This window comes from Rana temporaria, chromosome 1 (assembly GCF_905171775.1).
Source record: "Rana temporaria chromosome 1, aRanTem1.1, whole genome shotgun sequence".
In the NCBI taxonomy this organism is placed as follows: Eukaryota; Metazoa; Chordata; class Amphibia; order Anura; family Ranidae; genus Rana; species Rana temporaria.
Window position 1 is genome coordinate 431,325,587 of NC_053489.1, and position 131,217 is coordinate 431,456,803.

General features: G+C 44.0%; 4 protein-coding genes across 5 annotated transcripts; 2 read left to right on the plus strand and 2 right to left on the minus strand.

Moving 5' to 3' along the window:
* Positions 1-2,434: 2,434 nt before the first annotated feature.
* Positions 2,435-17,515, minus strand: LSM7 (LSM7 homolog, U6 small nuclear RNA and mRNA degradation associated). The gene is made up of 4 exons (XM_040325619.1): positions 17,316-17,515; positions 11,111-11,201; positions 5,835-5,906; positions 2,435-2,884 (listed from the first exon to the last, which is right to left on the minus strand). Exons 1-4 carry the CDS (start codon positions 17,319-17,321, stop codon positions 2,742-2,744), a joined length of 312 nt encoding a protein of 103 aa, XP_040181553.1. The 5' UTR covers positions 17,322-17,515; the 3' UTR covers positions 2,435-2,741.
* A 492-nt stretch (positions 17,516-18,007) lies between these two features.
* Positions 18,008-98,792, plus strand: SPPL2B (signal peptide peptidase like 2B). 2 transcript variants are annotated; one of them, XM_040325606.1, is made up of 15 exons: positions 18,008-18,159; positions 60,313-60,432; positions 62,680-62,862; positions 67,109-67,198; positions 67,953-68,092; positions 71,223-71,368; positions 73,292-73,388; positions 84,832-84,948; positions 85,033-85,114; positions 85,623-85,697; positions 86,775-86,837; positions 92,448-92,547; positions 93,640-93,717; positions 94,373-94,599; positions 98,392-98,481. In XM_040325606.1, the coding sequence occupies exons 1-14, from the start codon at positions 18,112-18,114 to the stop codon at positions 94,552-94,554; spliced, it is 1,521 nt and encodes a 506-aa protein (XP_040181540.1). In that variant the 5' UTR covers positions 18,008-18,111; the 3' UTR covers positions 94,555-94,599; positions 98,392-98,481. The 2 variants fall into 2 exon arrangements, with proteins under 2 accessions (XP_040181540.1, XP_040181529.1); XM_040325595.1 differs by having other exon boundaries at positions 18,010-18,159; positions 94,373-94,533; positions 98,392-98,792.
* A 4,731-nt stretch (positions 98,793-103,523) lies between these two features.
* On the plus strand, positions 103,524-107,599 carry LOC120915258 (protein ALP1-like). The gene is made up of 3 exons (XM_040325631.1): positions 103,524-103,922; positions 104,007-104,108; positions 106,610-107,599. Exons 1-3 carry the CDS (start codon positions 103,708-103,710, stop codon positions 107,487-107,489), a joined length of 1,197 nt encoding a protein of 398 aa, XP_040181565.1. The 5' UTR covers positions 103,524-103,707; the 3' UTR covers positions 107,490-107,599.
* Positions 105,279-106,618, minus strand: LOC120915265 (pollen-specific leucine-rich repeat extensin-like protein 1). The gene is made up of 2 exons (XM_040325645.1): positions 106,406-106,618; positions 105,279-106,329 (listed from the first exon to the last, which is right to left on the minus strand). The coding sequence occupies exons 1-2, from the start codon at positions 106,510-106,512 to the stop codon at positions 105,339-105,341; spliced, it is 1,098 nt and encodes a 365-aa protein (XP_040181579.1). The 5' UTR covers positions 106,513-106,618; the 3' UTR covers positions 105,279-105,338.
* Positions 107,600-131,217: the final 23,618 nt, after the last annotated feature.

A 131,217-nucleotide genomic window follows, 5' to 3' on the forward strand; every position in this document is an offset into this window, starting at 1 on the left:
GACAGAGGATAGGTGGGCTGACATAGAGGAGGTGGGTTGACAGAGGAGAATGGCTTAAACGGGGGGGGGTAGATGAGACAGAGACCTTAGAAATACAAAGCGCCCTAGGCCGAGAGGCGGGACTCCAGCAAGTGGTCACGACCAGCCGAGCTTGGCCGCATCCACACGTGACCAGCTCCGCCTCCGCCGATGATTTGCAGGGCGCTCGCAACACAAATGCCCTGTGATTGGCCGAACAGGGTCATGTGCGGCCGTACGCTGTGGAATTCTGGGACATGTAGTCATGATGCGAGCCTCACATCATGACTACATGTCCCAGAATTCCACAGCGTGCGGCCGCACATGACCCTATCCGGCCAATCACAGGGCTTTTGTATGGCTGCTGCCTACTGTATTTGTTTAAGTCCCAGCATCTGGCCGACTTCATCAAAAGGAAAAAAATAAATAAAAAATAATCGGCAGCGAGAGCCGCGGCCTTTTTGCATATCAATCGGGACGGCCTGGGGGGGAAATGTCCACTTTGCATCCCGGCCCAGTCCGCCCCTGCATACCTCTGATGACTTGGATCCTGCAAGATTTTTAAGCCTCATACACATGATCGGATTTCCGTTGAACAAATCCGTTGATTTTTGTCCAAAGGGCGTTGACCATGAACTTGCTTGTTCTGCCGTACAGACGGCAGAACTTTTTCAGCCAATATGCACGAAATTACGTGTTTTTTTCTGCTCTTTAGCGCCACCCTTTGGGCAACTTCTGCTAATGTTGTCTTATGGTTAGCATTGGTTCAGAGCATGCGTGATTGTACTTTGGATTTTAGTCTGACGGACTTGTGTAAACACAAATTGGATAATCCGACAGAACACATTTGTTGTCGGACTATATTAGTAGGGCCGAAACAACTAATCGATTAATCGACAACTAATCGATTATGAAATTAATCGATTACAATTTTCATAATCGATTAATCGGCCAGTAACATAATGGGGTTTAAAAAACAAAAATTAGCCCTTTATAGTACAAAAAAGCAAATCGCTACTGTAAATATTACTTTGACTGTCCCACAGTAAAAAAAATGAACCCCTTACAGTAGTGACTATTTGCTCTTTTTGTACTTATTTTTAACCCCATTATGTTACTAAACATCTCAGGCCTGGGTTCACACCTCTGTTTTTTGGTGCTTTTTGCAGAAACACACTACAGTTAATTTACATGTTTTCCTATGGGACACGTTCACATCCATGATTTTTTTTCAGCTGCTGCGTATTTGGAAAGGGCAAGGACTTTTCAATGCAAAACTGTACTCTACTGTTTTTTTTGGTTCAATATACTTCAATGGAGAAGCTGCAGAAAAACATGTAATGTGTTTTTTGCGGCAATTTGTGTTTTGTTATCGCCCCAACAACAAATTATCCCCAAAAAAATAAAAATAATTTTTTTTTTTTTTTTTTAAAGGCTATTATCTGATAAATCGAAATAATAAATCGGCCAACTAATCGATTATGAAAATAATCGTTAGTTGCAGCCCTATATATTAGAGCATGGCCATCCAACATTTGTTGTCGGAAACTACGACAACAATTGTCCGATGGAGTGTACAGACAGTCGGAATAGCCGACAAAACACATCCATCACACAATTGTTGTCGGAATATCCAATCGTCTGTACAGGCCTTTAGACAAAACTATATCTGGCAAGTGTGTCTTTCGGTTATTGGTGGAGGCCCCACTGGGTGACTGAAGCACTGGAGGTGGGAGACCACCTTGAATTTATTACCTTAATTTTTTTGCACAAGGCTCACTTTTGAACTTCATTTTTACGTGTTAAGCGCTGCAATTTTTTATGTTACAAAAAAAAAAAAAATGTCCAGAGCATGGTGGTCTAATCCATCAACAATATCACAGGTCAAAAACAAAAATTGCTTGGTACTCAATAAATTGAATATCTCTCACAGTCAGTCATACTGGGGGGAGTCCTTGAACAGAGTCCAGAAAGACTAGACACCATGGATAACTAATTTTCAAACGTTTTTTTTTTTTTGTCAATTCCTTATATAACTCCCGTTCACTTCCATACACAAAAATGCCGACCTAATGTTTGGAGAGCCGTCCTACTCCAGGGTTCTCTCTACCACTTTATATTTACTGTCCACTTCTTCGTAAAATCTGTTTTTCTTCTACACACCGATAAAGGCTGTGTTTTAGGCGAGCGAGTATCTGGGTATGCAATTATGTACAAAAGTACACCCTACCAACTCATCTATAGGCTTTTTACCATATAGGCCACAGCCTCGAATACTCTCTTGGTCGAATACTCTTGGTCGAATACTCTCTTGGTCGAATACTCTCTTGGTCGAATACTCTCTTGGTCGAATACGCTTTAAAATAGCAAAATCACTGTTCTAGGAATTTAACTCTTATCAGTAATACCATCTTGCTTTGTTTTAATGTGTTTTATTGTAACTTGGAAAATGTTTTAATAAAAATTGATTGAAACAGAACAAAATAAAACACACACAACATGACCACAAGAATTGTGAATCACTATAAAATAAAGCGTGACTAAAACAAAAGTATATTTAACTTACAGAGCAAAGTCCTGACTTGCTGTACATGGCTCATATTTGCCACCACAAAAAAAAAATTTTTTTTTTTTATAATCTTAAAAACAAAACAAAAAAAAGTCTTCAACTTGAAGTATGCTGCATCCCAATAGAATCTGGGTGTGTTTTCTTTGTAGAAACATTAACCGTCTTGCTGTTGAACAAAAGGGTTTGGAATAGCCTCCATGCCATCTTGTGGGCATATAAGAACCACAGATGTCCCTCTGCAAACAACAAGTCCAAGTTGTCGTGTGTCCTCTGTTAGCTTGTACTGATCATCTGGATCTGTAATACATAAAAAGTAAATAATTTTAATGACTTAAAGTAAAATTTTCACATGCTGACAATTTTATTTTATTTTTTTAATTAAAACAAAAGTCTAAATGTTTATCCTCTCACTGTGCTAAACTATAATAAAGCAAATATTATTTCATTTTTTTTTGCCGATTTCATTGAGATGCTTCGTGGACGTCTTGTTTTCCTCTTCCTCCCTGAATATGATGGAGGAGTTGGATTCATCTTGATATATAAACCTACTTGTCTTTAAGAAGAATGCATCTGTTGGAAAGAATATTTTCTTGGGAAGTAAAACTGCGACTCAACTGCAGGGTTTTAAACACCTCTCAACTTTATGTGTGAACAAGCCCTAAGGGTGCCGCTGCCGAATGGAACTAAGGGCTCATTCACTGCTGCTACTCTAAAAAGCAAACAGAGTGTGTTCCACAGGTGGAGAGGAGACATGTTGCCTCCTCACCACCTGATTGCCATGCAATGCACTGGATTGCGACACGATAGTAGGGCAATTGGAGGTTTAAATCAGGTGTGAGGTGCCGACACTGGGCGACACTGTGCCGGTGAGCTTTTGCTTCTCCCATGTTGTTCAGGTAGATCTCCACATCTTTAAGGTTGCCAACCCCTGTTGTATAAAAGGTGGCCATACACTATATACACACACCTAAAACCCCTTTTTAGTGCCATTAATTGTTAACGGCACCCCAAATGCAGAATCAAACACACATTTTTCTGCGTGAAAAAACAAGTGACAAACGCAGCAAAAAGCATGCAACAAAATGTCCCGCGAGTTACATAAAGACGAGCCAAAAAACGCGTGCTTCCACGTGTTGATGTGAATGGGGCCTCAAAAGTAAAATTGGAGTGTTTACACAAGAACAATGAGGCTCCATTCACATCGGTGCATTTCCAAACGCATAGCAAAAAGGCACAGAAAATTTGGATTTTGCCGGACTTTTTCTGAATGCACTGTAAACGTGCATCATGCTTGCGTTGCCATTAAATGGTAGTGGCACCCCAATTGTATGTGGCAGGCACACGTTTGCAATGTGACAAATGTGCTGAAAATTCACCCAAAAAAAAAAAAAGTGTGGTAAAAAACGCGGCACTCTCTCCTTTATAAAAAAAGATTTGGAGATCCTTTGGGGTATATGTCACACATAGGGCAGCACATTCAAGTGAAACACTCCAAGATGAATAATGAAGTGCATGATGGGATATGAAGCTTTCAGAATGGTCACATGATCTAAATCAGTGCCATTAGTACAGTGACAGTGTATAATATTATCACTGATTACTGTATTAGTGTAACTGGTGATGTCAGTGGCAGTTAATCAGTTGCACTATAGCAGTTCCATTATAAGGCGCTTATTACCAGTGTTGGTAGTATAATAAAAAAAAAACATTATGCACACCAATATACACGTATTGGGATATTTTTTTTACCAAAGACATGCAGCAGAATTCATTTTGCCCATTTTTTTTCTGAATGGGTTTTATAATAGAAAGTAAAAAAAAAAATTTAGTGTTTACAAAATTTTCGTTTTTTTGTATTTACATTGCGAAAAATAAAAAACCCAACGGTGATCAAATACCACCAAAAGTAAGCTATATTTGTGTGAAAAATATTTAGATTTAGTTTGAGTCCAGCGTTGTATGACATGCAATTACCAGTTAACGTAGCGCAATGCTAAATGAAAAAAAAAAAAAAAAAGAAGTGGTTAATAAACTGTTGCGCAGTGGAGATGAGCCAAGATAATCACTATCTCAGAGTTTAATAAACACACACTTGTGTTTCCGTTTTGGATTAAGTTGTTAAATCACTTTGTCTCGTTACATTTCTAAGGTACACCATCAGCCACATCTAACAGATTCGAGCTCTGCCCCTTACTATTAGGAAGCCGAACGCTGGCTTTTCATGCCTTCTACTGCATTCTCCATACTGCAAACAAGTGGACGGTCCTGAAAACTCTGAATTGGAGATCCAACTATCAGCCTGGGTTCACACTATAGCGAACAGACATCGCATGTGATTCACACCCGCACTGCGGTGCCGATCGCATGCGATGTCTGTGCAATGCGAGTTCAGCCATACAGATGTAAGGCTGTACTCCCCATTGGATTCGCACAAAAAAGTGCAGAGACTTTTTCCCCCCGCACTGGAAACGGATCGCATGGGTGTTCTCACCCATGCGATCCTATTCCACAGTTCGCACTGTGATCTGTATACCGTACTGGGGGTATCATTAACATTGTATTGACACACGCAGAGGGCAGTGTGAATTGCCTGTGGGAGATATGCGATGCGGGAATTGTGCTGGTTCCCGCATCGCTACAGTGTGAACCTAGACTCAAAGGCCCCAAGAATCCTGTGGAGTGAATTGTCCCATTTTCATTAACCCTAAACAAGTCACTCAACATGTAGCAGTAGGTTCCCCAAATAAATGAATTTAAGCCCTCTACAGTCAGATATAATTGTGTGACAAAGAAGACAAAAGTTAAAGTGGTTGTAAAGGCCCAAGGTAAACGGAAAAAAAAAAAAAAAAAAAAAAAAAAAAAAAAAAAAAACTTGTGTGCAGCAGCCCCCTCTTGATCCAGTGTTGTTCACGAGAGCCTTGCCTCTCGGTGGACACTCACTCCTGATTGGCTTTTGGCAGCAGCGAAAGCCAATCAGGAGACGGAGGAGCCGAACCGAGACTCCGTGTGTGAATGAACACACAGAGCAGTGGGTCGAGAGTGCGCCTGCTTGGGTGTTCCCAGAGCAAGCTGCTTGCTGTGAGGGCAACCGGCAGGAGGGAGTAGCCGGGGGCGCCGGCAGGAGGGACCCCAGAAGAGGATGATCCAAGCTGCTCTGTGCAAAATCACTGCACAGAGCAGGCAAGTATAACATGTTTGTTATTTACAAAAAAAAAAGAAAGGCTTTTAGTATCACTTTAACACTCACCTCTCATATACTCTATGGTCCCATCCAATACAAGGTTCAATAGAGGATCAAATCCTTTGAGAACTCCACTTGCTGGAAAAAGAAAACAAAAGTAAAAATGCTGGCAGCAAACAGGCATTTAGTAGCAACATGCACACAATCATCACAAAGACAACAACTTTAATATGTAACATAATCAATACTACACATAATAATACACACTGAATGCCTACTGAGAATGTCAAAATCTGTAAATTATTCCTAGCGTATCTACTGAACACCTATTAAAATGTCAGAAAGCAATTTATGCAGCCCATATAAAATACTTGTATCGATGTCCGTATTACCAGTGAAAAGATTCTTCTCACTTTCTGTCCCAGTGACACAACAGGAATTAAAGGCACCGATAGAGATATACAGACAACAATATATATTTGACAGAGGGTATATACCCTTACACATTTTACCTGGAACTATCCATTAGTAATACTGGTCAGTACTCTAAAGCAGGGTTTGACAAATTTGCTTGGAATCTAGGAGCCAGCTAAAAAAGTTAGGAGCCAGAAAACGCGCCCGTCCCGCCAAGCTCACGCGCGAACGCATTCATGAGTAGCGCTCGCATATGTAAACGGTATTCAAACCACACGTGAGGCATCGCCGCGATTGGTAGAGTGAGAGCAATAATTCTAGCCCTAGACCTCCTCTAACCATTCCACAAGCGGACCCAATTTTAAAGTGTGACATGTTGGGTATCAATTTACTCGGCGTAAAATTATCTTTTACAATATAAGAAAAAAAAATGGGCTGACTTTACCGTTGTCTTATTTTTTTATCAAAAAAAAGTGTACTTTTCCCCCAAAAAAATGGCGCTTGCAAGACCGCTGCGCAAATACGGTGTGACAGAAAGTATTACAACGACCGCCATTTTATTCTGCCTGTGACTGATGTGGGAAAGGTTGGCTGTGTGCACCCTTAAGGGCCCATTCATGTAATGCTTTTGAGTTATAGCACAGTGATAACGCAATGAATTAACATGTTTTAAGCCATGCACCTAAACATATGGCAAAACCAGACATGTGCGATTTATTTAAAGTGGATGTAAACCCACTCTCATCAATTGTAAACTACTGCCATAGTGCTGATCTATAAGGCTATACATGCCTCCTGCATGTATCCTCACTTGTCAAATGTGTCCCGTTTCGTTTCTTCCCGCAGGTCTCTAACCTGTGCTGGTGCTGCGGAGGGGACAATGCTGCAAGTTTTTTTGGCCTGTCCCAAGCTTTCCCCTTTTTGGCTTGAGGTGGCCCGCACAATCGAACATTTGACTGGTGTATCACTGGAGGGGAACCCGGCGGCCTGTTTGCTCCACCTGTCGAAGCGACCTATCAAGACATACAAGGCCTCTCTTACCATTCAGCTACTGAATGCTGCCAAGGCATGCATTCCCCTCTGTTGGAGATCGGAGAATCCCCCGGCAAGGTCCCTATGGTTCGCAAAAGTTAATGAACTCAGAGACATGGAGGATCTCACTGCTACCCTGCATAACAGGGAGGAGACCTTTCGGGAGACCTGGAGACCTTGGCAGCACTTTATATACACAGACGCCTATCTCCAAGAAATGGCACAGTCCGTCTGAATCCGATGGGCGTATTCCATTTCCCGGTCGGAGTGTACTACCCTACTTTCCACACCTTCCTACTTCTGCACTCTGTTCTTGCTCTCTCTTTATTCCTCCCCTCCCCTTCTCCCGATCCTTACCCCCTGCCACTCTCCTCCCTTCTCTACACCCCTGCCTGAACATGGGCGAATTGGTCAGATGCTGAGAATATCTTGTTGCACATTCCTTTTTCATATGTCCCATGTTTGGGCCTACTTGGCCGCTTTGCTTCCCAATTACCTACAAAACTGTAAAATGTTGTCGTTTGCATGGTTTTCATGCGCTGCAGTTAGCTCTAGGTCTGTTGAATAATGGTCAGGATGCCCCTACGGCTGTGCACATTGTTATTGCCTAGGCATTGAGTCTTTGCTCATTTATCTTCTCGCTGTACAGGGCCGGACTGCTTGCTTTTTCTCTCTCATTTTACTTTATGACCATGTATGTTTATGCTGTCTGATTTTTGACATGTATTACTGCTATTTGTGGTGTTTGTTGACTGTACTTTCTACGATAATAAAATAACTGAATTAAAAAAAAAAAAAAAAAAAAAGTGTCCCGTTTATCAGTTAGAAGCCCCCAAAAACAGCAGATTCAGTGAGTGGGTCTGTTATCGGCGCTTGGTGGGCGGAGTCATGATGTCAGCAGACTCCCTGCCCACCTCTACACTCCCCTTGGCCAGAGCGTACACAGAGAGACAAAGCGCATTCATGGTAAAAACAGAGCGCGCTCACGGCCCCCTGTCATTTCTCTGTACACACATCCATCTCAAGTGACAGTCTGGGATGATCGGTGCGACGGAGGGTAAGCTGTGTGCATCGATCCCCCCTGCATGGCTTTTCATCATCTGCTTCTCTCCCTCCCGCAGCTTTCACCTGAAAAGCCATGCGGGGGGGGGGGGGGGGGTGGAAATCTGTGTTCACAGCTGACCCCCCTCGCACCGATCATCCCCGACTGTCCTCCTTCAGCACCGTGTCCTCCTCCACCCCCCCCTCGTCCCTCTCCGTGTGTGCCCGCTGTGTCTTCTTCCTCCTCTGCCCCCCCCCCCATCCTGATCTGTATGTCCACATCCCCCACCCGTGTCTTTCTCCTCCTCTGCGGTCTTCCATCCCCTCTCTCTCCTCTCCCGAGGGCTGCGAGGGGGGGCAGGGGCGAGCAGGTAGATCTGTGCAGAGTAAGGAGCTGGTATGTCAATTACCAGCTCCTTTTTTTTCTAGACGGGACACAGCGTTCGTTACCGATCGATGTGCGTCCTGGGATAACTGAGCAGAGTAACCTGTGTATTACTCTGCTCAGTTTATGAATGGAGGGGAGACGCTGTCTTCCCTTTATTCATCTTCTGTGCAGAGAAAAGGACTGGGGAATGAATGTCCTCTGTCCCATGCTCTGTCTCAAATGGGAGATGACAGGGGTCTCTGTTTAGACCCCCTGACATGTCACCAACGCCCCCCACAGGACTGATAAAGATAAAAAAATGAAATTGTAAAAAAAAAAAAAAAAAAAAAAAAAAAAAAAAACAACTGGCACAACAACCGTCCCCCCCATACTGACACGGTCCAGAGCCCCAAGACCACTAACACCGACCACTGCCATCATCCACTGACACCGACCACTACCCCACTGACACCAACCACTACCCCACCCCCTTTCCCAAAGCACTGAAAAAATATAAAAAAAAATAAAAATAAAACCCCACCCTCTCATCAATAGTACAATAATTAATTGTAAAAAAAAAAAAGAAAATCCACTGGTCCCAAAAAAAACTTTTGAAAAAAAAAAATTAAATTGTAAAATAAAAAAATTATCTGACACTGTCCACTATCCTGCATGTACTACCCACCACTGTACACTCTGCATTCCTGCGATTCACACCGCATTGCTGTTCAGATCACATGCGATGTCTGTGCGATGCGATTTCAGCCATACAAACTGTATGGCTGAAATCGCATCACATTCGGAACAAACACGCACAGGACCCTTTTTCGGTCCGCACCAGAATCGCATTGGGTGTTCACACATATGCGATCCGATTCTTGTCCAAACTGTTAGTTCGCAGTGCGATATGCGAGATGAAATTGGGGTGACATTACCATTGTATGACATTCCCCAGCAGTTCGCATATTGCAGTGTGAACTGCCGTGCGAGTCGGGTGCGATGTGGGAACCCGCAGTGGATTCGCAGGGTTCCCAAATCGCACCAGTGTGAACCAAGCCTCAAAGCATACAGTCACCTGACTGCTCCCACCAAGGCTTGGTTCACACTGGTGCGATTCGGGAACCCTGCGAATCCACTGCTGGTTCCCACATCGCACCCGACTCGCACGGCAGTTAACACACCGCCATATGCGCACTGCTTGGGAGTGTCATATCGCACTGTGAACTGACAGTTAGGACATGAATTGGATCGCATAGGTGTGAGCACCTATGCGATTATGGTGTGGACCAAAAAAAGGGTCCTGTGCGTGTTTGGTCCAAATGAGATGCGATTTCAGCCATACAGTTTGTATGGCTGAAATCGCATCACACAGACATCGCATGTGATCTTAACAGCAGTGCGGTGCAAATCACTTGCGATCTCGCACAGCATGTGAACCAGCCCCAAGTTCATTCAGCCTTACTGGGTGTAAGTATAAAAAGTGAGAAATCCACCCCTCCCCCACATAACACATCCTGGTAATACAGAAATGTTGCATATGTGATCAGGTGACCTCAGACACACACACTGCAATATAACAATAAGAACATCGCTCAAGCTCGGACTAAATATATATATCCCCTAATAACTTGTCTATGTATATTTTGATGGCTGTTCACTGGAGCATTTCCTCTTGACATTGAACTGTCTCACCTCATGTTTTGAAAACATTCAATCAAAACACAGGACAGACAGCAAATTCTAGGAGAGCTAGAAGGGAGAGGAGAGGGGAGGGTGATGTGAATTGTGCACCGTTTACAGAAACTGTGCATGTCTGCAGGCTAGTGCACGAGATATGTAAATAACCTGTCACTCAAAGCATGGGGGCGGAACGGACTTTGGTTTTTCTCTGGAAGTCCGTTTTATTTCACTGAACAATAAAAACAGGATTGCTCCGCGCTGGATTAACTCTGTCTGGCAAGACTGGGCACAGATGATAGGAAATCTCATTCTCTACATTGTGACATCAAAAAACAAAACAAAAACAAAAAAACATTTTGGGTTTACATCCACTTTAAGCACTTCAATACAGGGCCCTTTCATCCCCTTCCTGTCCAGACCAATTTTCAGTGTGGTCGTATTTTGAATGACAATTGTGCAGTCATGCAACACTGTACCCATATGAAATTTGCATAATTTTTTTTAAGACAGATAAAAGCTTTCTTTTGGTGGTATTTAATTACAACTTTTGCTAGAACGCCCGACACGTGCCTCAGTGTGAAAGGGGTTTTAGAGCACAGGCGATTACAGGTAAACATTGTGATCAGGTTTGCCTAACAAACCAGTCAAGCAGACTGTCAGAAGAAAGCCATCTTCCTAAATTTGATGCATATATAAAAGCCGATAAAAGCAGAGTGCTTTGCCTCATTTCCACTGGTGACAGAGCGAGCCCAACGCCTGAGCTATGTAAATACATGCAACTCTCTCACAGTACACACTTCTTACATACCTTCTCTGCCACCCTGAAATTTCACTCGAATAGTCTTGTCTATGTATTTGGATAGGTCAAGTATGCTTTCCTTTTTCTTCTTTTCCTTGTCCTAGACAGGATAAATCAAAAACATAAATAAAGAAGGCAACTTTGTATTTCAACTTATAAAACATAAGCTTTCTGACGTTCTAGTACAGATATTTCTAAACTACAATATCTTTTCTTAGGCCTACTTTACACCATACGTGCATTAAAACTGCTGGAAAGAAAATGCGTAGGTTTGACTTTCATAGAGTATTTGTGCTTGTTCACAACTTGTACAGAGACGTGCATTTTCCTCCTTCCCACCCCACCTTAAAGTGATTGTAATGGCAGAAGGTTTATTTATCTTAACCAAATGCCGACCAGCTGCCATCGTTATACGCAGATCGCCGCCATTACTAGCAAAAAAAAAAATTAGAATAAAAATGCTATAAATCTATCCCCTATTTTATAGACGCTATAACTTTTCCGCAAACCAATCAATATACACTTATTGTGATTTTTATTACCAAAAATATGTAGAAGAATACACTGCCTAAACTGAGAATTTTTTGTTTTTTTAAATGGAGTTATTTATTATAGCAAAAAGTGTTAACCCCTTCCCTGCCAGTGACATTTATACAGTAATCAATGCATATTTATTGCACCGATTTCTGTATAAATGTCAATGGTCCCAAAAATGTGTCAAAAGTGTCCGATCTGTCCATCGTAACGTTGCAGTACGGCTAAAAATTGCATAAATCTTTCCCATAGTTTGTAGACGCTATAACTTTTGCGCAAACCAATAAATATACCCTTATTGCAAAAAAAAATAAAAAATTACAAACATATGTAGAAGAATACATATCGGCCTAAATTAAATGAAGAAATTTTTATTTATTTTTAAAGCGGGGATATTTAATATAGCAAACATTCAAATAATGTTTTTCTAAATTGTCACTTTTTGTTTATAGCACAAAAAAATTAAATCGCAGAGATGATCAAATACACCCAAAAGAAAGCTCTATTTGTGTGAAAAAAGGACGCAAGTTTTGTTTGGGTACAGAGTTGCACGTCCGTGCAATTGTCAGTTAAAGCGACGCAGTGCCAAATTGCAAAAAATGGCCCGGTCATTGGGCAGCCAATTTTTCCAAGGCTGATGTGGTTAAAGTATTTGCACAGCGGTCTTACAAATGCAATTATTTTGGGACAAATCTCCATAGGTGACGTTTTTTTCCTATTTATTTTACTTGCTATATTTTATTTTTACAATGTCCATTTGAAAAAATAAATGTGGGTCACTTTTATTCCTATTACAAGACAACGTTTAATAATAGGGTATAGGTTGTTGAGAATACTTATACATCAGTCCAATTACTTTGAAACACTTCATGGTTAGAGAATACCAAGATATGGTGATAATTTACAATTCTGATTAAAACGCTTGCTGTGATCAGAATCAATGCCAATGCTTTAATACAGCTGTAAAAAGGAAGGAGGAATAATAAAAAAATTAAAATAAAAAATAAAAACACACCTTTTAGTGAAGTGTCCAATTTAGAACACAAGATATGGAATCCAGCTGTCTCTTCATCTATGAGAAATCTTCTCTTTAAAGTGGTTGGAGAGCTTTGTGTTTTTTCACCTTAATGCATCCTATGTATCACTTGGGTCTGAGTGATACACTTGGCAGCTATGGCCGCCACTGTATCACACGGGAGCGCGCCCGCAAAGCTAACCCCCTTGGGAGCACGTTTCCCAGAAGACGAGAATCGGAGCCACTCTGTGCTTTTTGTTTTCCTCCAATTCATCCCCTATACAGACCGCTTTGTACAGGATTTGGTTTCAGACTGTTCCATGGAATAAATTACTTTAGGCCCCTTTCGCAGGCAGTTTTTTAGGCAGACTCGATCTGACCTTCCATTTGCCCTCTATGAAACAGACATATGTCCATTGCCATCCACAAACATCTGATAAAAATATATGGATGGGGAGGGGTGGGACGACTTGAATGTAAATTAATCATCAGAGGTGTCTGCATCAGGGGACGGAGGAACTGAAGCAAATGATGTCTCTAGATATGTTTCTGGAAACTGACTTCAGCAGCAGATCCCCCTGTGCTGAAGGATGACAGCTCTGTGTCAGGAGCGGACATGGCCCATTCTCCTCTATGGGCAATCAGATGTAAACAAACTATCTTTTGTGGGGACTTGAATGTAAATTAACATATAGTTTGTTTACATCTGATTGCCCATAGAGGAGAATGGGCCGTGTCCGCTCCTGACACAGACCTGTCATCCTTCAGCACAGGGGGATCTGCTGCTGAAGTCAGTTTCCAGAAACATATCTAGAGACATCATTTGCTTCAGTTCCCCCGTCCCCTGATGCAGACACCTTTGATGACAGTACCGCCACTTACATTAGATCTAATAGACGGTCCAGGTCCTCTTCTACTTTAGCCTGATGTGCAATCTTTAGGGGTGGAAACTTAGGTGATGTCTGTAGCAGCATAGCAGGCTGTAGAAACCCCTAAGGAGGTTCACAATCTTGTCCAAACAGAAATCCCAAAGATGTTTCTTCTATGAGCTAGAGAGCTTTGTGCTTCAGTTGATTATATATATATATATATATAAATAATGGTCTCCCATCATTGTCTTTCCTAAGTTCTAGCATGGTCAACAGCCCCTATTGGGTGTACTAAAGCCAGGATGAAATGTGAGCAACTTCAACCATGAATAGCCCCCTCCAACACAATACCCTTTTTTGAAGAAAGCTTACTACAGAAGAGCCAGTGCCCTGCTTCAGCTTTGGGGTCCTCTATTATAGAGCTCTTGGTGTAGCAGAGGCAATCTGGACCAAAGACATTGCAAATTTTGCACAGTAATTTAAAGACTGCCATGTCACAGGCTGTAACTGCTGCCAAATGCGCCCACACAAGAGGTATGCTTACCGCCACCTTAAGGCTGGGTTCACACTACTACACTACTTTCATCCTACTTTGCTCTGTGTTCAATGTTTCCCTATGAGAGCGTCTTGTAGCGTCCTACACAAGTCGGTCCGACTTTGAAAATGCTCCCTGTACTACTTTTGGTCCTACATTGATCCTACTTCAGGCCCATTGAATATCATTGAAGTCGGACCAAAGTAGTATCCTGTTCATGAAAGTAGGATGGATGTAGGACCAATGTAGGATACATGTAGGACCAATGTAGCAGAGCAAAGTAGGATGAAAGTAGTGTAGTAGTGTGAACCCAGCCTCAAGCAGAGTTCCACCCATTTAAAAGTCAGCAGCTACAAGAAGTGTAGTTACTGACTTTTAATAAACAGACACTCACCTGTCCCTCAGTCCAGCAATGTGGTCACCCGAAGTATCGCTTCTATCCCCCTCCTCTCTGCGGCACCGGCATTGCAAGTGTGGAAGCCTGACTGTGGCCTTACAGCTGGGGACACACTGCGTGTTATGAATGGCTGGACAATCTTCTGGGACTGGTGACGTGTGCCAGAAGATTGCAGGGAGAAGGAGAGGTGAACTTCCTTCCGGCACCACCCAAAAAAAAAAATGACATGTCAAATGTGGCATGTCAGGGGGTCACAGGTACTTAAAGCGGAAGTTCCGCTGAAATTAAATATGAACAATGCATATCCCTCTATAGTGTGTACTTGTCTCAATCCAGAGAACCAAGTTTAATTTCTCTTTGCTGCCCTGTTTTTCTGTTATCAGCAACTTCTGACAAGTTTTCATGATACCAAGAGGTAAAACAGGGGAGCTTCAGTTCACCACCTGTGAGTGACCGCCTCAGCTCTATTCTTGTGTGGAGGGGGTGTGTCCCTCCCCCCCAATCAACTCTCCTCACAAGTTCTATAGAGTCTCCCTGCCACCTGCTGAAAGCTTATGCAAGCTGTATAAATCCTGCACTTTGAACAGCTGTAGATAAACAGAAACAACTTATGTAGGAGGTTTTGTTCATGCATCACCTGAGGCTAATCAGTTCATTGGGTATATGTAAGGGTTTACAACCACTCTAAATCCAGAAGCACTAGGGAATACTGCCCCATGTCTGAGTGTCCTTCACTTAAACTTCCAGCAGGACTTGCCAGAAGTAAGGGGTTCCCCCCAACATGATTTCATAATTCTGATATCACTTTCAGGACCTTGAGACACAATGGAAAACAAGTAAGCCACTACTACGACGACACCCCTTGGGCAGCGAACCAGGCCCAGCTGTGGGCTGGGTCCTGTGAACTCTATGGTACATATACCACCTGGCCAGAAAGCAGGAAGGTCCTCCAGAACCTGCTGCCCACAAAAGGGAGACCGGACTGCACAGAAGGTCCACCTGGATCCTACCAAGAAAGGTAGGAGTGTCCTGGGCAGTTTTATTTTTTTTGGTAGGGGGGTGGTTGGAGTGTGTGAGTGCAACTTAAAAAAAAAAAAAGTGATACCACTATGTGATAACATATTTATAGGAACAGGTTCTCTTTCATAGGACATAAGGTATCTATTAGACTTCTGATATCTCCCTTGCACTCAACTGAGGCTAGCTGCTGCACTGAAGCTTGGTGGCAGCAAAAGAGGTAAAGAACCCCTCACCTTCTGTTTGATAATGTTAAATGCTGATCTTAAAGAGGAAGTAAACCCTGATGGGTTTTACGTCCTTCATTTCCCTGCAAAGGTAAAGCATAATGGGCTATTATTAGGGGTGCAACGGATCAACGTCCGCGCATTGAGCCCATAGGAAAGGCCGCGGCTTCGGCCTAGCTCCGGAGCTGCTGCCATCTTGGTACACCTGGAGGCAGCCTAGGTGAGCTTCCCAGAGCGGGGCTGACTGGGAAGATGTGGACATTGCAGTGGTGACTATATATGGTGGTGATCCGATCCGTGGCTCTGATCCGAGGAACATCCGAACCGTGAATTTATCTGTTGCACCCCTAGCTATTATGCATCGCATAGTAGCCCATTATGTGTCACTTACCTGAAACCAAAGCCTGCGATATCACCGCTGTCCCCTGTGCAGGAATCATCTATTCTTCTCTTCCTTCCGGGGCCGCAGACTTCAGCTCTGTGACTAGCCGGAGTCGCGTGACGCCACTCCCACGCATGTGCCGCCAGTCACAGCATTCCCCCCCCCTTTAGAAAGGGCACATCGTGGCCGTTCTAAAGTGCGCATGCACCGAAGACATCGGGGTACGGGGACCTTGTAAATATCTCCTAAAGCGTGCAGGTTTAGGAGATATTTCCAGCACCTACAGGTAAGCTTTAATATAGGCTTACCTGTAGGTGAAAGCGGCTGTACCGAGTTTACAACCACTTTAATAGATGTGCCAATTGTCACTTTAAACAAGTTGCTAGCAGGCTTTCAACAACCTTCAGACCGGGTTCACACCTTCGCCACATCCAGCTCACAGCAGGGGTTCGGTGTGTCCTAGTTCACCGTTTTCAGCCCAAATTTCGGGCTGAATTGGGACGTGAAACGGTCTAAAATGACGCACATCGCTTTTGTGCAAAACTCACCGGACCCGCTGTGGAGATATGTGAACCAGGTCTATAGAGAGAAAGTCAAAACCTCCTGCTATTGTGAATTGGATGTGGAGACTCCACATCCAATTCACAATGGTGTGAACACAGCCCCAAGTAGTACTTGTACTTCAGAGGGGGGTGCCTATTTGGAAAATAAAAAACGAACCTTTACAACCCCTTTAACCTCCAAAATCCTGCATTGCACAGGTTTGCAGTGTGGCCCCTATTCAGATGGGCTTTTGTGCCTTGTACGCACTACAATGTTGCAAAAAAAAGTGCGTTGCATTAAAAATCTGCAATTTAACACAAAGCACGTGAGCGTATGTATACAATGGTTTGTCTCATCCCTGTAACATCTGCAGAACAGCTTGTTCGTTTGAAAGACAGACTTACTGGCCAGATCACCAGGTGAAAAGAAAGCCTAAATAAACGAATACAGCCTGAACATCTAAGCATCGATAAGCTGCACATTAGTACATGTTGCTTGTGGATTACTACGGCTCTAATCTCCCCAAACACATGTCACTAGCAGCAGCAAGTTCCACGTGCTCCAAGGGGTACTGTCTGGAAACCACCCCACAGTCTACTGCCATATCCTACAATACAAAACATGCTTCCAGACTAGAATTCCTAGGAATTGTATATAAAATATAAACATGCTATTGCATTCCCAGCAACACCTACCGCCATCTTTCCGCGCCTTTACCTCCTGACCAGGGCTCTGCCACTTTTACCCTTTCATGGGGGGTGACCAAACGATTCCACTTCCCACACAACTGTTATTCCTCACCCCGTCTTCACTCTCTTTCCGCAGGACAAAAATCTAAAAAACGGTTTCTGTAACCCTCCGCAAAACTGGCAACGCGTCTACGTCTGTATAAAACACAAATGCTTATGTATGCCTCCCTATTTTTTGGTAGCGTCCAAAAGCTGGACAATGTTGGCCTACATTTCCGGTTTTTCAGTCTGCGGTACAGGAGCCATTTTTGAGAAGTCCAAAGCCTGATCCTAACGGGTATTGGGCTTCACAAACATGGCGGCCACGTGTTAAAACACTCACTAAACAACGGTGCTCTAGTGCACGTCTGTTCATCCAACTTTATTATACAGAGTATTTGCTTTTATTTTGTATTATTTTATTCGTGCATAAATGAATAATGGTTCCTATCGCTCTCTCGGCGGTTCCCCATGTAAATGAAAAGCATAGCGCGCTGAGCCCAAGGCATCTTGTTGATTCACAAGAGCGCCCTCTGCTGGTATCTCCTCGCGCCTCCTGTAATACTGTATGTATTATTGCAGAAAGCCGTAGATTAGAAGATGGTTGTAATGACGTCATGATCCGCTCTCCACTCCCAGCCAGGGAAAGAACCCGGCGATGCTTCAGTGCGCATGCGCAGAGCATGGCGCTGACCGAGTAACAGCTGACTGGTAGTGTTCTGGATGTGTTCATCCGGTCTGAGGGCACCGACAGTAAGCCAGAATGAAGAGCCCCGTTCTTCTCCTCACCTGGGCGGCCACATTGTCCAAGGTGAGTGCAGAAGGAGGCCGACTTTTCTGAAGGAGGGGAGGGATGCCCTTGTGTCTTCCCTCTGATGGTGATGTGAGCGCCGACATCTCCTATGACCAGGAGATGTCCTTCCTAGGATGGAGGGAGACACCCAGATAATCATGGCTACACAGCACACCCACACTTCATCCCCCACCCTCCATATAGCAAGGCTTTGTTCCTGATGGCTTCCTGGTTAAGGTAACCAGGGAGATCTGAGAGACATGAACCCTGGGCTAAAGGGTGGCATTTAATGCCCATATATCCCGTACGTTTACGTCACCGAGGGGCCAATGTTTCTGTGCTGAGAGCGCAAGACAGCCCTCGCTCCTCATTAACCGCCCAATCACATGACACCCCGTCACATGATGGCCAATCCTTAGTATAATATCCCCAACATGCATGTTCCTGAAACTGGCTGTAGATGGGTGCTGCAGCAGTCACTGGCTGGATCTGAGAACATTCAAAGTGAGAAATATGTCACCAGCATTTCCAAAACGGATCCAAAGCTTTTACCCTACCTAGGGTCCCGTTCTGCCCTAAAGTCTTCCTGCCTACACAGGCATCCCTTTAAACAGGTTCTAAACACCTGAGGTGAGAAGGATCACCAATCATGGCGAGAAGTATGTCACCAGGATCTCCAAAACAGGTCCAAATCTTTTACCCCACCTAGGGTCACATTCTGCCCTAACTACTTCCTGTCTACCCCAGCGTTCCTATAAAAAGGTTCTAAACACCCAGAGTGGGGGGGCAAGAAGTACATCAACGGCACACCAGGATCTTCAAAACCGGTCCAAAGCTTTTACCCCACCTAGGGTCCCGTTCTGCCCCAACGTCTTCCTGCCTACACAGGCATCCCTTTAAAAAGGTTCTCACCTGGGGTGGGAAGGATCACCAATCATAGCGAGAAGTATGTCACCAGGATCACCAAAACAGGTCCAAATCTTTTACCCCACCTAGGGTCACATTCTGCCCTAACTACTTCCTGTCTACCCCAGCGTTCCTATAAAAAGGTTCTGAACACCCAGAGTGGGGGGCAAGAAGTACATCAACGGCACACCAGGATCTTCAAAACCGGTCCAAAGCTTTTACCCCACCTAGGGTCCCGTTCTGCCCCAACGTCTTCCTGCCTACCCTGGTGTCTCTTTAAAAGGTTCCAACCACCCAGGGTGGGGGGGGTGGTAAGGATCACTAATCATAGCGAGAAGTACATCAATGGCACACCAGGATCTCCAAAACAGGTCCAAAGCTTTTACCCCACCTAGGGTCACATTCTGCCCTAACTACTTCCTGTCTACCCCAGCGTTCCTATAAAAAGGTTCTGAACACCCAGAGTGGGGGGCAAGAAGTACATCAATGGCACACCAGGATCTTCAAAACCGGTCCAAAGCTTTTACCCCAACTAGGGTCCCGTTCTGCCCTAAAGTCTTCCTGCCTACACAGGCATCCCTTTAAAAAGGTTCTAAACACCTGGGGTGGGAAGGATCACCAATCATAGCGAGAAGTATGTCACCAGGATCTCCAAAACAGGTCCAAATCTTTTACCCCACCTAGGGTCACATTCTGCCTCAACGTCTTCCTGCCTACCCTGGTGTCTCTTTAAAAGGTTCCAACCACCCAGGGTGGGAAGGATCACTAATCATAGCGAGAAGTACATCAATGGCACACCAGGATCTCCAAAACAGGTCCAAAGCTTTTACCCCACCTAGGGTCCCATTCTGCCCTACCGTCTTCCTGCCTTCCCTGGCGTCCCTTAAAAAGGTTCTAAACACCCAGAGGGGGGTGGCAGGAAGGATCACCATTAATGGCGAAAAGTATGTCACCAGGATCTCCAAAACAGGTCCAAATCCTTTACCCCACCTAGGGTCACATTCTGCCCTAAAATCTTCCTGCCTACCCCAGTGTCCAACCCAGGGTGGGAAGGATCGCCTATCATAGTGAGAAGTATGTCACCAGGATCTTCAAAACAGGTCCAAAGAGCTTTTACCCCACCTAGGGTCCCATTCTGCCCTAACGTCTTCCTGCCTACCCTGGTGTCCCTTTAAAAAGGTTCCAACCACTCGGGGTGGGAAGGATCACCAATAATGGCGAGAAGTACATAAACAGAACACCAGGATCTCCAAAACAGGTCCAAAGCTTTTACCCCCACCTAGGGTCCCATTCTGCCCTAACGTCTTCCTGCCTTCCCTGGCGTCCCTTAAAAGGTTCTAAACACCCTGGGGGACCTCCAAAACAGGTCCAAAGCTATATTTAGCGATCACATCATGGTTATAATGGCAACGTTTTGGAGCCACGCAGGACTTCTTCATCAGGCAAGTCTTGCTTGGCCCTGAAATGCCATGTGATTTGGAAAGGAATGCAGTGCGATTCTAATCCGAATCACATGCGGTGGCCTACACTGCATAAATGTGAACCTAGCCTAAAGCAGAACTAAACCCATCAATTTAGCGGTTTCAAAAAACAGTTACATTAACTGTCACATTTGCTTGTGCTTTCAACATAACTGTCAAACCATCAAATGTCTGGTGTCATAACTGATCACATGTGCAGCACCATGACAGTTGCAAATCAAACAGAGGCCAAGATGGCAGCTTCCTTGGCTGAAAAGGATAGGAGGGTTTAGCTCCGGTTTAACCCCTTTACAACCACCCAACACATATGTGCAGCAGCAAAAGTATGTGTGTTCGCATATGTGTCACAGGTGGATAATGTTTATATTCCAAGTGCATGCTCTCAGCACAAAGGCATGTCTGGGTTTAAGATTGGTAGCCGTTGGGACTGTGAGGGTGGTCACAATTGAAGGACATGTCCCCCCAGGCATTACCAAGCATTTAAAGGAATGCTGAGGTAGGTGGGAAGGGGTTAATCTGCTGTGCTAGCCCCTTAATTTCTAACAGAAATCACAAGGTTGGGCCCTTAGACATCCACCGGGCCATAGGCTGCTGCCTAGGTTGGCTTTCGAATGATGGGGCTCTGCCTCTGAAGTTTCATTAGGAACTCCCTTCTTCCAAAATAGTCCAACTAGGGCAGGGGTGTCAAACTCAATTTCATCAAAGGGCTGCATCAGCGTTCTGGTTGCCCTCAAAGAGCTGGTTATATCTGTTATACTCTATAACATGCAAGGGCCTTGTGTTTGATGCATACTGACATCATACACTGCCCATAGACTAGGGGTTGTTTCTCAGTCTAACATAACCAACCCGTTCCAGTGGTTGTCATTCTGATTTATCTCCCGTATGTTTCCTTCACTTACCTCATCCTTCCATTTTGCTTTTAAATGTCCTTATTTCTTCTGAGAAATCCTCACTTCCTGTTCTTCTGTCTGTAACTCCACACAGTAATGCAAGGCTTTTTCCCTGGTGTGGAGAGTCGTGCTCGCCCCCTCCCTTGGACCACAGGAGAGTCAGGATGCCCACTAACACACAGCTCCTTTCTCTATCTGCAACGTAGTGTGTCCTGACTCTCCTGTAGTCCAAGGGAGGGGGCAAGGTAAGTAATTAGGGGGTGCTGAGGAGGCTGCTACACACAGAAGGTTTTTTTATCTTAAAGGGACACTATTTTTTTTTAAATAACAAACATGTTATACTTACCTCCACTGTGCAGCTCTTTTTGAGACCTGAGAAGATGAGGAAACAGGCTGCTCTGTGCAAAACCAACTGTACAGAGCAGGGGAGTATAACATGAGATATATATCTATATATGCATTTATTTTATGACTACCAGAGAACTACCGTAGTCAGAATAAGCGCATTCATGGCAGCATAGAGGTGGATTTGCACCTTCATTTTAGATATTTTTATACCATCCGTGTCCCATTAGGGAGATTTCTCCTCATTCCCAGTCCATTGGCCATAACGGGAAGTGAGAGCAAATCCCTTTGTCATCAGCATCATTTTCCAGTGATAATCCAAAATGTGGGATTTTCTTTGACTTTTGGACAGCAATAACAACCTGACTGGTGTTCTAAAGCTTTTTCACTTTATCTTTTCTTTTCTTTTAGTTATACCTCAAGAAATGTATATTGTATTTCAGGGCTCGACAAATCCCGGGCGCCAGGTCGCCATGGTGACTAGAAATAGGGTCCTGGCGACTTGGCTTGGAAGGGGGGCAAAAAATTGTTTTTTGTTTTTGTGAGCTGGCGCCATCTGGTGGTGGCCGTTGGTATTACAAGTTAAGCATTACAAGTTAAACAGCAATTCTAATGTAATTTTTCACTATTTTCACTGCCATCTTCTTCCCTCTAATTAGAACCCCCAAACATTATATATATATATATTTTATCCTAACACCCTAGAGAATAAAATGGCGATCGTTGCAATACTTTCTGTCACGCCGTATTTGCGCAGCGGTCTTACAAGCGCACTTTTTTGGGAAAAAAAATTACACTTTTTTTTAATTAAAAAATAAGACAACAGTAAAGTTATCCCCATTTTTTTTTTAATACTATGAAAGATAATGTTACGCTGAGTAAATTGATACCCAACATGTCACGCTTCAAAATTACGTCCGCTCGTGGAATGGCGACAAACTTTTACCCTTTAAAATCTCCATAGGCGACGTTTAATTTTTTTTACAGGTTGCATGTTTTGAGTTACAGAGGAAGTCTAGGGCTAGAATTATTGCTCTCGCTCTACCAATCGCGGCGATACCTCACATGTGTGGTTTGAACACCGTTTACATATGCGGGCGCTGCTCACGTATGTGTTCGCTTCTGCGCGCAAGCTCGTCGGGACGGGCGCGTTTTCTGGCTCCTAACTTTTTTAGCTGGCTCCTAGATTCCAAGCAAATTTGTCAACCCCTGTTGTATTTCCATTGATGTGTTTGTTTGCTGCCTCATATTTGCACTTCTTGTATATCTCATAGTGATGGCTGTGCACCACTCTGTTTTGAAGTTACTCTTTTCTTCTTATTATATTATAACTTAGAAGCCAACATGGCAAACTGGCCCTACACCCGCAGATTTCTGCACAAACATTCATATGAACAATATTTCAAAATTTCTCTGTACATTTGATGACTTGAGGATTGTTGTTTGAAAGTGCAGGATCGCAACTTAGTAACATCTATTTTGTTTTGCACAGAATAGACTTTGCTAAATGAAAACCATTGTTGGACATTTTTTCTTTCAAGAGAAATTTTCCATCCTGCTCCTTCGAGTTTACTTGTCACTGCAGTTGAAAATGAATTGCGGTTTAAACCCCCAATGATGTTAGAAAATTGAACGAATATTCTTAAAACAACATTTTTCAAATGATGTTCTGCTAGTGTATGGCCATCTTTTTACTTGCTGTCTTCCAACTATTTCTTTGCTTTGGCATACAACTTCATGTCACAACTTGTTTGACTTTAATTATCTTATTTACTTTTGATCTTACATGTTCGTTTACTTCCTGCTGTTAATGTTGGCCAAATATGTAATGCAGCAGCACGAATATGCATTCTCTTCGAGTCCATTCACACTTGTGCGATTTCCATTGCAACTTTTCATTGAGACTTTGATGTGATTTTAGAGGAGTGCGGCTTTGATGCTGCTCCGGGTTTGAACAATGTGATTTGTTTTTGCTCTACAAAGTCGCATTTATATCAGCAGGTGAGACGTTAATGAAAGTTTTGAGGGTTTACATTAAAGTCTATTGGCCTCAAGTCGCATCAAAGTCAGACCAAAGTAATGCAGGAACGACTTTAAATTCGCTCAAATATAAACAATGGGCCATATTCTCATAGAAGTTACGATGGAGTATCTCAGGATACTCCATGGTATCTCCCTTTTTTGGCCCGTGTATCTATGCGACTGATTCTTAGAATCATTTTCGCATAGATACACTTAAGATCCGCCATCTGTAAGTCACTTACACTGGCGGATCTTAAATGTAATGACGCCGGCCGCCGCTAGATGGCATTTACGTGAAGGACTCATTTGCGTATGCAAATGATCCTTCTACGCCGATTCCCGAACGAGTTCGCGTCGCGTAACCGTCGCTAACGTCGTTTGCGTAAGCGGAAATTTAGTCCTGCTATATGAGGATTAAATTTCCGCAAGTCCCACGTAGGCCATGTTACGGATGGCGTCGGGTCCGCGTCGTGTTTTTTCGTCGGGTACGTCGTTTCCGTAAGTCGTTCTTGAATACGACTTTACGTCAATGACGCACACGTCGGCGTCATTGACATTTTCCGCCGAGAACTGGAGCATGCGCACTGGGCTTTTTGAAGCCCGGCGCATGCGCAGTTCATTAGAATCGGGGGCGCGCTTAATTTGAATACAAGCCGCCCCCTTTTGAGATCCGCCAGGCTACGCCGGGGCATTTACACTCCGCCATCCCAACTTACGGAGCAAGTGTTTGGGGAATACAACACTTGCTCCTGTAAGTTGGGACAGCGGAGTGTAAGTGCCTTAAGCGCAGCCCACGGATTTTTACAGAGAATATGGGCCAATGCTCATTGAATGCAACTTGTCATGTGACTTTGGGGTCCAAAGTCACATGACAAGTCGCACAAGTGTGAATGGGGCCTTGGTGCACTACGATGTCACTGAAAATGAATGGCATTGTAACCCACAAACGCGTGTATGCGTTAACTTACATTACTGACACACATAGGTGTAAATTCAGCCTGAGATTGGGTTACACAGAAGCCAGTCTCGTGACCGGCTCCTGTTAAATGAGCATGTCGGAAAACCAGCATTCGGTCAGCACACGCAGCCAATGGCTGTGCGCACTGATCGGTGTGTTCTGGTGGAGGCAATCCCCCTGTCAGAACACAATAGCTTATCGAGGGAGATCACCGCAAATACATTGCTTGTATTGGTACGTTTTTTTTTTTGTAAATACAGTTTTTTTTCATTCAGCCCGCTGGGTTCAAAAAAAACGTATAGTCTATACCCAGCTTCAGACCCCTTTCGCACTGGAATGGAAAAGAGTACCGCTCCAAGCCCTGCAACCTATACTGTGCTCCCGCCCTGTAGTACTGAGAGGTGCAGACTCTGCGCTGATCCGTGGAAAAAAGAAATGTTCCTGGACTGCCGCACTCTGATAGGCGATTTATTGAAACAAAAATGAACAAAGGATAAAATCCAAAGCTGTATAACATCCAAGAATTCATGCAACACTGCAATCAATGGTAGAAAGTGGACATAGGGGACAAAAAAGCTAACATGTTTCACATCATGGATAGATGCTTAGTCATAGCTGGGTTGTGTGAGGATCTAAAAGGATTTAAATTGAAAACTTTGAATGCATCCAAACCAATTAGAGCTGGTCTGCACAGCATTAGAAAATTAGATACCTCATGGAGGCCGGCGGGGACGTGATGAGGACGTGACGCCGGTGAGGGTGGGAGGAGCCGACTGCTCCATGGCTGCTAGCGGCGTCTGCCGCACCGAGTCTCCATCGAGTACATCGGCGGACCGACGGACACCAGCGTGAGAGGCTGAGTGACCAAAGGACCGAGCGGGAGACTCATCCCCTCCCAAAGACCCGACGAGTGCGGAGAGTGACCGTACCGCCCCACGATCCCCAACAGCCTGTATCACAACGGATGGCCGAGCGGAGCACAGTGGAACCGATAGCAGGGGTTACATCAAGGTCCCCCCCACGGAACAGCACAGCCCAGCGGCGGTCGGCGAGATGAACTGGGGGATTGGTGAGGCGCTCAGTTGAGCCGAGTCGGGTCGGGCTCCCTGCCCCCCCCCGGACCCCCCCCTCCCTATTCTCAATATTCCCTTGTGAATGACTTTTTGCTACTTGCTGTGTCTGTTCAATCTTGGGAGGATTTCAGGTGCAGTGCACCCTGGGGACTAGCTGCCGCGGATTAGATTCGGGCATGATAGGTTAAAGGAGTGATAAGGCTGCATCCTCTTTTGCTTCGGTGGTTTCATCGTTGTAAGCATTGTTTAGGACTCAGGACATATGAAAAGTTCTATTTTCCTCTTGTGAAAACAATCAGGGGAGGTGTTGCAGGGAACAGTAAAGAGGAGCTCCTGAGGTGTGGTGTGACACCCAGAGTAAATTCGGGCACTGTTTTTTTTTTTTTTTTTTTCTTTTTCTTTCTTTGTTGTTTTTTTCTCTCTCCATGTGTCCTGGCGGTTATATCTCTTAACACTCAGCTCAGTAGCGACATACCTGGTGCAAGAGCAATGAGAGACTGATTAACCTGAGTAAAACCCTGGTGTATTTTCTATAGGAGTATGTAAGGAGGACTATTAAGATAGTCCCCTTTAAAACGTATCTTTTGCCTTATGATCACTAGTGAAGGGGAGATCTCTAATTCAGGAGATTAAAACTAGTCTGAAACCACACAGAAAGGCGCAGGCCTACATCTGGTGAGCAATAAGGCAAAATTGAACATAAGCATTGCTGGCTCTCTCCAGATATCTGAATACCATATACACTCGATCAACCGTGATAAAAACTGTAATCATAGCGGGCATCTCTTACTGTAAAGATAGACCCCGCAGGCTTAATAGACCGGCTTAAAAGTAGTAAATAAACGGCGAAACAGAGGAGAAATTAACAAGACCGCCCAGGGAAACAGGATCAAATAGGTATGAGGTATACCCCCTTTCTCTACACACCTCTCCCCACAAGGGGGTCAATATAGTTGGCGTTTGGTACGCTGAATACCCCCACGGGCATAGAACCCGAGATAGATAATCAAGTTAGATTACAGACTACTGTGAACAGGGGGAAAAGGAAGGAGAGAAGAAGGGAGGAAGAAAAGGAAGAAAAAAGGGAAAAGGGCCCTGAAGCAGGGGTCTGAGAAAGGAGGAGCAAAAGAAACAAATAGCAATTCTTAAACATCTTCAAACTGGGGAAGAGAATCAGACCCAACAATAAAAGCAGGATGAATAGATCAACTAGGGGCGTTACTTCAAAAACACCTAAAAATAATCCTGGAAACGGTTCAATACAGCAATATATGACTCAAGAAGGGAGTCTCAAAAGCCCAGGGATCACAAAGAGAAATGAAAAAAAGAAGAGTGAGACAAAAAAGGGGGGGGGCAGTGCTGAGAGCTCTAGAGGAGAAACGACAATAGAGAGCGAACAAGAACACAGTAAACTAGTAGAACAAGCCCAAGACACACAACCCCCCACGAAGGCTGAGATGAACACTATGCTACTGAGGATGGAAAACATCATAAAAACAGAAATCAACAGAATAAGATTAGACCTAGGAGGGCTTCTTGAAAGAGTAGAAGGGACAGAAAGGAGAATAGAAGAACAGGACCAGGAACTAAACATACTGAAAAAGCAAGTGAAGGCAATGAGTGACAATCAAAGATTGATGGCATATCGGATAGAGGACCAGGAGAATCGCAACAGGAGGCAGAACCTCAGAATCCGTGCGATTGTGGAAGAAAAGGATGAAGATCTCAGAGCAATTATGAATACAATATTTAACCCCCTGCTAGATAAAACAGCAGAAGCGAAGCCCCTCAAGATTGAAAGAGTACACCGTATAGGTAACCCCCAACAGACAGAAAGATACGGACCAAGAGATGTCATTGTGCGATTCAGGAACTATGTGGACAAAGCGGAAATCTGGGGAAGGCTTAGGGGGAAACCCCCCCTAAGATATAGAGAGACTGAGCTCCAAATATTTCCTGACCTGTCGAGAGAAACGTTGGCAAGGAGAAGGCATTTGAAACCCTTACTAGAGTCGATGCGGGCACAAAATATTAAGTATCAATGGGGTTTTCCTGCATGCCTTATTGGAATAAAGGGGGGTAAAACTGCTCGACTAAGACACCCGGAAGAATTGACGGAATTTTGCTATAAAATGGACTTAACAGTACCTGAGCTACCGGACTGGGTGGATTAGCTTGGTGTTGGTTTCAGCCACATTTGATTGGAGGGGGGGACAACCGGGGGGTGGGAGGGAGGGGGGAGGGGGAGCAGCTAGAGGAGCACTTAGGTACACCACCACTAGGGAGGAGCCGATGGAGAAGACGAGGAGGCAACCAATAGCGGCTCCCAGGCCAGGATTGGGCCAGGGGAGGGGGGGAGGATTGGGGGGGGGGCGGACGGGAGGGGGGGGAACATCGGGGGGGGGGGAATAGGCCAGGGGGGAGGAGGGAGGGATGGGAGATGGGATGGAGGAGGGAGTGGGAAGAGTGGGGGGGTGGGGGGAGGCAGGGAGACCATCTGACCGACATCACAAGAAATTATTTCAAACACTTTAAAAAAAAAGAAGAAAAACTTATATGACAGATGTCAAGTTTCTCTCATATAATGTAAAAGGGCTAAATTCCCATATTAAAAGACACAAAATTCTCTGTGAATTAACACAGTATAAAACAGATATTGCCTATCTTCAAGAGACCCATATTACCTGGGAGTCCAATATAAAGCTTTACTCATCAGAATACCCGATATGGTATTACGGGGATACAATCTCATCGCGATCCCGGGGGGTTGCTATTGGATTCGCTCGTAGAATCCGATTCACATTGGTGGATAGACAAACAGACCCGGAGGGGAGATTCCTGTTCCTGAAAATAAAACTTGGAGGAGAGATTTATACCCTAGCTAATGTGTACGCCCCCAATGTAAACTCGGTTAAATATATTAGTAAAATTATGAGAAAACTAAAAGAATTTGAAGAGGGCCACGTGGTTTTGATGGGAGATTTTAATTTCTGCATGAGTCCAAGCCTCGATAGTACGTCCTGTGCACAGGGGACAAATCGTGAGCAACTAAAGATACTGATAAAACAAATGACACAAAATCAAATGGTGGATGTATGGCGGATCCTCAATCCGAAGGCCCGCGATTACACGTTTTTCTCACCTGTGCATGGGACGTACTCGAGGATCGACTATGTCCTCGTCGACCACAGACTTCTGGAGAGGGTGATAGAAGCAGGGTGTGAGATCATGACGTTATCAGATCACGCCCCTATAACCTTAAAAATAAAAACTTCTATACAAAAAGACACACCACCAGAATGGAGATTGGATGAGAGTCTGTTGGGGGACGAGGAGGTAGTGGAGAGAATACAGAAAGAGTTGGAATGTTATTTTCAGGAGAACGACAAGGAGGGTATCTCAAGAGCATCCCTTTGGGAGGCCCATAAAGCATATATAAGAGGAATCTTTATAGTAGAAGGGGCAAGGAAAAATAAAATAAGAACGAGTAAATTAAAAACATTAAGGGAGGAGATATATCGGCTAGAACAGGAGCATAAATCACAGGGGCAAAAGAGGGAAATATTTCATAAGTTGAGTATAAGAAGGGATGAATATAGAGCTCTGGCGGAACAAGAAACGAAGAAATATATAGACCGGACAGAGAGAGAAAGATATGTTTGGGGAAACAAACCTAGTAAAAACATGGCCAGAATGGTAAGAAAAAAGAAAACTAGGAATTTTATAGAAAAAATCAGAAACAGGAATGGTGACTTAGTACATGCGACTAATAAAATAGCAGAAGTATTCCGGGGCTACTATGAAGAACTTTACGATATTCAACAAAAGATCAGGTGCCCACGCGAAAAAATGGATAAGATTAGGGAAATATTACAGTTAGCCAATCTCCCAAAATTAGAAGAAGAGGAGGTAGAAGAGATGGAAGGTTCAATAACGGAGCAGGAAATAAGGGAGGCCTTAAAAAATACTCCTAAGGGGAAAAGTCCCGGGCCAGATGGCTTTACATCTGCCTACCTACAAAAGTTCAGCACCATCTTAATCCCCAGACTCTGCCAATACTTTAATGGCCTTGGAACTGACTATGAAATGAGTAGAGAGGCTTTAACAGCAACGATTACAGTGATCAAAAAAGAGGGAAAGGACAATACGATTTGCTCGGGATATCGACCGATCTCACTCCTGAACGCAGATACGAAACTTTATGCAAAAATTTTAGCGGAAAGAATGAAGGGAGCGATGACAGCCATTGTCCACCCAGACCAGGTAGGCTTTATACCTGGGAGGGAGGGAAAAGACAATGGTGTGAGGACGCTCCTTCTCCTTGAGCAGATCAAAGAAAGTGGGACCCCTGGTCTATTCCTGTCGGTTGATGCTGAAAAAGCTTTCGACAGGGTAGACTGGGGATTCCTGATACAAACTCTAGAATTCATAGGAATAGGTCCAGAGATGATAAGGAGGATCAAAACCCTATATTTCCACCCGTGTGCAAGGATCAAAATTAACGGATCCTTATCCGCACCTTTTGAGATGAAAAATGGGACTAGGCAAGGATGCCCCCTATCCCCCCTCCTCTTTGTCCTATCATTGGAACCCCTTCTGGCAATGGTCCGACAAAACCCAGAAATCTATGGGGTAGAAGTAGGTGAAGACGAGCACAAACTGTCAGCCTTCGCAGATGATTTATTATTCTATGTAAGCAGCCCAAGAGTCACTCTCCCAAAGTTAATAGATACCTTAAAACAATATGGTGAGGTCTCAAACTTTAAAATGAATACAACAAAAACTGAGATTTTGAATATTAATATCCATAAAGACGAAGAACTATATTTGCGGAAGAAATACAATTTCTCCTGGCAAAGAGAGATAAAGTATCTGGGTATAAAAATGGCAAATACTTTGAAAAAAATATATAGAATAAACTTTATCCCCCTTCTTGACGAAATTAAAAGAGAAATTAAAACTATATATAATAGACCAATATCGTGGTTTGGGAGGATAAATGTGGTAAAAATGGTACTTATCCCCAAAATTTTGTACAAATTCCAAATGGTCCCAATTTATTTGCCTCCGTCATATATCAAAATAATTAACTCCCTTCTAATGAAATACATATGGAACAATAAAAAACACAGAATCTCTGCACAAACTCTAAAACGAACCAAGAAAAAAGGTGGCCTGGCTGTACCTGACATTAGATTATATTATAACGCTTCGGTCCTCACACGGGTCATAGAATGGGCTAAAGAGTCACAGGATAAAAGGTGGATAAGTATAGAATGCACTTTAGCGAGGACACAATTAGGGAGATTAATCTGGAACCCCCCACATTGTAGAACCCTACACACGTCAACACACGCAATCACACATAATGCTTTAAGGATATGGGATCGATTACACAAACAATTAAAAACTAAATTCAACTCACCCCTTATAGATTTGAAAGAAAACAAATATTTTGCACCCGGGACTAAAGAGGTAGGTGGTAATTGGATTAAAAATAGAACACAGTTAAAAGACATAACATTAAAGGGCAAAATTATGACCCTTCACGAAATCAGGATTGTAATGGAGGCACTCAGCGAGTGGAGGTACCTGCAGTTGGTGTCATTCGTTAAGTGCCTCCCACACCCATTGAGGTCACGAGAGGAGTACACTACACTGGAATATATGTGCAGCACCGAAAGCTCAAAAGGAAATATTTCCAAAGTATATAAATATTTGCAGAAAATAGACGAGTCGGATACGCTAAATTATATACAAAAATGGGAGAGAGACCTAGGAGTTCCCAGGGGGAAGACGACCATAGGGAGAATCCTTAATTTGACTCATACTTCGGCGGTTGATGTAAAAACCGCCGAGATGAACTTCAAGTGTCTGACAGGATGGTACACTACCCCAGATAAAATTGCCAAATTCGGAGTAGGAGAGTCAGAGGAATGTTGGAGAGGATGTGAGGCAAGAGGAACGATGGCCCACCTGTGGTGGGACTGTGTAAAAATCAAAACGTTCTGGGGAAAAGTTTTGGCTTTGATAAAAGAGATAACTAAAAAAGAACTGGAAGACAACCCTTGGGTAGTCCTCTTTCATGGGGGAGATACGCCAGTCAACGAATATAGGGGATCACTAATTCCGCATTTGTTGAACTCTGCGAAACGATTGATACCCCTAAAATGGAGAAACCCGGTAAGCCCGCAAATATGGGAGTGGATCGACTCTGTAGAGGGCACTTATAGGAGGGAGAAAGTAAAATACGGTGTCGAAAAGAACAAGGCAGGAAATAAGGATATCTGGGAAACATGGATTGAATTCAAAAAATCTCGGAAATACGCAGAAAATATGAGAGCGGAATAAGAATGCAGCAGTACAGGAAATAAAAATACTAGGTGGAGTCGGGGGATGGTCCGGGAGGGGTAGGAAGGGTAGTTGGGGGGGGGGGGGGGGGGGGGGAGGGATAAGGATGGGGTGCTGCGCCACGTCAACACGTAATGATAGCATGTTGGACCTTGTTTATATGAGGAACGCTCTAGCCCGTCTAAATTGTTAAAGAGATGAAAGAAGTTATGTCAAAAAAAAAAAAAAAAAAAAAAAAAAAAAAATTTTTTAACTATATGCAAAAGCAGAATAACAAATATAGAATCAAGCAAAAAAAAAAAAAATACCACAAATGATGCTATACCCGAAATAGAGACGGAATTATGAATAAAATCATGAGCAGGTCTCTTGCTGTGGTTATGTCTGACGTGGAAAAAAAAAAAAAAAAAAAAAAAAGAGAAAATTAGATACCTGATTGAAACGGACACAACCCATGGTCAGAACAGCATCTGCACAATCAAAAACAAAAACACACATGTGTATGTGACATTCTAACCCAGGGATCGACAAATCCCGGGCGCCAGGTCGCCATGGCGACTAGAAATAGTGTCCTGGCGACTTGGCTTGGAAGGTGGGCAAAAAAAAAAAAAAGCTGTGAGCTGGTTCCATCTGGTGGTGAGCCATTGGTATTACAAGTTATTACCACCAGATGTGAGCTGGCGCCATCTGGTGGTGGCCGTTGGTATTACAAGTTAAGCATTACAAGTTAAACAGCAATTCTAATGTCATTTTTCACTATTTTCACTTCCATCTTCTTCCCTCTAATTAGAACCCCCAAACATTATATATATTTTTTATCCTAACACCCTAGAGAATAAAATGGCGATCGTAGCAATACTTTCTGTCACGCCGTATTTGTGCAGCGGTCTTACAAGCGCACTTTTTTGGGAAAAAATTACACCTTTTTTATTTAAAAAATAAGACAACAGTAAAGTTATCCCCATTTATTTTTTTATATTATGAAAGATAATGTTACGCCGAGTAAATTCATACCCAACATGTCACGCTTCAAAATTGCGTTTGAACACCGTTTACGTATGTGTTCGCTTCTGCGCGCAAGCTCGTCGGGACGGGGTGCGTTTTCTGGCTCCTAACTTTTTTAGCTGGCTCCTAGATTCCGAACAAATTTGTCAACCCCTGTTCTAACCTAAAACACATTTTATGATATAGACTTTATAAGTGTATGTGAAAACATACAAAGAAATGCAATAAATGAATAAATATATAGAAAAGGTAAAGTGCTATTAAATAAATATAAATGAAAACCGATATGAATGATATCGTGGTAATAAAATGTGGAGACTATGGCCCGGATTCACAAAGCACTTACGCCGACGTATCTCGAGATACGCCGCGTAAGTCTAACTATGTGCCGTCGTATCTGTGCGCCGTGACCACAATCTGAGATACGCCTAAAAATAGGCTTCCAACGACCGACGTAGCTTGCCTACGCCGTCGTATCGTAGGCGCATATTTACGCTGGGCGCATTTTCCGCTCCCATTGATTTTCTATGCAAATGAGAGAAATACGCCGATACACGAACGTAGTTGCGCCCGGTGCATAATATACGCGGTTTGCGTAAGTCGTACGTCCGGCATAAAGTTATTCCCCATATAGGAGGCGCAACTCATGTTTACGTAGTACGTGAATAGGGCTGGACGTAGGTTACGTTCACGTCGTAGGCAGTGATCCGTCGTATCTTAGGGAGTAGTTCCGACGTGATTCTGCGCATGCGCACCTGGATGCGCACTGGGATGCGTCCACGCCGTTCGTTTTAAGTACTTCTATGGCGCTTGGCCCATCATTTGCATGGGGTCACGCCTCATAAGTATGGCTCACGCCCACTTCCACCTACGCTGGCTTGCGCAGAGGAAACCCAGCGTAGATTTGGAAGCACTGGCTTCCTAAATACTGTGCTTGCCTCTCTGCGCTGCGTCGGCATAGCGTATATTAGATACGCTACGCCCACATAAATATGGGCCTATGTGTGTACACAACCCTGGCCTGGTGGGTGTGGGGCGGTGACTTATTGGAATTTGGAAGCCCACGTCTACATGCCGACAGACTGATGTTAACCTCTCCTCATCTGGATTCAGCAGTGGTATCATCGTACACATTTTTATGCCAGTATTATACTTGGCTACATGGTTTTTATGACTGCTTTTGCTACCCTTTGGTATTACTCGCACCATTTTTACAGTTTATGTAGCTACATCGATTTTATCTCCAGTGCAATATTTATTTTGTTACCTACTTTAGTACGTTTTAATGCTATTCCCATCGAGCGCTGCCTTTGTGTTTTTTGTATCCTGCTATCCATTTTTCCAGTGGTTGGTAGCTGCACCGGGAATCAGCCTGCAAGGAGATCAGCTAAAAGTGGTTGGATCTGTATGTGTGTTATAATTAATCGATTAATCCATTTAAAAAAAAAAAAAACGATTAATCGAACACAAAAATTTTAATCAGCAACAGCCCTAAAAAAAAAACATTGTACCCCGGTGTAGATACATTGTCGATCATGACAAATACAATCCTCAATCATGCCCCTGGTCAACGGCATCACAAGGGGACGGGGTCACCTGGTGATGTCATCAGGTGGCCTCGCCCTTTAGTTATTTAAGAACTTTCAGATGGTGGCAGCCTTCATCGGGTGCTGATTCCAAACCCTCCCACCCACCCCCCTTTTTTTACTTTTTTCGGGTCGGTGGCCAGTAGAGTTGTCCCGATACCACTTTTTTGAGACCGAGTACAAGTACCGATACTTTTTTTCAAGTACTCACCGAATACCGATACTTTTTTTTTTTTGGGGGGGGGGGGGGAGTGAATTGTCAGTGTGTTTGGTTTTTTTTGTTTTTTTATTTATTTTTTTAAATATTTATTGCAATTTTTTTTTTATCAGCCCAGTTGGGGGTCTTTGGTGAGATATCAGGGGTCTTAAAAGACCTCTGAAATCTCCCCTTTAAGACAGAGAAAGGGACTAAGGACACAGATTCCCCAGTCCCTTTCTCTGCAGCCTCAGCTGAAATGAATGGAGGGAAGCTCCTCTCCATTCATAAACTGAAGCATCGTAAACACAGGTTACGATGCTCAGTTATGTGAATGGACAGAGTCAGTGATCACTGACTCTGTCCATTTGGAAAAGGTAGGAGCCGGATTTAGCAGCTCCTACCTCCGCTCTCCATCCTCCACAAATTGAGGGGGGAGAGCGGCATGGGGGGGGGGGGGGGAGAGAAGAGCAGCACGGATGGGGGGGGGGGTAGAATAGCGGCACTGACAGGGGGAGAGAAGAGCGGCACGGAGCACGAGAGGGGAGTCAAGACTGCACAGAGCACGGGGGAGAAGACTTGCAACTCCCCTGCCTGCCCAGGTATCGGCTGAGGCATCGGAGCATTTTCCCCGAGTACAAGTACTCGGGAAAATGCTCGTTATCGGTACCGATACTAGTATCGGTATCGGGACATCCCTAGTGGCCAGCGTTTATCGTGTTTGACACTGGTAGACATTGTTTTGCTCATTCACATGGGTGGCTAATCGGAAGAGGCCCTTGTCCCCATCAACATGGTGACAAGGTGCTTTTGGGGGAGGCAGAGCGCCCCCTGCCTCAAAGCATCCCCCCCCATGCGGAGGGCATATGGCCTGGTATGGTTCATAGGAGGGGAGTTGTTTGCACGTCCCCTCCCTTTCCTTGCCTGCCAGGCTGCATGCTCGGATAAGGATCTGGTATGGATTTTGGGGGTGACCCTACGCTGTTTTCTTTTCCCTTTTTTTTTTTTTTTTTTTTTTCTTTTTCTTTCATTTTGGAATGGGTTCTCTTTTAAAATCTATACCAGACCCTCTATGCCCATTTTTTCATCATAGTTTTGTCTTGCCAGCAATTTTTTTTTTTTTTTTACATTCAGCTGTCAGCGAAAAAAACTTTTTTTTCCCCTCAGTTTAGGCCGACACGTATTCGTCTACATTCGTCAAATCTGCAGAGGCGCATTGCCGGCGATATTAACCCTTTTTCGGCCGCAATTCCGACGGTATAGCGCCGCTAATAATAGCGACCCTATACCGCCACCGCACCTCCCGCCCCGGTGTGAAAGGGGCCTTGGGCTCCGTTCTCACTAGTGCGACTTTGGACACACAAAGTCGCATTACAAGTCGTAGCAAATTGATTTCAATGGTAACTGTTCCAATCCATGTGACTTTAACGTTCCATAGACTTGAAAGAGGTTCCAGAGCGTGTAAAGTCGCACTCAAAATCACTCGACTTTGGAGTCGCACTAGTGGGAACTCAGCCCTAGGCATGCAAGAGGTATTTGCCTGATATATATATATATATATATATATATATATACACATATATGTATATATATTTTATGCCTGTTCTTTAGCCCAAATTTTGAATGGGGTGGACTCCAATGGGCGAGTTTGGCAAGCGGTGCTGCCAGTCAAACTGAACAAGTCAAATGAAAGCATTGTGACTTGCAGCATGTGTACAGCCCTCACTGGCAGTATATTATCTTTTAGGTGGGCAGTCGGTGGGCAATACGTTTGTATGCACAGGATACTGAGTTATTTTACAAATTTATGAATAGACATATCTCTGACCTCTTTATCTTCCATTAGTTTTTTTTTGTTGTCAAAAATCCAAGATTTATGCTCCTAAAAATAGCTGAAATTGCTGGTTATAGCTCCGCCATGTTTTGCAGTTCTTTTTACGCGATTGTCCTTTTTTCTCCAAAACTGTACCTGAGATGCCAAAGAGAACGAAGGGCCAAGTACGGTATCTATAAATGGTTTTCTGCAGCTAACAAGCACTTGTCATGGTTCATAGCGCTTGGGAGGAATCTACACTGCAGAGCTGTTTTTTAATGGCTTGTGTCTAGCAGCCTCTGTTCTAGATTTCTTTGCATTGCAGGGAATTGAACAATTTATATGTGACTAATCCAGACTACCAGGCTTGCTTGATAAAGGCTTGGGCACAACAGCCAGTTATATTTTTAGCAAATATAATATAGTTGGGTCAGAGCATAGCAGTTCTCTATAGGGGGTGGACCTACTTTCCCTGCTAAAGTTGGGTTGAGCAGGATATTTTTAGAGATAATCGCATAATAAAGGGCTTTTCTCAATATAGTTTTGTGCCTACATTTTGACTGACGTCAGTGAACTGTTTGTTATTTTTATGCTGTACTACTTGCTGTGCTCAACAATTGACCAATCTCTCTTATGTTTAAAAAAAAAAAAAAAATGATGGCGTGCATTTTGCAAATCACCATAGCTCTGTATGTTGCCTCACTAAAGTGTTCTTGTGGTCTACAAATTAGATTTTTGTTTTTTATATTGCTTATTAAAGTATAACTAAAGGCCTTTTTTGGATAGAGTGGAGAGGGATTAGAACACCTGCCAGTGACCCAAATAGGGAGATTAAGCTTCTTCATTTGTCACATTAAGGCTGCATTTACACCTCGGCGTATATACGCCTGAAGCGCGACGCTCGTGCTGCTGGAGGGGCGAATTTCCATTGATGTCTATGAGATGGTTCACATCTCACGCCGAAACGCCTGCCGCCTGAAAACAAGTCCCGGACCCTTTTTTTCAGGCGGCATTGGCGTTCGGGCATAGACATCAATGGAAATTATTTGTTAAAAAAAAAAGTAAACAAATCGCGGCAAAATACGCGGCGTTACAATGTGAATGCAGCCTAAAGGCCATACACATGATCTGATTTTCAGACAACAATTGTGTGATGGCAGGGTTTTTGTCGGATAATCTGACCATTTCTACGCTCCATCGGACAATTGTTGTTGGATTTTTTTTATTTTTATTTTGACACTTTTAAAAAATAAAAATGTTGATCACTTTTATTGCTATTACAAGGAATGTAAACATCCCTTGTAATAAGAATATGACATGACATGACCTCTTTACAGTGAGATATGGGGTCAATAAGACCCTACATCTCACCTCTAGGCTGGAAAGCCTGAAATAATAATAAAAAAAAAAAAAAAAAAAAGATCACTGCTTCCCAGCCGAGGCGGTGCCGGTTTTTGAATGCAGAGGCCGGGCGTGATGTCATAACATCGCGCTCCGGTGACTATCTGGTCCATCAGAAATCTCTGGTCAACATCCGGGGCCGGTGGATCCGTTCTAAATTTTTTTTTTTTTTTTTCTTTGTCTGAATTTCTCACTTCCTGTTTCTCCTCAGTAAGCTTTCCCCCATCATCTGAGCGGTGGTTAGTCAGCCAGAACAGCTTACTGAGGAGGAACCGGAAGTGAAAAATTCACACAAAGAAGAAAAAAAACATTTAGAAGGGAAATGGAAGGAAAAGGTAAGTGAACCAACAATGCACTGGCTTAAAGAAACCTATTTAGAAAATAAAAAAAACAACCTTTACAACCCCTTTAAGCCCAGTATGCATACTCTAATCGTTTATAAATAGGTTAAAAAGTAACTCAACACTGAACCTTGGAGTACACTGCTAACAACCATTCAGAGTATGAATCATTAATTAAAACTATGACCTTAAAGCCAATGCTTTATACATTTACAGAGTGAAATAATTAAGGCTGGTGTCCTGTCGCGAAATGCCCTCTGTCGAATAATGCCCACCCGGTACTGCGCATGTGCAGTACGGAGCTGCCGAAAAAATCCACCCCATCTTAACAGCACTGCCCATCATTTCAAAATACGCCCCGCCCCTCACATGCGGCTATCATGATGAAATCCGCCCCTTGCAGACTTGCACAAGCTTTAGGAGCGTGTGGCACAATGTTGACTATTGTGCGCAGGCGCTGTCTGCATCTGATCGTAAATTCCGATGTTCGGAGGCTTTCGTCGGCTTCGTACTGTGCAAGCGTTGTGCATGCGCAGTACCGGGCAGGCATTATTCGACAGGGGGCATTGCTCGTCAGAACACGGCCAAATTTCTTTCTTGCAACCACGAGTTGCAGGAAAGAAATTCACACAATTCCCCCATCAACACAGACATTGCTGACAGGAGAATACCTCATGCCGGGCAATTGTCTTTTTCCAGTGGGGTAAGCTGTTCCCGCCAGGAGAAGACGGTGATTATTGCTAGCTGCTGTAGCAGCCGCTATCAACAATCGCAAGAGAATCCGGCCGGCTGGTTGTACCCATGTTAAAGGGTTGGGACATAGAAACAAAAGTATGCTGGAGAGCCGCACTCCAAAAAAATCACCTTTTTATTGCATGAAAAAGACAGTTCCAAAATATCCAAGTGAGCATGTACCAACATGTACAGCCGCAGAGACGCCTGTCTTTACACGCACATGAAATTTAATGGCGTCCCAGACTTAGTCTGTAGGGTTCAATATTAAGTTGGCCCACCCTTTGCAGCTATAACAGCTTCAACTCTTCTGGGAAAGCTTTTTGGAATGTTTTGTCAAACACAAGACCCGCGGGCCGAATCCGGCCCTCCAGGCCATTTTTATGTGGCCCTCACTCCTCTCCGGCAGCTGCAGGAGAGCTCCAGCCCTCCTTTGGTCCTCCTCCAGACCTTTACTTTCTGCTTTCAAGCAATGCATCCAGCTTCTTTCCAGCAGCATAAGGAAAGGGGGATGCACTGTGATGTAAGGGAGAGTGGGGGACTCCACTTCTGATGGTGAGTTTGGCTCTTGACATCTAATGTAAGGGGGAGGGGATGCGCTGGGCATCTAATCTTACAGTTACAACTGGCTCTTTTGAGGGCAATCATAATGCGTTTGGATTAGTTCTAGGTATTGTGACATGTGGCGGGTTTTCCTCAAATTGTAGTGCTTGCCAATAATTTCAGTCCAGCCAGGTACTCCTGTTTTAAGGGTTGTTGGCCCACTTTTATTTGAAAAGAAAGTAAAAGTTCCAGAAAACAGTTGCCCTCGTAGGGGTTTCCACCATCACTTTAAAAGAAAACAGAAAAAAGTTCTTAAATCTCCTGGCCTTCTTTTGCAGCGCCACTTAGGCCTCAAGCTTGGACCTTTGGCTAGTCCCTCTGACCGCTACACAGTGCCTCTGTGCTCCTGTACGCCTCTGTGCTCATGTACGCCTTTTTCCTCTGTACGCCTCTGTGCTCATGTACGCCTTTTTCCTCTGTACGCCTCTGTGCTCATGTACGCCTTTCTCCTCTGTACGCCTCTGTGCTCATGTACGCCTTTCTCCTCTGTACGCCTCTGTGCTCGTGTACGCTTTTCTCCTCTGTACACCTCTGTGCTCATGTACGCCTTTTTCCTCTGTACGCCTCTGTGCTCGTGTACGCCTTTTTCCTCTGTACGCCTCTGTGCTCGTGTACACCTTTTTCCTCTGTACGCCTCTGTGCTCGTGTACGCCTTTTTCCTCTGTACGCCTCTGTGCTCGTGTACGCCTTTTTCCTCTGTACCCCTCTGTGCTCGTGTACGCCTTTTTCCTCTGTACCCCTCTGTGCTCGTGTACGCCTTTTTCCTCTGTACGCCTCTGTGCTCGTGTACGCCTTTTTCCTCTGTACGCCTCTGTGCTCGTGTACGCCTTTTTCCTCTGTACGCCTCTGTGCTCGTGTACGCCTTTTTCCTCTGTACGCCTCTGTGCTCGTGTACGCCTTTTTCCTCTGTACGCCTCTGTGCTCGTGTACGCCTTTTTCCTCTGTACGCCTCTGTGCTCGTGTACGCCTTTTTCCTCTGTACGCCTCTGTGCTCGTGTACGCCTTTTCTTTCTCGTACATCACAGAGCAGCATATTCATTACTATGTGGGTTATATGGAGTACCTTCAGGTGATGGACACTGGCAATCTCAAACAGGAAGTGCCCCTCCCTATATAACCCCCTCCCATAGGAGGAGTACCTCAGTTTTTTACGCCAGTGTCTTAGGTGTTGGTCATGGTTTAGCTTGCCTCCACATCCTTGGGATTAAGGTGGGCTAACCGGTTCTGTCCAAAGGCCTCAGCGCTAAAGTGGTCAGTAACCGGACCCCAAACCAATGGGGTATAGCCCATAATGCTTTCTCTTTAGAGAGCTGGACCCTGGGCCCAGAACTTAGAAACCTTTGGGGGCCTAATGTTTCTGTTGCCAGAGTGCTATATGGGCCCAGGACAGTGGATCCTTCATAGGAACCCAGGGCCTGAAGGTCTAGACGCCACCCACGGAGATGGGGGAAGATTGGACCTCTTGCTGTGCAAAAGTCCTGCGGCATGGAGCAGGTAAGTATTGGGGAGCCTGCGGAACTTGGTTCTTAGCAGATTCCCTGGACGGAGGTGCACAGGGGGTCATGCCTGGGTATGCTCTGCATTGGCAAGGAATCACTATGTCTATGGTCAGAGACAGGATGATTCAAATCCTTTTCCCCCAGTGATAGGTGTCCTCCCTGGTAAGTGTTGTTTAGCTGGGTCTGCTGCGCTAGGTGTGGGATCTCTGTGAAATACAGGAGCCGTGTTTCCCATGCTAAGAGGAGGTCTGTGACCTACCTGAGGGCTTACCTGCCTGGGTGCTGCGCCGCTCCGTCCTCCTCCATGTGCGATGGGCGCGCGTGCCCGAGATATGAACGTTTTTTTTCGCGCCATTGGCTGGGGTGGGGGCGCATCCCTGTGGGCGGCGATTTACATATAGGAAGGGGAGGCCCTTCCAGTAGCTGCCAAAAGGCTCAGTGTCTTCCTGAGTTACAGAGGAGGAGGACGCAGAGCGGAGCTCGCTGAGGACACCCAGTGGCGGAAGGAAAGATTACAGTCGTTTTCTAAAGAATAGACTGTCAAACCTACAGATAGGTTTCCTTTTCCTTTTTTTCAGCAGATGGCTATTGGCAATACTTATTAGGAGACAGAGTATTTTTCTTTTCCTCTTCAAAAAAAAAAAAAAAGATATATTAGAGTCTTTTTACCACCTAAAAAATTCTCTGTTTTATATCCTATGGAGGAGAAATTCTCCAAAAGGTGGGCGCCCCCGGCGGTGGACGCAGCCATCTCCTGTGTGAACAGATCTTTAACTTGCCCTGTAGAAAACTTACAGGTGTTTAAGGATCCGGTTGATAAACGCTTGGAAACATTACTTAAGGCCTCCTTTACTTCAGCAGGGGCGATAGTTCAGCCTGCTGTGGCTGCTATTGGAGTTGCCCAAGCATTATCAGATAAGACTAAGCAAATGCTTAAACTGATCCCTGCCCAACAGGCAGAGGAATTTTCGGATATACCCAGGGCTATACGCTTTACGGTGGATGCTATCAAGGACTCCATCCAGCAGGCGTCACGTTCATCCTTATTTCTAATCCATATGAGAAGGCTCTTATGGTTGAAGAATTGGGTGGCTGAGCCCCCGTGCAAAAAACTCCTAAACGATGGTGGGGGGAAGGCTGCGTCTCTTTGCAGAGGTTAGGGAGGCCAGCATTCCCGACTGCTGGGTACGGTCTTCCGTGACCACCGGCTACAAACTAGAATTTCTAAGATTCCCTCCTCCTCATTACCAGGAGTCAGGAGTACCAGGCGACCCTGTGAAAAGAGCCGCATTGATGGCGGCATTGAATCATCTGCTATGCCAGAAGGTGATAGTAGAAGTACCAGTCCGGGAACAGGGATTGGGGTTCTACTCCAACCTGTTTATCATCCCAAAGCCCAACGGCGATGTCAGGCCAATCTTGGACTTAAAGGGAGTAAATGCGTACCTAAAGGTCCGCTCATTCCGGATGGAAACTATTCGGTCAGCTGTCGCCGTGCTCCAGAAGGACGACTTCATGGCGTCCATAGACATAAAGGATGCTTACCTTCATGTGCCAATTTTTCAGCCACATCAAGTATTTCTACGCTTCGCGGTGGCTCAGCGTCATTTCCAATTTGTGCCGCTCCCCTTCGGGTTGGCTACGGCCCCCCGGGTATTCACGAAGGTCCTAGCCCCAATCCTAGCCAATCTAAGGACCCAAGGGGTCACGGTCCTGGCTTACCTGGACGACCTCTTGGTCATAGACCACTCGTCTCCTGGCCTGGAACGAGCAGTGGCCCTCACGGTTCAGTACCTCGAGAGGTTCGGCTGGGTCCTAAATCGAGACAAGTCAGCATTCCTGCCCACAAGGCAGCTGGAATATCTCGGCATGAGATTGGATACAGAACAACAAAAGGGTGTTCCTACCCCTATTAAAGGTCAAGGCCATCAAGGAGCTAATACAAATAGTTCTAAGAAAGAAAAGGCCAACTGTTCGCCTATGTATGCGACTACTAGGCAAGATGGTGGCCACATTCGAGGCGGTTCCGTACGCTCAGAGCCACACTCGCATCCTGCAGGCAGCCATCCTGTCAGCATGGAGCAAGAGGCCTCAGGCCTTAGAAATTCCTTTGCCACTCTCACCAAGAGTGCGGCAAAGTCTATCTTGGTGGTTAAACCCTCAGAATCTCCTGAAGGGAAAGACTTTCAGTCCTGTGACCTGGAAGATAGTAACCACAGACGCCAGCCTGATGGGCTGGGGAGCAATTTTGGATGGTTGCACTCGCCAGGGCACTTGGGCAGCAGCAGAGAAGCAGTTGCCCATCAATATCTTGGAGCTCAGAGCTGCTCGACTAGCCCTCAGGGCTTGGACGTCCAAACTACAGGGGTTCCCGGTGAGAATACAATCGGACAATGCCACGGCGGTGGCATATATAAATCACCAAGGGGGAACCAAGAGTCAAGCCGCTCAGAAAGAAGTGAGCTTGATTTTCTTGTGGGCAGAAGCCCATGTGCCCTGCATATCGGCTATATTCATTCCCGGAGTGGACAACCTACAGGCGGACTTCTTAAGTCGCCAGACTCTGTTGCCGGGGGAGTGGTCTCTGCATCCACAGGTCTTTCAGACACTCTGCCAGAAATGGGGAGTGCCGGACGTGGATATCATGGCATCGAGACTGAACAAGAAGCTAGACAGGTTCATGTCCCGCACAAGGGATCCCAGGGCCTGCGGAACCGATGCGTTAGTTTGCCCTTGGCATCAGTTCAAACTTCTTTATGCATTTCCCCCGCTCCAGTTACTACCCCGCCTGCTGCGCAGGATCAGGGTGGAGCACATACCAGTTATCCTGGTAGCTCCAGCATGGCCCAGAAGGGCATGGTATTCACTAATCCTGAAGATGGTAGTGGGAGACCCTTGGACTCTTCCTCTACGACCAGACCTGCTATCGCAAGGTCCGATCCTCCACCCTGCCTTACGGCATCTAAATTTGACGGCCTGGAAGCTGAATCCCTGATTCTCAGGGGTAGAGGTCTGTCTCAGAAAGTAATCTCTACCCTAATCAGAGCCAGGAAACCGGTCTCTAGGGTGATTTATTACAGGGTCTGGAAGGCCTATGTAGGCTGGTGTGAGTCCAAGCGATGGCTTTCTCGCAAATTTACCATCGATAGAGTATTAAGTTTTCTCCAGCTAGGAGTGGATAGAGGACTGGCATTAAGCACAATCAAGGGACAGATTTCAGCTTTGTCAGTGTGGTTTCAGCGGCCGCTGGCCACCCACTCACTGGTTAAGACCTTCATTCAAGGGGTCTTGCGTATTAATCCTCCAGTTAAATCCCCGCTTTGCCCGTGGGATTTAAATCTTGTTCTGTCAAGTTTACAGAAACAACCTTTTGAGCCGTTGGCTGAAATTCCTTTGGTTTTACTGACAAGGAAGTTCGTATTTTTGGTCGCCATAGTTTCCGCTAGAGTATCGGAACTGGCAGCCTTATCCTGTAAGGAACCATATCTTATTTTGCATAAGGACAGGGTCGTTCTCCGCCCTCATCCTTCCTTCCTACCAAAGGTTATATCCAGTTTTCATCTAAACCAGGATTTGGTATTACCATCCTTCTTTCCTAAACCTACTTCCAAAAAGGGAAGGGTTGCTGCATACCTTGGATATTGTCAGGGCCATGAAGGCCTATCTTAAAGCTACAGAGAAGATCCGGAAAAAAGACGTGTTGTTCATTTTACCGGATGGGCCCAAAAAGGGGCAGGCAGCTGCAAAATCCACCATCTCGAGGTGGATTAAACAGTTAATCACTCAGGCCTACGGCTTGAAAGGGTTGCCTCCTCCGTTATCATTAAAGGCTCATTCTACTAGGGCCATGGGCGCCTCCTGGGCAGCACACCACCAGATCTCTATGGCTCAAGTCTGCAAGGCGGCAACCTGGTCTTCTGTCCACACGTTTACAAAGTTCTACCAGTTGGACGTAAGAAGGAATACTGATGCAGCCTTTGGGCAGGCAGTGCTGCGGGCTGCAGTTTGAGACCCTCGGATTCCGGGGGCTCCCTTTTGAGTAAAAATTTAAAATTATTTTTTTCTCAACTAAGTTGGATTTATTATGATTTAAGTATATCTCTAAATTAAATCCTTTTGTCTTGGGAAGATGTCTCCCTCCCCTCATTGTAAGCATTGCTTTGGGACATCCCACATAGTAATGAATATGCTGCTCTGTGTCCCGTGATGTACGAGAAAGAAAAAGGGATTTTTAATACAGCTTACCTGTAAAATCCTTTTCTTGGAGTACATCACGGGACACAGAGCTCCCACCCCTCTTATGGGGACCATTTTGGGAGGCATACTGCTTGCTACAAAACTGAGGTACTCCTCCTATGGGAGGGGGTTATATAGGGAGGGGCACTTCCTGTTTGAGATTGCCAGTGTCCATCACCTGAAGGTACTCCATATAACCCACATAGTAATGAATATGCTGCTCTGTGTCCCGTGATGTACTCCAAGAAAAGGATTTTACAGGTAAGCTGTATTAAAAATCCCTTTTTTCCTCTGTACGCCTCTGTGCTCGTGTACGCCTTTTTCCTCTGTACGCCTCTGTGCTCGTGTACCTCTTTTTTACTCTGTACGCCTCTGTGCTCGTGTACCTCTTTTTTACTCTGTACGCCTCTGTGCTCGTGTACGCCTTTTTCCTCTGTACGCCTTTTTCCTCTGTACGCCTCTGTGCTCGTGTACGCCTTTTTCCTCTGTACGCTTCTGTGCTCATGTACGCCTTTTTTTCCTCTGTACGCCTCTGTGCTCATGTACGCCTTTTTCCTCTGTACGCCTCTGTGCTCGTGTACGCCTTTCTCCTCTGTGCTTCTGTGCTCATGTACGCCTTTTTCCTCTGTACGCCCCTGTGCTCGTGTACGCCCCTGTGCTCGTGTAAACACCTCCTGTGTTTGTGTATGCCTTTTTCTTCTGTACGCCACTGTGCTTGTGTGTGCCTTTTTCCTATGTACTCGTGTACGCCTCTGTGCTTGTGTACGCCTTTTTCCTCTGTACGCCTCTGCTTGCTTTTACACCTCTGCTAATTTGAGAATTGGGGGGGGGGGGGGACAGTTTTCTCAACTCCGAACTGATACTCTGGTCTGGAGCCCCTCAATATGCATCCTTGAGAACCCTGCGTACCCTTTACAGTAAAATGGCACGGTCAAACATTTAGTAAATCATTATGTTGTGTCGTTTTTTTTGTGTTGGGGGGGGGGGGGGGGTAATTGGAGTGCTAATGTTCATAGGTGGTATACATGTAAAAATGTTATATATTTATTTCAAGAGTATTAGGATTGTGTATTTTCCATGAGAAAATACATAATTTGCTGCTGCAATTCTATTTAGAATATATATTTTGTAATAACTATAGTAGTTAATTTAGCCTCTTAATGGCGTGCAGGACAATTTTCTTCACTTCTATTTATCATGGAAAGTAACAAAAACATGTTGATTTTAAAAATATCAGCAAAATCTGGGCCAGGAAGGACACCTCATCCACTCATCTTGTAACTGGAAGCAGCATTTAATTAAATCCCAAGAAGCTGCACTCCTCTAATGGATGTGGATTAATGATGTTGCCCCTCCTTCCTATCTGTGATTTAGGGGTTGCTGCTATTCTGTATCTGAAGGGAAGTAATTGGAAATCTGTACCATTGCTGGATGGTAAAATAGGGACACAGTGTTGTTCCAGCGTATATACTGCTGCAAAAACTTTGGAACAGCAAATCTAGAACAGACTTTTTTTTACAGTCAGCAGCTGCAAACACTGTAGCTCAGGGCTCAAAATTTCAAGTCCTGAGCTACTAGCCAGGCCTCAAGAGTTACTCGCCACCAGTTGCCCCACCTAATTCATACACTGCCCTGCGCCTAATTGCACCCGTAAACACGCCCTCGTAGATTATCTCATGGAATGACAATGTTTTATGCAGAATCAAGTTACAAAATTAAATATTACCAACAACAACTTTAACAAAATAAGACAGGGCACTGGGGGCAGACCAGAGGGACAGGGCACTGGGGGCAGACCAGAGGGACAGGGCACTGGGGGCAGACCAGAGGGACAGGGCACTGGGGGCAGACCAGAGGGACAGGGCACTGGGGGCAGACCAGAGGGACAGGGCACTAGAACTGGGTCTCTTCCCTATTCTCTTGCTGTCTCCTCTGCAACTCCCATCCATCCTCTCTCTCTCTCTCTCTCTCTCTCCCATTCATCTCATCATGAGGAGCCTGTGTGTGCGGCTCCGCGCTTGCATGTCCCCACTTCCCCCTTTTATTCAGGCTGGCTGAGGGGAGAGGAGCTGCAGCACAGCAGGAGGGAGTACAATCCAGCGCTGAGATCCACACAACTGCACATCCATTGACACCATAGCACAGCGCACACTGACAGCGCACAGCACACATTGAGACCAGTCTGTTCACAGTGCTCAGGCTGAACTTGCATAGAGCACAAGGAGAAGAAAACTGCACACACTAGAAGGCTACCGCTCTCATGTCAGGGCAACTTTCAGTGAGCGCTGCACCGGAGTGGTAATTTTTGCAATCCTCCACCTCACTCATTACTTTCTGCTCTTCAGCTACATTGGTCGGGGCCCGGGGGAGGGGAAAAGGCTCAGAGAGGTCATACTGTTGGGTCCCATGGCTTAATGAGAATTGTAAGGAGAGCGCCTGTGTACTGCTCTGCCTGTGCGCGGCTCAACAGACTACTTTTCCCGAGCATGCACCTTTCCTCTTCGGCCGCCAATCTCATCGGGACTCTAAGGCCCCATACACACGATAGAATCCATCCGCTGAAAAATCCCAGCGAATGGGTTTCAGCGGATAGATCCTATGGTGTGTACACTCCAGCGGATCTGTTTCTGCGGATATTTCTCCCCTGGGATGGATTCCAGCTAAACAAATCTATCTGCTGGAGTCCATCCCAACGGATGGATCCGCTGGTCTGTATAGACTCACCGGATCCATCCGTCCGAAGGGATCCCCCGCATGCGTCGTAATGATTTGACGCATGCGTGGAATTCCTTATATGACAGCGTCGCGCACGTCGCCGCGTCATAATCGCGGCGACGGCGCGACACGTCATCGCCAGAGGATTTCGGCGCGGATTTCAATGCGATGGTGTGTACACTCCATCGCATAGAAATCCGCTGAAATCCTCGAGAGGATTTATCCGCGGAAACGGTCCGCTGGACTGTATTCGCGGATAAATCCTCTCGTGTGTATGGGGCCTAAGTGTAGGCACAGATTGGAGGGAGATTGGTCATGCAGCCCTGTCATCACTCGCCCCCAGCTTAAATCGACTCGCCAAATGCTAGTAGGCGAGTGGAAATTTTGAGGGCTGCTGTAGCTGCTGACTTTTAATAAGGACACTTACCTGTCCAGGGAGCCCGCGATTTCGGCCCTTCGAGGCCGATCCATCCATCGGATCGGGTGACGGTGCCGCCATTCCAACTAAGGGAAACCAGCAGTGGAGCCTTGCGGCTTCACTGCTGGTTTCTGACTGTGCATGCGAGTCGCGCAGAGCTTTATGAATGGCCAACTTGTCTTCTGGGACACACACTGATCCCAAAAGACAGCGGGGGGGCTCGCCGCAGAAGAGGACATGACGCTGGATCTGAAGTACATGCAGTACTTTCAAAAAAGTACGCCTCTGACACTTGTTGGTTTCAAGTTAAAAATCTGTATTTTTTTTGCAAGAATATTACTTGGAACCTCCAAACAAATGTAATTATTTTTTTATTTTTTTAAGCAGAGACCCTAGAGAATAAAATGGAGGTTGTTGCAATCTTTTATATCACACTGTATTTGGGCAGTGGTCTTCCAAATGCAATTTTTTGGGAAAAAAAATACACTTTAACCACTTCTGTACCGGCCTATAGTCATATGACGTCTACAGAGGGGATCTCCCATCCCGGACAGTTGTCATATGACGTCCTGCGCTTTGTGAGGGGATATCTGAAAGATGCCTGCAGCTAGAGGCATCATTCAGATATCATTATTTGCCAGCGGCGATTCTGCACACCATAAGAACGATCATAGTGGCAGTTCCGCTGCTTGATCTTTCTTATAGGCGGCAACCTCCCGCTGCCATCCGGTGCTTCTCGGGGCTCTCCCGTGCCATCGGGGGCCCGGGGAAAGAATCGTCCAGCGCCGGATGGGAAGCATAGAGATGACTGGTGACCAGATGGTCACCAGTCATCTCTATGACCGTCGGAGGCTCGGGCGCGATGTGATGATGTCACACCCGGTACACGGAAGTAAACAAAGCCGCAATTGCGGCTAGTAAGCATGAGACCGTTGAATTTTTTTTCACGATCTCATGCTTTCCAGCCTGGAGGAGAGATGTCTTATTGACCCCGCATCTCTCCATAAAGAATACCTGTCACACATTATTCCTATTACAAGGGATGTTTACATTCCTTGTAATAGGAATAAAAGTGATCAAAAAAATAAAAATGTAAAATAAAGTGTAAATATATATATATTTTTTTAAAGCGCCCCTGTCCCCGATAGCTCACGCTCAGAAGCGAACGCACACATAAGCCCACATATGTAAACGCCATTCAAACCACATATGTGAGGTATTGCCGCGTGCGTTAGAGTGTGTGCAACAATTCTAGCACTAGATCTCCTCTGTAAGGCTCCATGCACACTGAAGCTAAAAAAAAAGCTATAAAAAAAACGGCAGTAGCTTTGCAGGGAGCCTTTCAACGTTTATTAGCATTTTTGCAATCGCTTTAATCAGCATTTTTCAGTGTAGCTTTTTTTTTTTATGGACAAAAAACGCTGGCATCAGCGTTTTTGAGCGTTTATGGGTGTTTCTCAGTGTTTTTTTCCCGGCAAAAAACGTCACTTTGAACGCAAATTTCGGGCGTTTAGAAAAAAGCCAATAAACTCCAAAGCTCATTAACACTAAAAAACGCCCAGGTGTGCATGGGCACATAGGCTAACATAGAGTTCAGTTTATGGGCTTTAAAAAAAAAAAGCCAATAAACTACAGTTTTTCAGCTTCAGTGTGCATGGAGCCTAAGGCCCCGTACACACGGTCGGACAAAACCGATGAGAATGGTCCGACGGACCGTTTTCATCGGTTCACGGCTGAAGTGGTCTGATGTGTTTACACACCATCAGTTCAAAATCCGAGCGGGTCAGAACGCGGTGACGTCAAACACACGACGTGCTGAAAAAAACGAAGTTCAATGCTTCCAAGCATGCGTCGACTTGATTCTGAGCATGCGCGGGTTTTGAACCGATGCTTTTCTGTACTAACTATCGGTTTGGTCCGATCGGGCAGCGGTCCAACGGTTCGGTTTTGAAGCATGTTTTAAAATTTTGGACCGAAGGAAAACAGACCGATAGCCTATACACACGGTCGGTTTGGTCCGATGAAAATGAACTTCGGTTCATTCTCATCGGACCAAACCGACCGTGTGTACGGGGCCTAACTCTAAACTGGTAACCTGTAAAAAATTTCAAAGTGTCGCCTATGGAGATTTTTAAGTAAAAAAGTTTGGCGCCATTCCATGAGTGTGCGCAATTTTAGAGCGTGACATGTTGGGTATCTATTTACTCGGCATAACATCATCTTTCATATATTACAAAAAAATGGGGCTAACTTTTGCTGTTTTGTTATTTTTTAATTCATGGACCCATTTTTTTCCCCAAAAAAAGCCACAAATACCGCACAAGATAAAAAGTTGCAATGACCGCTATTTTATTCCCTAGGGTGTCTGCTAAAAAAACATTATATATATATATATATATATATATATATATATATATATATATATATATATATATATATATATATATATACATCTCAGGGGTCGACAAATCCCGGGCGCCAGGTCGCCATGGCGACTAGAAATAGGGTCCTGGCGACTTGGCTTGGAAGGGGGGGCAAAAAAAAAAAAAAAATAATAAATTTTTTTTTTTTTTTTTTTTTTTTTTTGTGAGCTGGCACCATCTGGTGGTGAGCCGTTGGTATTACAAGTTATTACCACCAGATGTGTAAGCTGGCGCCATCTGGTGGTGGCCGTTGGTATTACAAGTTAAGCATTACAAGTTAAACAGCAATTCTAATGTAATTTTTCACTGCCATCTTCTTCCCTCTAATTAGAACCCCCAAACATTATATATATTTTTTATCCTAACTAGAGGTCGACTGATATATCGGCCGATATTTGGCGTTTTTTAATTAATCGGCATCGGCCGATTTGTGCTTTAAAAAAGCCGATTTAAACTTCAGCACCGCGACTTGCAAAAAGCTTCTGTAATAGAAGTCAATGCAAGTTGCCTGAAGCTTCCCGTAGAAGACCTTCTCTCTCTCCTGGGCAGCCTGCCAAGTTTTAGAAAAGATATACAATGTTGCTACTTGTCAATTAACTGAACTCCGTGTAGGAGAGTTCTCAGTTTAACCATTTAAAGGCTAAATCTTTTTTGACACTTGTTGCATACAAGTAAAAATCCTGTATTTTCTGCTAGAAAATTACTTGGAACCCCCAAACATTATATATTTTTTTTTAGCAGAGACCCTAGTAAATAAAATGGCGATTGCTGCAATATTTAATGTTACACGGTATTTGCGCAGCGGTCTTTCAAACAATTTTTTTGGGGAAAAAATATACTTTAACAAATAAAATAAAAAATAACTAAACAGTAAAGTTAGCCCATATTTTTTTTTTCGTCCAAAAGTTTTCATTACCTGTTTTTGTGAATATATATATATATATATATATATATATATATATATATATATATATATATATATATATATATATATATATATATATATATATATATATATATATATATATATATATATATATATATATATATATAAAAAATGTAATACACAAAAACGGGTAATGAAAAATTTTGGACGAAAAACAAAATATGGGCTAACTTTACTGTTTAGCCCAAAAGCTCCTGAAAAATCGGCCTAACATATCGGCCCAAAAAAAATCGGCATCATAAATCGGCTATCGGCCGCCGCGATTTCTAAATATCGGCATCGGCCAGAGAAAAACCCATATCGGTCGACCTCTAATCCTAACACCCTAGAAAATAAAATGGCGATCGTTGCAATACTTTCTGTCATGCCGTATTTGCGCAGCGGTCTTGCAAGCGCACTTTTTTGGGGAAAAAATTACACTTTTTTAAATAAAAAAAATAAGACAACAGTAACATTATCCCCATTTTTAATAATAATGTTACGCTGAGTAAATTGATACCCAACATGTCACGCTTCAAAATTACGTCCGCTCGTGGAATGGCGTCAAACTTTTACCCTTTAAAATCTCCATAGGCGACGTTTAAAAAACTCTACAGATTGCATGTTTTGAGTTACAGAGGAGGTCTAGGGCTAGAATTATTGCTCTCGCTCTACCAATCGCGGCAATACCTTACATGTGTGGTTTGAACACCGTTTACATATGCGGTCGCTGCTCACGTATGTGTTTGCTTCTGCGCGCAAGCTCGTCGCGACGGGGCGCGTTTTCTGGCTCCTAACTTTTTTAGCTGGCTCCTAGATTCCAAGCAAATTTGTCAACCCCTGATATATATATATATATATATATATAACGTTTGGGGGTTCTGAGTAATTTTCTAGCAAAAGAATGATGATTTGTACATGTAGGAGAGATATGCCAGAATAGGCCTGGTATTGAGGTGGGTATAAAAAGCCCGGTATTGAAGTGGTTAATGAATAAGGAAGATCTAAACCGTAAAGTTAGCCCAATTATTTTTTTGTATAACATGAAAGATGTTACGCCGTGAGAATCGTGATCTTTATTCTAAGCAAAAAAAATGTTTTTCTCATTTTGGCCAGAACCGTGCAGCTCTAAGTTAGGTAAACTTTATTTAAAGTTTAAAGTCCATTTGCAGAAGTATTCTTTTATTTTTATTTTTTTATTGCATGTGAGCTTTTTATTGCCGTGTGTTTCCCCTTCAATTCTGGTCACAACAGGAAGTGATGAGAAATCTCTCCAAAGGCAAAGGACATTTAGTAGAGTGGAGAGGGGTTAGATCTTCTAATAACATTTTTGTTGCTGTCTGTGCCTTCCTATGGGTCACAGATGGAAATCCACTATATTACCAAAAGTATTGGTACGCCTGCCTTTGCATGAGCTTTAATGGCATCCCAGTCTTAGTCCGTAGGGTTCCATATTGATTTGGCCCACCCTTTGCAGCTATAACAGTGTCTTTGGGAATGTTTGACCATTCTTCCAGAAGCGCATTTGTGAGGTCAGGCACTGATGTTGGACAAGAGTCTGGCTCACAGTATCGGCTCTAATTCATCCCAAAGGTGTTCTATTGGGTTGAGGTCAGGACTCTGTGCAGGCCAGTTAAGTTGCTCCACCCCAAACTCGCTCATCCACACTATGTGGCCAAAAGTATTGAGCCACCCTGCCAAATCATTTGGTGGAGGGGGGGATTATGGTGTGGGGTTGTGTTTCAGGGGTTGGGCTTGGCCCCCTAGTTCCAGTGAAGGAAATTCTTTTTTATATATATATATATATATATATATATATATATATATATATATATATATATATATATATATATATATATATTATATATTTCTTTATCGTACATCACGGGACACAGAGCGGCATTCATTACTATATGGGTTATATGGAGTACCTTCAGGTGTAGACACTGGCAATCTCAAACAGGAAATGCCCCTCCCTATATAACCCCCTCCCATAGGAGGAGTACCTCAGTTTTTCCGCCAGTGTCTTAGGTGTTAGTCATGGTTTAGCTTGCCTCCACATCCTTGGGATTAGGTGAGCTAACCGGTTCTGTCCAAAAAAGCCTCAGCGCTAAAGTGGTCAGTAACCGGACCCCAAACCCTTGGGGTATAGCCCATAATGCTTTTCTTTTTAGAGAGCTGGACCCTGGGCCCAGAACTTAGAAACCTTTGGGTGCCTAATGTTTCTGTTGCCAGAGTGCTATATGGGCCCAGGACAGTGGATCCTTCATAGGAACCCAGGGCCTGAAGGTCTAGACATCCCCACCGAGATGGGGGAAGATTGGGCCTCTTGCTTGGCAAAGTCCTGCGGCATGGAGCAGGTAAGTGAGGGGAAAAACTTGCAGAACTTGGTTCTTAGCAGGTTTTTTCTGGGGGGTCACAGGGGACATGCCTAAAGTTATGCACTGCATCTGGCAAACTAGTCACATATCATAAAGATAGGATGGCTCTATATGTATTATTCCCCATAAGATGTGACCTCCCTTGTAGTGTTGGAAAAGCATTGAGTGGGGCCTGTGATATAAAAGTATATGTGTGTGTCAGAGAGCTGTGCTTACCTGCAAGCCTCCAGGCGATGCTCCATTCAGTCTTCCTCCTCACGGCCTGCAAAGCAGGCAAAACGCCGACCTCCTCATGGTTGCAGGCTGCAGTTTGCTGGAGCAGAGAGGTCCCTTCCTCCCAACCCCACCCCCCCCCTGTCGGGAGGGGCATTTCCTGTTTGAGATTGCTGGGGGGGAAGGGCGGGTCAGTGGCTTAAGGAAGGGGCGGCCCTTCCTTGTTTGTTCCATATAGCTCATTCAATACTTTGGAACTGAGGAGGAAAGACCAGAACGGCAAGCACGGGGCGCCGAGGACACACAGTGGCCAGAAAGAATATTGCAGTCTTCAGAAAGACTGTTTTCAAGCCTAGGAATAGGCTGTTTCTTTTCCATCTCATAGTTTTTCTTGCAATACTACTCAGGGGGACAGAATGTTTTTTCTTTCCTAGATTTGAAAAAAAAAAAAAAAAAAAAAGATTTTTTTTTGAAAAAAAAAAAAAGTGTCATCCTAGGGGAGAGGAAGCATTTTTTATCCCCCAAACAGGTGTTTGGGCATTTAACTATTTATAAGTCCCAGGTACCAATAAGTAGCAGGTGTACCTCGGTATTGTACCATGGCATCAAAAAAACAAGGGTACAAGAGGTGGGGATTCCCCCAGAGAGTCTGAGGTCTCGGACAATGCTATGCCGCTGCTTTCCCCACAGGGAGCCTTGGGGCCATCGGGATCTGGGGCTGGAGCTGACGCGGGTCAGTCCAACCCTAAGATGGTCACGGAGGAGGTATTACTCACCTCTTTAAAAGAGATGCAGAAAAGCATGGGTAAAATGATAGCCGCAGCTATGCGGGGCAGTAAGCGGAATAGATCTCCGTCGCCCGAGCGCGGACCCTCAGAAGAGGAGGTCCTTTCCTCAGGGGAATTGGACGACCTCTTGGACAAGGACCAAGTAGGTTCAGGGATCGAAGATCCGGATACAGAGGAGTCTGGGGCAGTCTCCCTGAGGGAGAGCTGGTGGATTCAAGGATTGTCGGACTTGGTCCATAGGGCATTCAACTTGCCAGTACCAGATCTCCAGGTATCGACGGTTTCAGCTTTGGGCTCACTGAGGGCGCCTCAAAGCAATGCTGTGTTTCCGATCCATCCTCTATTAGAGGGAGTTTTGTTCCAAGATTGGAACAAGCCAGATAAGATCTTCTTACCACCTAAGAAGTTCTCTGTCCTATATCCTATGGAAGAAAAATTTTCCAAAAGATGGGCTACTCCTGCAGTGGACGCAGCCATCTCATGTGTTAACAAATCGTTAACATGCCCTGTAGAAAACATACAGGTGTTCAAGGATCCAGTTGATAAGCGCTTGGAAGCACTACTTAAGAACTCCTTCACTACTGCAGGGGCAGTAGTACAGCCAGCTGTGGCTGCGATTGGGGTCGCTCAAGCATTATCGGATCAATTTAAGCAGATGCTTAAACTTATTCCTGCCCAGCAGGCAGAAGAATTTTCGGATGTCCCTAAGGCCATATGTTTTACGGTAGACGCAATCAAGGATTCTATCCAGCAAGCGTCACGTTTATCGTTATCCCTTATCCATATGAGAAGACTCTTATGGTTAAAAAGCTGGGAGGCTGAGCCCCCATGCAAGAAGCTCCTGGTAGGGTTCCCCTTCCATGGAGGACGACTCTTCGGAGAAGACCTAGATAAATACATTCAGACCATTTCAAACGGCAAGAGTACTCTCTTGCCAACTAAGAAGAAGGTTCAGGGGCCTGCGTTTAAACGACAGTATTCCCCTGGGCAGGGGCCCTCTAATGCCAAGCAGTATCGACGGCCTCCTGCAAAAGCAAACTTCGACTTCAACAGCAAATCACAAGGACAGGCTGTTAGAGGCAAAAGGCAGTGGTTTCGCAAACCAGCAAAACCAGCCCCCAAGCCAACCTTATGAAGGGGCGCCCCCACCCACGAAGGTGGGGGGAAGGCTGCGACTCTTTTCAGAGATTTGGGAAGCCAGCATTCCCGACGAGTGGGTACGGTCTTCCGTGGCCACAGGCTACAAATTAGATTTCCTAAGGTTTCCTCCTCCTCATTTCCAGGAGTCGAGGATTCCAAACGATCCGCCTCGGATTCCGGCCAGTCCTGGAACAGGGGCTGGGTTTCTACTCCAACCTATTCATCATCCCCAATGGAGATGTCAGGCCAATTTTGGACCTAAAGATGGTAAATGCATATCTAAAGATCCGCTCATTTCGGATGGAATCCGTGCGGTCAGCAGCTGCCACACTCCAGAAGGACGACTTCATGGCGTCCATAGACATAAAGGATGCCTACCTTCATGTTCCAATTTATCAGCCACATCAAAGATATCTACGCTTCATGGTGGCTTCGCGTCACTTCCAATTCGTGGCGCTTCCCTTCGGGTTGGCTACGGCCCCCCGGGTGTTCACGAAGGTCCTAGCTCCGATCCTAGCCAAGCTAAGGATCCAAGGGGTCACGATCCTAGCATACCTGGACGACCTCCTAGTCATAGACCACTCGTCTCCCGGCTTGGAGCGAGCAGTGGCCCTCACGGTCCAATACCTCGAGAGGTTCGGCTGGGTCCTAAATCGAGAAAAGTCAGCTTTCCAGCCCACAAGGCAGTTGGAATATCTCGGCATGAGATTAGACACAGAACAACAAGGAGTGTTCCTACCTCTGAGGAAGGTAAAAGCCATCAAGGAATTAATCCTACTGGTTCTAAGCAAGAAAGAACCGACTATTCGCCTATGTATGAGGTTACTAGGCAAGATGGTGGCCACGTTCGAGGCGGTACCATACGCCCAGAGCCACACTCGCATCCTACAGGCAGCCATCCTGTCAGCATGGAGCAGAAGGCCACAGGCCTTGGATATCCCGTTGCCGCTCTTATCAAGAGTCCGACAAAGTCTGTGTTGGTGGTTAGACCCTCAGAATCTACTGAAGGGGAAGTCTTTCAGCCCAGTGGCTTGGAAGATAGTGACCACAGACGCCAGCCTGACGGGCTGGGGAGCAATTTTGGATGGTTGCACTCGCCAAGGTACTTGGGCAAAGCCAGAGAAGCAGTTGCCCATCAACATCTTGGAGCTCAGAGCTGCTCGACTAGCCCTCAGGGCTTGGACGTCAAAATTGCAGGGGTTCCCGGTGAGAATTCAATCAGACAATGCCACGGCCGTGGCATACATAAATCACCAAGGGGGAACCAGGAGTCAAGCCGCTCAAAGAGAGGTGAGCTTGATTCTTCTATGGGCAGAGGCTCATGTGCCCTGCATATCGGCAATATTCATTCCAGGAGTGGACAACTTTCAGGCGGACTTCTTAAGCCGCCAGACTCTATGGCCGGGGGAATGGTCTCTGCATCCACAAGTCTTTCAAGCACTCTGCCAAAGATGGGGAGTGCCGGACGTGGATATCATGGCATCGAGACTCAACAAGAAACTAGACAGGTTCATATCCCGCTCAAGGGATCCGATGGCCTGCGGAACCGATGCGTTGGTTTGCCCTTGGCATCAGTTCAAACTTCTTTATGCGTTTCCCCCGCTCCAGTTACTACCCCGCCTGCTGCGCAGGATCCGGGTGGAACACATACCAGTCATCCTGGTAGCTCCAGCATGGCCCAGAAGGGCATGGTACTCACTCATCCTAAAGATGGTAGTGGGAGACCCTTGGACTCTTCCTCTACGGCCAGACCTGCTATCGCAAGGTCCGATCCTCCACCCTGCCTTACGGCATCTAAATTTGACGGCCTGGAAGCTGAATCCCTGATTCTCAGGGGTAGAGGTCTGTCTCAGAAAGTAGTCTCTACCCTAATCAGAGCCAGGAAACCGGTCTCTAGGGTGATTTATTACAGGGTCTGGAAGGCCTATGTAGGCTGGTGTGAGTCCAAGCGATGGCTTTTCTCGCAAATTTACCATCGATAGAGTATTAAGTTTTCTCCAGCTAGGAGTGGATAAAGGATTGGCATTAAGCACAATCAAAGGACAGATTTCTGCTCTGTCAGTGTGGTTTCAGCGGCCGCTGGCCACCCACTCGCTGGTTAAGACCTTCCTTCAAGGGGTCTTACGTATTAGACCTCCAGTTAAATCCCCGCTTTGTCCGTGGGATTTAAATCTTGTTCTGTCAAGTTTACAGAAACAACCGTTTGAGCCGTTGGCTGAAATTCCTTTGGTTCTACTGACAAGGAAGTTAGTATTTTTGGTTGCCATAGTTTCCGCAAGAAGAGTTTCGGAGCTAGCGGCCTTATCCTGTAAGGAACCATATCTTGTTTTTCATAAGGACAGGGTCGTTCTCCGCCCTCATCCTTCCTTCCTACCGAAGGTCATATCCAGTTTTCATTTGAACCAGGATTTGGTATTACCATCCTTCTTCCCTAAACCTACTTCCAGAAAGGAAGGGTTGCTGCATACCTTGGATATTGTCAGGGCCATGAAGGCCTATCTTAAAGCTACAAAGAAGATCCGGAAAACAGATGTGCTGTTCATTCTACCGGAGGGGCCCAAGAAGGGGCAGGCAGCTGCAAAGTCCACCATTTCTAGGTGGATTAAGCAATTAATCACTCAGGCCTACGGCTTGAAAGGGTTGCCTCCTCCAGTATCATTAAAGGCTCATTCTACTAGAGCCATGGGCGCCTCCTGGGCAGCACACCACCAGATCTCTATGGCTCAAGTTTGCAAGGCGGCAACCCGGTCTTCTGTCCACACGTTTACAAAATTCTACAAGTTGGACGTAAGAAGGAATACTGATACTGCCTTCGGGCAGGCAGTGCTGCAGGCTGCAGTTTGAGACCCTCGGATTCCGGGGGCTCCTCTTTTTTGAGTTAAATTTAAAATTTAAAATTATTTTTCTCAACTAAGTTGGATTTATTATGATTTGAGTATATCTCTAAATTAAATCCTTTTGTCTTGGAGATGTTCTCCCTCCCCTCATTGTAAGCATTGCTTTGGGACATCCCATATAGTAATGAATGCCGCTCTGTGTCCCGTGATGTACGATAAAGAAAAAGAGATTTTTAATACAGCTTACCTGTAAAATCTTTTTCTTGGAGTACATCACGGGACACAGAGCTCCCACCCCTCTTTTTTGAGGACCATTTTGGGAGGCATACTGCTTGCTACAAAACTGAGGTACTCCTCCTATGGGAGGGGGTTATATAGGGAGGGGCATTTCCTGTTTGAGATTGCCAGTGTCTACACCTGAAGGTACTCCATATAACCCATATAGTAATGAATGCCGCTCTGTGTCCCGTGATGTACTCCAAGAAAAAGATTTTACAGGTAAGCTGTATTAAAAATCTCTTTTTTTAACAACCTGGAAAACATGAAAGGTCTATAAGCTTTTGTAAAACTTCAGTTATGCAAAGCCGTTGTGCATGAGGAGTGTGGGAGGATGGATTCTGTACACAACATTATATGACCAACACGCTGGGTCACCGACACAGGAAGGAGGGAAAATCTTTCATGGTTTACAGAGAACAAAAAAGACTGGGCAGAAGTATTTCCTCTTACCCTGTGTATCCAAATCTTTAAAAAATAAATGTTTTTGGTAACATTGGGCTTTAATACTTTTTTTTTATATATAAATAAATGATTAATCAGGATGTTCTTTTAAAATAATTTCCTTTGTAAAGTTGGACAGAATATTCAGCTGTGTCTTTGATCTCTTTCAGGTATTGTGTGAATATGGAATGGTTCATGTGACATCAGAGAAAAGTGGTGGGAGTGCCAAAGATTACTGTATTCTTTTTAATTCACAATGGGCTCATTTGCCTCATGACCTGACCAAAGCTGTAAGTAAGCCTTCCCTCCTTACATTCCATAACTGTATCTGTTTATCTAACTTGATTACATGTCTCTCCATAGAGCTATTGAGGTTAGAGGTCGACCGATATCGGCTGATTATTTGGCAGTTTTTAAGAAATCGGCATCGGCCGATTATTGTGAAAATTAGGCCGATTTTCATCTGCCGCATTAAACCTGCTGACCAGTGCCCCGCTCCACCTACAGCAGCACGTGAAATGAATTTACCCGCGCCGTCGATAGCCTGTGCGTCGGCCCCTATAGAGGAAAAGAGAAAGTTTCACTAGCACCGCCCAGCCCCCCCCCCCCCTACCTCGGCGGGCTGTAGCAGAGGAAGAAAGCATCAGCAAACATGTCACAAGCCAGAGCCGCTGCCGGTTTAGTGTCACATTCGGCTCCCCATCACAGATTGCTCCGGAAGTGACGTTCCGTCGCCGCCATCTTTCTACACCCCACACTCCTGCACAGTAATAGAGTGTGAAGGGGGCAAGCGGACATCTTATTACACCCACCAGAGTTTTAGATTTCACCGTTAATTTCAACACGGAACGGAGCTTATATGCTTAATTACAGTATTTTGGAAATCCGACGCAACGCATCCCCCACCCACCGCCAGCACCATCCATCTATCCTCCTCCACAACGCACCCACCGCCAGCACCATCCATCTATCCCCCTCCACAACGCATCCCCCACCCACCGCCAGCACCATCCATCCATCCCCCTCCACAACGCATCCCACTCCACAACGCACCCCCCACCCACACCCAGAACCATCCATTCATCCCACTCCACAACGCATCTCCCACCCACGTCCAGCACCATCCATCCCCCTCCACAACGCACCCCCCACCCACCACCAGCAACACACATCTAGCCCCCTCCACAACGCATCCCACACCCAGCACCATCCATTCATCCCCCTCCACAACGCATCTCCCACCCACGTCCAGCACCATCCATCCCCCTCCACAACGCACCCCCCACCCACCACCAGCAACACACATCTAGCCCCCTCCACAACGCATCCCACACCCAGCACCAATCCATCCCCCTCCACAACGCATTCCCACACCCAGCACCATCCATCCATCCCCCTCCACAACGCATCCCACACCCAGCACCATCCATCCATCCCCCTCCACAACGCATCCCACACCCAGCACCATCCATCCCCCTCCACAATGCATCCCACACCCAGCACCATCCATCCCCCTCCATAATGCATCCCAATCCAAAAATCGGCCGCCCCGATTTCTAAATATCGGCATCGGCCAGAGAAAAACCCATATCGGTCGACCTCTAATTGAGGTTGATTTACTAAAGGCAATTATACTGTGCACTTCAATTGCAGTTGCTCTAGAACTGAATCCCTGTACACCACTACAAAAAACTGACATCTCAGGTCAGAGGCGATGTACTAACAATCTGATGTTAGTACAGCGATTATTATCTTTTTTCCCTGCTGTTTTTGTTCTGATGTTTGTTCAGAGCACTGGTAGGCAGATTTTTTTTTTTTGGTCTTGGGCCTTCGACAGAGGCCAGCTGAATGTCCGTCATACAAACAGGCCGAATGTCAGACAATTTCTATTGAACCAGCCGATGCCTGCCAACATTCAACCTTTGTGTTCTAGGCTTAAGGGAATGCTCTTAAATGAGGGGAAGCTCTGCATGTGCAAGAAGAAATGCTGTTTCTGATTTTCCTTGCATGTAATTGGGTATTCTTTGCAAAGTAAAACTTTACCTCCTTTACTAAGATTTGGAGCAAGTGCGCTTCCAGTGCACAGTGTATTTGCCTTTAGTAAATCATCCTCATAGTGTATCTCTAGCACTACCAGCTGTTCTGATATTTGGTTTTCACTCACCCTTACCTCTGCTTATTCAATGTTTTCATCATAAACTCACTCAGAATTTTCCACATTTGTGACAGCGTGAGCATCACACTTTTAATCTTCTATCTGCAGTGTAGGCATAAAAAGCCATATCAAGCTCCTAACTCCATATTTAATTTGCCATATAGCTTAAATAGAATTGTTTTTGCAATACAGTTTGTTTTCCATTGCTAATTAATTTGCATTAGAAATATGTGTGGAAAAACCCATGCAATTGCTGTATTGAGTGATTGAGTTGACATTTGACGGTTGTGGGGTAAAGCCCTCGTTCACACAATGCGATTTGTCAGAAATCCGCTGTTTTGATCGTTTGATTAAACACGTTCTTATCTTGTCCTAAACGTAGGCCTCGCTCCATCTTCAAGATCAGACTGCATCTGTTCTTTGTTCCCCCACGGATGTCCCAGATGGTGGCTTCAGTAACCGTATCCCGATGGTAATGAGGGGAAATTGCACTTTTTATGATAAGGTGCGACTGGCGCAAATCAATGGAGCACGTGGGCTACTGATTGTTAGTCGGGAGCGGCTGGTGAGTAGAAGGGTATTATGGATCTTTTGCATGATCAGTTTTCTGATGACATACTTTGCCGTTTTGCAATGCCAATAAACAGCCTAAACTTTTTGCTTATAAAAGGTAGGTATCTCCTCCAACCCAAACACAGGTTGTAAATGAGGGAAAACAAGTGGTCCCCAGTGCTAAAATCTGTTTTCCCAGATACTGGTTACTAGTCAAGCATTTCTTTCTGCATCTTGTCATTATAAAATTCTAGCAATTTAAAGTGGAAGTAAACCCATCGATTTAACAGTTTTAAAAAAACAGTTAGATGCCACGTGCCAGAAATGTAACTGTCACACTGGTTGTGCTCTATGCCAAACTGTCAAACCAACCAATGGCTGGTGTCATAACTGATCACACGTGCTGGATCGTGGCATTTGAAGATTAAACAGAGACCAAGATGGCAGCTTCCTTGGCTGAAAACAATGAGGCTGCATTCACACCTGAGCGTAGCGTTTTGCCGCAATTTTGCGGTGTGTTTTGCCGCAATATTTGCAGCGTTTTTTATCGCTGTGTTTTTTACCGTGATTTTGGACAGGTCTAGGGTCACCAATGTTAAAAACAGAAAAACGCCCAAATACGCTCAATTCGAGCGACAAAAAAGGGTCCAGAACTTGTTTGAGCTTCAGGGGTTCGGCGTCAGCCGTTTTGGAGTGGAGATGTGAACCATCTCCATTGAGAATAATGTATTTTTTGCCCTTTAGCGTTTTGGAGCTTCATGCTTCAGGCGACAAAACGCTCAGGTATGAATGCAGCCTGAGAGGTTTTACTTCCACTTTTAATGATACAGATTTAGGCTCAAGATGCTAAGCTTTACAGAAGCTTCATTTTTTTTTTTCTTGTCCATTGAGGGACACAGAAATTCTTAAGATGTTGGGTTGTACTCCTGCCTACAGGAGAAATGGACACTAGCAACACAAAAGCCTGTACAGGATAATTCCGCCCACAACCTTCATGCCTCGTTTTTTGCCCGTGTCTTCTGGAGAGCGGACATGTTCTCTTCAGCTCTGCTGTTTGTTCATTTGGAAGATTTTCTACTGTCAAATGTCATCTAGTGGATGCTCTGGTGACTCTGTGGAATCTCTTTCCTCCCCCAAAGCTTCTTTCTCATCTGCTTTGAAGGATCAAGTAAAAAGGCATTCCAATGATTCTCATTGTACTGGAATGGTGCAGGCCCGGGTGGTACTTTAATATAGTAAGATTCCTGGAAGTTGTTCATTGAGCTTTCCTAGAATGTTAGGAACTTCTGTTTTAAGGACCGATTTACCATTCTGTTTTGTGGTCACTGGCCTAAAGGGGAGTTCCAGCCTTTTTAGGTTTATTAAAAGTCAGCAGCTACAAAAAGTGTAGCTGCTGACTTTTAATAAACACACTTACCTGCTCCATGGTCCAGCGACGCGGCTGCCCGGAGCTCCGTCCCCCCCGTCCCCCCCGCCTGCGCCTTTGTGGGCACCTGGCCGTGACCGCTTTCGGCTTCATGGCTGGGAACGCACTGCGCATGCGCGAGGCGGCTCTGCGCTCCCTGAGTGGTCAGGCGATCTCCTGGGACCTGTCGGGTGTCTCAGGAGATCGCCTAGAGGGAGGGGCCGCTTAAGGCGAGAGGAGAAGTCACCGAGGCGGTCCCTGGGCGGAAGTAGGAAGTGGGACAGGCAGTCCCACTCTTATCGAAGCCCCCCCCCCCCCAAAAAAAAATTGCATGCTAAATGTGGCATCTAAGGAGGCGAGGAGTGCTTAAAGTGGAAGTTCCACTTTTGGGTGGAGCTCCGCTTTAAGAACCTGGTTATTGCAGCCCCAGGAACGTTTCTTCATCCTTGATTCGTACAATGATAAAAGATAGGAAGGCTGCTTCTGTCAAGATCTGTACATGTGGAAGGCATACTTTGCTTGGTGTGAATCTCAAGGCTTCCACTGTAGGAGTTTCTATGTGGGATGAATCTTCACACCTTCCTGAGCAGCGCACCATCTTGCGCTCAATGCTTTTTAAGAGTCAGGTTTTTTTACTTTTTTCAAAGTACTGTGGGCTTCACTTTCCTTGATTAAGACCTTTGTACATGGAGTCACGTATGTAGTGCCTCCCTTTTAGTTTCCCTGTGACATCTGAATCTGGTTCTGTCTGTGCTTTAGAAACTGCTGTTTGAACCCACTAGAGACTTTCTTTTCATACCCAAAAGGTTGGTATTCCTTGTAGCCATCACCTTTACGAGGTAGGTGTCTGAGCTGGTGGCTTTATCCTAGGGACACAGTAGTATATTCTGCACTTGAATAAAGTAATTGTATAGGAGTGTGGCCATCCAGCTTTCTTTATTCCTGGAGTGTGAGGTCTTTACAAGATTCTCTGGCTGTTTGAATATTATACAGCCGATGCCCCAGTGGCTACTTTTAGGGGATCCAGTGGTCACAGTGAACCAACAAACAGGCAGAATACCAAGTAGAGAAACTTAGGCCGGCCATAGACTGTTTCAATCTCAGCTGGTTTAGCCGGAACCGTGTGTGGGCAGGCTGAATGCACCAAGCTGATCGATTTGATCAACCTGGGTACAACCAGCCTGCCGGATTCACTTGCGATTACTGCTAGCGGCTGCTATAACCACTGGCTTCCCCTGCCAGGAGAAAACAATTGCTTGGCAGGAGAGATTTTCCTGTCAGCACTGTCTGTGTTGATGGAGGAATCGTGCAAAATGTTTTGGTTGCAGGAAGGAAATTTGCACCATCTATGGCCGGCCTTAGTCAGACAGCAGGTGGAAAACGGAAGCATAGTCAAACAGGCAAGGAGTTGAGGGGGGCAGCAGATAGAAGTTAAGTGCAAATGACAGGCAGAGGTTAGATTGCAGATGACAAGTTTAAGGCTCGTTTCACATATATGCGAATTGGATTTTTAAACCACATGCGATTTGTATGACATGTGAACCTATCTGGCTTTCTATGGAGTGAGACTGGTTCAGGTGCGATTGCAAGTAAATAATTTGCACCTGAGCCGGAGAACTAAACCGCAAAATGTTCTTTCTAGTGTATGATTTCTATGTTTGTTGCCACCTTTTTCTGGCTTGTTCTTTTGCTTTTGATCATGCATGTTTTTCTCTATTGGATTATTTCTGTATGATTTCTGTACACATTGAGTGAAAAATCAGACGCTATGTTCACGTACATATGCGGCTGTCGAAAGCACTATACTAACAATCTTTACATTTTCTTAGGCTGGCCATACATTATGCAATTTTCTTATTCAATTTTCTTTATATTTACCTTAAACTATGTAGTATACGTGCCTGCCTCATTGAATACAAACGTTGTGAGGTCAAATCGATTCAGATTTTGACCAAATTGATTTAGTTATTTTTTTTGATAGGACCGGGTCTCCGCGGACTAGGCCAAAGCCACGGCCTCGCCTAAAAAACCCTGCCTGCAGCTTGCAGTGATCCTGGGAAAAGGCCGGATGCCGCGGACTAGGCTGAAGCCTCGGCTATTTCCCAGGATGGCGGCGAGCTGCAGGCAGGCTTTTTTAGGCGAGGCCACGGCTTCGGCCTAGTCCGCGGCCTTTTCCCAGGATCGCGGCGAGCTGAGGGCATGATTTTTTTTTAGCCTAATCCGTGGCCTTTTCCCAGGATTGTGGCGGACTAGGCCGAAGCCGGCGGCCACGCCTAAAAACTCCTGCCCACAGCTTCTTAGGGCCGGCGCGATGTCCATCAGAAAAAAAAAATTGATTTGAATCGTGAATCAAGGTTTTTTTTGTTTTTTTTTAAATTGCATATTCTTTTTGGGGGCCAAAATCGCAGAGCTCTACCTATTATTATATGATTTTGGTAAATCTAAAGGGAAATTGTACCAGAAAATGGTATAATGTATGCCCAGCCTTGGTGTGTACCCAACTTAAGAATCTGTGAATCAGGCCCTGGATGGAGATGCTGCATAGCCTATAATACAGTAGATATTAAGGGTCAGGTGTGCTGTTTACAGTGGCAGAATTGCAGTGCCAGGAATAGTCTAAAGGTGGCAGTGAAGATCAATTAAGGCAGCTCATAGTCTAACCTTTGAGTTCAGTTGCCTTTTTGCCTTTCAATTTCTGATACAAATTATTGTATGCAAGCCCCTAAAAGCCACAAGCATCCAAAGCCACAAATATCATTGATTTTTAATAGTTTCTTTAGCCTGAGAATGTTGATGACAATTGAATTTTAATAATACCTTTGTCTAGTATTGAATGTATTAATACTATTTTCAGGTCCCTCCTGGCGGTAATCGTACTCAGTATGAAGAGATTGATATTCCAGTGGCTCTACTTAGCTACAGCGATATGTTGGATATCAGTAAGGTAAGAAAAAAATGCTGAATACTGTACATGGAAAAGCTGACGTATCTTAAAGCGGTGGTTCACCCTCAGTGACACGATTTTACCATCGAGACAGGCATTGTAGCGCGAGCTACAGTATGCCTGTCCCGATTTTTTTACCCCCGTACTCACTGTGTACTCGTACATTATAGATTTCGGCTCCCGCGGGGAATGGGCGTGCCTATGGAGAGGGAGGATGATTGACGGCCGGCCCTGGCACGTCACTCTCCCCGAAGACAGCCGGAGTAGGTCTCGGCTCTTCACGGCGCCTGCGCACAGGCTATGCGCAGGCGCCGTGAAGAGCCAAGCCTATTTCGGCTATTTCCGGAGAAGCGTGATGCGCCAGAGCCGGCCGTCAATCATCCTCCGTCTCCATAGGCACGCCCATTCCCCGAGGGGAGTCGGTATCTTCGATGTACGAGTACACGGTGAGTACGGGGATAAAAAAATCGGGACAGGCATACTGTAGCTCGCGCTACAATGCCTGATTTTATGGTAGAAGAATTTTTTTTTTTTTTTTTTTGTGGTTTATAGGGTGAACCCCCGCTTTAAGCATCATATTAATAAATAACATCTGACTACCAATTGGGCAGACCACTTAGATTGCCTACTGTGCTTTACTTTCTATTTCCAAGGGTAATAAAGATTGAGTTCAATTCAATCATAGCTTTTCCTAAGAAATGTGCCTTGCTTACTTAATTGTTAGCTAACCACCCTCTCACCCTTTTTTTGGTAGACATTCGGTCCCTCAGTAAAAGTGGCCATGTATGCACCAAATGAGCCTGTTCTGGACTACAACATGGTCATCATTTTCGTGATGGCTGTAGGAACTGTAGCCATTGGTGGCTATTGGGCAGGTAGCAGAGATGTTAAAAAGTAAGTATATTTTAGGTGTTGTGGGAATTTATTTTTAAAAACTAGACACTTGAACTAACATTATGTCTGTCGTATCACTTGTTATTGCACAAAAAATGCAGATACCAGGCTGCCCAACCCCCCCCCCCCCATGTTTTAACCCCACCCACCCATAATTACCCGACTAAGTGCATCCCAATTCTATACCTGTGCTTATATACATCTATATATATCTTTACTTTCAAAAAGGGAGAAGGAAGATCATATCCCTCTATCCCCATTGTACCCCTTCAAATTGTGTGGGGGAAAAAAAGAGGGGGGGGGGGACTTTTACAAGTGAGAGGGGGGAGTAAGAAGAGGGGAGAGCATATCCGGAGGCATATTTTTACGCTCGCCCACACATGGTCACCCCCCTTATATATATCCCCTTTCTATATCTATGTGCACACATGTGTTTATATATCTCTTACTTTCAAAGAGAAAAAGAAGAAAAAAAATATATATATTTATATATAAAAAAAATAATAATAATATATATATATATATATATATATATATATATATCCGATTAGCCATAACACTATGCCTACCCGCCTTAACCTTATGATCACCCAATTATTAATTGCGTAGGTTCCCCCCTTTTCCCCTTCAAAACTGCCCTGACCCATTGAGACATTGGCACTACTAGCCAAAGCATCAAACTGCCTTTGCAAGCTTGCCGTCTTCACATAGTGCAACCCGTTGCCATCCCTTCCCCAGGTACGCACGGTGCACAAGCACCCAGGCATTCAAATGATGTCAAAGAACGCATGTGATTCATCAGATCAGGCCACTTTCTTCCATTGCTCCATGGTTCATCGGGGGCATTTTTGGCTGTGGACGTGGGTCATCATGGGGGGCACCCTGACTAGTCTGTGATTACGCAGCCTCATATGCAGAAAACGGCAATGCATTATGTATTCTGGCACCTTTCTATCAGAAGCAGTATTAACTTTTCTCAGCAATTTGAGCTACAGTAGCTCTTCTGTTAAATCGGACTACACAGGCTGGCCTTCGCTCCCCACATGCATCAGTACGTCTTGGCCACACTAAACCCTGTTAACAGTTTGCTGGTTTTCCTTCCTTGGGACACTTTTGGGGTAGGGTCTGACAACTGCAGACTGGGAACATCTCAAATGGGCTGCAGTTTTGAAGATGCTCTGACCCAGTCATCTAGTAATTACAATTTGGCCCTTGTCAAAATCACTCAAATTCTTACATTTGCCCATTTATCCCCTCTTTCAACACATGAACTTTCGCGACAGCATGTTCCCTTCCTGCCTAATCTATCCCACCAAATTTCAGATGCCTTTTTAAGGTGATAAGCAATGTTATTTATGTAACTTGTCAGTGGTCATAATGGCTGATTGGTGTATGTATATATATTTTTCTAAGAGTAACATGCTCAATTGGTTTTAGCAGTGGTAAACAATGCATTAGACAGGGACACATAGGAACAGTTCAAGCAGGTTTGTCCTGCCCTTTTTTCAGCAAAGCAATAAACAGTTTTTACTCCAGGACTATGCACAGCAATTGCTCATCCAAGCCACTTACTAAACTAGGGTCAGTTCTTGAAGGGTTCTTCCTAATCAGTACCCAAATACAAACTGGCAGCTTTTGTATCCTTGTTTTTATGTTCTGTCAACACTCAGCCTTTTGCCCTGACTGTGGCACTGATGATCAGGAGGAAGGGAGTAGGGGGGATGGGACAGTGATAAAGACCAGTGGCTGAGGCTCTCTCTCATGCTGGTGTTAACTGGCTGCATAAGGGTTTGTGGCATGGTAGTTGTGCCTCTCCCTGCAGCTGGAGTCCCGGATCCCCTGCCTGAAGAGGGGCGGCCCGGACACCTTCTCTCCTACCTCCCCCTTTCCATCAGCTCCATACAGCCCTGGTAAAGGCTTCCCCCCCGGCAGGACCCTCCTCTTCTCCTCTGTTTACCAAACACCAGATGCCTTCTCAGGGTGTGCGGGAATCGATCAGCGCAGAATTCCAGTGGGGGGCGATCTGCGTCTCTGGAGCAGCGGGAATAATTGTATTCTCATTTTGCGCCGACTGCTGGAATATATCTTCTCCACCGGACAACACAGTGCTGGCCCCGCCTCCTCTGCAGGACACAGACATGGCCATGGCACCGTCCTTTCTCCACTGCCTGGCCATGGAGCTCACAGGCAGCTGCAGCATTAACCCTCTGCTCGCCAGAGTGTAGCTCTTCAACTAGGTGGTCACGAGGCCCCTGTGAGTGCAAGGCCTTATGCTACCACCTAGTTAGAGAGCCGCCTCTGCTTTCAGCCATTACAGCTTACCAATAGGATCAGGGGGCTGGGGCTTTAACAGACCGGCAGAGCTCAGAGGGAAGTAGAAGTTCAGGTGGGTATAGGAGATTTTAGTTAACTAAAATAGGACTAAAACTAAAATGATTCAGATGACAAAAATACAAGGACTATGACTGAACCTAAATCGAAAGTTGACGTTAAAAATTAACAGTGGGGTGGTGTTCCCCCATTCTTGCCTGTGATACCACCTAATTTGCAACAGATTGACATCGATATATTGCAAATGAGGTTATTGGCAGCAAGAAGTTAAATCGCTCAGATCAAAGTCACTCATATATAGTTTAGGCCTAATTTTTGATTCTGGAAATCTTAGTGACACTTCATTTTTTTTTTTTTTTTTGCAACCCTTCTCTACATTAAAGTATAACTATGGGCAAAACTTCTTTTATTTTTTTTCCCTTTTTGATAGAATAAGGGCGTGTCATAACCTCTGTCAATTTATTTTTTTGCCATCTGTGTCCCATTGAGGAGATTTCCCTTCACTTCCTGTCCCATAGCCAAAACAGGAAGTGAGAGGAAACCCTTGCAAATTAAGACAATGCATTGGGGACCCCAGGTCACTTAGAACTAGTGTCCCATAGAAAGATTTCCCCTCTTACTTTTCTGGGGACAACTCAAAGTTTGGGGTTTTCTTTTTTTATAATATAAAAATAAATAAATAAATAGAGGGTTCTTATCCCTTGCCACTCTAACCCCAAAAAATACAAAATTTTAGAAAAAAAAAAAATCTGTAAGCAAATATAAGAGTAACATTTGTTTTTCTTTCTCTTACTTGCAGGCGGTACATGAAGCATAAGAGGGATGATGGATCTGATAAGAAACATGATGATGAGACTGTGGATGTTACGCCTGTCATGATCTGTGTGTTTGTGGTCATGTGCTGCTCAATGTTGGTTCTTCTCTACCAATTCTATGATCGCTTAGGTGAAGAAACAGTGGCTGGATATTTATCTTGCTTGTTCTATTCATGCTTGCCAAACTGTACATGCCCTACACAATTCTCACATTAGATGAGGAACTTAGGAAGAACAAGCCCAGTACAAAATGGTGCAACTTGCATTGCTTTATTTTTTAGTGTACATTTTTTTTTAAATGTGCATTAATTTGTGCATAAAAAAAAAAAAGAAACAATTCTACCATCTGTGATGATTTTATTGCAATTTATTAAAGCTGGTCTCAAGCTGGCCATAGGTTCTATAGCATGGTCTGTGCCATGAATCACATGAGTGACCATTTGTAGACTAGGCACAAAGTAGGAGAGACTGGCTGCAGAGTCTTCCTAGCACCAGCTCATCTAAATGGTAGCATTTAAAAAAGTTTTACCTGTCCAATCACCATTATTCCTAATGAGCCCAGCAGTGTCTGTGGGTGTCCCATAAACATTAAAGTATACACTATTGGCCTGATTCTTGTAGACTGCCGTATCTTAGCGGCGGCTTAACGTATCTGATTTACGTTACGCCGCTGCAACTTACACGGGCAAGTGCTGTATTCTCAAAGCACTTGCTCCGTAAGTTGCGGCGGCGTAGCGTAAATCGGCCAGCGTAAGCCCGCCTAATTCAAATGTGGAAGGGGGGGGCATGTTTTATGTTAATCTACTGTGACCCGATGTGATTGACGTTTTTCACGAACGGCACATGCGCCTTCCGTGGAAATCTCCCAGTGTGCATTGCTCCTAATATGCCGCAAGGACTTAGTGGTTTTGACGTGGACCTAAATTACGTCCAGCCCCATTCACGGACGAGTTACGCAAACAACGTAACTTTTTCAAATTTTGACGCGGGAACGACGGCCATACGTAACATTGGCTGCGCCTCATAGCAGGGGCAACTATACGCCGGGAAAAGCCTAACGTAAACGTCGTAACTTTACTGCGTCGGCCGCTCTTGTGCCCAGTGTGGTCAGTTTTTAATAGGAAAGTGGAGGGACTGCCAGGAACACCGGGTATTTCACACAAAGGAGGCAATACAAAAAGAACAGGATACTTTTTCATACACGTACATGGTACAGCAGACACGTATCAGGAATATGAAATGTTGGGATAACCTATTCTTTAAATTGTTCCCTGATCAAACCGGGTACCTGATCCTATGAGAGCCTTCTTACACCAGTGCTTTTACTTTTTTTGTCATCTGCTTAAATATTCATTTTATTAAAGATCTATATATCGTTTGGGGGGGGCTTTAGTCAATTTTCACAGCAATAATGTGCCCTTGTAGCATGTGTGTGAAAAATGGGAGAATTGGTCTGGCAGTGGAAAGATTAATGTTTTTAATGGCATTTTCCCCACTTGCTACATCAAAGGCAGGTTCTCTTTCTGAATTCTTCAAGTGGCACACAGTTTTTGTATCACTGGATTAAATCTGGTGTGGTATTGGCCTATGGCAGGGTGATGTTCCACTGTATATACCAGGCTTCCCTCTGAGAAAGTATCTTGCTGCTTCCTTAAAGCTAGCTCCTAGGAACTGCATTTTATTTTATTGGATGGATGGTTGGTTGGTTGGTAGATTTTTTTTTTTTTACCACTAGCTAGAGCATACATTCAATCCTTTATTCTGGTTATATGCATAACTATAAGATCGTTTTAATGGAAGTGCATACCTTTCAGAAACTGATTGCATTAAAAGGAGAATTCAATGTGATTTAATCAATGACTGATGATATCAATCACTAAGATACAACTGGTCTTCGCAGAAAATCAATACACATTTAGCAAAAATGATATACAGTATAGGCTATCACATGTGGCTTAGCCCCAGAAATATTTTGCTATGATTGTTTTCAACAGTATTTAAAAATGTGTAGTAAAAAGTGCATATGCATCACTTTTGTTTTATTTTTTTGCAGTTTATGTAATCATTGCAATTTTCTGTTTGGCTGCATCCATCGGTCTATACAGTTGTCTCTTCCCATTTGTCCGCAGAATCCCATATGGCAAGTGCAGGTAAGAAACTAGAGCACTGTTGTATTTTATCTGTAATCTACTGTATTGGGATAACACTTACTTTATATTTGTTATGTGTTCCCATTCACACAGCATAATTAAATAAATAAAATGTATAGCTTACTCTTTCATGAAAAAATGCTACATGGCCCTACCTTTCTGTGTAATGTTTCTGGGGCTGGGGAAAAGGGGGGTAAAAGAATGAAGATAAGGGGGCGGGGGATAGTGGTGCTCCTTCTAGGAGCAGAACCAAAATGATAATTCATAGGTTCCAATTACTGAATAATCTGTATTGTATGTCTTGGTGGACTTTTTTTTTATAATTACTCATTTTCTTTATTTTCCAAATTACATCACATACAATAAACAAATAACAATAACAAAACAAAACAAAACAAAACAGAAAAAAAAAAAAAAAAAGGATATCTCCGTACATATTCAAATAAAAATACTTTCCTACATTATCTTATCCCCCCCATGGGCACCATCGGCCTCCCCCTCCCTCTCCTCCAATCCCCCGTCCCACTCCCCACCTACAAGAGGCGGGAGGGACGCCAGGGAGAGAGAGAAAGAGGAGGAGGAGAAAGGAGAGGCGAGACCCCCCCCCCCCCACGTGACCCCCTAAACCCCATCACCTTATGACCTCCCTACGGCACAAAAAGGAGGAGCTCAATACCACCCTAATAATAAAAAAAAAAAAAAGCAAAAGGGATTTTGTGCAGGGCTTAACCACTTGCCGTCGCCGCACCGTCATAATACGTCCACAAGGTGGCTCTCCTAGGCGAGATCACGTATTATGACGTCCTACCTTTTAGCCGCCACTAGGGGCGCACGCGCGCCGCCGGAGGCGCGCGCACGCGCCCCCCGCTCGCCCCCGACTCCCGTGCGTGTGCCCGGCGGGCGCGATCGCCGCCGGGCACACGCGATCGCTCGGTACAGAGCGGGGAACGGGAGCTGTGTGTGTAAACACACAGCTCTCGTTCCTGTCAGCAGGGGAAATGCTTTTCTTCGGTTCATACACTGTATGAACCGAGGATCAGTGTTTCCCCTAGTGAGGCCACTCCCCCCCCCCCCACAGTAAGAACACACCCAGGCATACTTAACCCCTTCCCCGCCCCCTAGTGTTAACCCCTTCACTGCCAGTGGCATTTTTATAGTAATCTAATGCATTTTTATAGCACTGATCGCTATAAAAATGCCAATGGTCCCAAAAATGTGTCAAAAATGTCCGAAGTGTCCGCCATAATGTCGCAATACCAAAAAAAAAATCGCTGATCGCCGCCATTACTAGTAAAAAAAATATTAATAAAAATGCCATAAAAATACCCCCTATTTTGTAAACGCTATAACTTTTGCGCAAACCAATCAATAAACGCTTATTGCGATTTTTTTTTACGAAAAATATGTAGAAGAATACGTATCGGCCTAAACTGAGGAAAAAAAATGTTTTTTTATATATTTTTGGGGGATATTTATTACAGCAAAAAGTAAAAAATATTCATTTTTTTCAAAATTGTCGTTCTATTTTTGTTTATAGCGCAAAAAATAAAAACCGCAGAGGTGATCAAATACCACCAAAAGAAAGCTCTATTTGTGGGAAAAAAAGGACGCCAATTTTGTTTGGGAGCCACGTCGCACGACCGCGCAATTGTCTGTTAAAGCGACGCAGTCCCGAATCGCAAAAAGTACTCTGGTCTTTGGGCAGCAATATGGTCCGGGGGGTAAGTGGTTAATAGTCCTTAATTTCGTGACTTTAGTGAGGAAAAAAAAATAAAAAAAAATAAATAAATTGTTTTCTTTGTTTCGTGCCTCTTTAACTCCCCATCACCTTATCTCCCCCCCCCCTACCATGCGAAGGGGAGAAGTTTCATAACCACCTCAAAAAAAAGGAGTGGAAAAAAAAAAAAAAACCAACAATATTGGATGTGTTCTTCTCCTTTCCCTTATTAGTGATCTCTCTTTTGTGACTATAACCTTCCTTTAAAACCCCCGTTCCCATTCTTATGACTCCCAAATAAAATTCCTTAAGGGGAGCCTCTATACTTATCCTCCTATGTTGACTTAATTGATTAATTATTTCCTCCTCTTTAGTGATCCAAATTAGTGTTGTGAAAAAGAGGAGGGGGGAAAAAAAAAAAAGGTGAGAATTAGGAGGGGGGGGGGGCGCGCCTCCCCCCTCCCACCTCCTCCCCCTCCGGTGCCCGCAGGGTAGGGAGACAACAAAAAAAGAAAAAAAAAAAAGGAAAAAAAAAGGGAAAAAAGATTATTCGCCGTCTCACCGCTCCCCCCCACCCGCCTCCTAGCCTCTCCGCCCCAAGCTAATCCTTCCCTACTTCAGGAGAGTAATATATCCACCCTGCCCATATATCCTTAAATTTGTCCTGTTGGTCCTTGACCATGTATACCCATCTCCCTGCCTCCATTATCCTCTCTACCTCGATTTTCCATTCCACTATATTGGGGACTTTAGGTTGTTTCCAGTATCTAGGTATCAGTGCCTTCGCTGCATTTAATAGGTGTGGTGTAACACTTCTTTTGTAGAACTTCATGGATGCTGGCATTCCATGAAACAGGAAATGCAATGGGGATTGCTCAATAGGTCTTAATGTCAGTTTCTTTATCCACGGGGATATCTCCTCCCAAAATCTCCTGATCCTGGGACACTGCCACCATATATGAAGAAATGACCCTCTTTGATTGCACCCCCTCCAGCAGTTGGCATTCATTAATGGGTAGATCTGAGCCAAACGGGTCGGCGTATGGTACCATCTAGTCAGGAACTTATACGACATCTCCTGTATATATGAACTTATTGAGGACCGGTGTGTTATTTCCATCAACCTATTTGATTGTTCCGCTGTAAATTTAAGGCCCAACTCCCTTTCCCATTCACGCATGTAATATGGGATTGTCTTATCTTGGGCACTCTGGACCATTCTGTGCATCCGAGATAACATATGGCCTGGTTCCAAGCGGTTAACACACCACTCCTCAAAAGTAGTCATGGTATTTACTGATCTAATTTGGTGTTTCCATTTATTAAACAGGTCTGTCAACTGCCGGTATTTCCATTCCCTCATTGATACCTCCCCCTGCTTTTGTACCAACTCCCTTAAGGGAAGCAGTTCCCCAAATGGAGCCACCTCTGAACAATTTCCTCCCCACCCCTCAAAACTACCCTTCTCTTCCCCAGGAGGGAACCATGGAAATCCCTCTAAAGGAGTAATAGGCGATATTGGAGGGGCAAACTTTCCCGACTTATTCATTCTATCCCAGATAGACAGCGTTGTTGTAGTTAGTGGTGACACATATTCCGATAACCCCCTAAATACGGTCGGGATCCAGGGTGCTCCCGCCAGATCCCTTCCTGCCAGTGTTTTCTCCAGGGAAACCCATATTTTACCTTTTGAGTCATGTCTCCAGTTCATAATACGAACCAGGGCCATGGCTCTATAGTAGAGTACCATGTCTGGGAGTCCTACTCCTCCTTCCTTCTTTGATCTTTTCAAAATATCATATGCCAGCCTGGGATGTTTATCCCCCCAGACAAAAGTCCTAAAAGCTTTCTTTATTTGTTTAAAAAATATTTGTGGGAGAGCTATAGGGATGGCATACAGGACATAGATAAGCCTTGGAATTATACTCATTTTAAGGGCGCTTACTCTCCCAAACCAGGTCAGTGTATAACTTCTCCATCTCTGTAAATCTCTTAGTATTGATGAGAGCAGGGGTATATAATTCAACTCATATAAACGTTTAACATCTGGGGCTATATGTGTTCCCAGGTAAAATATAGAGTCTGAACGCCATACAAAGGGGAAGGATCTTTGCAGCTTTTTCTTCATCCCCGCAGGCAGTTGATTCGGCATCAGCATCGATTTCTCTATATTTATTTTAAAGTTGGAAATGCAGCCAAACCTGTCTATCTCTCTCATCAATTCCGTCAGAGACTCTTGAGGTGAGGAAAGATATAGCAACAAGTCATCCGCATATGCGGATATCTTGTGTTCCATCGATCCTATAACTATCCCTTTGATCCCCCTATTCCCTCTAATCATACACAAAAAAGGTTCCAATACCATAGCGAATAGTAATGGGGACAGTGGGCACCCCTGCCTAGTCCCGTTTTTTATTTCAAAGTAATCTGATAGTCTCCCGTTGACTTTAACCCTTGCTCTGGGTTCTGCATACAATGCCATCACCCATCCCATCATTCTTTCCCTCAGGCCCATCTCCCTCAGAACTCCGACCATAAATCCCCACCCCACCCTATCAAAGGCCTTTTCCGCGTCCACTGAGATCACAACTGCCGGAGTTTTATTTGGGCCTTTGTGTATCCAGTGTAACACATGGAGGGCTCTTATTGTATTATCTCTGGCCTCTCGGCCTTTCATAAATCCTGTCTGGTCCGGATGGATCAGCTTAACAATGTGATCCTGTAGCCTCAAAGCTAGAATTTTAGATAGGAACTTAACATCGGAGTTCAGGAGGGAGATGGGCCTGTAACTAGCGCAGCATTGCGGATCCTTCCCCGCTTTCGGGAGGACAGTCACATAAGCAGTTAAAGCATCTGGCGATAATGGACTTAAGATCGACACCGAGTTGAGATACCTACAGAGGGGGGTCAGGATTATAGAGGAGAACTTTTTATAATACATATTAGTAAATCCATCTGGTCCTGGACTTTTGCCCTGCGCTGCCTCCAGTATCACTCTCTCTAGCTCCTCTATGGAGATGGGTTTTTCCATTTCCTCCAGGGCTGCTGTTGGTATTGCTTGTAGTCCCGAGGCCTTTAAATATTCCCGAATCCCTTCCTCCTGCCCCCCCCGTCTGCCTCCCCCACATTTGGATCTAGATTGTATAAAGAAGTATAGAACCGATGGAATTCAGCTGCTATCGCTTGAGAATCTACTATCTGCTTACTCCCTACCTTTATTGTATGTACATGGCGCGCCTCCTGTTGTTTCTTTAGTTGTCTGGCCATTAACCTCCCGCTCTTATTTCCCTGCTCATAAAAGCGATGGGCAAAATATCTATTTTTATTCTGAGTTTTTCGATCCAGAAGCTGTTTGAGATCCGCCCGAAGCTTCTCTAAATTTTGCGCATCTCCTGGCTTTAAATGGGTCTTATGTTTAATTTCCATGTTATGTATCTCCTCTAAAAGAGTTGTCAGTTCCTTCTGTCTATCTCTTTTAATACGTGATCCCATTGAAATTAACTCCCCTCTCATTACCGCCTTATGGGCCTCCCAGACCACCTGGTCCGACACCTCTTCTGACGTATTCATCTCAAAATATGAGGTCAACTTGCCAGTTAAGGATTCTACATTTTGCTTATCGTCCAATATCCCTTCATTCAGTCTCCAAGTTCTTTCCCTACTCCCAACCAAAGCTAGTCTCATCCCTAAACTTATCGGTGCATGATCCGATATGGTGATCGACTCAATAGTCGCAAAGTCCACCAGACTCAAATAATATTGGTCGATCATTAACATATCGATCCTTGAATACATATTATGTGTCTTGGAGAAATAGCTGTAATCTCTATCCCGCTCATGTAATACCCTCCAGCTGTCGACCAAATGTAGGGAACGTAGACGCTTTTTAACACATCTTAGCGCTTTCTGTGACAAAAAAGTTTTCCCAGATGAGGTATCTAAACTCGGGTCCATAGTAATATTAAAGTCTCCCCCCAAGATCAACAGACCTTCTCTGAATTTCTCCAACCTATCTAGGGTTTTAATTAAAAACTTAACCGTTTGACTATTTGGGGCATAAATCGTTGCTATAGTATAACACTGGCCCTGGATTTTTCCTTTCACAAAAAGATATCGCCCTTCCGGGTCCTTTTGTACTTCTGTAGGTACCAAAGGGCATTGTTTATGTATTCCCATTGTAACCCCTCTTGCCCCAGAAATAGGCGAAGGAGCATGAAACCACTGATTGTATACGAAAAGGGGCATATGGGGGATTGACCCTTCCACGAAGTGCGTCTCCTGTAGAAGAACAATTTCCGCCCCAAGGTGGCGCAGTTCATGCCAGAGACGCCCCCTCTTACAACCTGAACAAAGACCCCTTGTATTATATGATATAATTTTCATTTTATCTGACATCTTTTTAGTCCTTACTCCCTAAACTCCCTAAACTCTATTCCCTCCTCCCACCAGCCCCAGCCCCCCGAATAGAGGGAAGGGGACGGTAGGACGAGGGAAATAAGAGCGGACAGGCCCTGAAACAGGGCCGGCGGCGGGCGGGCGAGAGAGACAGCAAAAAAAAAAGAGAGAAAAAAAAAAAAAACCACCACACAAAAAAAGTAAAAAAAACGGAAAAAAAAAAAAAAAAAAAAAAAAAAACAAAAGGACCATACACTTAACCCCACGAATAACATATAAGCCACCATATCTACGTATGGGTAACCCCCTAAGAGGATGTTCTGTCCGTTCGAGACCTTACAACCCCGTCCAGACTCCCCACCCCCTCCACTCCCTAACGGAGAACCAAGTCCCTTACCTCGGGACCTACCTAACGGGGGAAAAATTCTCCCACCGACATATAGTGGGCCCCTCCCACTCCCCAAGCTTCCCCTTCTATTAATCCCATACATTTTGTCTTTTAACTATATTGACCTTCTACATTTTATTTTACCTTTACATTTTACTTAAGTTTTAAATATTTACCTCAGAGATATCCAACCAATTTCCCCGGGAAGGAGGGAAAAAAAAAGAAGGGGGGAAGGTGGGGGGAGGGGAGAGGATAACGGGGGAAACACAGGGGGAAAAAATAAAACGACCCCTTAAAAAAAAAAAAAAACACCACTAGTCCCCCCTCTCCCCCCCTCCCTCTCACCCCCTCTCAGATTGGCACCTATATTAGAACCAAGAAACCAACCCCCCCCCCCCCCCCCCCATCAGAATACATATCCAATATTTCCCTTTGCCTTCCCTATTTGTCCCCACCCGGCACTTGCTGCCACCTTCCTTGTCTTTGCATGGTTGACCCCTGGTTTTTTAATCTCCAGTCTGGAAAGTCCACCTGTGGTAGTTCCAATACATCTAGAAAATGTTGTAGGTCGTCTTTGTTTTGGAGTGATGCCGTCTTCCCATTTCTTGTTGCTGTGACCTTGAAAGGGTACCCCCAACGATATCTCACATCAACCGCTCTTAATGCTTCCAACAAAGGCTTAATAGTTCTTCGCTGCATGAGTGTTCTACGTGATATGTCTGGGTATAGAGCAATTTGGCCTCCCTCAAATTCAATTCCTACTCTTTCTCTTGCTTCTCTCATAATTGCTTCCTTTACCGGGTATCGATGCATTTTGCAAATTACGTCCCTTGGTCTTTCTGTACCTTGAGGAGCTGGGAAGAGCGCCCGATGCACTCTATCTATTTCGATCATTTCGGGTGCAGATGTCCCCAGAACTAACCGAAATAGCCTAGTAACTAGTAAATGAAGTTCGTTCCGTTGCTCTATTTCCGGTAGGCCCCTAATGCGTATATTTTGCCTACGCTCGCGGTTTTCGTAATTGTCCATTTGATCCAGCATTGAGTTCAACACTTCTTCATGTTTTTTTGTTGTTTCTTGAAGATCCGCGACCGCCTGTCTGGTATCTTCCTGGTCCATCTCCCACTCTTCCACTCTGTTCCCCAGTGCTCCCACTTCTTCTCTGATCTCCTCCACCGCCTGTTTACAGGAAGACTCTACAGCGTTTATAAGTTGCATTATGTCATTTTTTGTTGGTAGGGCCTTTATATGTTCTCTTAAGTCCCAATCCAATTTCAGCTCTGTTTGCGCTTTGGTTATTTCTGTGGTGATGTCATTATTACGGCCTTCTTCCTGAAGTTTGGTGGGGCTCGGACTTTCCCCTATCAGTTCTAATTCTGGGATAACTGCCCCCCGGTCACTAAGCCCGGTGACCTCTCCTGCACCCCTAGAGTTCACTCCAGGTGTCCTACTACTTTGCTTAAAGTTGAGCGGGGATTGTCCTCGGCCAGGTGTTGTATTACCTCTCCCTACTCCACCCCCTCCACGTCCCTGGACTAGGGGGTCCTGTCCTGCCATTTTTACTCCCCCTTTTGGATCTGGGAAGCCCTGCTTCAAGCCCTCATGCCCCAATGTCCTCTTTATTGTGCTGCCTTGATCCATCTTTGGTGCCGTTAGATAGGCTCTGAGCCCGTTTACCTGGCTCTTCCCACTACCAGATAGTTGCTTAGCCGCCCGGCGACGTGTGGACATTCCGCTGATATCCCCTATTTCAACCTGCATTCAAATGTGTATACACGTTTCAGTTTATATATTTGTGTGTATTTTAAAGGACCCGACTGTTTCCTTTATAGGTAAGTCAGCCAGTCTCTTCATCCAAGAAGGAGGGGAGGAGGGACCAAAAAAAAAAAATTGACCCAATAATAGTTTATACAAATGTACAGGTGCGCCGACCTGCCAATCTACCAGTACCACCAAAAAAGCAAGGAAGGAAGAAAGGAACGCTTCAGTATATGCCTATATCACCTTCACATGCACATATACTGTCAGTCCATTTAGCAGAATTAATTCTATTGTTTCATTTTTTTGACTTAGGCATTTTACTTGGGGGTCCTATGGTCACAGACCCAATTTCGATCTCTGCACTTGATTATACAAATCCCATGCATCCAAGATTTTTTAAAAAGTTGGTAGGAAAGATATTCAGCCTAGACTAGGCTTGCAGTGTCTATACCTGGAATGCAGGCTAAAGGAGAAACAGGGTTAGAACCGCTGCAGTTCTGTAATTAAACTGGGAGGGAAGCTCTGCCTTTACCTCCCCTCTCCCTCCGGCACAGATTAAGACCCTGGCAAGGCAGGTTTAGATGAGTGCAGATTAAATAGACATATCGCTGTGCTGTGCCTTCAGTTTAACCCTTTACCGAGTCCTGCTTGGATTCCGAACACGGACCATGTCCAGAAAAAAGGGAAACAAACTCTGGGTATAGTCCTTGCAACAATTTTTTCTACAGTGGTGCCTCCCTTCTCTGTTCCTCGTCTGATATCCCTTTCGGTTTGAGACACTCCAGCAAACTCTGTCTGGTCGTATCCCCCGCTCCTCTTTTTCTCTCCTTCCTATGTAGCCATTGGCAAGCACGTTCCACCAAGCAATTTATATATTTTTATGCTATTAAAAGCCAGTCAAAAAAAACAGACACTTCATCTCTTCCTCCCACCGGAGTCATTGATCACTTAACCGCATTTAATTTTTTAACAATCGTCCTTTGTCCCTCTTCTGTACTTCCTCCTGTTCCACACCTACTATGTATTTTCCCCCAGCTCTGGCTCTAGCTTTATAGCCGTCTCCTCAGCTTGCTTACCTCCCACATGCCGTCCGCGTGTGCATCCCCTCTGCTGACAAGCCTGCTTCCCGGGGGGGGGGGGGGAGGGAGCCCGCTGAGGCAACGCTGTGGGGACAGATGGAATGTCTCTATCGTTGCTTCTGCTTTTCCGGTGGGTACTGGATAGAAAAGGGTGCGGTGGGGTGAAAGTGATCACACGATCCTCTCCTGCTTCAACTTAATGGTGCTTCCGCGGGAGGCTTGCTGCGGCGTGTATTGCTCTGGTCCTTCCGCCTTTGGTCATCCGACCGTCCATTCGCACAACACTCTCCTCGTGCAGCTCATTACCCGGGAGAACTCAGAGGGGAGGGGAGGAGCCCTCACACACGTCCTCACACACGTCCGCCCATCAGCGTGGTTACTTCCCTGTTGATAAAAAAATGTGATAATTCATAGGTTAATCAAGAGATGTGTTTCCACTTTTGGATGAGCATATATTATCCAAGTTTGCCATATGCATAAATTGGTGTGCGAGTGTCGCACAGAATGCTAATTTGCTTTTCATTATGCTTTATGGAAAGGTACAGTTGTCTTTTTCCAGGCTTTTGCTTACTTTTGTTTGGTGGGAACAAAGCTGTGAGCTTTTTTTTTTTTTTTATAGATAACATGATTGTTGTCAAATGGTTGATACAGAAGTGCCCTCCATGGGTCTTTTTGTAAAACAACATTGAAGACGAGACTATGGCCCCTTTCACACGGGGCTGAATCCACTCAGCGGGGGATCGCTCTGTTTGTTGATTCCCGTTGAGCCGACGGATGACAGGTCCGTCTCTACTCACTGTGCGGGGATGGACCTTTCAGAGCCCGCTGTTCTCTATGGGAAGATTGGATGAAAAACGGACAGCATGTCCATTTTCATCCGATCCGCTGGATGGATGGCAAACGTATCCCCATTCATCTGTTTTCAGTTGATCTTGTTTGATCGAATGGCAGGCGGGTGTCAGCGGACACATCTACGCTGACATCCGCCTGCCCATGCAAGTCAATGGGTGGCACGCTTATATCCGCCTGAAAAACAGAAAGGCGGATCTTTGCAAGCCGATCGCGTGAAAAGGGGCCTATGGGTTAAGGCCAAAGACCCTGGGCCTGAAATTCATTATTTGTGGGTGCCACCACCAAATGTGTTGTGTGGTGCAAGTTTCGAAGCAGGGGAGTATTGTGTGGGAAATTCTTGTAGGTGCCAATGCATGAGTAATTTATAAGAAGACTTGAGAGCCAAAACTATATTGGTACATTTGGCAACAATTGCCCACATGGATTCTCGCTCCTCCTGCATCTTATGCCCCGTACACACGATCCGAAAATCGTACGAAAAATGCCGCTTTCGAATCGATCGTACGATAATCGGATCGTTAGTACAGAGCTTCCGAGAGCCGATCAGGACAGTTCATCCGATTTTTTTTATCCTATCGGACATGCACGGAATTTTTTTTCGTACGATGCCAGATCGTACGATTTTGGTTTAATCGGTACAGCTGTCGTTCGAAAATGCAATACAAATGCATTACAACATATGACATCACTTGCGATTTTTTATTCTGCCGTACGAGAATTTTCGGGACTTTAGTAAACTCATCAGATTCGACGTGAGATTAGCATACAAAAAAAAAAAAACAATCATTCGTCTGATATTCGGATCGTGTGTACCGGGCATTAGTTGTGGTCAGGTCTGTCCCCCATTTGTGGGTGTTTTTGTTTTGTTTTTTCCCTTGATAGCATATGTTTGGTTTTAGCTAAAAGGATACACAAGTTAATACATTTTGTGCTTACCTGCAAATTTAATTTACCCTGTTCACTGACAACACACTTTTCCTATTCACTTTTTTTGTGTTCTCCTTATAATACATGAGAACTGGATAGGCGTTGTATTATAACTGGGCAGCAGTATACAGGTCATTTATAGAAGATGCCCAGGAAATGCACTCTCATGTATACTGGATAAGATGAAATTGACTTTTCTGTTTAATTTGAATTTTACAATTATTTCTGTATCACTTTTTTATTTGTCATGTTTACCATAAAATGATATTTCCACTTAGAATTTCAGACAAAAACCTGCAAAACATTTATACATTCCTTTTTTAGAATTCCAGACAATAACCTTCCATACTTTCACAATCGACCACCTGTATGGAAACTCGTGTTGGCATCATTCTGTATTGCTGTCAGTGTATTATGGGGAGTATATCGAAATGAAGATCAGTAAGTATTAAAGTGTACCAGCCTAGAAATGTATTTTTAAAAGCCGTTTAAGAATCTGTAATAATAAAGTATTTTATCTTTTAGGTGGGCTTGGATTCTCCAGGATATTCTTGGTATAGCTTTTTGTCTTTACATGTTAAAGACCATCCGCCTACCCACATTTAAGGTAAAAAATGTTACAGCTGAACTCTAGGCAGATATAAAATTATTGATTCATCATAAAATTATGTTTTAATTGCCAGCCGTGTAAGTATCTTGAATTTTTGCTGGTATCAGCCTCCTATAGCCCCTGTAGAGCAAAGCTAGTGTGGAGAGAAAGAAGCAGTATAAGGAACCAGTTGGTTCATATGCTGACATGAGGCATACTCATCACTGTGCTGCTTCCCCATTTTATAACATATGGTATAACTTCACCTGTTTATTATATATTGTAGTGACATCATTTTCCATAATGTTTCATATGTAACAGGTATGTGGGTTTTATATGTCTTGGGCACCAATGGTTTATGCAGAAGTTGCCACTGCTGTACAAAAGTATTGCTAGCTAAGTAGCTGCAGGAGTTGCCTTCATGAACAATTGTCTGAATATAGGAAAACTATCCTATCAAACATGTCATCTTGTTAAATATGTATTTTTTTTTTTAAGTGTTAATTCTCCCTCATTTTCCCTGCAGAGCTGCACTTTACTCCTGTTCGTTCTCTTTATATACGATGTGTTTTTCGTGTTCATCACTCCATTTCTTACAAAGGTATAACTTTTTTTTTTTTTTTAATATAGTGGTTGTCTTATGGGTGGGAAAGGGGGTCTTTCATATTTCCATTCAAAATGCTTGTTTTGATCCCTTGTTGCATGTCAGTGCAGCTTATCTCCTGCAGTCCCTTTGCTGTCTATTCTTCCTGCCTAGTGACGGCTGTACGGAATTTCTCAGCACATGGCCCATGTATCTAGTGGACTCAAACTTTCCCTTCACAAGGGTTAAGTCAACAGTATTGCTCAGTGATTGAGTGCTGTTGTTCAAGGACTGTGCAGGGGTAGCGTCTGAATGCTGGAGACCAGAGCCACTGCTTTTGTGTGCAAGCAGTGGTCTGACTATCCAGTGTGCAGCTAGCACTGTGTCTTTTACTCTTGCTGTGTTACTATGTATTTAACATTACATTTAAATTAAACTGGAGGGAAAGCATATTTATTACTGTATATGCAGCCTGACTGTATTACAGCGATAAACATTGAAGCTTCAACTGGGCTGTATTTCTAGCATCTGCTTAGCCAGTTGTTCCATCTTGATGACCAATAAATGTCTTCGTTGTTTTGTTGACTAGTGTCACTGGAACTCAGAATGTGTATTTTGACATTTGCCCCTCAAACCTTTTTAAAAGTAATAATTGGGATAGGCGTACCTGTGTTTTCTTTTATAGGCCTTCGTGTTCAGGTTTGAACAAGATGATGGGGCTTAGCTCCTGGAGGTTGTGGGGCTTAAAGCTGACCTTTTTCCCCCCTAAACACAAACAATCTCTGACGCATTCAGCTCTTCAAGCTGATTCCTGAACATCTTTTAAGTTTTATATTTATATGTATGTATGTATTCAAGTGAATCCGGCAGGCTGGTTGTACCCAAATTGATAGATCAATCAACTTGGTACATTTAGCCAGCCCACACAGTTCGAATCTCGGCTGGTTCACCACCATCTATGCCCAGCTTAAGGGTCCTAGTGGGGGACTAGCGAGCACATCTAAATGAATATTTGATCAAATATAACTTAATTATCAAATACACCGAATAAGTCTCATCACTTTACCTTCAAAAATATGCATTTTTAAATTGCAGAGTGGGGAGAGCATCATGGTAGAAGTTGCTGCTGGCCCCTCAGATTCAAGCACCCAGGAAAAGGTAAGAACGGTCCATCTTTTCTATAGCATTGTAATCTATTGGCAATCTTAGCTTCTGTTGCATACATGTTTTTGGTTATGGCCGCAGCTCGAGGTAGGCCGAAGTCGCGGCCATAACGTTAGTAAAGGCCGCGGCTTCGACCAAGCTCCGGAACCACGGCCATAACAATAGGAAAGGCCGCAGCTTCGGCCTAGCTCCGGAGCCACAGCAATCCGCGGATCACAGTGTGTGCCGATGCGAAGGGGGTGACCCGTTCGGATCACGGATCAACTGTGATCCGTTGCACCACTAATGGTGAATAATAGAGTGCTCTAATGGACTGTGTGATATTTGGATCTTAATCTAGAAAAGCATCTTTGGGATGCAATGAAATGGGAGGTTTGCAGCGGTAATGTGTGGCAGACAAATCTGCCACGCTTGCATGGGGACATGCAAGCGTGGAGCCGCACACACAGGCTCCTGATGATGAGATGAATGGGAGAGAGAGAGAGGATGGATGGGAGTTGCAGAGGAGACAGCAAGAGAATGGGGAAGAGACCCAGTTCTAGTGCCCTGTCCCTCTGGTGTGCCCCCAGTGCCCTGTCCCATTTTGTTAAATTTGTTGGTAATATTTAATTTTGTAACTTGATTCTGCATAAAACATTGTCATTCCATTAGATAATCTACCAGGGCGTGTTTACGGGTGCAATTAGGCGCAGGGCAGGGTATGAATTAGGTGGGGCAACTGATGGCAAGTAACTCTTGAGGCCTGGCTAGTGGCTCAGGACTTGAAATTTTGAGCCCTGATCTACTGTATTTACATCTGTTTTCCCATAGAGATGCATTGATGTCTGTTTTTTATCCGTCAACGGATGGGATGAAAATTGGACAGATGGTCAGCATGTGTTAAAGGGGCCATACACTTGTATATTTTCAAATAAACTTTTGTACAAACGTTCATAAGAACATTCAAGTGAAAACTCTTTGTACATTTTGTTGACAGGATGAATGCTGTTCCACAATGCTTTAAAATGCCATTTGCTTTTAACATTCCCTTTTGGAATGAATTAATGTCCCAAACAACAACTGCACACACTGTTCCAAATGTATTTGTTCAAGGAAAATGTTTCCATATTCCTTTGAATTTTCTCATCACTGTGGTCAAAAATGAAGGTCAATTTAACCCTCTAATGATTAGAAAGTTAAACAAATGTATTTAAACAACTGTCTAGTGCAGTGATATTCAAACTGTTGCCCAGGGGCTGGATGTGGCTTTTTTTTATCACGTTTTTTTCTTTTATTATAACAAATTTCATCATACAATATACAAGTCCTACTGTACAAAATATCTATACAAATACATTCATCAAAGCGGAGGTCCACCCGAATGTATTATTTTAATTTTTTTTTAAAGCCAGCAGCTACAAATACTGCAGCTGCTGACTTTTAATAAATGAACACTTACCTGTCCAGCGCGCCCGCGATGTCTCTCGGCCGGCCCCGCCGCCATCCTCGGTGAGGGAATCGGGCTTCACTGCCCGGTTCCCTACTGCGCATGCGTGAGCGGCGCGGCCCATCCTGACCATCCTGGTCCCTGCTGTCTCCTGGAACCAGTGGGTTTCCCAGAAGACAGTGGAGGGAGCGTGACTCCCGCGGGAGTCTATTCCTGGAAGTGGGTGCAAATACCTGTATTATACAGGTATCTGCACCCCCCTCCCCCCTGAAAGGTGCCAAATGTGACACCGGAGGGCAGGGCCGCCATCAGGGGGGTACAGGCATTACACCTGTAAGGGGCCCGGCTTCGTCTGACCCCCACCTTTAGAAACTCGCAGCCTGCCTCCCATTTTTCTTTTAATATCATTTTTTTTTTCCGTCTGACTTTAGCAACTCGTGGCAGGAGAGAGAAGAGAAGACTTTACTTTATTTTGTTCGTCAGCACCACCCCCCCCCCCCCCCCCCCCAGGTTCTCTGCTCCAGGGGGGCCCTGCCTAAAGCTGTGTAAGGGGCCCCAAAATTTGTGATGGCTGCCCTGCCGGAGGGTTCCAAAAAGCGGAGGTTCACTTTTTGTGTGGACCTCTGCTTTAACATAAAACACAACCCCCTCCCCAATAACATATTATTCAAAATACATCTAAGAAAGGAACTTGTTAGTGTCTTATGTGTCCCAAAAAAAACCCAAGGAGTTTTTGGGAACCCTCTGATAGGAAAGCGGGGTTACCTTTACCCCTTTATGATATCATATCAGATTTAAATTAATTTTCATATTATGCCTGCTAACTTGAACTCCTTATTAACTTTTGAATTCAATGTTTTAAGTATGACTGAACTGCATGAGAAGACAGGAAACTTAAAAGCTTGTGGCTAAGAGCAAAAGAAACCACAGGCGTTGCAAAGACATGTATTTGCTAATATTTTGCAGAAATGTGTGAAAATATTATGGACATAAGATAGACTTTGGTAATATAATTAAAATATATATTTTTATCTGTCACGTACAATTATCTCTAGGCAAATTTCTGTTTTATATTATATCTGTCTCCAGGCAAACTTTGTACAAAAATATACTGTAAGATACTGTAATATGATTGGTTGATCCACGAAGGGTTGCCTCCCATGCACAGACACTAAAACCAGCCAGTATCTAATAAAAAACTGTAACTTGCTACATGATGCTCGTGTTAGTGTCTTGCTGATTACCCGATCGATCGTAGGACTCCTCGCACCCAGAGCAAAGATAGTAAAACAGAATAGGAACTTACAGGTGATCACAGGTGACCCATCCCCTTACACCTTCCCCACTTACGCACCTTCTTGCAATACATTTCCAAAACATAATTAAGAACGGAGCTTAATAGCGCCTTATAACGTGATTCTTAAAACCCCAAAAAGAAAGAAAGAAAAATAAATAAATAAAAACATTAAATTAATATAATATTCCAGATTACTATTATCGTGCCTACTTTTAATTTGGTGTTGACTTCTATAGAACCCTAACCTATCCCAACCCTTTACACCTCCTCTTCTTCCCCTCCCCCCTTAAAGGGACACTAAAGGTTCCCTTTAAAAAAAAATTACAAACATGTTATGCTTGCCTCCACTGTGCAGCTCGTTTTGCACACAGTGGCTCCGATTCCTGGTCTTCTGGGGTCCCTCAGCCACGGTCTCTGCTCCTCCCTGCAAGAACTAACCCCCTTCATGGGAGCTCTCTCCCATGGGGGTTAGTTCTTGCAGGCGCACTCCTGTGATACAGCCGTGTGTGGGCTCCAGAGCATTTTTCACGATGTAAAAAATGGCCATTAAAAATTTAGAACATGCTCTAATTTTTCACAACGTTTTTAACGTTGTAAAAACTGGTCGTGTGTGGGCTTTAACGATGTGAAAAAAACGCGCATGCTCAGAAGCAAGTTATGAGACGGGAGCGCTCGTTCTTGTAAAACTAGCGTTCGTAATGGAGTAAGCACATTCATCACGCTGTAACAGACTGAAAAGCGCAAATCGTCTTTTACCAACACAAAATCAGCCGAAGCAGCCCCAAGGGTGGCGCCATCCGAATGGAACGTCCCCTTTATAGTGCTGTCGTACGAGTTGTACGTCACCGCGCTATGATAGAGCATTTTTTTTTTCACGATCGTGTGTAGGCAAGGCCGTTTTAACGATCGGGTTGAAAAAAAGTTGTTTTTTCTAGACCATTACAAACATAGGGCCAAATCCTCAAAAGGGATACGCAGGCGGAACTGCTGTTCAGCCTGCGTATCCCTGTGCCTATCTTTGGAACTGATCCTCAGAATCAGTTTTCCAAAGATAGGCAGAAGATCCGACATCTGTAAGAGACTTACACTGTCGGAGCTTAGGATGCAGTACCGCATCCGCCGCTGGGGGCATTTTGAGTCGAAATGCCGCTTTGCGTATGCAAATGAGGACTTAGGCAGATCCACAAAGCTTTTTAGTTTTGTGTTTTCTGCGTAAGTTACGTTTTGCATGAGTAAAATTAGGGATGCTTTTACAAGGTGTAAACTAGTAACACCTTGTAAAAACATACCTTTTTTCCGACCGCCGCTATTTTTTTTAAATTTCAAATTTTATTTTTCGCCGCGTAAATTTTTTTTCCCGTCGCAATCCACAAAGCCCGACGTAACGTAATTTCGCGCGCTGCCCGTCGGGAAAAATGACGTCACACGCATGCGCAGAACGTCCGGCGCGAGAGCACGCCTCATTTAAATTGTCATCGCCCCCTGGATGAGAAGACCGCCTTGCGACGGAGGCACTTAAGTTACACAGCCGAAAATTTCTAGGTAAGTGCTTTGTGGATCGGGCACTTAGGTAGAAATTTTCCACCAGTGTAACTTAACTGCTAAAAGTTAAGTTAGGCAGGTTTTTTGAGGATTTGCCCCATAGTTTTTTACAACCCGAAAAACGGTCGTGTGTACGCGGCATAAGTGTATGTAAAATTAAAATCTTCCCCTTCTTTCAATGACATCAATCTTTTCTCCAATGCACTTCCCCAAAGGGAGGAAGTATTAGAGAAAAAAAAAAAAACCCTGCTCCCTTTAACCTCCCCCTTCCAGGCGCGTCCCCAAGCTATCCAATCTATACTATAGCACGGCACTACCCCCTAGGGGTTTACTTCACCCCTATTTCAGAGGCGTAGTATAGCTATCCTGCCCATGTATCTTTAAATTTATCTTGTTGGTCCTTAACCGTATGTATCCATCTCTCTGCTTCCATTATTTTTTCCACCTCCCTTTTCCATTCCAATATGGTGGGACATCTAGACTTTTTCCACAATCTGGGTATCAATGTCCTCGCTGCATTTAATTAGGTGTGGGGTAACACTTCTCTTATAAAACCTAGTGGATGATGGCATCCCATGAAAAAGTGTAATGGCGAGAATTCTATAGGTCTAAATGTCATTCTCCCAATGCAGGGTGCTATCTCCTCCCAGAATCCTTTAATCTTTGGGCAATACCACCATAAATGGAGAAATTAACCCCTTTGGTTGCACCCCCTCCAACAGTTAGCATCCACCAATGGATATATCTGAGCCAATCGGACTGGTGTTTCGATACCATCTAGTTAAAAACTTATAAGACATCTCTTGTATAAAAGAACCTATTGAGATTGTGTTGCCTCCATCAGCCCTTTAATTTGTTCGGAAGTGAAATTATGGACATGGCCTTTTGCTTGCCTTTATCTGGCCCTTGGTGCACTATTTCACCAACTGACACCAATGATGGGGCACCATCCCCCTACTGATACTTTTAGTGGGGGACTATGCTTCCATTAATACCAACAACGGGGCACTATTTCTTCCATTAAAACCAATGATGTGGCACTGATGTTCGGACATTTTCTAATCCCATTGGCCCTCATAAAGCCTGAATCACAGTAAACTGGACCTTTACTTAGAAACTTTGGAGACCCCTGGTCTAGTGTATACCCAGATTTAGGTTATTTATACAAAATAAAAAAACATTACCTTAGCCTTGCTGCCTTTTGGCACCACTTTGTCTCCCGTTATCTTTTACGTTTGTTTTTATTTTTTCGTTTTTTATATATTCAGTGTTTTGTGCCATACGCATTTGGGCCTTTTATTTCAGTGATTCTTTCATGATTATTTTTGTTCTCATTTAGCTCCCAATGGTCCTTAAAGTGCCAAGATTAAACTCTTCACCCCTGGCTCTGTGTGACAGGCCATTCTCTCTCTTGGGCTTCGGAGACATTTTGGTACCAGGTAAATGATTATTGTTGTTTCATGCCATTTTGAAAATAAAAAGGGACTACAAAATACGGAACTCTATTGAGCAATAAGAACAAATGAAAAATAAATGTTGTATTATGGATTTTTAAATGGCCTCTACAATTGCTATCGCTGCTTTAGTTCCTACAATATATTAGTTCCTATAATATGTTCTAGCCAAAGACTAATTAGGAATATAGCTAAAATATGAGAGCAGACATTTGGGTACAGGATGTTATAAAATTACAAAATTACGTATTTTTTGTATTATTATTTTATAAAATTTGTATTACTGGAAAAGCCTATCTTGAGAGAAGTCTAAAGGCTGTTGATAAGCTCTCCTAATGAAGGTGTTGGCTATCATGCTGACTGGCCTCCTTTTTCCCTACATTGAGTTACTGACCTGGAACAAGAACACATACACTGATCTGCCAGAACATGACCATCCACCTAATATTGATTAGGTTCCCCTTTTGCCACACCAACAGCCTTGACCTATCAAGGCATAGATGCCACTAGACCTTTGAAGGTATGCTGTGGATCCTGGCACCAAGCAGTCAGTAGCAGATCTTTTAAGTCCTGTAAGTTGTGAGGTGAGGCCTCCATGCATCGGATATGTTTTTCCAGCACATGCCACAGATGCTCCATCGATTTGAGATCTGGAGAACTTGGAGGCCAATTCAAGACCTCGAAGACACCTTCTTGCATTGCTTCGTTGTCTAGTTCTGATCCTCAAGTGCGCCTTGTTGGTGCTAATGGGTTAGTCTTCAAATTTAGGCCCCTAGACCCTAGGGCCAAGCTGTGCATACTGAGATGTGACATTTGGTTTATCTAAGACTTATTAAGTGTTCCAATAGTAGAAAATATAAGGAAAAAATTGAATAACTATGATTTAAGGCATTACATTGTTTGAGGCATTGCAGGCTTTCCCTCTTTTTCATGCACAAGTGTGTCCATGTTTGAAGACCAGCAAACAAAGCAAATATTAAATGATTAATAAAATGATTGCCAATTAAAAAAACAAGAGCATATTTGTATCCAGAGCTAAACATTTTAACTGTATGCTGTTCTTTGTACCTTCTGCAGGGCTTCTGGTGGCTTACTGTCACAGATTTGACATTCAGATTCAGTCTTCAAGGATCTACTTTCTAGCTTGCACCATAGGTATGTCTCTCATATGTCTATCTCACTATGCTCTATTCACTGTACTGAGTGAAAATAGAACTTGCTAGAGCTGACAGAAAGCAGACTCTAGACCCCTCCCCCCACCACAATATCTCATGTTTACTTGCAAGTTCACAAAAGATTTTCACCAAGAAATTGTACATGAATGCCAAAGCCTGCAGTCGTGAGGTTCATGTAAGTGTGTTTCTGGGACGAGTGAAGCCTATTAGGCTGGAGGAGGGGAGGAAATGGAGAAAAGTATCAATGTAATTGGTTTGCAAGTGCAAATATTTAAAGGGCTGATTGCAGCTGTTTACTGGCTGCAAACAATCTTTGCACCTATCAACTACCCTTTGTGGGCACTCTGGAGGAAATTTACTAAAACAGGTGCATATAGAATCTGTTGCAGCTGTGCACAGTGACCTATCACCTTCTTACTTCAGCTTGTTCAATTGAGCTTTGTCAATAAATACTAGAAGCTGATTGGTTACTATGCACGACAGCACCACATTCTGTGTGCACCAGTTGTATCTCCTCCTCTTTGTCTCACAACCCCTTAGATGCAATTTCTAAAATATTCCAACATGTTACCTTGTCATGTTATCTTTAAACTTTGTTCTATATATTTACTTGTTCTCTTTTTGCCCCTGTGCAGCCTATGGTATTGGTCTCTTGGTGACGTTTGTGGCTCTTGCCCTGATGCAGAGGGGCCAGCCTGCTCTTCTCTATCTAGTCCCCTGCACACTGCTTACAAGTCTGGCTGTGGCCCTTTGGCGAAAGGAACTCCCTATGTTTTGGACGGGCAGCGGCTTTGTGGTGAATACCTGTTTGATATGACTGTCTTCAAGAATTACTAATGTTTTAAAAACTAAATCAGATAAAGTTGAGTAACCCCTTGCAGAATTAACACAATAGGATCATATTTCTGTTATCAAATGTTAATGCTTGCGTGTGTTTATCTGTGTTAAAGTGAACCTGTCTATGAGCAAAACACCAGTGCATGACGTGTGCAGTAACTGCCAGGAACTCGGGACAAGTCGAGACCTGGCTGTTTCTGAGACTGCTTCATTACATGGATGTTTTGCTGCATGACAGCTTTTCATTAAATGTGTTAGGACTCATGCCATGATTCCAAAATTCTGCTTAATATGTCTGCCTTTTTTAAAAATGTATTTATTTTAGTAAAAAAAGGGGGGGTCTATAAACACATGTGAAAAACTCAATCACATTGCGTTTTTTATTTATTTTTCTGCTTGCCAGATGGCTCTGATCTTGGTGCCCTCCAAATGCAGGGTCTCAAAATGTATAGGGAGCTGAATGGCTCTTTCGGTGTTTGTTGTTAGGTCAATTTTTTCTAACAGGGAATATTGCCAGTATTTTAAAAGTGGAGACTGCCAGGTGACAGAAATTATTTATACAATTCCCCCTGTTCCCTGAACCTAGAATGAGCTGGATATTGAGAGTACTCTGCACCCTTCTACTGAAAAACGCACACATTTATTCAGCTCATTATATAACTAGTATTAGTCAAAAGTGTTACTTAACCCACAACGGTAAAATCAGTCTGTATTTGCAGAATAGCATGCTTGTTATACTCACTGTGGAACTTGAGGGGTTAATCCTCTGCATTGTGTAAACAGGCTTGTTTGACACTATATGGGACAGATCCTTCCCTCCTGCACTGTCTATCTTGGCAAAGCCATATAATACTGTGAGGGTAGCTGTCCTGCACATGCTCAGTTTAGTCTTTATTGCTGGAGAGAACATTTCCTGTTTCAGTTGAACTGTTTAGGTTACATCACATATGTGGGTGCGTATACAGGATATAGTGGAAAACTCGGCACTGGATAAACTGTGCAGTTTATCATGTGACCGTGGTATACAGATCAGCAAAAAAAGGTGTATAGTGGCAGTATTTAATGTAAAAACATAATTTATAAGCTGTGGGGGAGGGCAGAATAACTATTTTCATATTACTGGGTTTAGTAACACTTTAACTGGATTTAAATAATATTGAAGATGTTTCACCACAGAATGGTGACACATGTTCATAATTAATAAAACTTGTGTTAATTGTGATTAATAATACCCTCTCTGCCACTACTATATTTTATAGCATGATTTAGTAAAGTATGAAGTGTACCTTTTTGTTAATTTTCATACATTTATTCATGTCTACAATATGTCCCCGTCCCCCCCTTCAAATTCACCTGCACATGATTGGATGTTCAAAGTTACATAGTAGGTGAGGTTGAAAAAGTCCATCAAGTTCAACCTATGTGTGTGATTATAGGTTGGACTTGTGTCTTTTTTCAAGTTCACCATCCTTTAAGCGTGGATGACTTACTGTAGACTTTTTTTGTATAAAATGAAGATCACGATTGTCTCACGATTCTCAAAAATGTATTTATTTAAAGTTATTTTCAACACAAAACAGCTTATGTGGTTAAATACATTATATGTAAATCTGACAGACTGTTTACATGTTAAATTTTAAAAGCCGCAGCAAACCTGCTGACCTTACATGCTTGCTAATGTGAAAGAACAGCTCTGATTTTCACATTTAACTAAATGTGAAAATCAGAGGTGTTTTGTCACATTAGCAAGCATGTAAGGTCAGCAGGTTTGCTGCGGCTTTTAAAATTTAACATGTAAACAGTCTGTCAGATTTACATATAATGTATTTAACCACATAAGCTCCCTTGGGTGTAACAAGATGTCCGCTTGCCCCCTTCTCACTATCATTACTGTGCAGGAGTGTGGGGTGGAGCAAGATGGCGAGACAGCCGCTGCCGGGTGTACCAAGATGGCCACCGCTTCAGAGCTAGGCAGAAGCCGGGGACTTTCCTATGGCCGCACCCGAAAGTCGCGGGTCATCCAGCCTGGATATCGCGTGGGGGGGGGGGGTGAATCGAGATCGCGATTTTCTTACGATTAATAATGCAGCACACCTAAATGATCATTTGAGTAAATTGTACCAATAAGAAAACTTTGAAAAGGGGAACACCAGCTAAAGAGGGAAGTGCCGCTTTTCCACCTCCAAATGGAGATGTCTAGGGATCTCATTCAGCAAGTCCTCAAACAGCGCAGTTTTAGTATTTTTAGGTATTTTTCGTCCTGTCACTGAATAAACCCGGGTGGATATTCTGATCCAAAAGCTCTGGACCTTTTGGAGTGGACCACCAAAAATGGAACATAGCACCCTCACCCTCTGAAGCAAAGGGGTGAAGTGCCAGGGTACAATTTTGCCAGCCTTGCTGGAACCAGGTACCATCTGGACAGCACCTTGTAATTCATTTCCACCAAGGAAGTATTAAGTATTCCTCTGTGCACCATGGTTGACCACAGCACCCATACCTGCTTCCATAGCCTCGCCCAGATCTGATTTCCATGCCGTTTGGTAGGAGGGCTCAGTTCATTTACTATTGAAGAGTACATAGAGCGCCAAGATCCCTCCCCCCCCGTCCCCACGTGACTCAGGTCCGCATAAGAATTTGTTTTCAAACAAGGGCCTAGTGGTTATGTCTGATCCTATGATTAAGCGCCAACATGCGGCGTGAAACCCGTTGGGTTTTTTTTTCCTGTTCTTTCTACACTTGAAGTGACTGTATTGGATTTTACATTATTAAAAAAAGATGCCTTCAATGGTGTGCAGCCGTCCAGGACTTTTTTCTTCCTTCAAATTTGTGCAGAGCTGGTACCCGTGAGTTCATCATAGGGCGTGCGTTCGTAAAGGTCTGAGGCTTAGTGAGCGGCAATCTTTTCCCTATAATCTGATCCATACTCAGGGATTTTATAAAATTAATAATTTGATAAGCGATTGGATTCTGTCTGGGGCATTTGTAGCGCGTCCATAAAATAAGACCATTGCTTAATTCCTTTGTGATCTATGAAGTGTGCTATCCTGTAAAGACCTTTGTTAACCTACCACATGAATTGATTATGTCCTAAAGGAAAATGCAGGTTATTAATTATAGGGGCCACAGGGGAGTGGGGAGACCTCAACGGGTATAATTTTTACACTGTGTCCCAGAGACTTAGGGAGTGGGATTGGGATAAAGGAGGACTCAGAATAGCCCAACATTCTCATGTTGGGAGCCACATCAGGTGGTCTATAGGTAGTGAGGGACTAGCCTGTGCCTACAATTGTATCCAGTCAGGTTGGTATGTTGTAGAACAAAATTTGATACAGTTGTACCAATTGAGCAGCCCTATAGTATCTCAAAAAATGAGGAACTCCCAGTCCACCCTTCCACTTTAGTGCTATTGTTATATTGCAGTAGTGTAAGTGCATGTCCCACCCACTGGATGTTCGAAATAATCACACAGCCTTTGTTGAACCAGAACAGCTATCCGAGGGAAGTACGGTTTTTTTGATCAGTTTTACCAGAAAGTTTGATGGTTCAGGTGTGTAGGAGCAGCATGATAAATCTTTACATTTCTTTTTTAGTTTTAGTATGATTAACTCCTGTGTGTTTACATTATGCTACTAATCCGCTTCTGCCATTGTGTCAGGATTTTTGTTTTTAGGTTTCATGTTGTATATGTATTTTGCTGTCTTTTTTTTTTTTTTTTAATGGCTCACCTTTTCAGACCTGCATAAAATTCCTGTGAGTGTATCTTGTAGTACTGCCTACATTATATACACAGGCTGACATTTGCTTCCTTTTTCAGCAAAAAGACATTCCAAATCCTCCTCTGGTTCTAGCTCCCAGTGGCTCAGAGCCAGTATTGGAACAGCACAGTGAGAAAGAAGAACCTAACGTAGGTCAAGAATGCCATTCTGCAGAAGAACAGCAGCAAGTGGGCACAGAGAAGGGCACATTAGATACCACAGAGGAACAGACCTGCTCAAATACAGAGAGGACAGTATTAAAGCCAGAAGACCCTCTGAGCTCAGAATCTGCAAATATGGCTGAAAATAAATTTTCCCCAGATTTGGAAAGCCCTGGTGCAGATGACTTGAAAATCTCCAATAACCCAAATGCTTGCTAATTTACTACAAACTCTTCAGAACCACATTTTTATCCAAACGCAAACTGGACCACATGAATACTTGTCAAACTACAGCTCAGTATATACAAGGCCATGTAAGAACCTGAATGACAGCTTTATCTTCCAGCTACCTCCAGAGCACTCAGTGAGGCATCAGACAGCCAGTCACAGGGTGACCAACAGTGAGGACATATGAGCAAAGCTCTGCTATGGCTCTATATAATTGTTTTACGGTACATATCTCCAGTAAGGGTGGTTTGTTTTTATATACTGCAAGTTCAAACGGTTGTTCCCTGGGACCTTGCAGCAGGAAATATAGTTAGAAATCATATTTAGAAAACATGGTACTTTTTGTTAAAAAATATATAAAAATGAAATAAATTATAAAAGTATTTCAATTTTCATTACATATGCAGTATGTGTGTAAATATTTATACACACACGATTGATACTACAGTAACTTTTTCATTTATTTTGTTATGTATCTGCTTATTAGTCATTGTACAGAATATTGTGAATAAAGCTTTTTTTTTTTTTATATTCCATTCCGTCTCCATTTGTATTTGAACACTAGTGATTTGCTGCAGAAAGAAAGACTAGCTTTATAGAATACAAGACAGTACAGCGATATTTCCAGTCCATATATCAAAATATCTAGAAAACCATCCGTGTGTTCTTCAATGGTGATATATAGATGTAACATGCAGGTGATTACGTGAATCGTGAAGGACCTCCACCAGTGATAAGATTATCCGCTCACCTTGCACTATGGACCCTTAGATTATAGAAGGTCCCATACAACTTCCCTTGCGGGTAATGTTAAAGATGATTCAGGCCTTTGACGCAGTCGAAGAGACATACACGATGGAAGAACTAAGGGAAGGGCTAGAGGGGAATAGTATAAGTCAAAGTAAGAAATGGGAAGACTGGAGGGCTTTCAAGAGGTCATGGAGTTATGCTGAAAATCTGAGGGCTGACATAGGAGTTTCTGGAGAAACTTTATAAAGAGGCCATATCTGGTGAGGGGGGGGGAGGCTAGGGGGAATTAAACAGGACAGCACATTTTGTACTCTTTCATACATTTAACCACTTCCATACTGGGCACTTACGCCCCTTCCTGCCCAAGCCAATTTTCAGCTTTCAGCACTGTCGCACTTTGAATGACAATTGCGCGGTCGTGCTACACTGTACCCAAACAATTTTTTTATCATTTTGTTCCCACAAATAGAGCTTTCTTTTGGTGGTATTTGATCACCTCTGCGGTTTTTATTTTTTGCGCTATAAACAAAAGAAGAGTGACAATTTAAAAAAAAAACACTATTTTTTACTTTTTTATTTAATAAATATCACAATTTAAAAAAAAAAAAACGTTTTTTTTCCTCAGTTTAGGCCGATATGTATTCTTCTACATATTTTTGGTAAAAAAAAATCGCAATGATCATATATTGATTGGTTTGCGCAAAAGTTATAGCGTTTACAAAATAGCTGATAGATTTATGGCATTTTTATTTTATTAATTTTTTTACTAGTATTGGCGGCGATTTGCGATTTTTTTACTGTCACCGTGTCATTGCGGCGAACACATCGGACACTTTTGACACGTTTTTGGCGCCATTCACATTTATACAGCGATTAATGCGATAAATATGCACTAATTACTGTATAAATGTGACTGGCATTCAAGGGGTTAACACTAGGGGGTGAGGGAGGGGTTAATATGTATCCCTAAATTGTGTTCTAACTGTGGGGAAAGGGGGGTGACTGGGGGAGGTGACCGATGCTGTGTCCCTATGTACAAGGGACACAGATCGGTCTCCTCTCTCCCCTGACAGGACGTGGAGCTCTGTGTTTACACACAGAGCTCCACGTCTTGTCCCTGTAGCCGCCGATTCCGAGTGCCTGGCGGACATCGCGACCGCCAGGCACGCGCATCGGCATCTCGGGGACGCGCCGGGCGCGCGCGCGCGGCCGCCGGCGCGCTCGCGCGCCCCCCAGTGGCCGCAAGAATACAGGACGCCAAATGACGTCCTGTTGAATTTTCAGAGTAACCGTGGAGCCGTCATTTGACGATGGCCCGGTACTCTAGTGGTTAAATTTGAAAAAAAAAAAAAAAAAACGCAAATAAAATAATGTAAGTGATAAACAAAAGGAAAAAAAAGAAATGAGTATAATATAGTCAAAAGCACACCCTTACTAATGATGTAAAACCAAATAGAGACGCTATGTGGGCTGGGAAAAACAAAAGCTGAGCGCTCTAAAGAAACTCTACGAGGTGGAACCTGAAGTAAGGAAAAAAAAGAAAGAAAAAAAAAAAAAAAAGATGATTCAGGCGTGTAACCAGGAGATCGGAGATCAGAGGATGACAGTGACTTGTGAGCTCTCAATTTACTCCAATGTAGTGTGGTTCATAGAAGTATAAAGAAGATACATAGTGCCCTCCGCCATATAAAATGTTTTACTGTATAAAGATTCACTTACAAACAAGGCACTATGACCAGTGCCAGGTGATATAGCATTTAAATGGTACGATGGCTGCGGGTGACGTCACGAAATTCCCATCCGTACGTTACGTCCCTATGGGCGGGACTTCATCAGTGGATACTCGGAAGCTAAAATTAAAACAGATAAAGGTGCCATCACCTATGGAAAATTATTTACCTAGCTGCTTTATTAAAGAGACAAAAACAAATCCTGCAGAAAGACTCTTTATGTATTATTCTCATCTTTTGTAGCAGCCTGCATCTCATTTTGTGCTGCATCCTCCATAAATGCCTTCTACATTCAACACTTCTGGAAATGTCAGATCACCAGCCCACACCTTGTGGCTTCAGCCTCAACTCCTTTGTCACTGCTAAGTCTCGTAGGGGTTGGAAGGTGGAACCACAGAACTCTGCAGGGGACACTGGCTTCCAACACTCCCGAAAGTACCAAATACCACAGTCTTACATGTATTTGGCCTGTTCAGCAGGGATCAGCTGAATTTTGTTCCATGTATGGGCAGGCTGGTTGTACAAAAGACAGTCTATTGATTGCCTTGTGTACAACCAGCCTGTTGGAAAAATATCAGCGCAGCCGGCTATTGCCTTAAAGCTTCGGCTTAGATGATGACCATAATATTTGGCTTTCTACAGTCTTATCCTATGCTTTTTCATTAGTGTACATAAGGCCTAACTGCCTTGTAATCCTTAGTCCATGTAATCCTTGTAAATCGGATTAAGGAATTTATATTCAGCATTTCACACTAGAGAAGTTTGCAACATCTGTAAATACAAAATAATACTAAAATAATGTAATACTAAATAATACTACTAAATAAAATAATAATGAGAGGACAGGTGCTCTTATGCAGCATCCATACATCTTGAATAACAATTTAATGTAATATTTACATACATTAGGAGTCAATTAATCTATTTTGTCACCCAAGATTCACACATTTCTATTTCAATTCCGGTAAAATTTGTGAATTGTGTGTGAAAATTTTGATAATTAGAGGTGCTACTGTGAAGCAATCATCTCACAATTAAATTAAATATGGAGAAGTACACACCACGTGCAGCAGAAGTCGTATGCTTTGTGCCCAGAAAAAAAAAATAATCAAGATCTGCTCACACTCTCCTGGCTCTACTGATACTCGCAAATTTCTCACTTTATAACTTCCCTACGATGAAAGAATGACAGGTCTAGCATGACTGCATTGGAATCTTTGTGCAGGAATCTTGATAAATGCTCTGGCCATATTTCAGCTTTGTATTCAGAATTCATGTCTCTACAAAACTGTCTTATATGGCAAAATGCAAATAAACTTGAACGTGGAAATGTTTTAGGGCAAATGATACACAATATCGAGCTACACCCCAAATTTTTACATAAACACGTCTATCATTGAAGCTAATTATAAAATACTGCTTCAATGGTACATAGTTCCAACTGAGTTGGCCTCTGCATTGTTTTTGAGGTTGCATCTACGAGGGCACACCCTACCATTTTTGGTGGGCATGTCCGAAAGTAAAGCGTTATTGGATACGTGTCCATAAAAAATAAAAAAAAACGTATTTTGTATTATGAGCTGGATAGACAAAATGCAGGAAAAGGCATTTTTTTTTGTCTATTGAGCTCATAATGCAATAAACTAGTTTTTTTATTTACTCTGTTTTTATATGTACTTTTCTGGAATTACCCATAGAGTGCTGCTTATATATATATATTATATCATTTTTTTATTTTTTTTTATCCATGATAAATAAAAGGGGTCCTCTGGTCTTATCTCACTTTCGTTCCATTCTGTACCACTTTCTAACTTAATTTTCTTCTCCTTTTCTTGGGGGTTCTCTTCTGCTTTAGTGGGGCATCCCATGAAAGACAGTGGGGGTTATTTACTAAAGGCAAATCCACTTTGCACTACAAGTGCAGTCGCTGTAGATATGAGGGGAAGATCTGAAACGAGGGGAAGCTCTGCTGATTTTATCATCCAATCATGTGCAAGCTAAAATGCTGTTTTTTATTTTCCTTGCATGTCCCCCTCAGATCTACAGCAAGTGCACTTGTAGTGCAAAGTGGATTTTCCTTTAGTAAATAACCTCCAGTATCTGATTTTTAAAGCAGGATGTGCCGGTGAAGAGGCGTTGGCCCCACAGGGTATCTTTCCAGTTTGCCCAACACGTGTTGGTTTATTTCAGATAGACACACTGAAAAGGGAATTAACGTTTTAGCATATTGATCTATTAAGGCTGCATTCACACCTAGGCGTAGGCAATAGCGGCGTTTTCAGGCGTTTTTTTCGGCGTTTTGTCGCGCGAATATGCGCGTATGCGCGCGTATGCGCGCGTTTGCATACAGCGTTTACCGACGTTTTTGTTCCTCGTATTTTTTCTTATAATCCAATAGGAAAAATGATAATCCCTGACATCACTTGTTGCTATCCTAGGATTTTTATTTTCCTCTTCCTGTGTGAATATACCTCTTCCGGGTCATCATTGTGCTTCCCATTCCAAAATGAACGACGATGAGATGGCATGTATGATGGCAGCAGTCACTGCCACCTCGTATATGCTATACCAGGGACAGAGGAGAAGGAAGAGGGCACGGAGATATTGGATCCACCCTGTTATTGCCGGTCGGGAAGAAACAGGACAGTTTTGGGTCCTTTATAAAGATCTCCGAGAGCACGAGGAGAAATTCCTGGACTACACCAGAATGTCTATGAAAAGGTTTGTAAAAATTATCTGTATTCATTGTTTTTGACATTGTACCTTTCCATGTCCACTAAAAAACGTTTTTATTTTTATTAACAGTTTTGATGAGTTGCTAGAACTGCTCAGCGGTAGATTACAGAGGATGGACACCTATTTCCGCAATTCCATACCCCCTGTGGAGCGACTTATCATCACACTGAGGTAAAAAGTTCCAAAATGATGCTCTAGTGCCCATAACAAAATTCTATACTCACCGTATAACTACCTACCCCCTTCCTACTATTCATGACTCGCATCACGGTGCCACCATTACATGACAGACTGTGCCCCATTACATGACAGACTGTGCCCCATTACATGACAGAATGTGCCCCATTACATGACAGACTGTGCCCCATTACATAACAGAATGTGCTCCATTACATGACAGACTGTGCCCCATTACATGTCCTGACCTGACCCATTCAGACTGTGCCCCATTACATGACAGAATGTGCCCCATTACATGACAGACTGTGCCCCATTACATGTCCTGACCTGACCCATTCAGACTGTGCCCCATTACATGACAGAATGTGCCCCATTACATGACAGACTGTGCCCCATTACATAACAGAATGTGCTCCATTACATGACAGACTGTGCCCCATTACATGTCCTGACCTGACCCATTCAGACTGTGCCCCATTACATGACAGACTGTGCCCCATTACATGACAGACTGTGCCCCATTACATGTCCTGACCTGACCCATTCAGACTGTGCCCCATTACATGACAGAATGTGCCCCATTACATGACAGACTGTGCCCCATTACATGTCCTGACCTGACCCATTCAGACTGTGCCCCATTACATGACAGACTGTGCCCCATTACATAACAGAATGTGCCCCATTACATGACAGACTGTGCCCCATTACATGTCCTGACCTGACCCATTCAGACTGTGCCCCATTACATGACAGACTGTGCCCCATTACATGTCCTGACCTGACCCATTCAGACCGTGCCCTTACCTTTGCGAATCTTGCCCGTATGTGTCTTCAAAAAGACGTGCCATCTACATCTTCTGTTCCGTGACAGGCGGAACATTCAGCGTCCTATGAGGCACTGTGTTCAGTGTTCGTCCATCACGGGGGCCCTCTCGTCCTCGGACGAGAGGGCCTCCGTGATAGGCAGAAAGCAAACACTACAAACACTATTGCATACATTACCCAATAATATTATATTTGTATATGCATCTAATATTAAAAAACACACGTTTTACAAGGTCCAATTTTTTTTATTTTTTTAGGAAGTATATTATAAACTATATTCATCCTATTTTAAATTTTTTTTATTTTTTGGTCAAAAAACAAACTTTAAGCTAACGTAGCTCATAGAAAACAAATAATTTGACTGCAGTTGAACTAGAGTCTGATAACACAACATTACAGTTTTTGGAAACTTGGGGATTCCCCTGGGTCATCCACCGATATGCCAGCGTCTATGGCTTTGCCAAAACTAGACCAATCAGATCTAGATGTTGTACCATGCGGCCAACGTGATGGTGGTGTTGCTGGTGGTTGTGGTGGTGGTGGTGTTGGTGTAGGTTGAGGATTGTAAGGTGGGAGTGTAGGCAGGTGTGTGTAATCGGAAGGGTATGTCGTGCGAGAAGGGTAAGTAGGAGGTTGTGGAGGTAGATGAAATGTTTGTGAAGTCGTGGGATGGTAGGCAGAAGGTGTCGTCTGTGGGCGTCTGTAAGGTGACATTGTCGAAGTGTGCGTATGCAGGTAAGGCGGATCAGGGAGTGTTGAGGAAGTGTATGCAGAAGGTGGTGTTGGTAGTTGAGGGTGGGTAGAAAGTGTGGGCGTCTGAGTCGGGTAAGGTGGTGCGTGTTGAGGTAGGTGGCTGTGAAAAGGTGGTGCTGTGAAGTGACGAAGTGTTGGTGCTGACAGATGTTGCGGGTGTTGGTTAGCATAGGGGCCATACGGTGGTGGTGGTTCTGGGGATAGGTAGGGTTCTTCAGGTGGAATAAATGTGTTGATGTACCGTATGGTACCTGCCAGCATATCGGCTTGTAGGCTTTTGGGAACCCTGTCCATTAACTCCGCCAAACATTGGGCCGACTTGTTTCCGTATGAAGGGGTATTAGTATTAGTACCCATTCTGTCCTTCATTTCTGACATGATCTGTAGCATCATTGTCACATTGGGGTCTGATTCCGGAGCTTTTCTTTTGGTCCCCCTCGCAGCTACACGCGGCACCGGCCTTGGCGTTGTCTGCAGCTCTCCCAGAGGTGTTGCCGGCGTAGATTGAGATGAACTGGCCAACTGGCTTTCCGGCTCCAGACCCTCCAGTGTCTCATCACACGAATTTCGGCTGCTGTTATCCATCGCGACAGGGGCGGTCGGAGCAGCTTCCTCCCAGCTGTTTTCAGTCCTGAAAATATAAATGAATTATTATAACTTTTGTATACCAATTGCGCTCACTGTCCTTAGTACAGATAATAGTTTACCTCGCCAAACTCAATGAAGGTCTCAAGAATTCCAATTCCTTAGCATGAATGTATTCTTTGATGTGACATGCCGCCGATCCACTCCTGTTACTTGTTACCAGTCTCATGTATCTTGCATAGGCGTCACGAAAGCTCTTCCATTTGTCTTTTATCTGTTTCACTGTCAAAAACAAAATAAAATAATATATATTATTTTCTTTGTAGATATTTATCAACTGGACAGTCTCTTGGAAGTCTACATTATGCCTTCCGTATAGGCAAGTCGACAGCGAGTTATATTATACGTGACACCTGCTCTGCTATATGGGAGGTTCTCCAGGAGGTAGTGTTCAAGAAACCTACTGCACAGGAATGGGCACAGATTGCGGAGGTATTCTGGCAACGCTGCAACTTTCCTAATTGTGTCGGAGCAATAGATGGGAAGCACATTAGGATTGTGAAGCCCATGAGAAGTGGAAGTGAATTCTTCAATTACAAGAAATATTTCTCTTTTGTATTGATGGCTGTAGCAGATGCAAACTACTGTTTTACTTACATAGACATTGGGTCATATGGGAGCAGCGCGGACTCAACCATCTTTGGAAACTCGAACTTTGGTCAAATGCTGCGATCAGATGATCTTGACCTACCACAATGCCGTCCTCTCCCAGGCACAAATGGCCCTCCACTACCAAGTGTTTTTGTGGGTGATGAGGCCTTTTCTTTGGGGACAAACCTCCTGCGGCCTTATTCGGGGCATAGTTTGACAGAGGAGAGAAGGGTATTCAACTACCGCCTAACCCGGGCACGGCGAGTAGTTGAATGCACTTTTGGAATACTTGCCAATAAGTGGCGGCTTCTGCACACTCCCATAGTGTTAAACATGCAGAATGCCGTCACGGCTGTCAAAGCTGCGTGCGCCTTGCACAATTTTGTGAGGCAGCGCGATGGCTTCGATTTCGAAGAACCGGTTACTGAGACTCTGGAAAGAGCTCAGTGGACTGGTGTCCGTGGGAACAGGCAGGGCTCCCATGTACGGGATCAGTATGCCGCATATTTTATGTCTCCTGAAGGACAGGTGCCATGGCAGCTGGATTCCATTTAATTATTAATATTATTCTTTTTTTGTGAGACTGTCAATGCTTGACGTACTTTTTTGAAGAATACATCATATGCTGTTGTAATAAAATAAAATAAAAATATGTTATTAATGTATTAAGAAGTCTCATGTTTGTTTTATTTTGAGGTTTTTTTTAAATCGGTGTCATGGTGTCAGGATGGGAACAATAACTCACAGGTCCTGCCTCAGTGGTAACATAGGGTTGTTGGTTACTAGGAAGGGGAGTATCCCCCCAATGGGGGCACTGTACTGTATACATAACTGATGTACTGATGCACTGATAACAATGATGGTATACTAATCCTCCTAGGTGGAATAGTATACCATCATTGTTATCATTGAATAATACAGTGCAGTGCCCCATTGTTTGTGTCAATGGGGGGCATAGTGCGTCAGGACATTGGAAGGCTAGCAAACGGCCAAATCTGAGGCCCCGTACACACGACCAAACATGTATGCTGAAACTGGTCCGCGGGCCAGTTTCAGCATACATGTTCGGTCGTGTGTGGGCGCGAGCGGGCCGAATTCCAGCAAACATTTGCCCGCCGGGCCTTTTCCCAGCGGGCAAATATTCCTGGACGTGTTTTAAAACCGTCTGCTGGAATCCTGCCCGCTCGCACATGTACGGTCGTCAGTACAGACCTACCGTACATGTCCAGGCGCCCGCTGTCCCTCGCATGCGTCGAATGACTTTGACGCATGCGTGGAAGCCTTTAAATGGCAGGCCCGCCCACGTCTCCGCGTCAACGCCGCGTCATCGTCGCGGCGACGACGCGGACACGCCCCGCGTATTGTTTACGCGCGGACTTCTGTACGATGGTGTGTACAACCATCGTACAGAAGCCCTCTGGCAGACATGTACGGTGAAAACGGTCTGACGGACCGCTTTCACCGTACATGTTTGTTCGTGTGTACCCGGCCTGACACTCGTGCAGCAGCATAGGTTCTTACAAAAGGTGGTGTCACTAGATATTTTATTTAACCACTTCAAGACGGCAGTCAGCACAAATATTATACGGGCACATTTTGTCTCTTGAAGATAGTGACACAGGTCTGTCACCTCCACCAGTCTACCCTCTTCCCACACGGTTAGAACACTATATTGAGGACACATTCCCTTCCTCACCCCCCTAGTATGACTATACAAACATTGAATTTCCAAAAAAAACAAATATAATATCTACTTATGTTCATTTTACTTTTCGCCGGAGTTTACCTTTTTTGTCTTTATTTTCCATTTCGGTCCAGTTAGGATATATCTGAGAGGCAATTTTGTCCCATGCCCTCCTCCGCACTGTTCTCAAACTGTAGGATGGATCCTTGATGTCATACAGGCAGGTGTGCTCCTTCACCATGCTAATAAATTTCTCTGTCTCCAGGACAGAAAGTGTATCACCGAGGTCTGATGCCATGCTTGCTGCTGGGATACTGATAGGCAAAATGGTGATTTTGGGACTTCCTGTTTGAGATTATGTACTTTCTTTTTCATTTTCAGTATTCAAATATGAGCAGCAAAGGCGCAAAAACGCGTGTACATACGCTTGTTGTCGCGCAATACGCGCGTATCCGGCGTTTTACATTGCTTTCAATGGAAAACAAAAAACGCGCTAATACGCGCAAATCGCGCGAATTGCGCGACAAAAAAGGGTCCGGAACTTCTTTTGACTACAGGCGATGCGCGTTAGGCGCATCAGCGTGCAGATGTGAACCGTCCCCATTGACTAACATTGTATTTTGTCCCTCTGGCGTTTGTTCGCGTCGCGCTACATGCGACAAAACACGAAGGTGTGAATGGGGTCTTACAGTTTCTTTGTTTTCATACTAATCTTGATTGCATCTGTTCTAATATTTGATGTTATCTAGGCTAACTTCTATGTTACTGAGCCTAACCTAAGATGGGAAAAGTTATTTACACCTCCTCTAGTACTTTCTTTATATAATGCGTTGTTTTTTCCATGCACAACGGGCAAGATTGTATTGTGCCAAACCCACAATGTTTTGTACACTTTCTCTTTTAAAAAAAATTTTTTTAGAAAAGGAAAAAAAAATGTAAAATAAAGTATTTAGAGCAGCATACTTGTAGCATCCCCATACAACCTAACCTCCTTACTGTTCCTTCCCCAGCCAAATTCCAACCAGGATCAAAGCAGTGTTAAAAGTTCAGTTGAGGTTATTAATCACTTCTTTGCAGTAACCATTCCGTTCACATAGAAGGATGCGGAGACTGCTTCTTACAACATTGCAGCGTTTTTATTTCACCCCCCAAGTCAGTTGAGGTGAGAAGGCTCTTTTTTATTTGTTTACATAGGGGTCTTAAGCTTGCCTTATGTTAACCACTGGACCTCTGTAAGGTTTTATCCCTCCGTGACCATGGTATTTTTTTGCTTTTCAGCACCATGCTACTTTAACTGCCAATTGCTCAGTCATGCAACACCGTACCCAAATTAAATGTATATAATTTTTTTCACACAAGCAGCGTTGGACAACAATTTTCAGAAGGAGCATATTAACGGTCAGATTTTAGGACAACAGTCTGTCAACAGACAATCCCCTGCCAACAATTGGATTGGGTGTATGAGGCTTTACAAGTATATGTGCTGCTTGTACTCGCACAGAATCTGGCTGGCTTCTCTCCCTGAACAAAAAACGCTCAGAGGATGAAACTGTCCAGGTCCTGTGTGTTCTGTTTACAAAAAAACAGAGGTCTGTGCTGAGAATGGTCACAGCCAATCAGCAGGTATACAGCCAAAATAATTGGCTGTAATCTACCGACAGACATGTGCTGTGGCCAATTACAACACACATCAGCAGGGAGGCGTGTGCAGCACGCCCAAGAACTAGGAAGGTAAGCCTCTATGTACCAGTACGTCGCTTATCCTGGAGCTGTCGCCTGCAGTAAATGTACTGTCTGTGGGCAGCAAGTGGCTAAACAATAAAATTGTACAATCTTCTTGCAAGGTACCAAAACTACGTAATTTGAGCTCAAATCTAAACAACTGATTCCATTCGTATCAAATCAAGTAGGCCCTAGCACTACATAGTGGATAGATGGTATGGTAAGCCATTATAACTGAAGACTCTTATTTTTATCGATAGAGTAGAGAGGGATTAAAAAGCCTGTGCGGTTTTTATTACACCTGTCTCCTCGTATTGGCAATTCTCCCTTTGGCTATAGTAAAAGAAGTGAAGGGAAATATCCCCAATGGAACCTAGATGGGCAAAAAAAAAACTGACATATCCATGTCCAGGGTTATAATCCGATAACACTCCGTGGGGCTCCATTCACACCAATGCGTTTTTGAAGAAACACAGAACATTATTTTTTACATTGGTTCCTATGACACACGTTCACATCAATGCATTTTTGTGCCTGTACGTTTTTGGAAAGGGACTTTTTTTTAAACACAAAACACTGCTTTTTTTTTTTTTTGGTACAATAGACTTCAATGGAGAAGCAGCAGAAAAGCATGTAGTGCGTTTGTACCGTGATTCGCGTCACAAAACAAGTCTTGGCTTCAATTCTACTTTAAGGGTACAATATGCTCAGTAGGCGGGGGTCCAGAGTTTGGATTACATGCCCGTGCATACACTGTGCCAGTTTGCCCCCTTCATTCAGTCAGCTAGAAAGGAAAACACGCTCTGGATCTTCTGTCAATCACTTGCCTTGGAGGAGGAGCAGTGCCATGTCATCTGTGTGTTTTATCTCTCAGGTGTGTGTGTCACTGCAGGTGGCATCTTCAGCTAGTCTCTACATAGGACCCTCCTAGAGCAAGGAGACACCTGAACACAGAACAATGGGGACAGGGACAATGGGATGAAACATAAAAAGGCCAGGCGAGGGAAGCAGAATTGTGGGTTTCTGTATAATATAAATTTAGGCTGTTAAATGCAGCATATGGACCTACAGATTACACGACTAAAAAACAGAAAACATTAATGGAAGAGAGAGACCCTCTCTTAATGTTCTCTGTTTTTTATTTGTCTCTATTCATGGGATCGTGAGTCATTGTCAATTGGATCTAGAAACAATCCCACCAATCCTTTCTTTTATAGATTACACAACTGACAGAGGCAATCACTGTTCAGAAGTCAGTGGCCGTAATTAGAGTAGAGGAGTTGCTGTCCCTTTTACAGAGAGAGAATTTTGCTACTAGGCTCCCACATTAGGGTTCTCAGGCTCCCCCTTTACATCAGTGTCCTTGGTCTCCTCCTTTGCATCACATCTTTCCCTTTAAATGAGTGTCCTCAATCTCCCCCTTCACATGACAGCTCTCTTTAAATTGGTGTCCTCAGTCTCCTTCAAATCACAGCTTTCCATTTACATCAGTGTCCTCAGTTTCCGCCTTTACACCAGTGTCCACAGTCTCCCCCTTCACATCACAGCTTTCCATTTACATCAGTGTCCTCAGTCTCCCCCTTCACATCACAGCGTGTCATCAGCCTCCCTTTACATCATAGATTTCCATTTACATCAGTGTCTTCAGTCTCCCCTTTTACATCAATGTCCTCAATCTTCCCCTGTCCTCAGACCCCCCCCTCTCACATTACAGCCCCCCTTTACCTCACAGCAATCTCCTTTCAGCAGTTGGGGACAGTATATATATATTTTTTGATTTTATTTATTTTTTCATTTTAAAATTCAGCAACCTAGGGCAACTGGGGCATCTGCGCAGCCTTGTTTCTCCCAAGCACTACTGCACATGTGTAAGTGTCCCCTAGTAATCGCAGGACGTCATGGCCAGAACACGTATAGAAAGCCTTACACGGGGGAAGGAGCTACCAGTATACATTGCATTTGATTATTCAAAATGGGTTGCTGTGCAGGCATTCGGATCTGCTCATTTGTACATTTCATGAGGGAAAGATTTTAACTCAAATCCTTCTACCAGCTTACTTCATACACACAGGGTCCACGGCACAGCAGAACAGGAGCCACACATCACTTTGAACACTTGTGAGACCCCGCTATATTGTAGTTCTAGGCAGGTCCCTAGGCCAGACCTTGAAACCCGCTGAGGACCAAAGACCGTAGCCCATGAGTGATGTTTCTTGACATCCACCAATCCTGCCTCTAACTTGCTATTTTCCCTCCATCCCACTTCTACATTAATATGTCCTATGGCTTAATCATGGGAGGCACAGAACCAGACAGAAGCTTCAGACTTGACTTGATGACCAAATAATGGACATAACAATCCAATTTTTTTTTTAAAGAAACAATACTAAAACTGAGCACTGATCCTGAAAGTTACAACCTTATTCACACAAGGGGCTGCTGCATTGCAGTTACTATCCTACTCTCTCAGGAGTGAAACACCCCAATTTAAATTAGTAGTCCAGAACATTCCACATATGGAATTTAATATGGAACGTACTGTAATTCTTATTATGGGGGTGTTTGCAGAGGGGAATAACAAAGTCCTCTCCACTTATGGTACGGTCCACTTATGACTCTGCACCACAGGTGGAGAGTACAACAGCCACAAGGAAAAGGTGTTATTCATTTTAATCCTTTCTTCTCTTTAGGGAGGGAGAGGTACGTTTTGCGGACTTTAGTTCCACTTTAATTCAGCATCCTAAACATAAAAACAACAAACCTCTATGTTGAATGAACGACAATAACATATTTATTATACTGTTCCTAACACATCACCTAAAACAACAAAATAACATACTAAATAAGCATATTTTACAAAATATTAGTTATATATTTACATCACGCCGCTGATGACACATGTTAGTGGAGAAACGTCGGGCGAGTGGGGGAAGGCTGATGGATTGCTGTTGAAACGAACGGATGAGCGCCATCTGATGGGTAGGAAGCGCTGGTCGCTTTCTTGATTATATACTTGTTTTACCTTTTAAAATGTGAGTGCATCCATACTCCTCTTAACAATAAATGTTTCTAATTGATGGGATGTTTGTGCAATGAGTTGTTTTTTCTCATCTTTCACACATGGTATCATTGGTAGCAACAGGAGCTCACTACGGCAGCACGTTCTAGGAAGTAGGGTATGTGTTATAGCTCCAGACAGACAGGCACCCAGCTTCCAGCTCAGCATCCAGTAACCAGCTTCCACTGATATCCTCGGATTTTACCGTTCTATGGTCCCCCTAGAAGCGGTCTCCCTCTCCCAGCCCTCCCTTACCCAAAATAAGCCACAAATCTGTCCCCTTTTGCCACCCGAGCTGCTGATTCTTAAGTGCAGGCCCATGGGAAAGACCGCGGCTGCAGCCTAAAATCATATAGCCTCCCACCTCTCTCTCCTACCTCCCTTTTCCCGCAGGTTTCGTCAGCCACCGAGCTCCACAGAGTTGCCACCCAACTGGCAGTGGGCCCCTGAGCATACAAAAAGGGAAGTGCCCGCTCCCCACGACAGTCCGCGGCTTCCTTAGGAAAGTCCGCGGCTGCGGCCTAGCGGCAGGCCGCCCCGGCCATCCACGATTCCATCCACGAGTCCAGCCCACAAGTCTATTTTCTCTAGACCGCCCCCCGCCTTGAGCAGCCTCGACCGCTGACCCCCCTTTCCCCGGAGCCCTCCCGAGCCAACGGCCTCCATCCCCAGCAGGAAAGTCCGCGGCTTGGGCCTAGTTCCGTCTGGCGGCCATCTTGGTACACCCAGCCGAGGAACCAGATCACCTTATCCTCACCCCCTCTCAGCCTCCACAACTGGCATAAGACCATACAGGAACCAGCGATCAGCTGAGTCCCCCCCTCGGGCCACTGACATCAGAGAAGCCTGAAGGAAGGAGGACAGGCCGGTAAGTACCAGCCATAGTGCTACACTCCAGCACTCTCACCCTCACTCCATCCCCTCTTTTTTCCCTCCCTTACTACCACCCCTCACCTGCCGTGCCTCCACCTGAGGACCATTAGCCACATGACGTGGGACAAGTAGGTCTCGACCATCAACTTACAAACAGGTAAGGACCCAGGCCTCGGTCACCATAGCAAGTTGATCCAGGGTTCACCCGATGCCATTAAAAAAATACTACAGAAAGAACAACTGCTAAGAATTGATCGACCATCAAAAACAGGATCGCACCACTTAGCTACAACATTTATCATGCGCCCTGATCAACACAAGATCCGCAGTAAAGCACAGACAGGAAATCCATGACTTTATCATTCAACACAACTTAGACTGCCTCTTCATCACAGAAAGCTGTCTAACATTGGATTGTAACACCATTCTAGGAGCACTTGTGCCAGAGAATTATGGTATCTTAACCGAAAACTGAATGGGGCAAAGAGGAGGCAGCCTAGCAGTGATCCACAAGGCTCACCTCTCGCTCACCAAACCAGATCTACAGAGCTCATTGCCATTCATGGAAACGCTCACTCGGCAACTCCAAACAACACCCCAGGACACCATCCACATACTACTGTGTTATAGACCGCCAGGTCCAAAGACGCATCTCCGTACATCGATGACAGAATTAATCTCGACCTACACCTTGAATACCAAACACCTCCTGTTACTTGGGGATTTCAAGCTCTGAGCTAACTCCTCACAGGATCCCGTCGCCGACGCCTGCATTGACTAATTGGAAGGACTAGGTCTACAGCAACGCATGTTTCAGGTCACACCCTCGATCTTATCTTCAAACAGGACATGGGCGTCAACATAATGGAGAATAGGCCCTTACCCTGGACAGATCACCATGCAATCAAATTCAAAATAACTACTTACGCCGTCTTTAATAACCCGACAAACCCGTTAACAACACACTGGACAAGATCCCAGAAGAGACTCCACTCGGAACTCTTCAAAACTACATTATTAAACAAAATAAAAACAATAGAACAACGTCAAACAGCAGTGGAAACACTTTACTCCATCAACAAAGCATTACTACAGACCGCAGACATAATCGCTCCGAAACGCAGAACGCTCATCCGGAAAAACAACTCCGGTTGGTTCAATGATGCTCTCACATTATTGAAGCAAGAACGCAGCAGAGTGGAAGCCGCCTGGAGAACAAACTCAACAAAGGAAAACCACACAGTTTACAAACTAATCACTAAGAAATATCACAAAGAAATCTTTAAAGCAAAAAAATAAAAATTTTCAAATATCCTCGCAAAAGCCCCTAACCATCCCCGCAAGCTCTTCAATTTAGTCGGTCAGACCATGAATCCAGCCTGCCTAGAGGCTCCGAATTATGAAACACAAGATTTTTGCAATGAATTATCGGATTATTTCATTAACAAAATTGAAAAAATCTGTAAAAACAATTCAGCAAAAAAAAAAATACAAGCCCCACCCCTTTAAATCAAAAAGGGAATATCAATACAAATATGCCCCAATCAACAAAATGTACCCTTAAGTAAATTTTCATTGACACCACTAAAAATATCATCAGAAGCCTGCGAGACAGTACATCGCCTAATGACATCATTCCCACAAAACTGCTGAAAGAATGTGCCGATATTTTGGCACCTGCGATCACGCACCTTATAAACCCTAAAACAAGGCATAATTAAACCCATTCTAAAAAAAAACAACCTCGACCCCAAAGACCCAAACCATTGTCGACCTTTAACAGGCCTAAATGTCTTCTCCAAGGTAATGGAGAAAGCAGTAGTGCAACAGCTACAACACCATTTAGACACCCACAAACTACTGGACCCACTACAATCGGGTTTCCGTCCCTATCGCCCGTACTATTCAATTTTTATCTCCTCCCACTCAAAATTATCAGTAACCAGGATTTACTCTACCATTCCTACGCCGACGACACCCAACTTTACTTTCGTATCAGCAGCAAAAAGGATCATTACCTCGGGCTAGAAAAATGCCTCACTTTGATAGAGATCTGGATGACGGAGAGTTACCTTAAACTCAATGGATCAAAAACAGAACTTCTTCTGCTCCACGCAAACCGAAAGAGACTTGCTACGACGACATGGACGCCCCTGCCCATTTTGGGAAAAATTATCACCCCTATCACCAAAGTCAAAAGCCTCGGAGTCACTTTTGACTCCGACATGACAATGGATGCACAAATAGGATCAGTAGTCATCGGATCTCACCATCTGCTGCGCCTGCTACGTAGACTCGTTCCCTTCATCCCAAAAGAAGACACAGCAGTAGTGGTGGGAACAATAATCAACTCCAGGCTCGACTATGCAAACGCCCTTTACCTCGGACTCACAAAATACCAGGTTGCTCGTCTACAAGTCGTCCAAAATACTGCGGCACAACTAGTAACAGGAAAGAAACCCTGGGAATCAATCACTCCCTCCCTGAGATCCCTCCACTGGCTGGACCGAATCACATTTAAGGCCCTCTGCCTGACGCACAAATGTGTACAAGGAAGTGCTCCCCAATATTTATGTGATAAAATAAAATACCACAACCCCAATCGCGTTCTCCGATCAACTAACCAAAATTTACTTCAAATCCCCAAGGCCTGCTACAAGACCAAAGGAGAACGAAGATTTGCAGTCCAAGGACCTCTACTGTGGAACGCATTACCAACTAATATCCGAACGGAAGTGAATCACCAGGCCTTCAGAAAAAAACTCAAGACCCATCTATTCTGAAGGCTAAATAGTAGGAAACGGATACCAAGCGCCTTGAAGCGATTCAGTTTGCATTTGTAGCGCTATACAAGTTTTTCACTCTCAGTCAATTATTGGTTCACTATTGGAGCTGCTTTGGTTAACCCCTTGTTGACATCCCAATATATACAAACCTGTGGGGTCTGTGGAGAGAGTTTCAGTGGAAGATTCTTTGGAAGAAGGAGGATCTGATGAATTGAGAGTTTCCATGTTCCTTATTATGGGATATTTTATATGTGTATTACCCATGTACTGATGGTAAGGGTCAGTGTGTTTGGGTGTTGTTCTATTTTAACTCGATCTCCCTTTGGCTTCAATTGCAATATTTTGGAGTGATCGATTGGAACTTTTTTTATATCATTTAGTGCTACACCTCTCTTTTCATTATCGTTTATTGCTTCCAACAATATTGTGTCAGCTGCTGTACTTTTTATCTTTCATTTTATTTTTCATTTAGCGCAACAAAGCATTTTATTTTAATATTTACATACCACCAAGCAGAGTTAAACACAAAAAAAAAACAATAAATAGTAAAAAAACAATTCTAGAAAGGCATAATTCCTCAACTCAGACTGAATAATGCATGACATCAAAAAACCCATAGGTACAGAATTTATTGGGGCACGGGAAATGTAATTGTATTTTATTACATTCCAATTTTACATTTATTTACCTGTTCCCTATTTAACATTTGAGCATAAGCAATAGGGTAATAGATATGGCTGCTACTGATTCTTTTATAAAAGGTATACACAGGGTAACCTTTTTCTACTCTACATACATGTGCAAGTATTTTTGCAATGTAAAATCTTCTCTTCAGACTTTAAACAAAAGAACTTTTGGCTTTAAAAGGCCTTCTATTTAACCAGAGGCCAGATAGCGAATTCAAATCCTGGTCAAATTCAAATATTCGGAAAACGCTTTCAGTCCCAGTGGGATTCTATGAAATTAAAGCCGTAGAAAAAAAAAATGGCCATAGACAAATGTGTTTTAACTGTTGCCAAGGAAATTGAAAGGTTGGCTTTCCCTTTCAGGCTGTCTCTGGAACTTGTTGATCTGGTTTTCGAAGGGTGCAATAAGGACTAGAGCCCATTTCTAAGATACCATCTGTGTAAGTGATCCCAAATAAAGAGCTTGCCAGCACTGTGCTGAAGTAAGTTCTTTACTAGATGCCACTCTCCCCCTTGTGTTTCATGCCTTCTATTTGAAATACATTTGTACGACGAGTCAAAATCATTGCTGGGTGAAAAACATATCTCTTCACTCTGGAATATGAACATGCACAATTTAGAGCAGAGATGTTAAAGTGGACCTGTCAAGCAACTTTGCAAAAACGACCATTATTACTACAGCCTGATTAAAAACTGAAATTAACAGAGAAAAGATGTTTGCAAGATGTTTGTTGTTAGAGTATATGTAAAGGCAAAAAAAAAAACTTTTTATAGATTTGGCTAGAGTGGTGAGGAGTTGGAACCATTGTCAGCTCAACATTGCTGTCTGTGTATTCGTTAGGGAGATTTACTACCTCCAATTGTCCCGATGACTAATATCATAGGTAATGAAAGTAAAGGAATAAACCCAAATTTTTTTAGTTGCCACCAGGACAGGAATAGAGGGGAAATCTTACAGTAGGGAAACTATTGAAAGGGTCCAAGAGGGGATTTCCCTTACAATGGAAAGGTATCTTCTAAATTCCTGTTGAATATACAAGACACAATGGGGTCTATGTATAAAAAAATAATTGCTTTGTGAATGTCTCATTGTTTAGGCAAATGTAACGTATAATACCCATATTTGTAATCTGTGCATAATGTCAGTTTCTATTTGTTGCGTTTTGCCAAGGTACATATTTCAGTTTGATGTGATGAGAATCCCTGGAAAACTCCCCATGTCCGCTGGAGTACTCAAGAAAGGAGCTTCAAAGGAGGAAAAGCATAGGTCAGTCTTAACTGATCCCGTGGAATTACCACAGAATCCACTGCAAAGACTAGAAGATTGCTCAATCTGGAGACAAACCTGCTCAGTTTGTTACTGAATCTGGAGGCCAGAAAGTCCACGTGCAGCATCATCCACCTGCGACAGAGGTCTTGAAACGCCTCTGGGTGAATAAACCATTCTCTAAATTTAAGACAGCTGAGGAAGTCCACCCTCCAATTTACCATCCCTGGGATGTACATGGCGGGTAGGGCTGGAACGTTCTGCCCAACCAAGAATCTCTTTTAGCCATGAGCTCCCTTTAGGTAAACCTGTACTTATTTTATCCACTGCTATTTATGATCCAACTTGGAGACTCTCAAACATTTTGAGTTAGGACCACAGTATACAGAGGAGCCTTGGTATAAGCACTGCAGCTTCCACATATATGTGCAAATGTGTGCTATTAAACCCTGGTAAATTTCTGACTGTTTGTGATGTGCATTGGTCTTCCATGTGCACCTTACTAAAATGGCTAGATATAAACTGGGGTGGTTGCCATCTTGTTGTATACCTAGGACTCTTCCCCAGTCTAATAGGCTGGCATCCAACAAGAACACTTTCCAAATTTTTAGAGGAAAGATTTTTCTGTTTGCAGCACTAAACTTGTGATCCACTACACTAGGGCAAGCCTGGTTCTGCTGATCAGGCATATGGGACAATCCAGAAACTGCACCCTCTTATCCTACTGGCCCCTGGACTGCAATGTCCAAACATTGGAGCAGAAAGACTGGCGTTTGTTCTTGGAAAGGAAAATATCTGTCATCTGGCCAAGATCAAACCCAAATAGTCCAATGCTGATTTCTAGAGATTTGGAATCCACTAAATCTCTGTAGGTTCTGCACAGTCCATTAGAAATTAGCTGATGGAGCTTGAGTTGACTGACTAGGGTGTAGGTGCTGCAATAAGCTCCAAATCTAGGAATGTGTGCAATGCATCAATAAGATAAGAAAGTCCTTAAGGTTTGGAATAATACCTGCAGATTGCAGCTCCTCGTGTACCAAGTCCTCAAAAGGATAGGGCAAAAAACCTCCTCATCCTCAGATGGCTGTGCAGAAGAAACTGCAGCCTCAGGGAATTCAGAAATAGAGAAAGTGTTGTTTTTGAGTCTGCTATCATTGCTGCAATTTTGCTAGTAACCACAGACATAGTAGCTGAGAATTCTTTCCTAGAAAGAAAGGGTGAACCCCTGAAGAGGTAAGGAAGATTCAGTGGATGGCTGTGACCCAAGCAGGGGACAGTGATGTGGGCTATTGGTGTCAGGTCCATTAGAAAGAACACTGCTAGATCCTGTAACTGTAATGCAAGCTAACAAGGCCTGCAGGACTACCGCTCCTGGTTTGGGGAATCGCCAAAGTATGCAAATGAGGATTGAAATTGCCCACAATGGTACTAACAAACCAATGCTAGAGCAGGAAGGGTTAATTCCAGTCCATGGCTCTATCACTGAAGGCAGCAGGAGCGTATCCTGAAGATCATGGAGGTGGTGCACAGGCACAGGGAAAGACAAGAGCCGGAAAAAAAAGAGGGGGCATGCATGCGTAGTGAGGCAGCATATAAGGAGAATTATACAAACGCAGCAATGCCTAGGGCCAATTTTACAATTTCCTGCCAGTAACCCTGCGAGTGTGTCATGACCAGTGATCTCAACATTAACAACTTAGGGGTACCAGCCAAGAGTAAAATTGCCACTAGAGCTCCCTGTTTAAAAGACAAAGCCCTGACTCACTGTAACTGAAGTCGAGGAACTGCCCTATAGCACCACACCAAAGTGCTGAAGGACAGGTAGTAGGATTTGGAGACATGCCCCATCTTGATAGTCTTTTCCCTCCCATTGGCAACATTCTCTAAAAAATCTTCAGGGCTAGAGTTTCAGTAGACAGGTGCACCACAGCCCTGGTCCTGTAGAGTGCTCTAGCTATTATTACACACAAGGTGTCTATGGTTACGTATACAACCCAAGTGCCAGTTAGGCTACTGACGTTACCAAGAAAGGTGCCAATCCCAAGGTGTGGTCAAAATAATCTATTGAAGCGTTTGAAACCCTGGAGGATGTTTTCACTTATGCTCCTATATTGAAGCATCCAGGCCCAGTGTTCTAGCTACTTTTAGAAGACAATTCTTCTGAAAGGGGCAGAAGCTAACATACTTTTATTGGTAACCTGTATTCTTAAGCATTACTTTCTCTCAAGTTCTCATCTATTGAGTGCAGCTATGATATTGATAGCTGTGAGGTAATGACTGTTAAATGGGCCTTGGAGAAGTAGCACCATTGGCTGGAGGGGGCCCAACATCTCTTTACCATCTATACGGAACACAAGAACCTAGAGTACATTAAGTTGGCCAAATGCTGAAATTCCCATCAGGCTTTGTTGTCACTCTTCCTCTTAAAGCTCAATATAATCTCGACCTGTCTTCCGGGTTGTAAGAACTTAAAGACAGAGGCTCCTTTTTGATGTTTTGAACCCCTGTTTTGCTTTCCACTATGAGTGCCCTATTCTGCCTTATGCCCATATTTTCATCACTATCTCTGCCAATGTCAGAGCTTGCAAGACCTGTACACGCTTAAAGTCTTTTGGGACTAAGCCTTCTAGCCCATTCTTACTACTGCCTGCCCCTGAATGTCTGTGGGATAATCTTTCAATAGATGTTATCATTGATTTACTTCCCTCTGAGGGCAAGACTGTCTGCTGGGTTATGGTGGTTCACTTTAGTAGGATAACTCCCTTTATGTCATTACCCAAGTTGCCTTCTGGCAAACAAATCTCCTTCCTTTTTTTCATACAATAAATTATTCGGCTTCATGGTGTGCCAGTAAGCATTCTTTCTGACAGAGATTCTCATCTCATCTCTCTTTTTGAAAAGTCTTTTGTCCTCAGTTGGCAATGTCCTACCTGTCCTTTACATATTCCCTCCAAACTAAAGGGCAAGAAGGGTGCAGTGCACTAATCAGTCCCTAGATGGGTTCTTCCACTGCTTCCCCTTCAACAAGCAAACTGAATGGTAGACATGTGCACAGAAAAAAAATTTGTTTTTTTTGTTCTGTTTCGTATCGTTCCGTAGGTTCGTTTCCGTTCGTTTTTCGGAAGACGCCCGTTTTCCTGTTCGTTCCCGTTCGTTTTTCGTACGACAAGATTTTTTCGTATTCCGATCGTTTCGTATTTTCGTTACCGTTTTATTTTCGTACATGCGAGATGGTTCGTTATTCTGTTTAATTCATGTTCGTTACTTGTTAGACAATAATTTTCGTGAATTTTCGTCAATGATTTGCATTCTGTGTTTTGGATTCCTTTTTCTGTTTGTGTTTTTGGTCGTGTGTTCGTGTGACATCTATGACAATTTGTTGTGGATGTCATGTGGGCATGCGACTGAAGATACAAACAGAAAAAGGATTTTCGTCATTTTGTACTTTCGTAAATATATCGCGGGTTTCGCTGCACTTTCAACACGCGGCTCACCCATATTAACGATTGTTAAGCCCCATACACTTGGTCAGACTTTTTTAACAACAAACATAAAAACGATCATTTTCCGTTCGTTCTTAGAAAATTTGTTCGTTTTTAAACTCCATCAGAAAAACATTTTTGGGTTCAAAAGTCTGGCCAACTGATCTCCCTTCAGATGAAAATCCACAGAAAAGTTTATTTGGCTTTACTGTACTACTCAGCACAAAAGAGAAGCTGCTTTACTAACTATACTCACTGCCCATTCAAAAAAACGAAAATTACATCTGTGGCAAGGGATTTGCATTCTGTGTTTTGGGTCCTTTTTCTTTTGGTGTTTTCGGTCGTGTGACAGAACAGAACAGAAAACAGAACAGAAAATAGGAATTCAAAATACAGGGTGCGGGTCTTTTGTTGTGGATGTCGTGTGAGCATACGACTGAGGGTGCGAACAGAGAAGGGATTCAAACAAGATACAGAGTGCAAATCTTTTGTTGTAGGTGTCATGTGAACATACGGCTGAGGATACGAGCAGAGAGGGGATTCAAACAGGATACAGAATGCAAATCTTTTGTTGTGGATGTCGTGTGAACATACGGCTGAGGATACGAACAGAGAGGGGATTCAAACAAAATACAGAATGCAAATCTTTTGTTGTAGGTGTCATGTGGACATGCGGCTGAGGATACGAGCAGAGAGGGGATTCAAACAGGATACAGAATGCAAATCTTTTGTTGTGGATGTCGTGTGAGCATGCGACTGGGGATGCGGACAGGGAAAGGATTCAAACAAAATACAGGGTGCGGGGGTCTTTTGTTGTGGATGTCATATGAGCATACGACTGAGGGTGCGAACAGAGAAGGGATTTAAACAAGATACAGAGTGCAAATCTTTTGTTGTGGATGTCGTGTGAACATACGGCTGAGGATACGAGCAGAGAGGGGATTCAAACAGGATACAGAATGCAAATCTTTTGTTGTGGATGTTGTGTGAACATACGGCTGAGGATACGAACAGAAAGGGGATTCAAACAAAATACAGAATGCAAATCTTTTGTTGTGGATGTCATGTGGACATGCGGCTGAGGATACGAGCAGAGAGGGGATTCAAACAGGATACAGAATGCAAATCTTTTGTTATAGATGTAATTTTCGTTCTTTTGCTGTTTTCGTTTTGTCGTATTTTCGTCAGATCGTTTGTTCGTATTTGCGGTTGTTCGTTATGCGGCTCATTCGTAATCCCGTCGTTTTCGTATTTTGGTGCTTTAATTTTTTCGTATGTACACATTATTCTGCGGGTACGAAAATGAACATTTTCGTACGAAAATAACATTCGTACGAACGGGAATGCACATATCTACTGAATGGACCTCTTTCATCTGGTGGGCAGAATTTACCTTTAACAATTAGAGTCTTCCTCTTGGTTTTCATCCGATTATTGCATGTATGACCTCCATTCCCGGTCCTGCTCCTTTTTTCTCATATTTATATTTTTGTAGTAAAAAAACTTGTGGATTGTTTCTGTACCATTTGGAAATCCACATATAACAACCTTATGCATGCTTTGGCCTCCCAGAAAGCTTCTGCTGCTTTTGGCTACTCTAACCTTTATGGTTTATTATTTAGCATTGCTATTTACCCACAGCATCTCCCTTAACTGCTTTGCAGCTAGCCACTCTCCAACAGCAATACTCCCTTCACTCTTTCAGTTGCATCCTTGTTGCTAGGCAGTGGCTCTTCACTGTCTGATTGACTGTTGGGGCTGTGGTGTCTGCATTGCTTGGTAGTGGCCTGATGCTACCTGCCCCTTTATTACAGCTCTGATTGGTTGGTGGCACTGGGTGCTCTGTTTGCTAGCATTCTGCTTCCTGGCTGTACCCCTGCTTTGCCTTGTCTTGTCATGGATTCTGCCATTACTGACTCCCTGCCTGACTCCCTAATGGATTACTCTGTGATTGCCTTGCTGCCTTCCCCTGAACCTTGCTTGGATAGTGGATTCTGCCTCTGTGTACTACTAGCCACGCCTGACCACCATAAGCTGAACCCTGTCACTCACTATTTCTAGTCACTCCTGCATACGGTACCTGCCTTGAACCTTCTCTGCATCATGAAGCTATCTGGAATGGGACCTGTATGCTCTCTCTCTTTCAGGGTTTTCTTAGGAGGGCCTTTGTCCTGAGAATATAATGCTGCACTTAGTCCTGGGGGTACCCAAGTACCGGTAGGCATTCCAGACTTTTTGGAAAAATTATTGCTATAGGTAAAATTGTGCTTAGTCTCAATATTTTCACTGAACAGAACATGTATTTCTAAAACTTATGCCGCAATACACACGGTCGGAATTAAGGACAAGAAAAGTTCGATGTGAGCTTTAAGGTCGGAAATTCCGACCGTGTGTAGGCTCCATCTGACTTTTTCTGTCGGAATTTACGACAGCAAAAAAATGAGAGCTGGTTCTCAATTTTTCCGACAAGAAAAGTTCTTGACGGAAATTCCGATTGCCTTATGCAATTCCGACGAGCAAAAAAACATGCATGCTCGGAATCAATTCGACCCATGCTCGGAATCATTGAAATTAATTTTTCTCGGCTCGTTGTAGTGTTGTACGTGACCGCGTTCTTGACTGTTGGAATTTTGTGTGACCGTGTGTATGCAACACAATTTTGAGGCAAAATTCTGTCTTAAAAAAATCCATGGTTTTTCTTGTCGGAATTTCCAACCGTGTGTACGGGGCATTACAGTAGCTAAATGCAAGTCTGACCTTTTCATATTATTAAAGATAAAAAGAGTAAAACTATCAGTTTAAATCCCTATAAGCTTAAAACATATTTTTTTAGCTATAATTATAAAATATATTTTCCCTGTTGGTCAGTCAAATTTTGAAATAATAGTACTGGTTCTGAACTGGTTAAAGTACGCGAGAATTGCACAGTTGATTATTAAGTAGAAGATAGGTGTCTTGATTCTTTGATATGAGAACGAGATGAGGGATGTGTATTCATGTGCACTGATAGCTAGAAACATCTGAAGAACGCCCAGAGTCCTTGTGCCACAAAGGCTCCTTCACAGCATGTAGCTCCTATCATCAAGACTGTTTTCACAAGGTAAAAAGTTGAAGAGCAGAGATATCTAGCCTTCTTGAGCACTTTTAATAAAGTTGCATAAACTTGTCAAGCTCTGCTTTTCTGCAAGCTAAGGGGATGTATAATGCATCAGATGTTAGCTAGAGGAAAGGTACTAATCACTGTTACATACTATCATGAACACTAGGTGGCTCTTTAAAAGCTAAATGTGCCTAATTGGAGATATGCAAACCTGCCGGGGGTCATTTTGCCAAGAATTTCAAACAGGATTTGCAAAACCCAAATTTTGTAGTGAATTCCACTGAAGTCTATAGGGTGGGGGGGATCCTGGTAGAAAATTCTGGCTATTTTTCAGGGTCGATAGGAAACAAATGTAAAAAAGGTGCATGGGTAGCTGGGCATTGGAATAGGGGACATAGACAGGGTTTTAAAAAAAAAAAAATACCATGCAGCTTCAAGGGCAGCATTAACGAAACACAAATCCTTAAAGCAAAGAAATCAGCATTGGAAGCAGCACTGAACATTCTAAACTGCACAGAATATTAGCAATTAATTTACTTGCTTCTCAAAAAGTGCTAATGCAGCAACCATTCTACCCTATTACACCACTACATATCCTTTCCCTACACCACTTTCCTCCTTCCACTCCCCAATATTCCTCTCTTTTAACCTCTTCCCCCCCCCCCTCTAAAACCCCCTCTAACTTTCTTTTTTTACTTTTTTCCCAATTCTAGATATCAGCAGAAATACTAAAACAACGATGTAAGGATTTGTCGCTAAGGTTTTTTTTTGTGTCGCTTTTGAATGCCCATTCCAAGACTTCATTATTCATATCTAATTGTATGATTTTGTTTCCATCTGCCTCCAATGCCGCATACACACGATTGGAAATTCCGACAAGAAAAGTCCGATGTGAGCTTTTGGTCGGAAATTTCGACCGTGTGTATGCTCCATCGGACTTTTGCTGTTGGAATTTCCGCCAACAAAAGATTGAAAGCAGGTTCTCTATTTTTCCGACGGAAAAAGTTCCTATTGAAAAATCTGCTCATCTGTATGCAATTTTGACGTGCAAAAAAACACACATGCTCAGAATCAAGCAGAAGAGCCGAACTGCCTATTGAACTTCATTGATCTCGGCTCGTTGTACGTCACCACGTTCTTGACAGTCGGAGTTCCCGACAATATTTTTGTGACTGTGTGTATGCAACACAAGTTTGAGCCATCCATCAGAAAAAAATCCACGGTTTTCTTGTCGGAATTTCCGATCGTGTGTATGTGGCATTACACTTAAAATAAAGATTTTGCAAAAAAAGGGGCTAATTCACACAGAACGGACAGCTGTCAGAGGGGTAAACTGTAGTAGTTTCCCCTCTGGCAGCTGTCTGTTCTGGCTGCCATAGCCGGCGGTGTGGTGCGCAATTCAGTGCATCAAACATCTCCCTTTTGTTTCACTAAACTTTATTTGAAGTGTACAAGCTGCAATAAAATGTCAGAATTTTATTGTAGCTTGCTCCAGTCTTCATTGCAGTGTGAATAGGACACACAGAAGATAATTGTTTTCTGTGTGTCCTTGCGGTGAGTGGCATTTTACAGTGCAGAAAAATGGCAGTCATCACACACAGCGTAAGTTCAGCCGAAATGCTGCTCCAAAGCAGAAGAAAATACTGAAGTACCCATGATTTGTCTAGGATCTAAACCCACATTCACCTTTACTTTCTCTGGAGAGGGTAGAACTTCCTTTGAGTAAGTGTCTACTCATGTGCATATCACCCTTGGGAATGCATTGGAGGTCCTCTTCTTCAAACCCTTTGGCAAAACAAAGAGACTGTGTTCTAAGCATGTAAGTTTGTAACAGGGCCTTTTAATCCAGTTCGATCCAACACAATTCTAAATTTAAGGCTGAGGATGGGATGGCCAAGAGAGTAGATCCAAATTAAATGAGAATCTGAGCTTGCTTTGGGTAAGAAACTTGGAAAAGCGGCAAGCTACATTTAGGGAAGACAGGATGACAGCAGTTGTATTTTGATAGCTCTGTAGAAATCGAACTGCAAGTGGTCCACTGGTGGTTTGGAAGTACCTACAGTGCTGAGATAAGTACTTTGAGAGTGTTGTAGCTCAATCCACCATTAAGACCTGATTAAATAAAATATGGGACATCTGCCATGAACAGAAATTGGAAGTCAAAAGTGGTTTGATGAATTGATCTGAGCAATTTTGAAGCTTGTAAACGTACTTTGTGAAGACTGTACACATTTACATCCTTGACTTATGTGATACATATTCACTATGCCCTGTGGGCTACTGCTGTGTAAAAGAATTTACAGAGTCTGCCTTCTGAATTGCAGTGGTGATGAGAAGAGAAGTTTCAGGCAGTGCCGGCTCAAGACATTGGGCCTGATTTACTAAGCTATGTGCGCTGCGCTGGTTCATGCATTAATTAGTACTCCGGGTGGAGGCTTAATCAGGCGCATGAACCAGCGTAGCAGCCGGCGCATTGAAACTAATATGTAAAGCCGCGCCGAACTCCCTATAGAAGTCTATGGGAGAAATCAAAAGTGTTCATTTTAAAGGCTAATCTGCAAGTTTTGTCCTAAAAAGTGTTTGGGGACCTCAGTCCTGCCCCAGGGAACATGTATCAATGCTTTTTTTATTTTTTAAAACGGCCGTTTTTTCGGGAGCAGTGAAATTAATAATTCTTAAAGTGAAACAATAAAAGTGAAATATTCCTTTAAATTTCGTACCTAGGGGGGGTGTAATGTCAGCATGTGAAATAGCGCATTTTTCCCGCACTTAGAACTCCCCCTGCACAAAGTGACATTCTGAAGGAAAAAAGTCATTTAAAATTTCACACGCGGCTATAATGAATTGTCGGCTCTGACAATTCTAAAGGGATTCATTCATAAAACAAACAAAAAAATGTGTAGGGGTTCCCCCAAATTAAATTACCAGGCCCTTCAGGTCTGGAATGGATATTAAGGGGAACCCCGCCGTAAAAACCAAAAAAAAAAAAGACGTGCGGTTCCCGGCAAATATCCATTCCAGACCCTTCAGGTCTGGTGTGGATTTTAAGGGGAACTCCACCCCAAATTGAAAAAAAAAATGGCGTGGAGTCCCCCTAAAAATCCACACCAGACCCTTATCCGAGCACGTTGACCTGGCCGGCCGCAGAAAAGAGGGGGGGACAGAGTGCGCCCCCCCCCCCTCTCCTGAACCGCACCAGGCCACATGCCCTCAACATGGGGAGGATGTCCCCATGTTGATGGGGACAAGGGTCTCATCCCCACAACCCTTGCCCGGTGGTTGTGGGGGTATGCGGGCGGGAGGTTTATCAGAATCTGGAAGACCCCTTTAACAAAGGGGACCCCCAGATCCTGACCCCCCCCTGTGTGAAATGGTAATGGGGTACATTGTACCTCTACCATTTCACCCCAAAAAAAATGTCAAAGTGATAAAAATGACAGTAGCCGGTTTTTGACAAATCTTTTAATAAAATCTTCTTTTCTTCTTTCCTTCGGGGTTCTTCCGCTGCTTCTTTCTTCTCGTCAACATCTTGCCCGACGTGTTCTTCTATCTTCTCCGTCCGTCCTTCCGCCTTCTGGTCCCGCATCTTGCCCGTTGTCTTCTCCGTCCGCCTCCTCGTCCGCATCTTGGGTCTTCTGCGGTCTTCTTCTCGGTCCGCCGCCTTCTCGTCCCCTGCGTTTGAATTGTAATTGGCCGCCGTTTTCCCGCTCCTGGGACCCGCCCCCCTCTGACGCCACAAGTAAACTCCTTAGAAGGTCATGTGCGTCAGAGGGGGGCGGGGTCGCAGAGCGTCACACAGCGGGGGAATTCAATTTCAATCGCGCCGCCCGGAGAAGAAGTTCACGCCGTGTCACACTCATGTGACCCCGCCCCCCTCTGACGCCACAAGTAAACTCCTTAGAAGGTCATGTGCGTCAGAGGGGGGCGGGGTCACATGAGTGTGACACGGCGGGAACTTCTTCTCCGGGCGGCGCGATTGAAATTGAATTCCCCCGCTGTGTGACGCTCTGCGACCCCGCCCCCCTCTGACGCACATGACCTTCTAAGGAGTTTACTTGTGGCGTCAGAGGGGGGCGGGTCCCAGGAGCGGGAAAACGGCGGCCAATTACAATTCAAACGCAGGGGACGAGAAGGCGGCGGACCGAGAAGAAGACCGCAGAAGACCCAAGAGGCGGACGAGGAGGCGGACGGAGAAGACAACGGGCAAGATGCGGGACCAGAAGGCGGAAGGACGGACGGAGAAGATAGAAGAACACGTCGGGCAAGATGTTGACGAGAAGAAAGAAGCAGCGGAAGAACCCCGAAGGAAAGAAGAAAAGAAGATTTTATTAAAAGATTTGTCAAAAACCGGCTACTGTCATTTTTATCACTTTGACTTTTTTTTTGGGGTGAAATGGTAGAGGTACAATGTACCCCATTACCATTTCACACAGGGGGGGGGTCAGGATCTGGGGGTCCCCTTTGTTAAAGGGGTCTTCCAGATTCTGATAAACCTCCCGCCCGCATACCCCCACAACCACCGGGCAAGGGTTGTGGGGATGAGACCCTTGTCCCCATCAACATGGGGACATCCTCCCCATGTTGAGGGCATGTGGCCTGGTGCGGTTCAGGAGAGGGGGGGGGGCCGCACTCTGTCCCCCCCTCTTTTCTGCGGCCGGCCAGGTCAACGTGCTCGGATAAGGGTCTGGTATGGATTTTTAGGGGGACTCCACGCCATTTTTTTTTTCAATTTGGGGTGGAGTTCCCCTTAAAATCCACACCAGACCTGAAGGGTCTGGAATGGATATTTGCCGGGAACCGCACGTCTTTTTTTTTGGGGGTTTTTACGGCGGGGTTCCCCTTAATATCCATTCCAGACCTGAAGGGCCTGGTAATTAAATTTGGAGGGACCCCCTTTTTTTTTTTTTTTTTTAATGAGCAATGACTCTATTCTTTATAGCCATGAGTACTTTAACCACTTGCCCACCGGGTTAATTCTGGCACTTCTCTCCTTCATGTGAAAATCACAATTTTTTGGCTAGAAAATTAATCAGAACCCCCAAACATTATATATTTTTTTTTAGCAGACATCCTAGGGAATAAAATGGCAGTCATTGCAATACTTTTTGTCACACCGTATTTGCGCAGCGGTCTTACAAGCGCACTTTTTTTGGATAAAAATCACTTTTTTGAATTAAAAAATAAGACAACAATACATTTTGCCCAATTTTTTTCTATATTGTGAAAGATAATGTTACGCCGAGTAAAATGATACCCAACATGTCACGCTTAAAAATTGCGCCCGCTCGTGGCATGGCGTCAAACTTTTACCCTTTAAAAAACTCGATAGGCGACGTTTAAAAAATTCTACAGGTTGCATTTTTTGAGTTGCAGAGTAGGTCTAGGGCTAGAATTATTGCTCTCACTCTAACGATCGCGGCGATACCTCACTTGTGTGGTTTGAATACTGTTTTCATATGCGGGCGCTACTCGCGTATGCGTTTGCTTCTGTGCGCGAGCTCGTCGCGACGGGGCGCTTTAAAATTTTTTTTTGGGGTTTTCTTATTTATTTTTATTTAGTTTTATAATGTTTTACACTGAAATAAAAAAATAAAAAAAAAATGATCAGTTTTCTTCCTATTACAA

What these genes read in the sequence shown, in the direction of transcription:
- LSM7 (XM_040325619.1), bottom strand. An exon ending in ATTTCAGGGTGGCAGAGAAG is followed by an intron (nt 5,907 to 11,110) that starts GTATGTAAGAAG and finishes TTCTTTTTCCAG; the next exon opens with CAAGTGGAGTTCTCAAAGGA. An exon ending in GACCATAGAGTATATGAGAG is followed by an intron (nt 2,885 to 5,834) that starts GTGAGTGTTAAA and finishes TATGTATTACAG; the next exon opens with ATCCAGATGATCAGTACAAG.
- SPPL2B (XM_040325595.1), top strand. Translation starts at nt 18,112, where the DNA reads ATGAAGAGCCCCGTTCTTCTCCTCACCTGGGCGGCCACATTGTCCAAG. An exon ending in TCCGCCTACCCACATTTAAG is followed by an intron (nt 85,115 to 85,622) that starts GTAAAAAATGTT and finishes TTTTCCCTGCAG; the next exon opens with AGCTGCACTTTACTCCTGTT. An exon ending in GGACGGGCAGCGGCTTTGTG is followed by an intron (nt 94,534 to 98,391) that starts GTGAATACCTGT and finishes TTCCTTTTTCAG; the next exon opens with CAAAAAGACATTCCAAATCC.
- LOC120915258 (XM_040325631.1), top strand. Translation starts at nt 103,708, where the DNA reads ATGAACGACGATGAGATGGCATGTATGATGGCAGCAGTCACTGCCACC. An exon ending in ACCAGAATGTCTATGAAAAG is followed by an intron (nt 103,923 to 104,006) that starts GTTTGTAAAAAT and finishes TTTTATTAACAG; the next exon opens with TTTTGATGAGTTGCTAGAAC. An exon ending in CGACTTATCATCACACTGAG is followed by an intron (nt 104,109 to 106,609) that starts GTAAAAAGTTCC and finishes TTTTCTTTGTAG; the next exon opens with ATATTTATCAACTGGACAGT.
- LOC120915265 (XM_040325645.1), bottom strand. Translation starts at nt 106,512, where the DNA reads ATGAGACTGGTAACAAGTAACAGGAGTGGATCGGCGGCATGTCACATC. An exon ending in CCTTCATTGAGTTTGGCGAG is followed by an intron (nt 106,330 to 106,405) that starts GTAAACTATTAT and finishes TTATATTTTCAG; the next exon opens with GACTGAAAACAGCTGGGAGG.